At 39.2% G+C, this 141,001-nt stretch overlaps 8 protein-coding genes across 18 annotated transcripts; 5 read left to right on the top strand and 3 right to left on the bottom strand.

Moving 5' to 3' along the window:
• Positions 1–5,094: 5,094 nt before the first annotated feature.
• On the bottom strand, positions 5,095–30,708 carry wars2 (tryptophanyl tRNA synthetase 2, mitochondrial). Its single transcript, XM_018667023.2, has 6 exons — positions 30,585–30,708; positions 18,368–18,628; positions 14,751–14,831; positions 12,180–12,262; positions 9,094–9,212; positions 5,095–6,309 (listed from the first exon to the last, which is right to left on the bottom strand). The coding sequence occupies exons 1-6, from the start codon at positions 30,705–30,707 to the stop codon at positions 5,861–5,863; spliced, it is 1,116 nt and encodes a 371-aa protein (XP_018522539.1). The 5' UTR covers position 30,708; the 3' UTR covers positions 5,095–5,860.
• A 39,557-nt stretch (positions 30,709–70,265) lies between these two features.
• hao2 (hydroxyacid oxidase 2 (long chain)) lies at positions 70,266–80,741 on the top strand. Of its 3 annotated transcripts, none has more exons than XM_018704349.2 (9): positions 70,266–70,367; positions 71,971–72,024; positions 74,763–74,915; positions 77,150–77,301; positions 77,925–78,208; positions 78,363–78,581; positions 79,507–79,665; positions 80,041–80,110; positions 80,240–80,741. In XM_018704349.2, exons 2-9 carry the CDS (start codon positions 72,008–72,010, stop codon positions 80,293–80,295), a joined length of 1,110 nt encoding a protein of 369 aa, XP_018559865.1. In that variant the 5' UTR covers positions 70,266–70,367; positions 71,971–72,007; the 3' UTR covers positions 80,296–80,741. The 3 variants fall into 3 exon arrangements, with proteins under 3 accessions (XP_018559865.1, XP_018559863.1, XP_018559866.1); XM_018704347.2 differs by having other exon boundaries at positions 70,267–70,367; positions 78,360–78,581; XM_018704350.2 differs by lacking the exons at positions 70,266–70,367; positions 71,971–72,024 and adding an exon at positions 74,237–74,383 and having other exon boundaries at positions 78,360–78,581.
• A 683-nt stretch (positions 80,742–81,424) lies between these two features.
• si:rp71-68n21.9 (kelch-like protein 9) lies at positions 81,425–93,416 on the top strand. Its single transcript, XM_018704352.2, has 11 exons — positions 81,425–81,603; positions 83,337–83,390; positions 84,198–84,340; positions 84,596–84,783; positions 84,990–85,122; positions 86,357–86,553; positions 86,815–86,890; positions 87,123–87,680; positions 87,868–88,047; positions 88,206–88,319; positions 91,399–93,416. Exons 2-11 carry the CDS (start codon positions 83,386–83,388, stop codon positions 91,932–91,934), a joined length of 2,130 nt encoding a protein of 709 aa, XP_018559868.1. The 5' UTR covers positions 81,425–81,603; positions 83,337–83,385; the 3' UTR covers positions 91,935–93,416.
• On the bottom strand, positions 87,210–127,342 carry LOC108902477 (cytochrome c oxidase copper chaperone). Of its 2 annotated transcripts, none has more exons than XM_051066902.1 (4): positions 127,186–127,342; positions 125,604–125,735; positions 125,402–125,513; positions 87,210–87,220 (listed from the first exon to the last, which is right to left on the bottom strand). In XM_051066902.1, exons 1-3 carry the CDS (start codon positions 127,266–127,268, stop codon positions 125,429–125,431), a joined length of 300 nt encoding a protein of 99 aa, XP_050922859.1. In that variant the 5' UTR covers positions 127,269–127,342; the 3' UTR covers positions 87,210–87,220; positions 125,402–125,428. The 2 variants fall into 2 exon arrangements, with proteins under 2 accessions (XP_050922859.1, XP_018559862.1); XM_018704346.2 differs by lacking the exon at positions 87,210–87,220 and adding an exon at positions 124,197–124,421.
• On the top strand, positions 95,748–98,902 carry hsd3b1 (hydroxy-delta-5-steroid dehydrogenase, 3 beta- and steroid delta-isomerase 1). The gene is given in 5 exon segments (XM_018704290.2): positions 95,748–96,072; positions 96,502–96,666; positions 97,032–97,081; positions 97,084–97,158; positions 97,160–98,902. Coding segments are annotated over 5 exon segments (1,125 nt in total). The 5' UTR covers positions 95,748–95,921; the 3' UTR covers positions 97,844–98,902.
• On the top strand, positions 99,387–111,328 carry pla1a (phospholipase A1 member A). Of its 2 annotated transcripts, none has more exons than XM_018704329.2 (11): positions 99,387–99,944; positions 100,588–100,804; positions 101,801–101,978; positions 102,506–102,614; positions 103,847–103,948; positions 105,342–105,434; positions 105,727–105,891; positions 107,140–107,229; positions 108,084–108,189; positions 109,849–110,004; positions 110,758–111,328. In XM_018704329.2, the coding sequence occupies exons 1-11, from the start codon at positions 99,878–99,880 to the stop codon at positions 110,846–110,848; spliced, it is 1,374 nt and encodes a 457-aa protein (XP_018559845.1). In that variant the 5' UTR covers positions 99,387–99,877; the 3' UTR covers positions 110,849–111,328. The 2 variants fall into 2 exon arrangements, with proteins under 2 accessions (XP_018559845.1, XP_018559844.1); XM_018704328.2 differs by having other exon boundaries at positions 105,709–105,891.
• popdc2 (popeye domain containing 2) lies at positions 112,302–122,136 on the bottom strand. 2 transcript variants are annotated; one of them, XM_018704330.2, is made up of 4 exons: positions 121,227–122,136; positions 117,855–117,963; positions 116,392–116,986; positions 112,302–113,075 (listed from the first exon to the last, which is right to left on the bottom strand). In XM_018704330.2, the coding sequence occupies exons 1-3, from the start codon at positions 121,718–121,720 to the stop codon at positions 116,441–116,443; spliced, it is 1,149 nt and encodes a 382-aa protein (XP_018559846.1). In that variant the 5' UTR covers positions 121,721–122,136; the 3' UTR covers positions 112,302–113,075; positions 116,392–116,440. The 2 variants fall into 2 exon arrangements, with proteins under 2 accessions (XP_018559846.1, XP_018559847.1); XM_018704331.2 differs by having other exon boundaries at positions 116,533–116,986.
• hcn5 (hyperpolarization activated cyclic nucleotide-gated potassium channel 5) lies at positions 127,282–140,662 on the top strand. Of its 6 annotated transcripts, none has more exons than XM_018704343.2 (13): positions 127,296–127,353; positions 127,506–127,549; positions 127,956–128,070; positions 130,926–131,241; positions 132,313–132,499; positions 133,146–133,250; positions 133,491–133,628; positions 135,616–135,777; positions 136,989–137,082; positions 137,215–137,342; positions 138,014–138,160; positions 138,690–138,927; positions 140,260–140,662. In XM_018704343.2, exons 4-13 carry the CDS (start codon positions 131,018–131,020, stop codon positions 140,430–140,432), a joined length of 1,596 nt encoding a protein of 531 aa, XP_018559859.1. In that variant the 5' UTR covers positions 127,296–127,353; positions 127,506–127,549; positions 127,956–128,070; positions 130,926–131,017; the 3' UTR covers positions 140,433–140,662. The 6 variants fall into 6 exon arrangements, with proteins under 6 accessions (XP_050922492.1, XP_018559859.1, XP_050922456.1 ...); XM_051066499.1 differs by having other exon boundaries at positions 129,249–131,241; XM_051066519.1 differs by having other exon boundaries at positions 127,956–129,411.
• Positions 140,663–141,001: the final 339 nt, after the last annotated feature.

Here is a 141,001-nt window from a genome sequence, read left to right as displayed (position 1 = left end):
AGACGATCTGCAGGTCTGTAATAAAGAAATATTCCGATATTATGGGCAGTAAACTGGCGTCAGATGATTGGAGTTCATACAATGATTTCCTCCTTTAAATTGAGGATTCCACTCACAGTCTGCCATCTGGTAATTCTATGAAATATTTAACTGTTTACTACTGTTTCATTTACTACTGTATGTATAATATGTACTCTGACATATTACAGCCAAATCCCCGCCACTGATCAAACCAACAGTGGCGCAAAATAATCTTAAATGACGAATCACTTATTCGATTAAATAATAATCATTGTAACTGTTCACAAATCAGAAAATTATTTTTTGCTTTTAATTCTGTTTTTGAAAAACAAATTAAACCTTGTGATTTTTGTCTGATGCAAAGAAGACTGTAAATAAATATACAGGCTATTATGGCAGACTACTACGTACTGCTTCTATTTATTTGAATGGAATAGTGATAATAATAAAATAAGAATAAAAACAATGCCAATAAAAGCAGGTCGTGTTGTTGCAGCAGCTTTTGGTCAAACTCGTAAAAGTTGATCGTTTTAAAATGGTGAAATCTCACTTTTTAAAAACACAAACACTCCGCTGAGACTTTGCTCTGAGCTGCATGTGACGGTTCTGCGGGCCTGATGCTCGCACAGGCCAGACGAGAGAGAGGTTGATCACTTTCTACCGCGGAGGGAAAAAATATGTCACACATTTCCTGTCGGAGGCAAAACGAAAAGATCACGCCGAGGAAAAAAAAAAAAAAAAAGATCCATGAGAGGAGAGGCGGCTGAAGAGGCCTGAAGTCAACCTGCGGCTCCTGACGAGGAAGCTTTTCCAAAGGTCACCGCTGCGCAAATATCACCTTAAAGAGAATATTAAAGTGCACCCTTGGATCATGATTCAACTGTAGAATAAAGTTAAGAACATTGTAACAAATTAAGAGAAAGCTGAGAAAATTATAAATAAGTGTTAAAAGGAGAAAACAGTGGAAATACTGTCGGAATATTTTACTGGCACCTTCGAGAAAAACTAAAAGCGTTTGGGTCACAAGGGAAATCATAATTATTCATTACATACTGAACTGACTTTTCAGTAGCTGCAGCTCCAGGTGAACGTAAACTAACATTATACCGCACAGAGATGGACGCTGTAGATGTTATCAGCATTTCTGACGCTGCATAAAAATAATGCGCGCGCTGACTAATTAATTTGACCTTAAAACTAATTATTGAGCAGCCAATCAGAGAATGATGAAGGAATGATGAGATTTAAATTATACGAATATGATTTTGATTAGAATTTACACAACTTTAAGTCGTCGATTCTTGTTGCGTTTCCAGCTTCAAAGCTTTCTGACGCGTAAACGCTTGTGCGTAAAGTTATGGCAAAGTAAACAAGTAAACATTTGGCGCGCGCGCGCGCGCGCTCGTGCGTCTATGGCAGGGGGGTGTGAAATCCCTGTGGGAGAAAACTCGTTAAACAACAGCAGTAAAAACTAAAACCAAGTGTTTGCTATTTAGATCCCAATTATAGCCCCGATGGCATCTCAGTCATCCAAAACTAAAACATGAGCGCCAAATCTGAACGTTTGATTCCCGTGTGAACCAAATCAGATAACCTAACTCCAGTGGTTTTTATGGAAGATTTTTATAAGGTTCATTTCCTTCAAATATTCTCCCTCAAACATTTTCTGAATTCCTCTGGCATAATTTTACATTAGGACTCGTGTAACGTGCTGTTTTGCCGGTTTTGTTTGGTTTTTACAATATTTGAGCAAACTAAAGACTCCTCAGACTCCTTCCACATGAACACAGGCTCATAAACCCGAAATCCCCTTTGTGTTTTGACCTCATTCTACAAGACAGACACGTGGACGGTGGGTGGAAACGCTCAAACGTGCCGTTAATATTCAATCAGTTAAAGAAAGCTTGTGACCCCGTCTGACCCCGGCGGAGGAAAAAGCACGCAGCGCGCAGTAAAGCATCCAAAGTGACAGCGCAGCTCTCGAGACTGTTTCAGCACCATCCGCCCCGGGGCCAGTGACTTCGAGTCCCTCCACACAGGACTGAACGCTAAATATAGAGTGGAGAGCAACTCCAGGAGCCGCAGACACAGAGAAGCTGAGGATGTGCAGATCTGCTCAGTGTTGGGAACCTGTGCGCAAAGACGCTAAATTCACCTGAGGAAAACAGTAAATCAGCTGCAGCCGGTTCGTCTACGATGTTGTTGTGGCTATTAAATTGTGCATTTAATGAGAGACTGTGTCACTGTGATGATAACAACCGAGAGGTCAGAGTTGACCCTTTTAAGCCTCACATGTGTGCAAAGACATTAAACAACATGATACAAAGACACTTAAAAAGGGAACAAGACAAAAAAAAAAAAACATCAAGGAAGGAGGTAAATATTCGGATCACAATTTTTTTTTTTTTTTTTTTTTTGAACAATTCATTAAACTTTCTATTTTAAAAAGTAGTTTCGGCTCTACAGACCAGCCTCATGTGAAGAGAGGAATAAAACATAAAATGGCCTATAAGAAGACAGTCTAAAAAAACGCCGTATTTCTTTTGCTTCGTGAAGTCCAATACAACAATAAATTCCAAACGGATGTTGTACAGATGTAATTATAAAATTAAAAAATATATGTGCATATAATATGCAGCCACAGTCCGTACGGGGAAACATTATATTCTAATGCTGTGACACAAAACTAAAAACCCAGATAAATAAATGATTTTTAAATTTTTTTCATTTTTATTTTTTGCTTCTAGTGCTTTAAACTAAACAAAAAGCCACAATGATCCTTTAATAAAACGACAAAGATCCCACATGAAGTCCCTCGGGAATACTGCGGATTATCATGGAAATATTAAAGCCACAAACCGCAGGAAGTGAGATAAGACAACTGTAACCCCCTGACCCTATCCTGCACACACACTGTATAGGTCATCATGTTCCCGCCATATTAACACTAAAATACGACGTGTTTAATTCTTATCAAACTTCAGTGTGCTCTGCACAGACGGGTAACCTGGCTGTGATGTCCGCAGATTAAGAGGCTTTAGGTTTAACTGGTTTCCTCCTCTGCTCACTGTATGGGCCCAGTCTTACTTCAACATCAGTAAAAATGTCTCAATTTTATATTTATTTTTCTCTCTGCCCGGACTGGAGCTGTTTCCATGTGACACCATTTCCATTTACCACTATTTCTTTTTTTAAAAGTCACATTTATTACGACTCTATTAAAGTTTTTACTCCCGTGCGTAAAACGGTTCAGTTACGGTGTCGCTTTCATATTAAAACAGACTACTTATTACACCGCACCGGTATCACTGCTGTCTCACTTTAACACAGAGACTTGTATTTGTCGTAACGCTGCGCAGTCCTAACAGGTCGCCGTGATTTACAGCCCCGTGCTCTGTGTATTTGTAGTCTATATATTTTTATTTATATTCTGTCAGCTGCCTGTGCCAACAGAAAAAAAGGAGCAAAGGGAAATAAACCGAGCGAGGATACGCTCTGTTCCCAGGTAAACACCAGGATGGAAAAACCGCAACGCAGTCCAGCTCCATAGTGTGTGTGTGTGTGTGTGTGTGTGTGTGCAGGTTATGGTGTGAGTCCCTGCAGGAATATTATAAGACCAGAGAGATGCATTTTCAATTAGAGAAAACATGGCAGAGAGCTGAAAGTTAAAATTGTGGAGAAAGAGGATGAGCTGTAGGGAGAGCGGGAGAGGGTACAATGAAGAAAGGAATAATAACGAGAGGGGGAAGAAGGAAGAGAAACTGTATTAAAAAAATCTGGGAAAGAAGAGAAGGCAAGAGAGAATCAAAGAATCAGGGATGAGAAAAAATCAAGAGTTGAAGAAAAAGACACAAAGAAATAAACTGGAGAAAGAACCACAAAACAAATAAAGAAAAATGACAAGGAAGAAATGGAAGGGAAGGGTAGATGGGAGGAATGGAAGAAAGAGGGGAATAAGGGAAGAAATCTGAGGACTAAAAAGAATAAATGAATGACATGAATTGTGTTTAAGTCACTGCTTATGGTGCATTGCTACAGCAAAGTGTTAAAATTAGATTAAAAAGTTACTGTGGAATGGAAGTGTTTTAATAAAGAGATGTTATTTGTGTCTCAAGATGAAAAAACAGCCGAGTTGCAAATAAACAGAAAACAAAACATGTAGGCACATTTATTTTTCCCCAGCAGCCAAAAAGACAAAACAGTAAAATGACAAAAGAAGAACTCCGGGTGACTGAGCCCATCACACACCTGTCCACCACCTCAGTACAAGTGCTCAGGTTCAAATCTTTACCTCTGAGTTCAAGTCTCTGACACTGCGACTCCTCGTGAGGTGTGATGATGGATCTTTGTTGTGGTCCCTGCAGCAGAGCTGAAAATCAACAGATGGGATAAGCACTCAAGTTATTGAGGCCGTACTGTATTAATGGTTTTCACTGCAGTGTTGTGCACGATGCTCCGGCACAAAGCACCAGCACCACAGAAGTGCATGAAAATTCTATATAATATTTACACCAATGTTTTTAAGCAGCCTTTGTGTGTAGTAGTAAAAAGTTTCTTTGACTAGCACTGACGTCAAAGTTAATGATGGTGGTGTAACAGACTGGATTACATGTAGAGGTGTCTCTAATATTTTGTCGCTCACGTTTCTAAATGGAAAACCCTCTAAATATAATGTAGTCCAGTCCAACATCACCTTTTAACTATGAGCCCAGTGATAACAATAGAATTGATTTTACACATTTCTGAGCGTCAATAAAAACTCAACACAAAGGTAGAATTTATGGCAGAGGTGTTGTGTTTAATTGGAAAAGACTGTAAATATGTATCACTGAACAGTAAACAGTAACAGTATACACAGTCTGTTGCGGGACTGATGTTAGATTCCCAGTCCAGCCCTGATGTTGACTGGTTTTGCCGACAATATACAATGACATACTGCGCTGTATAAAAGGAGCGAGTGATAAAGAATCTGATTATACTGGACCTCAGTTAGTTTTGTTTTTCCTCTTCGTTACAGGAGTAACATTTTGTGTGAAGATCAGATTTCGTGAATATTATTACCAATGATTCTAATGTCAGTTTTTGCATCAGAGAACCTCTTAAGTTGTCTCTCTGTGTTTCATTACTCACATACTGTCTGCAGGTACACAACATCAGAACGTGTCCTGCAGGCTGATACTTACAGTAGCTTTCAACTGTGTCTGACCTTTGCTTTTTCATGCCCTCGTCTGTGTTGTATTCAATATATTGTATTCAATATATCTATATACATCTGTATTTATTGGAATTATTTCTTCCTGCTTTGTAAAGCACTTCTGATTAACTGTGTTTTGTCTTTGTCAGATGAGATTTAACAAATCTAATCTCATTCCAACCTGGATATAAAGAAAAACTGGCCTGAGCTGCCACTGTGAACAGAGACATGGACGTGACTTCAGATCTCAACACCTGTGAACTAAATTCAGCTGAAACTCAAAGGCAGATAAATAAGTGGCAGTGTCCTCAGAATGTGTGTGTGGTACAAGTACAAAAAAACATCTTCTCTTCTTGTTCTGCTGCGCTCAGACCAACATTACCGCTGCATAAAAAGACGAGGCCTCCTCATTCATTTCAATGAGAAAAATATAGAAGGTGAAATAACAAAAGGTTGTTCACCTCTGAGTCTGCTGTTGAGTCTTTTCCACGCTGCTTTCAGCACATTTTGTTTTAAATATATTACATTCTTGACTGTTTTAGACATGTAAACAGTCACTGGAATAAAATTTGATATCAGCAGCAGTTAAGTACTGAGCAAGACCTGCAGTATAAATGTGGCTTTATTTTCCAGTCCAGCCGCCTCTCAGCAGAATCCCACTCGCTGTCGGACCTCTCTGAGCACCGGTGAAGCCAGTTCCCGAGCCCTGCTGTTCCCCTGAGCCAGCACTCTCTCCAGGTGAGCCCGGTCCGACCTCAGCCTCTCGATCTCCTCTCTAATAGGTGTTAACCTCTGGATCACGGCCTCAGTCACAAGCTTCTTGTAGGCTCCCGTGTCCAACCCTCTGGCCTGGGACACAGCTTCCTCCACGCTGATCATCGCCATAGCGGCGTGAATCGTCACCAGGTTGGACACTCCAGGACGTGTCTCTGGGTCAAAGGTGACCTCGGAGGTGAAGTCGGTGACAGCACGGCGGACCTTGAGGGCGATGTCATCAGGAGAGTCTGTGATGGTAATCGTCGCCATGGTTTGGGGGTCGGACTTGGACATTTTAGCGGAGGGGTCACGGAGGGATTTGACCTTCCGTGTTGAGCCTGTGCAGGGAAATCAGAATGACAAACAAGTTATTCAGTTCAAAACAAGACTTAATTAGATTGGAAAATAAAATGTTGATCCAGAGGGCAGGGCAACCTTCATTTAGCCTGGCAGGCAAAAACCAGGGCAAAACATAAAAAGCACACAAAGCATTCACTGCAAGTCCTACAGGTTAATGTTGTGAGTTTACGAAAACAGCTGAGGGCAACCTAAAAGAGCATGGCAACATTTTGATCAACTCCGAGTGTCTTTCTTCTGGATTTTGACAACTGGACATAAAGAGAACGCAGAGATATTTCAGAGAGCAAATCAATCAGAAAATGTAGAAGTTATAACACGTTACACCACAGCACATGTAGCTCTGAATCCTGTTAATGGTAGAGGACGTTAGATGCTAAAATAAGAGGTTTAGAGGAATGAAGGATTAGTGTTATTACTGTTGCTTCGTGTGTGTGTGTGCGTGTGTGAGAAGACGACCCGGTGTGAAGCAGACGTATCTTGGTGTTAAGTGATGAGCAGACTGTGGGAGCCAGGATTTCCTTTCCTTCCTTATTTATCAACCCCACTCTTCCGCCATCTTGCGAGCTCCAGCTCTTTTTTCTTTTTCTATCCCATACTAGCAGGCCAACATCTGTCCCACGTGTCACATGCTGTTTATCACCCCCCAAGACATTCTTGTTTCAGGCAAATTAAAAAAAAAAAAAAAAATAATCTTAAAATAGTCTTTGGTTTCAAAGGGAAGGTGGTGACTGGCAGCTCTGCTTTGCCAAAGACAAGACCTAAAGATGGGATCCTCCAGTCTGAGCCAAATACTACTGGGGTACTGGCAGCTTGCACACACTCACACACACACGCACTCATACACACAAACTACCCCCTGAAGTCATCTCAAGGACATCCCCCTAAATCTATTATCACTCTGTTATTCTGATACAAGGAAGAAAATATTTCTTTAATCAAAGCTGCACTGCACACATGACTGACTCCATCTTGTTCCATCTTGTGCTCTTATGATACTGATAATCAAGGAGATGAAACCGGAGGGTGGAGGCAGCAGCACCGGTAGGGGGTTCTCTCAACATGTTGGCCGTGTGCGTGTGTAACAACTGAGAGTACATTTTATTGAATGTTGCTGCCTAATATTTTCCTGAAGTTGCTTTACTTTCAGTATATTCTTTAGAATTCTACTTTTATTTACACAGGTAAGTACTCATTTGAAGATGGAGCATACAAAGACAGAGAACAACACAAAAAATGACAACAACACTTCTACAGCTAAAAAATACTCGTGAAAAGGCACAATTACAAATCTTGTTTACCAGGATTTGCAATAGTTTTGACTTTGGCCAGGGATACATGTTCCTTCAGTTTAATTCCCTTCTACAGACTATTCCCAGCAGTGAAGCAGAAAACACGAAGGCTTTCTTATTCATGTCTATCCAAGAATTGGCGACAGCAAACATATGTCCCTAAAAATAAATCCTGTAAAATGAACTCTGCAAAATAAGTTTGCAAATTGTGCGGCTCAGGGATTAAGATGCCAACCATGAACTGCCACGTCCACGGTTGAAATCCAGCTGGTGACCTTTATCGCGTGTCATTCGCCATCTCTCTCTGTTGTTTCCTGTCGTCTCTTTACTATGTTACTATGTAGTAAAGGTTTAGAATAAAAGAAAAAAAAAAGTAAAAATAAAATTAAATATGATTGCAAAGATAAAACACCACTGAAAAAAATGGGGCAGTTGACATTTGTAGCTTTGCCATTTGTTGTATTTTTCTTATCCCAGTTATCTGCTGGACAACCACTGACAGTGTTATATTAACACCCAGATATTTCTTGGAACTAAAACAGTGTTTAATGATAAAAACTATTCTAGTAAAATAAGAGTGTCAGCCCCTCTGAACTGAAACACAAAGACTTCTGTCTAAAGGCACTGTTTTGTTTAACCATTCAGACAAAAATCCAAAGAGTGGAAGGCAGAAATATACATTTATTCATTTATGCTCCCAAAGACTCAGAAACTATAACAGAATGTAACATGGCTACAAAATACGATATAATCTGCACCGCAAAAACGTGCGGTCTGTAGCCAAAGTCTTAAAAAAATTCTTAAAACAAGTGAAAAAACTATGTGTAAACTTGTTTCCACTGCAACTTCAATGATCAAGTTTATTTTGTCTGAACTCTACCAAAGCAAAGAGCTCAGATCTTTCTTGATACCAGCCACAAACATTTTTCATTTCTAGAAATTACTGAGATGAGCTGGTTAAAATATTCCAACAGCACTGGAAATTTTCTTTTTCACTTGTTTTATGGAAATAAAGTTTTATGGAGTCAGATAAAGATAAAACTTCCATGCCCCACTCTGAATAAGTGGAGATTTAATCACCACTGTACTCTCCTCATTAACAACTCACAGTCATGTCCTGAAGAAATATGAAGTTATTTTCATTTATAATTACAAAGCATGAATTCTGTATGCTGCGTAAGAGGAATTAAGGGTTAATATCTCATTCAAACAGCTGCTAATGCTAAATAAATGTCTCTAGTGTGTGTTTCAAAGGAGTTTAACATGCCATGAGGTTTTTACACTCTCAGAACAGGAAACTGATTAAACCACCGAATATATTTTGTGCAAAAAAAGAATAAAAATAAAAAGCTACCAAATGCTGGGATCAATCACTGGTTACACAAGATCCATTTCATTCTTGGTAGCTGCCGCTTCAAAAAACCATATCTGATTAAACTTGGTGTGTGTGTGTGTGTATGTGTGTGTTCTTACTCAGCAGGGCGCAGGGTCCAGGGAACAGGTCTCCATAGTGGTGGTTGAAGATGCGAGCGAGATCCTGAGCCAGCTCCAAATGCTGGACCTGATCCTCTCCGACGGGGACGTGAGTGGACCTGAGAGACGGACCCAAGAACACAGACGTGAGCTTCCTACACAGCTGTGCACAGGAGTTAAAATACACAGCAAGATGTGAGCGCAAATTGGACGCACTTGGTGTCACTGCTGGAGCCCTCTTCAGCAACGGTTCAACTTTGCAACGGTCACTCAGGAGGAAGCAATCCATTCATTTCCTCTTTAATAAAATCCGGAGAGCATTAGAGACGAAGGTTTTATCGGCTACGTCACCCTTTTATCACAGGAAATTAAGTTTTAGCTGTTTGATGGTTCAAACAGAAACAGCTGAAGAGATAACTTCAAAATTGTTCAGAAATATGTAGTTGAAGGATTCATTTTCACAGAGGAAACACTGAGCTAGAGTAATTCCAATCACCAACTTGATGTGATCAGTACATCTACTGACGCACCACCAGCACATTTCAACTTGCAGAAATCTAGGACAAAGGATTCAATTCATTTGGAGAATAAATATTTATATGTACTGTTGGATCTTGAAATGCATAATTCAGTGTCAGATAGGAGAGGTATGAATTGCAGAGATGCCTGTGTGTGTGTTTTTAAGCAAATTATAACGAGTCATTTTGTTCCAAAAATTGATATTGGATGTGTCCCCACGGCAACCCTCTCTCAACCCTGCAGATGTTGCACTACATAATTTCACACCATTACAATCTAATACTAATATTATGTATAATGATATGTATGAAACATGTAAGGATCCAAGTAAAACAACTTAGTTTAGTGCATTAGTTAAAGGGCTGATTCATACAAAAACACTACAGAGTCAGTTGTGTGAGGATTAAAATACCTTATCCATTAAGTGTGGGTTTAATCAAACATAATGCTACATGTTGTTTGTTTCAGGCACTTCTGTATTAGTAGGTCAAGTATATCAGAGCTTTCAGAAAAATCTGAGTTATCTAGTCATCATTACAAGTTTGAAATTTGACGCTTACAAGTCTGAAACTCATAAATACAATATCTCAAATGTGGCACGAAGGCAGATTCCTGCGTCCACACCCAGAAAATGGAGGTGAACTGAATTTTATTTAGTTGCTCACTTAAAATGATAAACTTCAACAGCAACATCTCCTTCCAGAAACAACATCTCCATTACTCTGGATAAACCACAGAAAACTCACTAGAACCCCGTTTCGCCTGAAGAAATAGTCCCTACTGAAACAGTGGGCATGTGTTCTGGATTAATAACAGTAATTGGACCACTGGTTGTGGAAGATGCTGCTGTGGAGGTTTTAAAAATGTTTTTTTCAACGTTGTGAGTACCAGAAACAAGATTTCTTGTACGGGGATAGAGGCAGAAATCTCAGAGACAAAGATCTCAGAATAAGAGTAGCTGCATGGAGAGATACCAAGAAAGGTGAGAAAATACATTTGTTCATTTAGTTTTTTTGTAATAAACAGTAGATGAACTGACCCTTTAAAATGTCATAAGTGGGAAATTGTTGGTCCATTGACTAAATGAACAAATGTATTTTCTCACCTTTCGTGGTATCTCTCCATGCAGTTACTTTTGGATTTGAGATCTTGAGGCTTTCCCCTGCGAAATATTTTAACAGAGGCGAAAAGACACTTCTCTTCTCATGATCGTTTAGTTAGTAAATGACGCCCTGAAAAACAGTCACATTATATGTGGTATTTGTGCTGTGAAATAGTGGCTCTGCTCTTTTCCACTTCGGACAAATGTTTAATTTCATGTATAGGAACTGATTTAACTTTTATGATGTTAGTGAAGGTGGGGAGTCTCTCAGGTGATACCTAAACAATAACATGCTGTGGAAAACCCTGCCAATACTACACATTTACCACACATTATCAATACCATAAGTAATAAAATAAAACATAAGACCCAGATCTCACTAGGCCAATGTTTACAATCACATAGATCACTACCTCAGCATCTGATTTAGCTTTGAGAGAGTGACGACTTCGGTGCAGCTGCTCTTTGAGATTAAACACAGGCAGTCGCTCTGGTCTTCACATTCAAAGATGAATCACAGGATGGTTGCACATGTCTTTATGTGTTAACAGTGAGAATGGCTGCAAACCATGCTTTCAACCAGGATGTACAGACTTTATTTTTTTTTTCTTAGCTTCATCTGCACCAGAAGCAAAGTAAGGCAAATCAAACCTCACAGAAAGCACAGGGTGACCCATCTCTGGAGGAGGGACATATAAAAAGGATAGAGACAAAATCTGAATAAACTTTGGGTTGAAAAACAGTGGACCCCATCCCTTCAACTGTTCAGATTTACTGGTGTGAAATGTAAAGATAAAATTATACAAAGCAACAGCAGCAGCCAAGAAGTGTTCTTTGTACAGAGAAAAGACTTACCAGCTCAGGGGATGTAGCTCAAGAAACACGGTTAACACTGGAAATACTGAAGCTCAATCTAGCATTAAAGGATACCTCTGGTATCTCTGAACATGGGTTCACATGTTTCCAATGTTTTTGGGTGTAAATGGATTGTTGGGGACAAACAACTTTGGGCAATTGAGCAAATTGAGCAAGAGCAGTGTACCCAGATACAATGTAATCAAATGGGCATTTGTCCACCTCAAAGAATGTTCACTAAAGTGCTTGTTTTTGCCACTTACAGGTTGAGATTGTGTCTGACAACATTATGGATATGATTTCTACAGAGATAGAGCTTTTATTAAAGAGAAAGATCCTTTTTGTTCAAGCAGAAACATCACTATGTATCACCTGTACATTTACAGAGCAGAACACAAGAGCTGTGGGACAATCACTTCCTCGATTTGTTAGTTTGTGTTATTGTGTGACTTTCAGTGGTGAAGAAGTATTCAGATCCTTTACATAAGTAAAAGTACCAAACAACAACACAAACAAACTAGTTATCTTAGAGGTATATTTTCAGAGGCTCAGTGGCATCAGACAGTTAACACACACACAACATCCTACTTAAGAGAGTAAGAAATCTTACTTGTAAAGAAGAATATCGGCAGCCTGGAGGACAGGATACGTGTAGAGACCAACACTGCCTTCATTCTTTTGTTTGCTCTTCATCTAGAGAAAAAAAATGGAGGGAATCAAGTTGAGACAGAAGAAAAAGGAAGGAAGAAAACGAGAAGGAAAAAAGAAAAACTAAAAACAAGCAATAACAACGGTTGAGAAAGGCTGACTCCCCTGACCCCAGAAAGAGCCATTTTCACTTTTACGACTCATCGATTCTCAGACAAACGGGGCACGGATGAGTTCACGTGACATTTTCCACCAGGTTTGAGATCAACTCGTCTGTTGGGTAAACAAAAAGGTGTTTTCTATGTAGCAGCAGAGTGCAGGAACAGGGAACTGCTGGCTCTCCTCGCTCCCTCTCATCATGTATTAAAACTGCATGTGGCTGGAGAAAATAACTGTAATTATGAGACTTTTGAAAAATCTGGCAGGTGGAATAGAGAGGTAAAACGATAAAGCAGACAATAGGGATGCTGGATAACTGCCGGAGATTCAGAGGGAGTGGAAAAAGGAATGATCTTAATTTGCAACTACTATACTGAAGTTAAGTGCAGACGTGGCGATAATTAAATCAGCATGATTCTGAACCAGTGAGGGAGTATGATGAGGTCCAACCTTTGATAAACATAAAGCCTCGATAATAATCCCAAGATATTTAATTTACTATAAAAGGAACCATCCACAGATTGAACTTTGTTCGATGAAAGATTTGGCTTTAGAAAACTATTTCAGTCGCAGAAATCTAAGCTGGATTTTAAGGCTAGCCTCCGTTCAGCTATGAAATAAATACTTCTCATCATCAGCTGACGATACTGTTAAGTCGAAAAAAAGATCTGCCCGCAACAAGTAACAGGATGCGAGGGCTGGGCTCAATTTGATTTCACATCAGTCATTTCAAAATATTATTTGGCAATGGTTCTCCACGATGCAGCTTTGGACAGGGGAATCCATCTTGTCACAAAGTAACATTCAATCCGTATGTTTTTAAGCCTTGAGTAAGTAACCTATGACTCTCCCTGACATCTATAAGTAACCAGCAGAAACTGTAACTCCAGTAAAGAGCAGTAAGCTACATACAGTTGCTATCAGAACAGAAACACAATCACAGTCCATCAACATTTGTTATTTGAGGCTCGAGAATGAAGATTTTCAGTCTTTTTCACCTGTTTAAATGATCAGTGTCTCGTGTCTCCAATCCTCCAACCAACAGACACAGAAATCAAAAAACACTTTAATAAAATGGTCCTTTCATTGTTTATAGTTAAAAACTAAATGTTGTGTTGTCTTTTAATATTTTACTACAGACTATGAAATAGATATATTTATTTAAACATTAACTGAAGTGATTTTCTCCTTCTGGCAGCACTTTAAATCGTTCTATTTTAGCATTTATAAGCAGTTTATAAACATTTAACAACTGGAGTTTAACACACCATAATGTAGTTGTATGCAATTACAATAGCATTTTAAGGTATTTATTAATGTACAGTATTTGTCAGCAATTATAACTGCTCCTATAAAGACATATGTTATAATTATTATTATAATTATATAATTATAATTACAGCTGTGTATTGTAATATTAACTGGTTTTGTCCAAGGGAGGAATTCACTTGTAAATAAATACATCAATAAACACCTAAATATCTGCTTACCACTGTATTATAGTGTGTCATAAACCACTTAATAAATGTTCTATCTAGTGCTGATAAATGATAAACAGGGCGACTGTCCTACTTTATTTCTTGAAACCAATTATTTATTCATTACCTCTTTAAGTTTAATATAGATATTTTTATTATTTGGTGATTATTGCAGGTAAAATAAATATATTACTGTAAGTATTGGACGAATAAATGATAAATTAATTACATAACCGTTGTTTATGTTTAACATGCATCCTAAAAAATAAAAAAGGACACCAAGATTTTTTTTAATCAATATTATTAACTTCTAAAGGTTGTTTGTAGTATTAATACACTGTTACTAGCCCACATTTATATGGTTAATAGAGGTTTGTTAAAAGGAGACAAGATAATTTGATACCTATAACAGCTGTGTGTAATTTTTATAATCACATTTAAATACATTCACAAATCAAGTCAAGTGTGAATTTGTAATGCGGCACCACAGCAGGATTACACAGGTGATTACAACTACCATAAAATAAACTCTGAAGTGTCACACGGTTATAAATCATAAATATCAGACCGTGACCGGACCGTTGGACCGATGACCAGACCATTTACTGCGTGTCATTCCCTGCTCTCTCCCCCATGTTTCCTGCCTGCCTCTTCACTGTCAACTATCAAATAAAAGCAATGAAATAATCTTTAAAAAAAAAAACAATAAATTATAAATATTACACAATACTCAAACCATCATGGTCTCATAGCGCTTTTAACTTCACTATTTACCAAGACTGGAGTTATTTAAAAGAGAACTTTGCTGTTTCTGCCTCTGCTCTAATAGTCTTACTGATCATTTTCTTGTGTTATGTGTACGTGAGTGTCTTCGGCAGGAAATAGTTAAGTCTAACCTTCCACTGTGGCAGGTGTCGGAGGCGGGGCATGCTGGTCAGACAGCCGAGGATCCAGGAGAGCTCAGCGTGCTCAGACACCTGCAGGGGTTGAGAGAGGTGGGGGGTGGGGACACACACACCGAAACTGATATATCGTGCACTGAATTACACAATTCAAGATCTCACAGTACATTTATACATTTACTCTCCAACAACAAAATACTGTACATCCTGTATCTAATCCTTTGTTTTAGAAGCAATAACTTGGTTTCACTGGGTCATATGTTCTGGTCTAGTTATGTTTTAGTTAATTCTGAATCTTTTATGTTTCACTCTCAATGTAACTCCTCAATGTTTCCTAATCTACAACCTGCCATATTTGGAATACAACTACCAGAGCTCAATGTAAAACTCACAAGCATCTGCAAATCTGTCGGCTCGTCAACTAATACTTAGGACCAAATGCTGTTTGTTCCTCACATAGTTTGTAATTTGCTGTGTATTTTTTCTTTGTGGTTTTTCTTTCTCTTTACGTTTTATTTTTCATTTCTACTGGGCAGTGCACTAATGTTAGTGTTGGTCAGTAAGGCTGGGTGAGGCTGGATTAGGGAAACTATGTCAGTGTTTGAAAATCAAAATCGGGTAATTATATACACTTTCACTGAGGACAAATAATATGCGTATCTCTTGTGCATACACATACAAACTGCCTCTGTGTACTTTATTTAGTCCAGTTATACAAGTAGAGAAAAGAAAAACACCGGTAACAACAGACCAGCACTCAAGAGATAAACAGAAGAAATAAATTGAGCAGAGACATTAAACAAACACAGATGAATGGATGCAGAGCGTTGATATGGGACAGCTGTGAAGGAGAAAGAAAAGGGTGACTCCCTAGTGCCTCCAAGTGGCAGAGAATAGTACTGCCATTCTCCACCTTTACTATCTGTCCTTACACAGGCAGGTGCACTAGCTCACACCTTGTGTTCAACCAAATACCTGAAGCCAGTTTTTTTGGGGGAAAATCCTATAGTTCAGACATGAACACATACTGTTATTGAACATTTATTCACCCAGGGTTTTCAAGAGTCTGTGTGCGACAGTAAACAGCTGCATTTCAAATCTCTCAGCAGGACACAATTCAAACTTCCCGTAACTTTTAACACACCATCTGCTTTTATTGTTGTTGTTGTAGCACACGTTTGTGCATCTGCCCTCTAAGTTGGATTTTAGTTTCTGTGTTTCCTGTGTGTAATGGTGATTTATTTTTTGAATGAGTTAAAAAAAAAAGTTTTGCATGTGGTCAAATTAATTACTAATAATAACAACATGTAGTTATGGAGCAATGAAGAGGTAACTGTTAATGTAGCATAGCTTGTGCATCTGGCAGCGGTAAATTAACTCCAACATATCCGCTTTCATGGAGGCTGTGCTGGATGTGAGAGAGAGAGTGAGTGAGTGAGTGTGTGTGTGTGTGTGTGTGTGTGTGTGTGTGTGTGTGTGTGTGCATGTGTGTGTGGGGGGGTTATCCAGGAAATATCCTTCTGCTTCAGCAGATTAAAGTTTATGGACACATGGCTATATTGCCATCCTCTCTTTCTGTTGTTGCTTGAAAAGCATTCTGGGGAGTGTGACGTCAACACCAGACAGCAGGGACATAAACTAGGATCTCAGGCTAACATGTAGGGGGTCGGTATTCATTACACACTGCAGACAGACAAGAGATGGGACAGATGTCGATGACAGCGCAGGAAGGGATGGATATGGTTTGAAGTGCAATAAAACTCTGATATTTAAAGGCTTGGGAAGAACAAGGCTTCTATTCATGCTGCATGGCAAGAATGCACCGCAACAAGAGATATGCTAATGTTACGGATCATATGGGCATTACACTAATAGCGACTTATCATACAGCCATGGCAACAACATCTTCAGATTATAAAGAAGGGATTTTAGAGAACAGCTAACAGTTGGTCCTGCACAGTAAATCTACATTTCTCCTTGATACTTTTGTAAAACCCAGAGGATTTTGTGGATCTGCGGATTTATTCGCTTCATTTTTGATACCGTCGAGTTCAGCTCGTCACTAGTTCCGTTCCTTTTTTCACTAAAGTTGAGTATTTTCTTTGGGCAGCCGTTGTATTTTTACATGTGGAGCAGGCGTGTTCAACAGGAGGGTCGCCTCGCTGCCAAGTTATGTGGCATGAAGCTAAACGGGAATAAAAATAGGACTGGATGTGTGTGTGTGTGTGTGTGTGTATTTGTAGTGGAGGGGGTGGTAGAGAAACACAGATGGACTGAACTATCTCACACTCTTTATAACACATATACACGCACTCTCCAACCTCTAAACTTGTAAGAAAACAAAACACATACAGTACCAAGGGGGAACCAAACAGCTTTCTCTTTCCGTCATCACTGTGAATTTAAACCTGAAATCTGGGATCAGCTGAGTGCTGCAAACACTGAATCTGTCATTATCCTTCACAGTTCCTTTATGTGGCTGAAGCAAGACCGTGTGGTAGCATGTTGCTTTCATAGTGATAAGAATCTGGAGTGATCAAATAAGCAGCTGGCTGGCATGTCAGCGGGTAAACATCGCAAAGTCGGCAGAAGTAAAATAAACAGTCAAAGACGGCTGAATGTCTAGAAGATGTCTGAAAAAAGAGACATGTACACTCAGCTCTCAGTTTATTAGGTATACCTAACTGAGACTGATGTAGTCTAACACAACATTCTTGCAACAGAGCCTCCCTTCATGAAGGTTTCAGTATTCAGTTTGTGTTGAAACTGCATTAAAGAGGTGTTGAATCAACTGTATGATAGTTTTGTTGAACTGCTTTGAGTTTTGATGACAGGTGTTCCTACTATTCTGTGCATCCCATTCAAATCAATGAAGGTGGGCTAAATAACAGACACATCTCTTAAAGTAAAGGTAGAATTTATTGCAGGACTGTTGTATTAGACTGCATTTCTTTTAGCTCGGTGTTCCTAATAAACTGACAACTGATTGTATTCATAAGCATACACTGCCATACTTTCACACCAGTCGACTGCAGCACTGATTATGTAAAGATCTGACTTTTTGTTTAATAAGGTGTGAAATATATGTGCTGACATGATATGAGCTAAATATGTGTGTACAAGCATATTTCAGGCATAGAAATGTTGCTTTTCTGCTCCCAATTACGAGAGTTATTCATCTATCATCTATCTTTCCATTTATTTCCTTGAACTTTCATTCATAACGCACTAATGATGAAAAGAAAGAAAAATCACAACGTCCTTCTGGGAAAAATGAATTAAGGAGCCAAAAAACTATTTCTCTCCGACATTTTAAAGAGACATTAATCAGTTAAACCGATAACATTGCGTCTAAACAGCATTACACTCATAATCTTTATACCCCTGATTTCTACTTGATGTTCAGGAACAAATGCCCTTAAATCTTTCACAGTATCTGTGGTAAATGAATATTCACAGTCCGCTAACATCAATGTAGATGTAAATTAAATGTACAGTTCCTGTTTTGTGCAAATTACTTCATGATGCTTCATGTTTTATCTTAGGGATTTTTTTTTGCTGTTTGTTTGTTTTTTGTAAGTAATTGATACCTCCCTCCGTTCCCTGCCCACCTTAGACTGCTGGAAGAGTATTGCCCTCTCTGGGTCGATGCCGCAGGCCAGCAGGCTGGCTGCCATGTCCAGTATGTTGCTCCTGAGCTGGGTCGGGTCCTGAGGCTGGGTGATGGAGTGCAGGTCCACAATGCTGTAGAGCACTGATGGATACTGGTTTTGCAGGGCCACCCAGTTCTCCAGGGCACCCAGGTAGTTGCCCAGGTGGGGAACCCCAGTTGGCTGGATCCCAGAAAATATGCGCCGTCCTCCTGCATGCTCCTGGAGAAGAAGTAGAAGATGCTTAGGGTAGATTTATTTGCTAGTGTTTCTTAAATAAAAACCATATACACATAAATCATGCCTTCTGTGCCTTCTATTTAAGTCATAGCATCAGTGTCTCTAAACTGAGAGACTAGTCCGTGGAGAGAGAGGGTGAAGGTGAAAAGGTGAGAAAGTCACAACTAGGACGAAGCCCGCAGAGACTGAAGTGTCAGTGTTAAACTATTGGCAGGTTGGAGGCCAGCAGTGGTCATGCTTATATTACTGAGATGCTAACTCCATGGCTAGCACCTCTGTTCTCTCCCAAACACATCCAGCACAAAGAATGCATCACCTCACAGGCCAACAATAACACTTTCCATCCATCCAACCAACTTCAAGGTCTCCATTACCACAACAGGGAAGGAGACTGAGAAGTTTGGGGGAGGTGGGTCCACACGAATAGATCAAATATACCATACGACATGCAGCCGACAGTATCATTAGCATTAAAACAAGAACCTTATTTAACAGAGCTGGAGCTGAGACAGCAGAATGTTCTTCACAGAAAGAGAGAGATCACTCGTCGTGTTTGTATCGTTGGGCAAACATTGTGTTTCTCTTTCTGCAAAGCCTGGCCAGGCCAGACCGCCTCATTTCTTCTGGCATCAGCCTGCTCCACTGAACCTTGGCTTTCATTTGGCACTGCTGGAAGGGAGCCTTAACCACTGCTTGTGGCATCAAGCACCACATGATACAATTAGAAGGCAAGCAGAGCGGCACCTGTCATGAGACATGAAACCGCAGTGGCATCCAAAATCTAAAACCCTCACCAAAGCAGTTACACAGTAGATTAGGGCTTTAACGGAGCAGAAAAACACAAAGACATGTTCCTGTTTATTCCCTTCCTGTATGTCATAAACTGTACTTTCAAACTTACGTCCACTCAAAACTAAACCTGTGTCAAATTCTCTGATTCAACAAACTGTCCAGAGCTTAACGTCAAAGTTAATACTGTAACAGTCCTACAATCATTTTCAAAGAAAATAACCCACAATTACAATGTGGTTAAGTTTGTTTTAGCCTGGCGTGAGATGTGTTGATGGGTTGTAAACAGCAACACCTGGACATTTCAACAGAGAAACCCATTTTTAAACTTTCCCCCCACAAAAGCCCATGGGATCTCTGTGTTATCACCTCAAATCTGACTGGTGATCATATGTTTCCCAACTGCACTTTTCAAGGTTATCATAACTAATCATTAAAACCTGAAGCTTTCAGAGGATATCCTCTTCGCTCACTGCTGGGAAATCGGTTATCTTGACAGCTTGTAGAGCTACATCACATTCAATCTGACTGAGGGACAGGCTCAGCACAGCATCTCAGATCAGATAACAGCTGCTCTCTCACCAGCACGGCCCAGAGCTTCTCCATCTCTCAGCCCTGCGGGATCAGGTAACAACTGCTCTGAGGCCAGCGCGGTCCACAGAGTCTCCGTCTACTGGCCTTAGGGAGCTGGTCGCTGCCCGGCAAGAGAGAGGCAGGAAGGAACTGGGTGCTTATGTCATTACCGACGGGGTAATTGCGCTGGAGTGCCATTGATGCTGAGAGCCTCTTAAGAGGTGTCAGGATTGATTTGGGTGCGTACGGGGCCCAGAGTCTGGCTCATGTGTGTTCTCACCTCGAGCTGACACGGCAAACGCATGTTCCCCCTCTGCTACGCCCCCCAGGGGAAGCCATTAGCCATGCAGACATGGTAATGGTGTCATTTGAGCCAATCGAGTGTTAAATGAGAGTCAATGGCATGACGAACTAGCCACCGGGCAATCTTGGGCTGTCACGCATCACGCAGCTTCACCAGACACCTCCATGTTACTTTTAGTTAGACAAGAGTGTCTTTAAACATGTGCAGTTGGAGGAAAAAGTAGGTTACAGAGAGAAGTAAATCAACTACTGCATGATGACAGAGGAGACAGTAAATGTTGTAAAGCAATTAATGTTTGTAATGTATACTGCACTGCAAAGTCAACAGTAATAAAATATTATCATCTGGCTTACTTTTGCCATGGACTATATTAAACCTGTGCAAGCAAATTCTTTTCAACATTCAAATACTTGTAGAGTGCTTGACTTCATATCTTATTTCAGTAACCACCTAAATAAGGGGAGAAATTTTGGATTACCTATATAAAATCATTTGCTGACTGCACTAAAATGAAAGAACAGGTGAGGCTTAAGTTCATGCTGAAGGTGAGGTGAATGTCTGTACCAAATTTCATGCCAATCCATCAAATGGGAACCATGAATATCTGTGCAAAAATTTCTACCCATCTAATAGATGGAATATCTAATAGATAAATAAAAAAGATAACTAAAATTTTTGACCATGGATTTTTGCCCAATATTTCATGGCAATCCCTCCAAAATGGTGGACCTCTGGCCAACAAACGTACAGAACAATATTGCCATCCATAATGTGATGGCTAAAAAAAAAATTCTGATCTGAATAAAATTTTTGAGACAAAAACAGGAGGAAACAGAAACACCAACCTCAATATAAACAATGTGAACAAAATACTACCTCTCCCTGTCCAGTTTAATGAAAGAATAAAGCCCTGGTGACTAGCCTCATCTGCCTTCCCCTATTGTCTCCTCACTTCCCTATCTGTCTCACAGTCGTTTGCACGCCTGTTGATGACACACAACAGACGTGGGAAACGCCGGTTGTTCTCTCCTCATATTTTAAACTGACAGGCACAGCATTTTCGTACTATATCGTTGCTAAAGTGACGAAAGCTTTCTTCATCCACGTCTGCCATATGCTGAATGCATTACACACCATGTGTGTGTGACATTAACGCCAACAGCTAGAAGGTTACATACACTAAAAGGCCATGTTTTCAAACTTGCAGTACCTTTCCGGGAATATGTGTTCATTTGTCAGTGTGTGTATGTGTGTGGTAATATCCATGGGGATAGAGGTCATGTGCAAACACAGACATACGTCCACAAGAAGTGTTGTAGTCTTTGCCTACATCAACATCAGTGAAGCTGTGAAGGTGTCTGTCCATATGAATTTGACAGCTCACATCAAGGATCAACACTGGTGGAAAGAAAACCATCAGACAGCCCATCAAAAAAAACACAGTAACAGGATCAGATCCACCATACAAGCCGCATTATTAAATGGAAAACAATAGTCAACTGGAGCTGATTCACTTCATTTGAGGACAAAAATGAATCAACACTGGGTTTCCCACAATTCCAGCAAAAATCTAGTTCCAGGAAACATTTCCCTTTTCTCTCTAACGTCTTTCCAGAGCCCTGCAACCACTGCATTGTGGGAAATAAAGGACAAATGTTGAATTATCATTTAAGTGAGAGCAAGATACAATGAAATTACATCCTTACTGAAGAATGTGTAACGATGACAAATAGTAGGCTACTGTGACCAGAGGGATAAAACTCTGTGTAGACAGTTTAGGCTTGAATCCACACAAAGACAGAAATATGCATGCAAAATTCTTTATGCCAGATATGCCAGCCATGCATTTATATGCTTCTTAACTCCCACAGTAAACCTGGACAGAGATTTTACCACTCTTGTAGGCTGCATTAACTCACACTACACATTTTAGACAACTTTTCTGTACAGGCCAAAATATATGCTCACACTGGAGGGTTAAATAAATAAAATATGGACCTGCAGATGGCTGGAGAGATGTGTAAAATATGCCTTCAAGTGGTATAATTTAAATTACTGCAAATCATGACACACTGGGTTTTTACCCACATAACCTGTGTACACCTGGCTGGACTGAAGTATCCACAAGGTGTGCACATTCTGACTGCATGTTCTTCTTTCAGTCAAACAAAGCTTTTATACATTTGAGCCCTAAACTGAATCTCATGACCTGTCTGACTGTATTTGTAGTTTTTTTATCATACTGATCATATCATACAGTTTTTTGCTTACTGAATCCTAATCTTCCAGCTGGTGTCATTATAAGAGATAGTGAAATTCAAGGTGCTGCTAAAGCCTGCTTGTGTGAGGGGGCAATGTTAAAAAAAAAAGTTCTGAGATTTACCATTATTATTAATGAGCAGCTGCAACTTCCAGTATGTCCAGGCCTACAGCCTCACTCTGCTCCATGTTATTAATCACAGACATGGTTTTGGTTGAGCTAGAACTCGCAAAACAGTGGATTTCTCTTCTCAGATCTGTTCTGGGCTGCTTTTCAGGGCTCATACATCATATCAGAGCGCCGGAGTCCTGGAGTGGCCCACTGACATCTCTCTCACCGAGGGGCTGATGAGCGGGGCCGACAGTCACTGCCATTATACCGCGCCAATTTCAACAAGTCTCAAAACCACCTCTGGGAGCATCACCGCCACTCGCCCCGCTGTGAATTACCGTCAGCTCTTTGTGGCTGGGGACAAGCTCCAGATCTGACCGTGGCTGCAGAACATCAAGACGGGCCTACAGATGGAGGCTGTCCGACACACAGGATCCAGTGTTCTTCTTCTGTCCTGAGCGCCCCATGCACCCCATTAACACCGGCATCATGCTGACATGCACTGTGGCACACCTTCCCCCTGCTCCTCTGTATCTTTCTTCATCTCTGTCTTCCTCTCACTTTGGGACCTGTTAACGCAGGCGGCCAACAGAGCTGCACTTCAGTGAGGTATCAAATAGGAAATAGGGTTTACTGTTTAACCTCCCACCCCTTTTTCTGAAAAGCGCAGATATGTGTGTGTGTGTGTGTGTTAAGCCAATGTGGGAACACACCACAGCTTGAAACAAAGTGCATCTGACCACAGAGAAAACACACACACACACATGAAAGCATATGAACACATAGATAAGAAAATTAATAGATGCAGCTGTGGATAAAGCAGGAGAAAGAAAAATAGAAAAAGAATGTGATGGAGCAGGCAATGAAATTTAAAAAAAGAAAGAAAGAAAGAAAGAAAGAAAGAAAGAAAGAAAGAAAGAAAGAAAGAAAGAAAAGAATAAAAGTGCGATTACAGTCCAGTCAAGACTTGGGCAGTTCTTTTTTCTTTTTTTCCTCCCAGAGAGAGTGTCTGAGGGGGAGTGGAGGGGAAGGCCCAAAAGGAGCGTTTGATTAAATCTGCGGTTGACGTGTGGGACAGGTGAGATTGATGAGGTTCCTCTGAGCTTCACACTGTGCAGAGAGCGGGGGTACAGGAACAGAACGCTGCAGTGTGGCGGGCCAGGGCTCGGGGCCCGCTCACGCCGTGGGGTCCCTCGGCTGATTAATGGGACTGGAGGCCCTTCAAAAACAGCACTCCCCGCAGACAGGGCCCGACAGTGCTCCAAAAATAACCAGGCAGGGGAGGCAGCCCCAGCCTCAAGCCCTAACAGGCTGCAGCTTCTGAAGGATCCAGACTTCAATACAGCCTGGGGGTGGGGGGTGTAACCAAGAGGAGCAGTGCCTACTTGGGACAGGAAACTGTAATCTGGCTCATTAGAAAATAAACGTTTAATGACTTCTCTAGTTTATGGGAAGTGACAAACACTGACAGCTGATATTGTATCAGTGACAGTATCATATTACCTGCTGATGTAATTATACACAAAGAGTATAAGAATGTGCAAAGGTAAATCCAAAGAAGTACAAACTTTACACTGTGTACCACCAAGGCCCATAATAAAACATCTTAATAAAGACTAGTTAGTACTAGAACCAGTTGGTCAAGTTGAGAAGTTGGAAATAGAAATTTTAATATCCACAGGTCCATGACCAAAGAGTAAACTCTCTATCTGCTGAGGAAGATCATATGTTATGGTCAAAAGATCCAGAACAGCTACTGAATGGATTTTGTGGTGAGGTTGTTTTTGTCAGCTATTGTTTACCCAGTTAGGAATGAACTTTCAGCTGCTGTAAACAGATAGCAGATAGATATAGAGCACAGGCTACTATATCAAAAATCTGTAGTAGTGGTTATCAGATACCAAAATACTGCACATATTTTATAATACTGTGTGACAGGATTTTACAACTTGACAATCACAATGTAGACACTAGAATTACAGTGTACGCAATAATAGGTAAACTACAGGAAATGCAAACTTGTATGTATCTGATGGGCCGATCCAGTGTGTCTCCAGATAATGCTGTGTTGAGCTGCAGGAAAACTTGAGCTAGATCATCATTTCTGCTGACGACCCTGAACCTTTTTTCTGTCCAAAGCCGTCCTGCTTAGCCAACAAAGTGGTCTCACTGCATTTTTTGATGCAGTGCTAATGTCTGTCTGAACACAGCATAACATTCAAATATTTTCTGTAGTTGAAAATAATTTCCAACATCTATCCCATAATTGCTACTGGCTGTCATCTAAAATCAACATGTTACAAATCAGGCCTGATAACAGATGCATTATTTACAGCAATCTGCTTAAAATCAGTATCACTGACTAAAACTGTGCTATAAGTTAAGGTCTATTAAACGCAAAGCAGTTTGCCTACATTATGTCCACGATCACACGTAGAGTAGCTGTGTGCAGCTGGAAAAGTCAAGGCCAGCTTAATTTATATGTAACTTTTTTCACTCTTACATAAACACATTCATGCCAGAGCTACTTGTTTCCATGCAGCGAGTCCTTCCAAACTGTTTTAAATAGTTTCATTGAACCACTTCCTTCTCCTTCTGTGTTGACAATGGATGTGTTTACTTTTATTTCACTTGCAGGAAACAAATGACTGACAGGAAAGCTAATAATACCCGAAAAACACATAAAACTCACAACACAGCAAAAAATAACCGGCACACACTTCATAAATTTATCAATATGTAATTATGGTAATACTCAGGGCAAACCTCCACCAGCAGCCTCTCTGAAGAGTCCAGTCATTTCCTCCTGCAAAAGCAGCGTATGTTGACTTGAGTGCAGCTCAAAGGCATGAGATCAGATACTTGGTACGTTTTAATTAAAAATGTCAGATGCTCGGCTAAAGGTGCTGGATCAGGCACAAACTAAAACATGGGAAAACTAGTGAGAGTCCCCAGGCGCCACTGTGGGTTCATGTCTATGGACAGATTCTGTAATTCAACATAGCTAGATATGAATTTTTTAAATAGGAATATGTTGACATATGGGATAGTTTTAAGACACGGGTAATGTGCACAGAGTCTGAGTGAGGGCTCTGGCTGAAGAACGACTACGACAGACCTAATTACACAGAGGGGACTGCTGAGAATTAGCGGGCTTTTCTGACAGTTGAAAATAAATAGGGCAGTTAATGAACATCCTCGAAGGGGAGGCCATGTTTCCTCGCTCTCGCCTGCCTCTCCCATGTGGTGCAGGAGCTGCTCTAATGGTTTTAGCTGACACCCGAGTAAGAGAATTTGGAGCCGAGGAGAACAGAGAGGCAAATTAGAAGTCACTTCCTCTTTCCTGGAGCCCGGGGCTGACATGACTGATATCAGCCAATAACAGGACCACAGGCGAGGGACGCCTGAACTGGGAGCCCCGTATTTACAGCTGACATAAGGCTGAAGGTTTGTGAAAGATAGCAGGGCTGCAGAGACACATTTCAGTTCTAACCAACACGACAACATTTCACTATTCAAGGAAAGATAATTTATACAGTGAAAGAAATTATTAGTTATCAATAATAATTAATAAAGATCAAATTTCATTAGACAAACAGAGCTAGAAGTACGTGTCTCACTATACCAGAAGAACAGGCTTCATTTGCAAGGCTTCTGAATATACGTAGGTAAATTGATGTTATGATGTTATTATCGTTATTTTAGGCATCATCAAAAACATGTAAATGACTCTTTAGATTTTAAGCTGCAGGCAGGCTTAGGTATAGCTAGGTATTTAAAGACATTTCTTTTAGCTCAGGCTTTTGGCATAAAGGTAAGGAAGAGACAGTTCAAAGAAATAATGGATCCTACATTTCCCACACAATTTTATTAGCCTCCCTGTCTGGTTAGGAGACAGACAACCTCATGATAATTAAACTAAAAAATATATGTCCCAGTATATGTAATGGAAAAATATTTTTCAAAAACTTCATAGTTTAGCTAATAACAATAACTTGGCAGCTCCAATACAAACCATTCACCTGCACTGCTCTGTGAAAAAGTAGCTGACTCTTAATCTAATCATCCAGTCAGAACAGCAAAAAACAGCTGACCAGTTTTCAAGTCTAACCTCTGCTCATGTTTCTCTCTCTCTTCCTTTCCAGTGTTGTTGTCAAATTATGCCAAGTTTTCTCACTGATGTTTGTTGTTATGAGCAGATCTTAACAGTGAATTTTAACTACAAGTGACAAGATTTTAAAAACCAAACCATCACACTCTCACAACCATCTCTCTCAAAACTCAAATCATCTGAAAAAGGTCACACTTCATCTTTGTGTCAGTCCATTGAGGTTCAGTAACTTTTTGAACACATTTTCCAGTGCTGAAAAAACCTCCAAAAATGCATCTTGTTTGACGCACATCACACCTCGGGGCATTGTGAGTGTGCTGGTGTTTGCACTCACCCGTCCACATTTGGAGAAAATTAAAACAAATGAAAACCAACACTTCATTTCTAATGTTATTGCTGGTAATGAAGCACTGCTGTGATGCTTTTTAAGTCCCCCTACTTCCACCCCCTTCCTTCCCTGTGGTTGCACACCTCTCCGGCCTCTCAAGAGACCATGCCTTAACAAAATACAGACGGGATAGCGGTGAACGCTCATACTGTATTACAGCTCGTACATCAACCGACAACAGGGCTTTGGGCAGATGGGTGAGGTTTTCGACTATACCGTAATGCAAGAACAGCTCAATAATTAGCATCGTTGTTGTACTGAAACGCACTGGTTATTCTTATGTGAGCCATGGGACTCGTTGTTTGCCTTAACACCCCATTTGCTTCTCCAAAGCAGCCATGCAATAATAGAAAACCCTCAGCTGAGTTACAGTAGGCGCGTTCTTCAAATCCACCAAAGTAAAAAGCTACATTTAAGGAGTGCTACTGAGGATATGATGTCACATGCCAGACTAAACTCAGTTTAGCACAAAATAAACTCAGTTTAGACGAGGGAAAAATGTTATGGTCACAGATGAAAGTTGCTACAGTCGAGGATGAACTGAGGATGGAATATGTCATTGAGAGATAACAAAGAAATAAATAATAAAACATAATAATCCCAAATGTATGATTCAAACTCATCAGCAACCATTAAAAATTCTTTAATTTAATGGCTTTGTAAAATCTATGCCAGATAAAGTCAGAGATAATTATTGACATTTAATTAATGTGATGACATGTTGAACTTGAAACACAAATTAACTTTAACTTGCCTTATTTACTTCAATTTCAGCCTATGAATTCCTCCATTTCCCAGAATGCCTCTCCCCCAGGGACTGGGTGTAACCATGTTTGCTTTCATCTGCTTTCTAGTGAAAAAAAACTTCCTTCTTTGACTCTGAGCAGCTGACAACAAAGCTGTCAGTTACTGTTGAGGTTGTAAGTCCCTGAAAACACTCTGGCTGTCAAACTAAATGCAGCTGCTGTAAATACCTAAACTTCCTGCTGCTGCAATTCCACAAATATTCTCTACATATGTTCACTTTTTTTTAAAAAGGCATCAAAGTAAAACTAACAGTTTGAAGAGACTGTTACACTTGGAAGCAATGAACTAATCCTAAAAATACTACTTATTCCACTGCATGCTGGAAAAGTGCTGGCCTTTGGCTCCATTCCCAGGAGAAAGTCTGGATGACTGAATTCTTGTTTTCTAGATACAAAACTCACCAGAAAATTTGAACATATAATCAGTACTTAGTGAATCAGTGATTAACTTCATTCAGTCACTCGATGCACGACTAATGACACAGCAGATTTGTCCTTATATCACCAGAGAACTAAAAACTCCAAAGTTTCCAAAAACCACAAGCATAAATGCAAATTGTTTGAAATTTTTCAATACTGATGGTGATTCGCGCATCAGTAGCAATAACAAAAAATACTTACCGTATGTTAGTTTGAGAAATGTAAATAAAATCTAAAAAACATATTTGTGTTTTAGTTGGTCTTAACACAAGCAGCTGTACAAGAACTCTGCCCAAAAGTTTCCTGATTATCCATTGATGAAAATATAGATGCCAGATTTTGAAATTTGATAGTTTTCAATATTAATGCTGTGGACAACAGTGCGCTGTAGTTTAATTGTGTTTTAACAGAGAACAGAAACAATAGAAACAATAAATCCATCTAACAGCCAGGATAAAGAAATGAGAATGAACTACAACCTAATACTAGATTTTTGAGGCCAGCACTGATATCAGTGAGAGTTTTATTTAAAAATATATAGTATACTAGTTGACATATTACATGTTTTAATTTTTCTGGATTTGAATTGAAGCTGGTCTGCATCTCACTGTATGTAAATCCTCAAAGTAAGAAATGATTATAGTAACTGTAACCATGATATGTGATGTCAGTGAGGTCTGTTGAGGTTTGAGGTTTTTTTAGCTGCAGTAACGTGGCTGGCATATGTATTGGTTTATCGGTCCAGCTCACAATAACACAACCTGGGACAGAGGATATGACTGACACTAAAAAAGAGGTGTAGAGCTGCAATGATTAGTTGTCTAATTAATTGATTTACTATTAAATTAATTGTCTCAGTCATTTTTTCAAGGATAAATGCCAAATATTCTCTGGCTTCAACTTCTCAAATGTGAGGATTTGCTTATATAGGACAGTGAGTTGAATACTTTCTGGTTCTAAACAGTTGATTTGGGCAAAACAAGTACATTAAAGACATCACAGCAGGCTTGGAGAAATGTTAAATGGCATTGTTTTTTCACTATTTTTAAAAACATTTTATGAATGAAACAAGTAATAATGTAAAAGAACATAAAATAGCATAACAGAAGACATCATCCTGCCATATCAGACCTCTAGAAAGTTTTACTGTGTGCACACCAACAGTAACTAGACTTCAAGAGTCACGTCCACTAATTTCAAAAGTCAGCTGATGTCTGTGACCATTTGCAATTTTCCAAGTTATTTAGCATCACCGTGGAGCCATTCACTATATTATATACAGTTGATTGCAGAAGTTTGACCATCCTTGTACAAACTTGACTTGTTGGGTTGATTTTTAAATGAGCCTTTCTTCAAATGCTCATGCACTGGTGCATTTTGTTTCATGAACTTAAGAGAAAAGATGAAAACTTAATAGACAAAAATAAAACAGGAATTGCTCCACATGGAAAGGTTTGGGCATCGCACTACAACAGCATGTGGCAATCACTCAACTGGCAGATTTTTCTGCTCCTGATGTGTTTAGGCTCTCTTGCTCTCACAGTATGTTTTAGATCTAGCTACAGATTTTCAGTGATGCTCTGATCTCTACAAGACACAACAGTTCCCTCACAATTTGCACATGCCACCATTACTGTTTATTTATTTTCTACTTTTTATGTTCACGAAATAACAAGTATCAGTGCATTAATATTTGAAGGCAGGCTCATGCTCATTTTAATGTCTGTTTGCAGCAGGTTTTATTTATTTCTTCAGAATCAGTAAAACGTGTCTGTAATCTATCAGGGGTGGCTAGAATTTGGCATCAATCTGAATAATGCGATAATGAACAGATGACCTGCCTGCATCTTCACTCCTGCTCAACTAAACAGCAGCTAAACTACCTACTACTTAAGACAACTTGCTAATGAAGTAGATAACCTGCAGTCGGTTTTCATTCGCAAACACCTTCAGCAAGGGTTTCAATAAAACTCTATAAGAGATAAATACGACTTTGTAACTTATGAGCTGAAAAACTGATTAAACTCTGTAAACAGGGTGAGCAAATAAAAGACAACAAATCCAGGAACGTTTTAGTCTGTGTGTCCACAAGCAGCCAGCTTTCAGTGCTTTACTCGAGCTGCAAACACCAACGTAACTCTCTCAGTTTAGAAAAGGTTTTCACCGCAGCACGTACCTTGTTTTCCGGACAGGCTCCAAGGCAGAGGAACCTTTTAGGCGAATTAAATTTCTCAATGAACCTGAAGACATGTCTCAAGTTAGTCCGCACGGGGAGCGCCATCTTTCGTTGTGTCGTCATAATACGGTGGCTTTGAAAGGACAAAGGGGGTAAGCGCGTTTCAGCTATTTGGTAAAAGAACATAAGGAGGGTGACAGGACCTTTATGGACTGGACAAAAATATTTATATCAGTCTAGCAAATAACACGTTGGAATTAGTTATCAGGCTTTCCAAATTAATTGCGTATTACCAAATTATTATTAAATTATTTCCAAACTAATATCTCTTATCTGAAATTTAATGATACATTAATATTGTATATATTAAGTTAATCAATACTAAACAAACAGCAAAGTTATATTGATACTGTATCAAAATTATTATTTTTATTTTTTATATATTATGAAATATTAGCATAAAAATAGCTTACCTGGTGTCACGTCATCAGGCACTATGTGCAGCCTCCGTCTCACTGGGCATACACAAGGATTTTGACAATGATAGCAGCACAGTTTTCAAAAAGTTGCCTCAGGATAAAGCTGCAGGAAGATATATTATAAATTTGAAAGCATGGAAAAGAAATTAGAACAGTTATTAGAGCAACAGCGTCTGAAGAAATTATCTGGGCAGAAAAGTGTACTTAATACTAAGAGATGTCCATCCATCATTTAGTTAGACATGCAGGTGTTTCACTGTTTTATGGCCAAACTTAGCAGCTGATGGTAAGATTTCATTTTATCTTACTTTTACATTTATGAAGACCAAAAGCTAATGTTACTGGCACTGTGCAATATATCTTGATGCTAGCCTTGTAATGTGCAAAGGTTAGTAGCTAAAGCTAGCCATGAAATATTCAGAGGTTAGGAGGAGCTAAAGCTATCTTTTTAAGTGTAATGTCAAAAAGTTTAGCAGGTAATGCTAGCCTTCTAATGTCTAAAGGTTATCAGCTAATGCTACCCATATAATGTCCAAACTTTAAACATTTTGCAGGTAATTCTAGCTGTATAATGTCCAATATTTCTTTAGCAGCTAATGTCTGATTAATATTAGAGGCACTGCATTACTTAGCTTCATGGTAGCCTTGTATTCCATAAGTGAGCAAATCATGCTACTGAAATGTTTTCATTTTATCTTACCATCAAATTTATGAAGACCAAAGATAACATCTAATTTTACGGATACTGTGTAGAGTAGCTGTTCCAAGGTTGGTAGCTAAAGCTAGCCTTGTAATATTCAGTGGTTGGAGGGAGCTAAAGTTTTGATGTCCAAAAGTTAGCAGCTATTATCACTGACACTTACATGAATATGTCAGGTTTGTGAATTACCATCAATATATTTTTGTTGAATAGAAACACAGAAAAGTGTTCATCATTGTGTCATCAATGACATCACAAGTTATACCATGACTGTGTGGGTGGTGATAAGTTTAATCTGTTAAGTATTTGCCTGATTTATGAGGATTATAGAGTTTATTTACAAAATAATAATGAATGTCTTATTTGTGCTGTTGGTGTTTATTGATAAAAGTAACTTTATTAATCTTTTTTAGGCGACACAGACTGAATGAAGTTTGGTCCTGCCCAGGCTGATTGTTCAGTAGAGTGAAGGGACTATAAATGCAGGTGTTCTTTCTCAGCTGATAGAGGAGGATGTGCAGCTTTCACCTTAATGGTGGTCTTGTAATGTGTAATTAAACTGACTTTATAGCTTTACCTTAATTTTAACATTGTGATGCCAAAAGTTATTCAGTTTCTTTTTTTAACAGGAAATTGCAGCCAATGTAACTTGTCTTTCGTCTTTCTTTTTTTGTTTCTTCTCCATTTCATCTTGATTGTTGATTACAAAATTATCTGCTTTTTTTCTCTTACCTGGTGTGACCCTAGAAAAATGTTGGCTGAAGAGGTTACAAACATGCAGAAAGTTACATTTAGTTATTTTAGTTTAAGTATCAATGTGTCATACGAGTTACATTGGATAAAAATCATCTCTGAACTCCAGATCACTGATTGATAAAACACTAATAATATGTCTTGAATTGGCTTTTTTTTCTGTGACACTCAAGTCTATATGAAGTGCAGTGCAGAATACACCACAGTCATTATCTCTTGCACAATAAAATGAAGACAGGTCAGAAAAAACAAGCATCTTGCACACAGTTGCTTCAATTAATCTTTTCTGAAACCACTGAGTTTTCAAACTGAAGACAACACAGGATCTTCTACACTCTTTTGTGAACAGTACACCAGCCGTCTACACTCTGTATGTCTGTATGTATATCTGAGCCTATGGGAGAGGATGATATGCAATCACACAATCTCCCACAACCACATGTACAGTAGGCTATAGAAATGTGTCAGACGTGTGGTTTCATCATTGTCAGGGGTCTCTATGTTAATTAGGTGGTGTTGTGTCTAGCCTGGCCGCTTCCTCAACAACTGAACTTTCCCAGAGAGCAGCTGCAAAACTGCTCTACTCCATACCTTCCCTCATTACAAAGTGGCGATATACATGCTATAAGTGATTATTCTACACACTGGGTAAGGTTACAATATGTTTGCAGGGCACACTGGCTGCTCACAGTCATTGAAACTTCTTGTTTCTCAAACATCTGCTCCTGATTTTTTCCCTTCCACCTTTTGCATCTGGTTGCATTTGCAGCACAAAATACAGACTATCATTCCATATTCATTATTATTTCCCGAGGCGCTGAGGCTGAGCTCTTTGGTGCGTCAGATTTAGAGACCTGAGCCGTTATGTTCTCTCACGAGTGGGTGATGGGAGATGTGGTTGGTGGAGCAAAGAGTGACTGGTGGGAGATGGATTCATATGCTTTGTGTGTGTGGTGTGTGTGTGTGTGTGTGTGTGTGTGTGTGTGTAAACCCTCAGCTCCTGTTTCCTGGCCACCCAGTAGAAGCTGGTCCTTCTGTGCTTCATCTCCTGTCTTCCTTCTCTCTGCCTCCTCCTCCTCGTCCCTTTTGTTTTTTTCTAAGACAAAAGAGAAAAGTTCTGCTTTTTGTTTCCTTAAGCCAAATGATAAATTATCTGTGTATTACATTATGTAGCACTGGAGCTCTGTGAGGTCAACATGGAAAAGATTTCTAAAACTGTCAAATCTTTCATTCTTACAGAGGGAGCGTACACTACAAGGCCATGGCTGTATTAACCTGTCCTGGGCAAAAATAAGATGCTTAAGCCCAAATAATGTTGAATAATTTGATTACTCTTTTAGGAATATGCAGTATGTGTGTACAAAACTAAAATAAACACAGTCTTAAAACTGGATTCTGAGACAGACACACGGCCTGCAGGTTATGTAACGAAGTTAGGCTGACAGTGCACCAATGGCCTTTTTATGTCACTTGATACTCTATACTATTCTATACTCTATCTATACTCACTATTTTACTGGTGCATATTCTCTTTTTTATTTTGATTAAAACAAACCAGTTGGGGCACTGTGTGCTTGTAATTTCTGGGGCCTCTGGAGTTCTAATGGCCTGCGGAGATTGCTCAGTTTGCACACTTTGTATCAAAGCATCCACCCTAAAAGTTGTAGCTGCTTTTAACACAGCCAAAGTCATTTTTCATTCAAATGTAATAATGTATTAGTAAGTCCAAATAAGTTCCAGAGATGTTTTCACTAATTTAACTTTTCTTATACATTATTTTCCTATTCTCTTTTCGAGCTGTGTTGAATACATTTAGTTTTACAGATAGAAACTGATAGAAAACAACTTGAAATGAATGCAATCAATATGATAACACACCTAGAAAACAAAAATACAATTAAAAAAAACTACATACAGAAAGATATATATAAAAAGATGATTTTAGATGAATCTAAATCTTCATTAATTAAAGGTAAATTAAATCCACTCTGTTAAACTTGTGTCTTAACAGAATCATTTAACAGTCATTTGATTATTCTGATGAAACAAATTTTTGTATGCAAAGAAATGTGAGAATGAGTGCAGTTTATCTGTTACACATTCAGCACAGCACATGGGTTCACAGCATCTTTACTGATGAAATAATGCTGGGCACCAAAATCCATAATTTTCAAATCCTACTCAAATATTTGAATCAAAACTTTGAATCAGTATTAAAATATTAGTAAAGAAATATAAATACAGTGGCAGAGGGTATGCTCTCACCAGAAGCATAAGAGCAGTGCAAGTGCAGTATGATGTAAATGTTAAATATGCTGCTGATACTGAGCCTAATACTGTTTTTAAGAAAGCAAATGTGGTGAGGGGTTTTTTCACTCTCCCTCTACTTCACGTGGGAATTTAAGTGTTAAAAAGTGTCCATCACTCAGTTTGAAGCAGAGAAGAAGAAGAAACAGAAACTCAGCAGTCTGATCTCCAGAGGGGTGTGAGAGGCCGTCCAGGTGATGAGTGAAGACTTTGTGCTTTCATCACAAATCCTCTCTTCCTTTCACCATCAGGGTAATTCATTTTTCATCCTCATCAGGTTCTCTGCACCTCCTCCTGCTGCTGCTCCTCCACCCCAACGTCACGACTTAAATCCTTTTCTCATTCTCACCTCCATCTTAATAATTGTCACCATTGTCTTCTTCCTCTCTCTCTGCCGTGTCCACTCTTTCTCCTCTTCCTCCTTTTTTTGTACATCATCATCTTGCTATTTTGTTGCCTTTCTCTCCCCTCATCCTTCTCCTGTCACATCCCCCAGGACTATGCTTGTGTGCTTACATTAAAAACATGTAGGTTTACATGTACGCAGATACTTTGTATGAACATACATCATACATCCATGCAGAATATGTAAATATATACACACATAGTGAGTCTAACTAACAAACACACACATACTAACTCTCTGCAGCAGCCCTTCTGAGCTGAGGAGAGATGTTGGTAGGAAAGTCCTGCTGGTGGCGACCGACACTCCACCTGTCATAATACAGCCAGGCAAGGCACGATGGGAGGTGGGGTGAGGGGGGTTGGCTGCTGAGTGAGGGGCCAAAGATGTGTGAATGTGTGTTTTCTGGACTCTGGATCCTGACGCTGAAAGACAGGATCTCCCCTCTGACATTGTAGGCATTTGGAGCCCACAGGACGTCCACCACCCAAGTGGATGGATGGATGGATGGATGGATGGATGGATGGATGGATGGATGGATAGACAATTGAATGATGGATAAATCACATGGACTGAAGTACAGACAGACAAACAGAACAACATACATTCAGATGGATGGACAAGCAACCAGATGTACAGACAGATGAATCGAGAATTTGGCTGAAGGGTATAAAAAATGATAAAATGTGATACTGTGCAGACCAGAGAAAGTATCAGTGATTGAATTGCCGGGCCGACTGCACAGAGCCTGCAGCGTCGCTCCTTCACCGGCCCGCTGCTCTCAGAGTAGGAAGCCTCAGCAATCATAATAAACACTCAGGACAAAGTATTTTGTGTAAAGCCATGTTTGCTTCCCCAAGGAGGATCTGGATTTCATTACTAATCTGTGTGACTCTACATGTGCAGAAGAGTTTGCCTGTATGTATGTATGTATGTATGTATGTACTTATTGGGCAATATAACAATATATACGTGAAATATTAGAGAATTGTACAGATTTTACTACACTGTCTCTACTGAAGTGTTATGGCCAATGCTTTATGTACTGTAGGACAGTTTCCTTTATCAGTGTGATGAAGTACTTTGATTAGGGAGGTATTTAAATCAGATGAACATTCCCACTTGATCCACTTGATTATTTTATCTACTGATGATTTTCCAGTTGACTTCCTAGACAATTCATCACAATATATTGTACTATTAAGGCATAAAATTACACATACTATCTGTGAAGTTTCATTCAAGTTGAAATGTTAAATAAGAAGTGAAGCAATGAAAAACTAATCAAATATACAAATGATTGACAAATTGATCATCATAGTCAAAAATGTCAGAAATGATCAGCATTTCAAATGTGAGATTTACTGCTTTCTTGTTTATATCAATATAAACTGAAATCTTGAGTTTGGACTCTCAGTTGGACGATATATTGAAGTTACAGTGTCATCTTCACTGTTGAGACTAAACAACTGATCGATCAGAGAAATAACTGACAAATAACAACAATGACAATAATCTACAATCAGAAAATTTATATATATATATATATATTAAAATGCAACAGTATTTCTCACTCTTATTTTGTATTCAGAGTGTGTTGTGTGTGTAATTTGTGTTAGCCAATGCTTGGGTGTGCTGGTGGATTACAAATTGACTAATTCAAGCCTACAATGTTTTTCTTCCAGTGCACATAGATTAATAGACTATAAACAGGGATATTTAGATTTAGAGTGTCAACAGTGATTTTGTTTTTGCACCATGGTCTCCATAGGTTTACCATGCAGGAGATTTATACCCTGTAAATAACACACAATTGTCTTTTTGTCATCATTTCTTGGTGTCAAGTCTGAACTCTGTCTTCCAATGTGAACTTTTGCACTAGTTTTGTGACTTTCCAACAGCAGAAACTCATGTTGACTGAGTAATATGTGTCAGAGCTATTGATATGACATCACTGACATGTCAGAGGTCACCTGACAGCAGTGAGACAACAGAGCATCAACAAACACAGAGGCACAGAGCGCAGCTCTGTTTCTCCTCCTCCTTTTCTTTGTGATCACTGCTTATTCATAAAAGCACAGGGAAGGTGCTGCAGGTCTGTTTCTGATTTTCATTCATGTTTTTGCATACTATTACAGATGCTGATGACCTGATTTTGAGGAAGGGGGAATAATTCCAATGTCCACTGGTCCAAATGTAAAGGCCAGAGTAAAAATAACATGACATCCATAAGATCCCTGTCAAAGTAAAGGCAAGCCTAAAAATGATCACATTAAAAAATACAAGCATCATTTATGAGATAAGATAAAAATCTTACAAGGTAAACTTTTTGAAGTGAATCACCATATGAAAGATAACAAACTTATAAGACTATACTATTAACGTCTATTCTATACAAGTGAAGCCTGAAAAGAAATCAGAAACTTGTACAGAATGAAATTTGGTTGGTGTCTGCAGATGGAGGTGTTAAAAGTGCTCAAATGCAGACACTAGAATTATTGACACAATCAAATTGATAAAACAATAAATAATAATAATCATCAAAACACAAGTGACAGTATGTATGTTTTGAATATATTTACTGTTTTCTTCTTTAATTCTTTCATTTGAGCTGATTGCCGTCTGTGTGTTGTCAGTCAGATACAGAGAGGCAGACAAGTACAGATGTAGATTTGTGTGTGTGTGTGTGTGTGTGTGTGTGTGTGTGTGTGTGTGTGTGTGTGAAATTGGGGGTTTATAGTGGGGGTTGTGGGGTCCCTCGGGGAGGCAGTCAGTTTCACCACCTTGTCTCTCTGCCTGTTGTAGTGTTGACAGGACAGGAGTGGGGGTTTGACAGGGTGAAACACAGAATTACAAAAGATCAGAAGGACATTTCCTCAGCTTCAGTATGAATATCATTATTAGTATAATAATTATTATTATAAATATAAGTAGTAGTAGTATTAAATGTTCAAAAGTTTTCATAGTAGAGGTATAAGTACTAATAATCAAATTAATAATCACTATATTGCATTAAAGTTTCAAGAAACAGAGCTGGAGGTGATAGGAAATGCATCAGTAATTGTAGTAGTTACACTTGTGTTGTGACAAATCAAATGTCTATAACTCACATTCTAATCTTTACCATGTTCATTTATGAGTTCATTTATGAGTATTTGCAGTATTTAAAGCATATGTCATTTTTGTAAACAATGTCCCAGTTATGCTGAGTAATCCACCAGACCACGCCGCTGATTTAAAGAATAATAATGATAATTTTCATTGTGGTAAGCTGCACCAAACAAAACTCTATTCCCCTCCATTGTATTAAGGTGGAGCCATATCTAATTATATCAATATCTAATTTTAATTAATTTATTTATTTTTTTAATGTAGCCCTTTATTTAACCAGGAAATCTCTTGAGATTAAGTCTCTTTTTCAAAGGGGACCTGGCCAAAATAGCACATTATTTCAAGGTTACAAAAAATATAAAAATAGAACACATCAAAACAAACAGTTAAGAAGCAACAGCTTAGGGTCTGCATGACTAACTGCTGAGTCACGTTAAACTGGCTTCTGTATTAACTCCTATGGGTCATTGTAATCTTTGACATCAGTGTCCCAACTGTGGAGACTGCAAAGCCTCAGATGTTTCCCATGAGTATTCTTTGCAGGCTCAGAATAAATACATTCATTTAAATCAAATCGAGACCAACCAGAGAGTGTGTTTTTTCATTCATCACTGATGTAAACAAATGAGTCCACTCATATTTCCTATCTCATGCCAGTGCTGTTGTAAATGCTTCTGAAGATGACAGCCACATTTCTCATTTGCCTGTTGCTTCCTGTCATGAGGAAGATGTCCCTCCTCCTCGAGTGATCACAGCTGAGTAACGCTAATAAAAGTCACAACAAAAGCATCTGCTCAGTGTGACTGATGTAATGTGAGTATTTCTGCAGACAGATAAACACATATGCATACTTTATGTCATTAGAGTGTACTTCAAAGCTATTATTAGCCATTTAGCACAATGAAGAAAGTGTAACTGAGAGCGCTGTGTGTAGTTTTCTGGGAACCAGACATGCTGTGTGTTCCGGGGGTTTCCATCACGAATCTTCTGACTGAGCTGAGGCCACAGTAAAGTGTCAAAACTGATGAAGACTGCAGAGCAGGAGCGAGTGTGTGTATCTACATACACACACATGACTGAGTGTTTGCGTGTGTGTGTGTGTGTGTGTGTGTGTGTGAGAGAGAGAGAGAGAGAGAGAGAGAGAGAGAGAGAGAGAGAGAGAGAGAGAGAATGCATGCATGTCTGCTGTATGAGTGTTTATTACCCGTTTCCAAAATAACAAAGGGATCGGGGGATGAGTGGATGCCAGTGTAGCGTGTAATCAGAGCCAGATCCTACAATCCATCAGCACCGGGGTCCATCAGAAAATGACTGACATCGGTAGACGGAGACTTTCTCCTGATTTCACCGCAGCGGAGACCCGGTCATTAGTCAGCCTGACAGCACTCATTTATTCCCTGTGAAGTGAAAAATAATGACTGTCTCTTTGGATATGAACACCCCTCTCTCCCCCACCTCCCCCACCACTCCCCCAAACAGCCCACCAAAGAAACTAGAAGTCACGCAGACAAACTCAATTTTGGATGACAGTTTTTCCTTGTTTTCCCTGTAGTGGTGATTCCTCGAGACTGCGCTGATCCTAAAGTCAGATGTCTCTCGATTTGATCATCCTTTCCTTTGTTTTTTCTTTTTTTTTTTTTAAACGTGGAGTAAAAATAATGTGTGTCGCTTTAAATTAGATGAACCCTTCTACATAACCATGCAAAGAAACTCAGTTTTGATTGAACAATTTGATCTTTTTATTTTTTTGATTCATCTATTTTTTAATCTGTGCTTTCATGTAATTTCAGTCTGCTTCTCTGATTTGTTCTACTAGTGGACTGCCTGCAGCACACACACTTTCATGCAGATGTGCTGGTCATTATTGACTTAAATGCGAGACAGAATAATACTATGAGAAAGGCCATTAAATGCATAATTAAAATACTTTTGCAGGTTTTACATTTTCAAATAAGTCAGCAGAAAACATTAAAAAATCAACCCTAAAAATGCATCCAGCCAACTAACGGCACTGACATTAAGTGGTTAGCTACAGATGGTAAAATCTGCCTGCAACAGTAGTCACTTCAGGCAGGAAAACTGAAAAATGAGCAGACTTTAGTCTACCTCTGAAATTATAAACACAATGTTTCAGGAAATTAATCCAACTTTTAACTGGAGTGTCTAGAAAAACACGTGTGCACATGTACAGTATGTACCCGTACTCAGTCGCCTACATGTGTGTCCTCATGATGCTGGCGTGACTCCCTCACCCTCAGATATGTGCTAACTCAGAGTAACGAAAGCCTGAACCAATAAATGATTTAATCATTAAAGACTGGCAACACAGGCCAAAGATAATCCAGATCTCCAAATGTGACCTTGTTATCCAGTTAACTTGTGTATGTGTGAGTGTGTGTGTTTGGATATATCGCCTGTTTCCCCTTGAACCTGATGACTGATTAAGAGCTAGAACACTGAGTAAACATACAAATATGTGTGTTTGTCCACGTGTGTGAGTGTGTGTTCTCAGCAGCCACTAAAAACAGCCACAACATTATAACACCTAATTTACTCTCATTTAAAAGAAGTGAAGGAGAGGTCGATGGTATTTGCTCTACATGCTAATGTGAAACACTCTGTATTCTGTTTCAGGAAGCTGCTTCAGATGAACACATCTAAGGAAATTACACCTGGGAGTCTCGGTGCAACACTGGCTCCAATATCTTTCAATTTTTTTTATTTTGATTTAGCAGACATTTTATATTTTTGACATTTGATGGTTTAATCAAGAGCAGCGTTGCAGGGAGGTAACAGGAAGGAGCTGAAGGACACTATGACAGGATGGATGGATGGTGATGGTTATAAGACAGACTTTCTGCTCTATTTTCCCACAGCAATCACAAAGGTTTCATCTGGTTTTAAAACCACAATGCCAACACCCACATCCACAGCCTGGAGAGCTGAAAGGGCTTTTTAAGCAGAGAAAACAGGCATCATGTCCTGATTTGCAATGACTTCATTGAGGGTAAAACCCAAAAACCTCCCAGTATCAGAGGGAACATTAACCAGTAAGCTATCAGTTATTACTATATTACAATCATGAATTTTCTTTTACTACACTTTACTCAACACACACACCATGTGGGCTTCAGGCTTACATATGCTTCTGTAAAGATACATGAAAATGCCATGAAGGGGTTTTTGTGTTAACCTGAACAGGGTGAGGTTTTTATTATATATCAGATGGGCTTTCTTGAATTGTGTGTGACCTGTTTTGGTTGAATTTGTCTAAGCTCCTCAGTGTTTTATTGTAAATTAGTTATTAATAACTTAATTATTTAGTCTGTTTTTACTCTGTTGCTTTTACTGTTAAACTCTTTGTAACTTTGTTACAAGTGCTATATAAAGTTATTAGCATTATTTTGAATCATATCAGGAACATGGAGAAAATCACTTATAAAACACAAACACAACGTACAATATTTTCAAATAAACTGGTTGTGACGTAGAGTGAAATCATACAGCTAATGGAAGAACTTACAGTGTGTATGGGTATATGTTGATGGGTGCATGTGTACACATATATGTAGATGTATGTATGTATATATATGTATATATTGTATTGTATGTGAGTGCAAAAGTATGCATTTAAGAATTATATATCTCTTCCTGTGTTTTAATGTGAAAAGCGAATCAGGCCTCTCTGTATTTAAAAACACTATGTTTAAGTTTTGTTTTGTTTTTTTTTTTATTACTGCTTCATTTTGTCAAAGCCATTTTCTGTGCATGTTTAGAGATTACACCCACACCTGTGTAACACAATGAACTGGGGCTTATGACAGCAGCAATGATATGATTAATGTAGTAACAAGTAAAACAGGTCTGGTGTTATTTCATGTTTTTCCCTGAAGTCATTAAAGCCAACAATCAAAGTGTTGTCTGTGTCCCATGAAACACATAAAAGAGAGATATGGTTGCAAAATAATTTAAAACTGAGTTACAGAATAAACTACACCCACCATGTTGTCACAGTGAGGAAAGATATCATGCAGCGTGGTAAACTAGCCCAAATGAAAAGCACCAATACTCATCACTAACACATGGAATGATTCTTTTTGCCTCTAACTATTGTTCTGTCAACTAGTGTTAACTCACTGTGACACTCTGTGAAAATGTTTCACATTAAAAGCCTACCTGAGAGGGGAAAGACTATGCCTGTTGAGCCACTAGAAGACTTTTAATGTGAAACATTTGCGCAGGAAGTGTGTGAGTTTCATTGACAGAAGGAACTTAACACTCAATGAAAATTCTGCGAAGCAGTAGCCATAGACTGCAATTAATTAGTGAGTGCAAACAGTACTTGTATCAAAAAGAGAAACTCGGAGCAGCAGAGTGGCAAGTATTTCATGATTCCAGTTGTACCGATGAGCATTAGTGCTGTGGAAGTACTGAATTCTGAATTTATCTGGACAAGAAGTCAACAGGAAGTGTTAAAGTAACAGTAAACAGCAACAACAGCAACCGATAAGGGAGAGGGTTAGAAAATAGGAGGATGCCTGACTAAAACATACTTTTAAAAACAGAAAAGTTAGGAATACGTGTCAATATTCAAGATTTTAACTTAAGATAAACCCAACCAAAACACCAGTGAACATAATGCTATGTGCTGCCAATATATCTGTTCTTTTTATGTGTTTTTTTCTGTTTGGTTGGTGTGTAACTTGAAAGTCCTCTAATCAGATACATTTCACTGGCTGTATGCACAAGTAAACCATTTTCCATTTAACCCCAAACCTCAGCCATCTCTGTCTGTAATGCATCTACTCTTCCTCGCTTTTCCCGTGTGTGTGTGTGTGTGTGTGTGTGTGCGCGCGCTGAAGTGAGGAAGAGACAGGCACAGTGATGGCACATATGTAAGTGTGTGTTTTAGTGCATGTGCATGCGTCTGCTCACATGTGTAATAGACATGTAATATCTGTTCCCAGGCCTCATCACTGCTGTCAGCACGTCAGATCTTCAGTGTGTGTGACGGAGGATTGTTTTACTGAAGTCATGCAGCTGGAACCGCCCGCCGTCTGTCTGCCGAACCTGTTCATTTTCATTTGCATTTCAGCCCAACTGCCCGCACATTGACTGTGGAAAACAGAAAACCTGCAGTGAGACAACAGTCGGTGTGTTCATCTGGAGTGTGTTTGTGAATCCACGGCTGATTGTCTGGCTGGAGCGTGTTTGCGTGCATCTATGAGAAGGAAGTTTAGTATATAGGAGCATTATGTGGAGCATCTGACTGAGTGTACTGGAGGCTGACGTCTAATGGGGTGTTCCAAGGGTCTTGTGAGATTCCTGCGGGACCTGAGGACAATTACAACGTTTTTTCAGAACTGTGATCGGGGTCAGGAAAACCAAACCTGAAACTAAATCTTATAGTTTCTCTTTTTATGCCACAAAGTGCAGTTATACAACAGGGTTGCGATGTGCCAATATAGTTGAGGAAATATAATAATATGTGTCATTTTCCAAACTGAAGCCACATCAGTGTTTTACAGGTGAAGGATGTCCAGGGTAGCCACAGTCTTCAAAATTAGGGTCAAACATTAAAGAAACACTCCACCAATTTACATATTAAAGTTAGCTGACTTGTCATGGAGAGTACTCAATTTATGGTATAGTGTCTTCTGCAGCCCTGGGTCTTCTGAGAAAATTACTCCTGTGACATCCATCAGGTATCTGGGTTTGGCCTCAGAGAATATAATTTCATAACTAGAGTGTGTTTTGAAAGATGTGGGTGTTTCCCAGTCACGAAGGGTCTGATGAAAGATGCTATCAAGTGGTTTTATGGGAAATTTCGGAGCTCGATCCATGTGTGCTGTGGAAGCTCATTTCTGCCACTAGTAAAAGGAAAGCAACTGACCACCTAATTCATTATTAAGTGTTTTAAGTGTTTTTTCATATGTTATCAGGTAACAAGGTAAGTTATATAAGAAAAGCATCTCAGAAATACAGCTTATAAAAAATGAGAGGAAAGAGAAAATGTGTGACTATATGTAAAAAGGTGGATTTAAAAAATGTAAAATTTAATTTCAGTTCTATGCTACATGTATCCAAGGTTTGTACAGTAGAAGCGTGTCTATATTATATGTTATGTGCTTGCATGTGTCTGTATCTTGATGTGTGTGCTCACCAGCTGCAGCCCAGGCCAAGGGGATGTGGCCCAGATGCATGTTGGGTCAAGTCCTGCTGGAGCAGCAAACACACTAACAAGCATGAAGAGCCACAGTCAGGATCAGGTTCGCTGAACACTGAGCCACACACACGTGTAGGCAGAGCTGAGCGACCGCTGTTTACACACTGCAAGAAATATGGAGGCCCGTAACGGTAAGGTGCAACGTGACACGAATGATTTATCTGTAGAAGGAGAAGCAGAAAAAAACACTGCAACTTTAAAGTAAATGAATAATTCAACTTTTTTCAAAATTTTAGTGTTTCAGGTCAATGGAGCCTGAACTAGTTTGAAACCACATAACACCAAACAACTGATTTGTGTCAGTTTTGCACTAATTGTGGACATAGCTTCAAACCTTTTATCAGTGGAAAGGTGTTCAAATCAGCTTTAATTTAAAGGAAACATTTATTTTATCATTTTTAGCAGGCTTAAAGATTCTATATTTAAGTTTAAAATAAAGTTTGATGCTGGACTCATAGTGTTTATATTAGACTGGTAAGTAAACAGCTGTTAATGCTAAGGTAGTGATAGCAAATATTTACATATAGCACCTTTAACAAGACCCTGGCGTAAGGCATACTGTATTTACTGTATATGTTTGGAGCCTTTCAAAGTACAATCACAACATATCTCATCAAAAAAAATCCTTCTGTTGTGTAGTATTTTGGTTTGTACATATATCTGAATATGATCAAATTTGTGAAAAAAAATGTTTAAGTACACAGCATTGTCAGGAAAAATACACTGAAATCTACATAAAAAGCATATAAATGTGTACAAAGACACATGTCAGTGTGTAGATCAGATGGGCCAACTAGCTATAAAAGATGTAAAAATATAAGGTTATTTTTGAGTCCAACAGTGTGGCATTTTTCTCGTGGTTCCATCTGGAAACAACATCCAAAGACATGAAAAAACCTGAGTAATGCTTCACTGCCAAGAGGAGACACAAGTGCTTCCCAGCAGACATTTTTATGAGCAGAAACATGATTAAGAAGAGATGGTGTGACACAAAGATGCTCCTCATCTGTGAAATTATAGGTCATCCAACGAGAACTTCCTCTCATTTGTGTTTCTCTCCTCTCACTCAAGCAGCATTCCCACTACAGACCTTGAAGCTCAATTCCACGTTGGTGTCATACGCTCTTTGATTTTCCCAGAATGACTGTTGTATGGCAACTATTCTAAGATGAAACCAAAAACCAACGATTAAATGACAAATGTTTGCAGAGGGACAATAACTGCTTTTATGTGCATTGACACGCACACCGGGCGTATTCCTCATGTTCAAGCGAAGTCCAGAGTATGAAACATTATGCAAACTTTTGGAGCAAAATCACCTTTTTCAGGTGGGATGGCGGTACATAAAAATACTGAAAAATATTGAAGACTTTTCTGTGTATGAATCCACTCCATAATCACATTAGCTCATTTGTATTACAAGTTTTTAACCTCCCACCAACCTAAAGAAATCAAACTTATGCTTGCATTTGCAGGGTCTGTAACTGGCTTCACTAACCCAAATTACGTCTGTAGCTGTCGGGTCTTACTTACTTACTTAGTATTCTTAGATTTTTTACCAGATTAAGAAACCTCACCAAAATTCCCATAAGGTCTAATATTATACAGTCTTTCCATTGTTGTGTCTTGCTATCCTTCCTGCTTGTGCTGCCCAGGCATCAAATTATATATATTAGTAATATTTAGCATGTTGCCAACAATGAGAGTTCAAACATGCTCCACATCCCGATACAGTTTATCATTCAGTGTATGAATGATAAACTGAACAAATAAAAATGAGAGTTTGTAGCCTCTTTTGCAGAAGATAATTCATAAATCAGAAACTTCAAGCTGTAGTGTAAGTATTGCCTTTCTGTTTGATTTCTCTCTCTCCTCCTCATCTCCACCTGGTCGATTCTTTCTATACTTCCTGGCCAAATTACAAGGTCCTCCACTCATAAAAAGATGGTCAGCATAAACAAAAAAAATCATATTCCAGTGTATAATTACCGGCATAATTAGAGCACACACAATGAATGAGCCTGGGTTTGTCACCACCTGCTTTTTCAGTAGATGTTTTTCTCTGCAACTGCAATAAGTGATATTTCCTTGGAACATGGGATGTGGGAATGAGCTTCATACGGCTAAATATGTTTGCAGATTGATGAGCAGGTAACCACAGCTGACTGGTTCATATGATGACTGTTAGTGGTGATGGTGGGAGTCCAGAATCTGTTAACAGTTATGGCAGGAAGGCAGTCAACAGCTTCTACGTTAATGCTGATGTTACTAAAATCGGTCACTCAAGAATAAAAAAAGATTCATCATGTTTAAACTGAAGATTTGTGCTGTCTTCCAACCACCTCTTAATTTTACTCAACTTGCTGGAAAATTATTTGAATATTTGAAGTCTTTACACGCAGAAAATTATCTTTCCTGTTATACTATTAAAAGAAACATAACATACATTTTTATTTTTTTGTAATTGTGTCAGTTTTATTTAATATTTCACTTAATCATCTTAATTGTATTTGTATTTCATCATGTGTTGATAGCATATCATATTATTATATATTTCTTATCAAATTTGTGACAAAACACTTTTTATAGAAATTAAATAAAAGATTAACAGAATTGATTTCTAATTAAATTAAGATAAAATAATCTTGTTGAACTGGTTACTTATATATATGCATTCAATTAGTTTTTTTGCATATATTTTTATGCATATATAATAATACATTAATATATAATGTAATACGTTTTGAAATTCTGATAAATCTTATTTTTGGTTGTTAGTTAAATAACACACGGGTGTCTCAGAATCATTTATAGATAGAGTATATAGACAGATAAATAAATACCCGCTCCACCTTTCAAGAGGTTAATAAGTTACTCTGCTGCCTCTTTTCAGCCTCTACATTCTTCTGCTAGGTTTATTCAGCTGCCTTCACCGGCCTTAGCAACAAGGGACTTGTACCCGCAACAATCTGGGGACAGACTGACGAGCTTCTGCTTACTGTCCGAACTCACCGGCCTCCCACCCACCCACATTAATTATAATTACATTTCCAGCTTCCTCCTCCTCTTCTTCTTCGGCTCACATCTGTTCAAAACAGCTCACTGTCACTTCATATATTTTCCTGAATCAAGCACCAATCTGTCAGTAAAGACAGTGATTTATTCTTGTTGGGGAGCTCCAGTGCAAATAATGTGCAATGACTGCTCATTGTTTTGCTTTAATTGAGTTTTTTGGAAGGGGGGGATGGTGGGCAGCCACTTCTCGGCAATGTTTTATTAGTTTTTATCGCCACAAAGACAGGAACGTGTGGAGTGAGAGAAATATGACAGCACGGGGGTCGAGCCAGGAATCGAACACACGCAGCCGGAGTACATTTTTCCAGGCGAGAGCGGGGGAACAGCGCTTGTGCGGTCGAGTTTGGACTAAGCGACTGACCAGGGAGTTCATCACTGGCTCATCAGTGTGTGTTTTTTTGTCAAAGGTTGGCCAATTCCAGCAGCTAGGTTGCCAGTGATGCACATTTGCCCGTGCACTGGACTGTAAATTTGTATATCTGCAAACTGCAAACACATGTTCTTCTGTAAATCTGTCGATAGTCAACATGGCGAAACTGTTCTGAGCCCACAGGAGCTCTATATGTGAAGCATGAAGACAAATTGTCCTTAATTTTCACTGAACCTATTGTCTCTTCAGGGATCAATAATGTTTATCTCAACCAGTGCTGATTATGCTCACACCTTTCTATTAGCATTTTATTAAATACTCAATGTTTTCCTGTCGTATGATACATACATACAACAAAAACAAGCTCTCATGTTCACACATGCAGTAGTTATCGAGCAACCTTAGCATTTATTATGAATCGTGAGGCTAATGTAAGTCCAATAATGACTCTCCTTTTGACTCTGTATCTGCTCTCCAACAACTCCTGAGGGAAATGTCTGGTTTGCTCTTTAGCTGCTACATGCTCCACCACGTTCACTAGACGCTAACCGTCTGCCGTTTGGTGCCGACCTGGTAGTGTACAGTGAGTTTGTAGAGGTCTCTTCACTGAAAACATCTGCCTGCTGCAGCTGGAAAATAACAAGAGCAGTGACAGTGAACCAAAACAGTAAAGTTGTGAGCTATTAAATCAGCGAGCTGAAAGACACTACTCATTTCTACAGAGCAGAGGGGAGCTGCAAAGTCCGGTACTAAGCCGGACTAAGAATGAAGTAATTATTTTAAGGCAGTAATGTACAGTATTTTATATCTGTTGATTTCCTGAAGTCAAAGAGCTGTTGACAAATAGGTGGGAATGCATTGGAATGATGGCCTTCACTAACCTTTAACAGTCAAATCCTGCTTCATACAACTGTTTATGCACACACACACAAACACAAATGCATGCACGTACGCACGCACACACACACAGACACACACACACAAACACGTATGTACCTGGAAGCAAAACAGCAAAAAACTGTGCTCCGAAAACACAGACTTTCTGGAAAACGACCAGGTCTTAACATCCTCCGACCTCTCTGTGTGGTTTTTTTCGTCCCTCCTCCATCATTTGCACTGCTAGAAATGGAAAGACGCATGAGGCGAGCAGCCCGAAGGAATGGTTGACTCCTGGCCAGAAAGAAGAGGAGGAAGAGGACAGCAAGATTTGGCAGAGACAAAGAGGTCTCCCAACAACTGTGGCAACTGGATTCGACTACTACTGTACTATACCTTTCCAGTTCAGATGGAAGGGAAAAGACAACAGCTTTGAACCGTTCTCATGAGGCTGCACGACCTCCAAGCTCTTTTTTAAGGTTTCAGAGATGCTGTGTCCAGACTCCACAGCTGACTAACTTTGATAAACAAACAAGAGTTACCTCTGGCAGCTGAAATCCTCACGGGAATCTCCTCCCTGCTACCAACAATGAAAACTTATCTGTCTGTTGCATGTCCTTTGACCTCGTTCACTGAGTGTGAGATCCTGCTGTCTCTGCAGCATGTGTCGGTGTGTTTCTACGTCACCACAGGTTGGCAGCATATCCCTGATGTCTTAAAACAGACTGTTACTGTGATTAAGATGGCTGTGCACGGCAAGCAGAGAGGATGTTAACTCACAAACACCAACTGGTGTACAAGCAGCATTTGTTTTTTTTTCTCTCTCTCTCTCTCATGTAGAGGTCTCCGCCTGCCGGAGAGATCTTGCAGCATACATCCTCATCCACCCAGCTGTTCATCTCTTGAGCAGAAAAGACAAGGAGAAACAATTAAGGGTCATGAACGAAGCTAACTATCCATAACCGCACTGAGAGAGCTGAGGGGTAATGAGTCCCAAATACTGTACCGCAGGTCACGGGTGAACGAAGGGGAGCGAGCTACGCTAATGGAAACGATGCGCGCTGATCAGTGCATAATGCGTGCCCAGCTTGAGGATTGAATATCATAAGGGAACCCATATGGGGCGAGGTGGGAGATGGGAGGTTTTATCCTCTTGAGAAGGTGCGTTGGAGTGACACCACATCTGTGCATCAGTAGCGTACTCTTCCACGAAAGAGATCCATCTTCTTTGGAATCGGCACTAATCAAGAACCGGGAAAGAAAAAACAAGAGAGGATTCGGGTCATTGAACCAGCGATTGTAAAACAGAGCAGTGTTGCCTTGGGAACCCGAACACAGCCGATGTAAATAATGTGATCTATTGGTGCCATCTGGAAAAGATTGGGTCGAAGTGTGCCTCATTCTTTGCCTCTTCTCTTTGCTATATGTGAGGGGATCCATTACAGTGTTTATTTGTGCAGCTAAGCCTTGGTCAGCGAATAGGATTATGTAGTGGGGGGATTGAGAGTAGATCCTACACAAACAGTGCTATTAAAGCTGGATTTCTGATATATCCTGAACAATAATGGATTTACAAGGCAGGAGTTTTTTCCTCTCTCCTTCTCACAACCTTTTCATTTTCCAGAAATTGAAACCAGACCCGCAGAGAGGAGCGCGGCTCTTCTGCTATGTGTGCAGTGAGAGAGAGAAGAAGCAGGCCAGATCAGTATTTATTATAGCTTTAAAACACGTATATATTGCAGTGAGAGAGGAAGAGGGAGAGCCTGGACTCTCTGATAGCTCTTAAAAACCCAAGTGTTGCAGCGAGAGAGTGTGAAAGGAAGACAGGGATGTGTCTGTTTATCAAAGCTTATAGCCGGTGCTATTTAGTATTTTTCTTTTTGCTAACTAACCCATGAAAAAACCAAAACCAACAATGCATTTGTCTGTTTCTAAATATTTTCTGACCCTCCTAAACCATCTGTGGCTCTCAGCCTTAAGCCCATTGGTGCCTGTGACAGACAAAAATCTTGGAAAACCAGCTACAAATAGTTCACATTTAGAAAGAAAAAAGGCTCAGTAATTTCCTCAAACAACACTGCACTGAGCACTGTTGTTAGTCAAACTCACTGTCCCTGGTTTGGTTTTCACCTGGAGACCTTTGTTGCAGGTATAGTTGGATTAATCTGTTTGGGTGCAAAAGGGCAGCTTGTTGATACACAGAGATCCAGAAACAAAGCAGTGCTCCTATAGTGAAATATTACCTGGTCCAGGTCTGGGAATATGATACAACAGCAGCTTCATTTAGGAAAATGCACCACGTGAGCACAAATAGTCTAAAATAATAGCAATGTTAGGACTAAATGTTGATTATATAATAATACAGGATCAGTTGATATTGTAGTTTAGTAGTGCACATTCCCAAACAAATTTGCAAGTAATCAAATTACCAATAACCTACTGACACACATAGTGAAGCTGGAGCTTTTGGGGCCCCTGGAGATCCAGGGCCCCAGAGCAGTTTGCCCAGTTTGCTCACTTAATAGCAAAGCCTGATTCCAAGTCATATACTGCTCTCTGTTACCACTTATTTCCTGTCATCTTTCTGACATCCTTTAAATAAAGAGAGAAAGGCCCAACATACTTAATCATTATACTCTCTCTGCTAGGAAAGAGGAAGAGATGCAGTAGGAGTGTATGGTTTCTCCATTTCAGGCATGACCAAAGTCCTGCTGTAAACTGTACTGTAGCCTGAGTCCAACCCCATAGAGCCTGTAGATCTCTCTCTCTCTCTCTCTCTCTCTCTCTGTCTCTCTCTCTCTCAAATCCCCTCATCTCTGTCATCGCCATGCGTACCCCTTCTATATCATGTACAGCACAAGCCAATGTAAAAGACTCCCTCATGTATTCCTCCTCCGCTGTTCAGCAGAACAGCAAGGTCAATGCCCTGTTCATGTCTCCTGTACAGTACAGTATACAAGGCAAATTTTAAATGATCATTTAAAAATAAATAAATACATCCGGAAAGGATTTAAGGTTTTTTAAGAATATAAATTATTAAAGAATTATTTTCAACACACACACTGTGTTTCTTCACTACAGTTGAGAAATTATCAATGGTAGTATTGTGTAAATGTGATTTTAAGCTTATGTTTGTGTGTGTATGTGAGACTAACATATTGCATTGTGTTTGTATTTGTGTTTGTTCATGTGTCAAGACAAAGCACAGCAGCAGCTTTTTATACAATGCACAGTTGCCTACAGGACATTTACACACACACACACAGCAGAGAGAGAGAGAGAGAGAGAGAGAGAGAGAATGTTTAGTTTTCTCAGTATGATGCTGAGTCAGGATATTTGATTCTTGTTCTGAGTGCTAGAGTGTATTTATGTTGAATCATAAGACCACTGGACCTACTGTGAGTGCATGTGTGTGTGTGTGTGCATGTACAGTATATCCATCTGTGTGGCTGTTGAGGAATCAAGCCAATAAATCCACCAGTATGGATCAACAGACAGATGGAGGTATGGAGGAGTTCACTCATCACAGGAAGTTACTTTTGTCCTAATCACATGTGTCTTTGTAATGAACACGTGTGATCAGAATTTCACTGAGGAACATTTTGTAAGGTATTGATTATTCCAGATCAATCCAGATTGAGCAATCACATTGACTGCTACAAAATCTGGATAAAAAAACACATCAAAACACAAGGTGCTGTGACAGGAATGGCACGGCACTCATTCAACAAGAACTATTTCAGCATGACCACAGTTTTTCTGTTCCACCATTTTCAACTTTTACTTTCTAAACTATTCCAATGTTGCATTTCATTTTCAGATTAGTTTAACTTCAACTCAATTTGGAAAAAAAACCACTGGGCATATAAACTGTCAGACATTCTTTGTTGAACAAACCTGTCAGCAGTCGAGCCTCTGTCTCTACTTGCCTCTGCTGACTGACCACAGCGGCTTTATTAAAGCAAAACACTTCCCTCTGTTGGCTCACCACTTTTTCTCCGATCATGCTAGCTGTGGTATTGTTAGCTATCTTTATGACATCCTTCTCTTTTCAATTTTTCAAAACATGTTTATGATGCCAATTTAGCCTTTTACTTTTGTTACACTGTGAACTTTTGTATATTCAAAATGCTGCCAAATCACAAATTTGGTGGCTTGAGTCCTCAATCAAACACAACCACTCCTTCTTTGTTCTGTTCCATGTGCTAGGTTACTATAGGCCAGTGATATATTGTCATCTAATGCATATGCTGTTGCACACAAATAAATTACAAGAACTGAAAGGACCTTGGACTGTTATAATTTAACATTTTCATTTGACCATAAGTCTCGAGTTTATGTGATGATTTTTTAATAATTATCTTTGAACTGATTTTTATGTTTATTTCCTCGCTTTTCCTGCAATATATTTGTGATTTCTAATCTAACTCTATCTCACTGACATCATCATCTATAACATCAACCTGACACTGCTGTGACCAAAGAGAAATGCACACCAGTTAGTCAGGTCCATGTTTAGCAACACATTTAGCACTATCAGTTAGAAAACTCACCGGGGTCTCGCCAGGATGTCTTGCATAAAACAGCCCAAAGTATAATATGACTTGATGGCTTGTGTTGATTTCTGCTGAAGGCTGCAGACCTCAAAGCCGTCATCCCCATGTGTGTGTCAACGCCAGGAAAGACTGGTCATCAAGAGATGGAGACAAGCACAACTGTCAGCATCACACACACACACTGCAGTAACTGAAGACAGGAGATAACAGATAAGAGAGAAATACAGTACTGTGTGAAGTTGCTGTAAATGTGAATGAAAGAGCGCAAGATGGAGAGAAAGAAAAAAAAACACAGGTTATTGACAGAGAAAGAAAAACTTTGCTTATGATGTGGGGAAAGTGTGACATCCTGGTCTGATGATTGCTATAATACAACTGTGGTTTAAACGTCATCAGGTTCACCAAAAAAAAAAAAAAAAAAAAAAAAAAACACTTTTCCATGATGAGCCTAATGTTTCAGGATTATCTGAAATAAGCTGTAACTTGCACTAGTGAAAAGTTTTTGTGTCTGTTTGATAAGATGCTAAAGGGAATATCTGATGTTCATGGGGTTTGTTGTAATTTAACGTTGGCTAAGTGGCTGTGCAATGATGTTTATGGAACTGAGCTGTAAATTGCAGCAACTTAACTGTGTGGTCATTAAAGTGAAATTAATTGAACTGAACTGAGTATGTAGTCACTTACATGGGTAAATGGATAAAATGATATACACTTAAAGATGCTAACACAATCACTGTTTAAATTGTTGAGAATAGGAGTGTCTAATAAGATGAAGTCTATTTAAGTGTACCAGATCCAGGGCTGGGGTGTCACTGGCATGTCTTACTGCAACACCTCAAAGGAATGAAGCAACCATGATGTTATTACTAACACCTGTGCTTTTCCTGCTATGATCAAAGGAAAAGAAAAAGGTCTGTTGCAATTGATTTGCCATGTGAGCATATACAGTGGCACATAGAAAAAGAAGACAGATACAAGGTAGCATAACCACTTATTATACAACCAACAAGATCTGTTCTACAGAGGTTCTGCTGTGTGTAGCAAAAAGATGACAATAAAACTAGTCGTCTGGTTTAGCAGCAGTGGTGCTGTGTCACTGTGGTAATAATGTCTGCATGTGGGAGGTATTGTGCACTAGATGTGACTTGGGAATTGGCTGGGTAATAGTCATGGTGGTAGGAAAAGGCAGTGGGAGTCAGGAAGACAACAGAAGGCAATAGGCCTGTTAATTAATAATGTTGCAATATAATAATCAGAGAAAGCTGGGAGCATTTAAAGAATTCTTCAAAAAACCAAAAAATATAATAAATGTCAAAAAAGTTCAAAATAAATAAATAAAATGCAGCTGATTATAAAAATTCTTCAACACAATCAGGTTCAGGTTCCAGTTACATCAAAACCAGTAAGATAAATAAGAACCATGATATAAAAACATTAGAGAGAAACCTATTTTTCAGAGATTAGAACTTGAAAAAGAAAAAATGTGTAACAACAGAGGGAAAAGTTATGAATTCAAGAAACTGAAATGAAAGGACACAATGAGTAGAAATGGTCCAAGACAGCCGGGAGACAAGATTGAGAAACATTTGAAGAGAGTCTGATTACACCAAAAGAGAAAAAAAAAACAACTGAATGAAAGAAACAAAACAGAGAAAGTGGGGGAGAAAACAAAAACCTGGAAACTGTCCATGGCTCAGCAACTCAGTACAGAGGTTTGACCTGTCAGCAGCGCCATCAGTCCACGAACAAGAGAGCGCTGCACAAGTCAGAGCTCCTCCGTGAACATCAACCCAAACTGTGGAGACCAGCGTAATCAAGACACACACACACACACACACACACAGACACACACACACACACACATACACTGATTATCAGGCCTGGTGATTTCTGGTTGGCTCCCTCTGCTCTCCAGTGATCTGTGGTTAGCCATCATCTGGATTATATTTCTGCACTGTAGTCCAATAGAGGGAGAGGAGGAGGAGGGAGGGGGAGTGAGGCTGAGAAGGGTTGCAGAGATAGAAAGATAAAGACACAAAGAGTGAGAGATGAGAAGAGTATGACAGATGAAGTAAAGCTCCACTCTCTCTAATTTGGCTTCCAGTGCCGAGCCAACAGGAAGTGAAGCTGCCATGTCTCCTTTCCCTCACAATCCCTCACCAGACGGCCCGGGGCTGGGCCTCCTCCACCCCTGGAGCTCCCTCTGAGTGTGAGGTGCCAGCTTCAATCGCAACCATTTCTCAGGGACCAGGACAAGGGGGAGACTTTTTTCCCTACCAAGGGAACCAGGATTCTCACAGTGGTTATCCTTCCTTAGCAGTGTAAATGAGTTGGGATTGACCTCCCTCCTGGTCTGCATTATAAGCCGACTTGTTAATTTGACATCTATGTGCTGACAGAGACAGAGATGATGCTAAAACACAGCAAAAGACAGAGACTAGGATATAATGTTACCTTTGTTGTCTCTAATGACATACAAATGTCAAATGCTGATGTTTAGACCCAAATCAACAACTCATCCGTGTACTTTTTTGTTGACAACCTATAGAGACGTGTTGTGTGTTATCCATTTGTTATCCATTACAAAATTATGGTAATGTGACAAGTAAAAACAAGTGAGAACCAGACAGTATGCACAGTAAAGCAATGCTGAATTTTAAAAAAAGTATAAGAGTAAAATATGTGTACAAAATATTCATATTTAGGAGACTGTTTTTAAGGAGTTTGCTGTGTCCAGGGTGTCTTTATACTGATAACCTGCTGGGAGGAGTCAAAGTGAGTTATGGACATGTAATTAATGGTCCTGTACAATTTGGGTAGTTGTCTGACTAACTGATAGGGATCTGATAGTCAGGACAGGTGATGCATTGTTATCTCTTCTCATTGTTTTCAACAAGAGAAGAGATGTACCAGAACAAATTATTTAAAACTGGTATCAAATCTAACACTCCTTGCCAACACATCCTTAGAAAAAGTGCCGGCCGGTCGGAAGTGACGGCCAACCAATGACTCATAAAATATGCAGAGGTAATATGATCTAGTAATTTAGGAGGAAACTGTGTTATTACTACGTAAAAAGGAAGGTGATAAAAGATATATTTGTGCAAGAAAAAAGTATAATAACAAAGCAATGACTGGATTCTTTATAATGCTTCCCTTGTATCTGAGAATAATACACCTGAGGAAAGTTTGTCTAAACTGATATCCCTGTAGGTGCCAGTTTAATTTGAACTCATGGGATTACGTATAAACAGCACACACTCTCAAGGACATTTCACATAGCAAGTATGCACACGTTAAGCTTTTCAGGTGTCATTTAAAGGATGACTGTGTAGGATTTAGTGGCACCTAGCAGTGAGAGCAGAGACTGCAATCAACCGAATACCAGTTCCCTCACCTCTCCTTTTCCATGTGTGTCAGAGAGTCGATGGTGGCTTTCAGGTGACAAAATGGTGTCAACTACCACATCAACTAGTCTGTCAAGTGAAGAGGTTCGATACTGTATCTAGTTGTTAGTCTGGGAATCTATAGGTAATAGCTGATATGTACTCTCTCCCTTCTTCCTCTTCGTCCTCTGTATACAAGCTGTGGCATCAATGTAAAAAATCGTAAGCCGTTTGGTTTGTCCATTCTGGGCTACTGTAGAAACATGTTGCTTCCTATGTAGATACAAATGGCTCATTCTAAACACGATGATTATTAATTTTAGGTAACTATACACTAATAAAAACATACTTATGTATATCATATTCCGTCTTGTTACACACTGATCCTTTAATGCCGTTTAGTCCTGTGTTTTGGGTCCTGAGTTAGGGGTTAAACAGTGCAGAAATGCTGTGGCATGAAATGACACAAGAAAAGCCAAAAATGCAAAGTGATAGCACACAAAACGATGTAATGAAATTGGCGTGTTATTTATATGCCATTTGGTGAGACCAGGCTGACCAGTTATGTGGTTGCTATGTTTTTAGTATCAGTTCCTTTAAACTGATTAATTTTGATGAGATAAATGTACTTTTTTTCTGAATTTTAGGTAAAATCCATTGTTAAATCATAAAATCATCCACTGAATAACATTTGCACAATGATAGCAGACATTAAAATATGTATCATATCATCATTTAACACAACCCCTGTTCTCTATTTCTCTCACACACCAATACCTAATATTATTCAAACACACACACATTAACACCACCCGATACATCTCACACACATGTGCAACAGACTTCTAAGGCAGATTGATGTTCCACATGTAGCAGAGTGCCCTGGTTCTCAACCTGCTCGACAGATGTATGGATGCTGGTGTGTCTGTGCAGCTAAAATACTGGGTGAGTGAGAAACAGAGAGAAGCAGGAGCAGTATTTCAGAACAACAGCAGACTACGGTGCAAAAAAAAGGTCAAGATGTGAGTTTTTTTGGCTGTGATGCAGCATCTGACACTTTTGTGAGCTTTGCTATGAAAACCTCAAACTGAGATACAAAAATGGATAAAGAGAAGATGTGAGAAAAGATCTGGGCTAACGTCAGAAGGCTTGCTTATAAACTCAGCTGTAAGCCTGTATAGCCGTAGCAGTTAAAGATTCAACATTTTGAGTTATACTTGTTTTTGTCGTTTTTCTGACAGTGATATGTTGTGTTTAGCCCAGCAGCCTATCTTACGGGAGTGAGACAGGAAAAAAAATACTATAGCTATCCTGCCTCAGTCCAAAGTGTAGAAAGGTAAAAAATTTAATTTGTGGTTTCATGGGGAGTTAAATGAAGGAACTATTTCTTGGCAAACAGCAGCTGGCTTCTTAAAGTCTTGTCATCAAAGTGGAGTTGCCAATTTTGTACCATGGTGCAATCAAAACCTGTGTTCACCATATGCCAACCTGCACTATGGACCACTCTATCATACAGTTTAAATAGGTCTAAATAGTTCAATTCTTTTGTTTTTTACTTGGGTGAGAGCCAGACTATCTGTTCTCCCCAAGCTATGCTAATCACATACATGAGTCCATCTCTGAGCTCAAAGCTCAGACATGAGATTGAAATCAATCCTCTGATCTATCTCAGATAAGTACAGACTGTTTCCCAAAAACAGATATTTATTATTCACAAGTTTTCTCTGCTGCTGAATGTGGTTTCATGCCGGGAGCAGGTGCTGGTCAAGACGGTCCCTTGGTAAGAGCTTCAGCCATCATTACATTTACAAAACAAGAATACACTCTCTGAGTACTGCTATTTCTTCAAGGCAGTCTGGATGCTACAGAATGCAAACCAATGTGCTGGGGTTAGCTGGCTAGTAAGCTCCCTTGGTGTGTGAATGACATGTTTATGACAAGACAGTGATGGTAAACTAATTCAATTCTATGGTTAGCTGGTTAGAAATTAAATCCAGTAGAGTTTGATAAAGTAATCTTAACTCAAGGCCCACTTACTACCTTACTTATTAACTTTTCCAAGCTTTCAGATGCATCTCTTGTCAATGGATGAAGTTAATTGCTCAGTTGTCCATTGTGCTTTTTCAGTGTAATGATCAGTTGCCAGACAGCACACACAGAAATCGTATCTATGTACCTTGTTCACTGCAGATATTGTGGCATGTCATAGCATTTAGCTGATTTACTAGGCCCTAGTATTTTGCAAGCCAGCTCACTCTCATGGCCTATGAGGACATTTTAACTTAATTTGTTTCACCTTGCCTGCTATGGCAAGCCAAAATTTCTGCCATGAAAAAGGCCTTTTGAATTCTGATGAGACCACTAATTAAGAAAGAACACATGTTGGCTGACACTCATTGCATCACAATTAGTCATATGTTGTCCATACTAGTTCCTGACTGTGAAGACAGCAGAACTTCCAAGCATTTCCTCTTGGGGGCAGTGCAACAGTTTGGTGGTAATTTCTTGCTCCTTACTGCTGGAGCAGTAAAATGTGGAACTTGTATGATGGCTACATCTGCAGTTAAAACAGCGTGAAAGCCTCAGTACTTCCCCCTGAAGCCTCCAAGGTTGGACCAGCTCCCAGCAAGGAGGAACCCTGTAGAGTCAGCTCTGTAACTCAGACAACAACTGGCACACAGGCAGCACAGGCCCTTTGTCTGGCTTCTTTGTGGCATGCATATGCGAGATGGATTTCAGCGGTTACAACAACAACAACAGCAGCAACACATGGCTGAATCTTTTTCAAAGTTCAGACACCAAATCAAAACATTTTCTAACATAATGTGACTGTAATGTGAAATACAGGAAATTAAAACTTGAATGGCAATAGGCTGTTCAGCGCTTTATGCACTCTTAATTGATCCTTTTGAATAAACATCCACTTCACACCTCTTGGATGTATAATAATTGGATACTGTCCTGAGTGTCCAATAAGAATTTTACAAGGCAGTTCAATGGGAATTTTTAGCCTCTTAACATTTTAATAGAGCAGAGCTTTTTAGATCTCTCTCTCTTCTCACACTCACATATGCACATACACAGAGCTTCAGAGGTTTCCCATATTGTTTGATGGGAAATAAAGATAGAGATGAAGGGGGGAAGAGGCAAGAGGTCAAGGACATGAGTACATCTCATCTTGAAGAGCACTCAAGAGACGCTCTATCAAAGCCGCTTTCCTTCCGCCCATAAATACCAGCTCAATGAATAATATCCCCCCACCCCGCCCCCCGCCACAAGATGGGCATCAAGTCAAAATCACAGATCTGTTCAACACATGAGAGGCATGATCATTCGAGAAAAGTTCAATGGCCCGTACAATATACATACAACTGTAGTTACGGAGTTGTGTTTTACTGCAACAAGGTGGCCTGATAATTAGGATGATGCTTGAGTTAAACCAAAAATTGTGGGTCAGTTAAGTCGACTTGCTTGTTGACAAGTGCAGTGATTCAAGTTTTTACTGTGGTAAAGTTGTGATGATTTGAGATTTTTTGTGGCTGAGGAGTGATGACTTCTGATTTCCAAGTGAAAGTTACAAATCCTGTATTTAAAGATGGACTGTGTAGTGTGGCAGCAAGAGTGCCCCGAATGATTATCCTCCAGAATTGAAGTTTCTAGTTATGGACCTATCATATCATTTTTAATGTTTGTATGTCTTTTCTTCAATGGGATGGTCTCTTGAGATTGATGAAGCTATTGCAGATTGAGTCCCAGCCAAGATTTCCCAGAGAATTGTATTCTTTCACAATCATATATTTCTTTAAAAGTTAAAATGCTTAACTGCAACCACAGTTAGGAGAGATAAGCAGATCCCCAAGATCCACCTTGCTTATGGGCATCTCCAGTTAACTGCTGGCAGGGAATGGAGGATGAGAAAATCTGCAGTTTTCCCCTCTGTGGGCAGGGAGAAGGGGATTCCTGAGGAGATTTTTACCAGGAAGCCACAAGTCTTAAATAGCCTGTCGGAGGATTACAGCAGGATCTCCTCAGAGCCAGGCTGACAGAGAAATATGGCTTCCAACACATCCATGCTTCTTTTATCAGCCATGGCAAGTAAGACGGGCATTTCAGGTTTTTTCCTCTCTTTTCTTTCTCTCTTTTTTTTTGGGGGGGGGGGGGGATGAGGAGAGGCGGAGGGCAATGTTCCTTCTTTCCATCAGAGATGCGGAGCTGAGGACTTTTGCCAGCGAGCACAGCTTTGAAAGTGAAACGTAAGAATGGCAGATCACAGAGGCCAAAGAAAAATGATATTCTCCTCGTTACGACTCCCCCGGCCAGAACCTTTGTTGTGGGGCTTCTGCTTTTAACTGGAAACAGGTCCAGGCGCCTCCTGTGTTTCTGCAGCATCCCACACATACACCACACACACATACACACGTATGCACACACGTGTACACATGAGTGGGCCTATGGTACGTTGATGGTACACTCACACACACATTCAAACTCTCCATCACTTTTCCGTCCCCTAAAGCCTGGTGACAGCTTGTTAAAGCTGATGCCACAGTGCAAAGATTCACTTTCTGCAGGGTCTATGTCCTCACCTGTCATTGGGGCCACCAGGTGGCCATGTGGGGGCGTCCTACTGTAGATGGCAGGTGGAAACCAAAGGCCACGTTGCAGATAGGATAGCCTAATGGTGTGCAAAAGGAGAGGAGTCTACAACATCCCTCCTGTGCATATAAATCTGTCAACACCACCCTGTTCTCACATTCTGAGTGAGTATTTCACAACCTGAAATCTGAGTGCAACTGATCTGGTCATTGAGATTTTACTTTTTCAGATTTCTAATCAGATGCTTGACAGGAAATGCAAAAGAAGGAATGTAAAAAAACATATTTATATTTAAAATGTGCCATTACCCACTATTTTACTGTATATCTAACTATTTTGTGTTCTGTAGCATTTTGTTTTGAACCTAATCTGGATTTACAAAAGATTGAGATCAAAAGATAATTAGACTAAATTTGAATACCGTGCATGTAATGTGTCACATGTCTCACTGGAAATAAAGTCTTCTGGGGACGACGTGGCAAAGTGGTCCCTTCATTCTCCCTGTCTCATTTTCGTCCTTTGAGCTGCTGGTTCCCACAGAGTCGTAGCGCTGGCGCTGGAGCAGAGTTTTATAGCCGAGACTGAGCTTGAATTCCTGGTTTGGAAGTTTTCCCCACACTGCAAAAGATGAAAATCACATTTTCAAGAGATTTAGTCTCATACTACAACCATAATTTTTTTGTTTTATCTCATTATGTTGATGAGGGGAGATAATGTCATGTTAATGTAATAATTTCAGCACATTTTTTACCTGATGTAAGCAATTTTATACAAAAACAAAAGGTTTGATCAGATCACTATAAAAGACAATATTTGTACAAAGCTGTTGTGTATTAGAAATAGATTTTCTTTTTTTCAATAAAGTAAAATTCCAGCTCTTAAAATGGAAACCTTATGATTTTTTGCAGTGTAGACACTGCATGTATATGAAACACCCCAGGGCCGACACAACACAACATCTCACTTCATCCTTGGAGGGGTAGCACACACACATTCAAACTCAAAATACACTAAACACTCATGCTTTCCATTTGATATCTGATATGGCTTATTTTTTTGGATTTAATGCTTTGTTGAATCAAACAGTAAAACGTGTAAAACTAATGTGGCGCCACTTTTCATTTGGTAAATATGCCCTTTGTGCCCATTTACCCTGGTTCCACATTTTGGTCGGGGGGGGAGGGGGCAACAGGCTTCAGAGGCAGTGCCAAAGCCTGTGGCGAGGTGGGCGTAGCTTTGGCATGTGAGCGCTCATCTTTTTGGAATTAAAAGAGGAGGTGATTGACAACTTTTAGTGATGGCCGGAGGGGAGATTCAGAGACATTATTTTTACTGATTCACTCACACATGCATGCAAACACACAGAAACAAATGCATGTATACCCTTCCCAAGCCAACTGGTCCTGAGAAAAGCCCACAATTTGTCCAGTTTTCATCAGAGTTGGAAAATGAGAGTTTAGCATACTGTCTGTAATGCATAACAAATCCTTAGTTCCCTCTGCCAAACCATACAATCAAAGGCCCAGATTTGACAAAAACAACTGCAGCCTTTTTGTTGTAAAACCCAGTTATTTGGGGATGAAGGATCTTGGGTTCGTATATACAAGAGCCCCAGTAAAACATATTTAACCTTTAACCTCTTTAATGCTAACTTGAAAGTCTGCTATTGTCTTCTCATATTGGCGGTGACACAGTCAGTCAGTAAAGTGATTCCCATGCCTCTCGCCTCTTGCCTCGTTCCACATCTGCTGCATATCATTAAATGGAAAAACCCAGTAAAAATATTTACTTCCCGCTCAGCTCTTTGAGCTAAATATACTTTTCCAGTTGTATTTGGATTGATTGGGCTCTGAGAAATGGCGATGGTCTTTCTTTATGTGCAGCTGTCACAAATCAGGTGTCTGATTTTCATCAGTTGTGTCCATCCTGTGACAGATTAGTGTTGCACAGCGTTCTGTCAAAGTCAAAGCCCAGTGAGCAGATTAATGCCTTCTGCCATTTATCTCCAGAAATACACGCAGACTTGAATTTTGAATTTTAAAAATCTTAACTATTATTACTCATTTAAACATTTAAATATGTAATGCTCCCTCAACGCTGTCCTATTCTCCCTACCTGACATGTAGGTGTTCATATTAGAGACTGACTTTCCACAGAGCTGTGCTGTGGCTTTCACTATTTTTGACTCATTTCCTCAAACCCTCAAATGATTCTCCTAAATGAGGCATGTTACTCCTCCATCACTTCAGTGATGGGGAGGATACGTTTGGCCAAAACATTTTCTTCTTTCCCCTGAATGAACTCAACATAATGAGTTTCCAAAGTAGCCTAATGTTGTGTGCAATTCCACAAGGAACAGATTATGCTCAGCGTATTCACAGCTGTAATATTGATTCAGTTTTTGCTTTTACATCAACAGATAATTAGTTACAGCATTAAAATGCTTGAGTGTGGGTTTTTAATAGATGTGCATTACAGTCTGCTGGAACTAATACTCCCAAAGTGATGGTGGTTGGGAAGGAAAGGAAATTACTAATACTATAAACACAATTAAAATTAAAATACAAATAATCTACTAAAATTCATACCACATACTTGGGTTGAAACAATATCTCAACTCGCCAAATGCATCACCTAATATTGGCATTTAATTTAACAAAAGTATTTGATTTTGACAAGTATTAAGAAGATTCTTCACTGACAACTCAATTTACCATTTTACTGATTTGTTGTGTGTGTTGTGTTTCAGAGACTTTTAGTGTCCCACTGAGGTTTATAAAAATTGTGTTTTCAACTCTTTTTACACTTTTTATAACATGGATATTTGGCATAGTATTGGAAACCCATTTTAACTGAGAACAACTCCTTGCTGCTAAATGTGCTTTAAAACGTTTTTGGAATCACCTGGGAAGATTCAAACTTGTGTATAAAGACTTCAACAAGTCACTGCACATCATATTATTTTGTCATTTTTCACCCAAATGTTTGTATAGTTTGTTTTCAAAAGCATCATATGCTCAATTTTCTATCTAGTATCCTTGAGCCTTGGATTTAAACCATGAAACCAGTGCTGTAATTCCTTTGAAACAAACCAGACCTTAGTTGATAGACAGTTCCCTGACCTTTGCTTTAGATTACGAAATAAAAATGAAATGGAGGTTTCGCCTGTTAAATCCCAGACGACTTTGTTCTCCAAGGTAGACAGTAAAAATCTTAGACTTTTGTATCAAAAGCTAAATCTATGGCAGCTGCAAATTTTAAACAGAAAAACAAAGAGTTCAGCCAGAACAATCCACTTATCCAGCCAAGTGCAAGTGTGTAGGTAATATTTGTATGTGTATGCGTGTTGCCATGGGTATAGGCACGTATGTGTCCACCCACAAATGAGCGTACCTGTCTGTCCCTATTCAACACCATCCAGTTTTCAGCCAAGAGAAGCAGTGAAGGTCAGAGACTCCACACAAACTAACAGATGTAGACAACCAATTTGAATATTGGCAATGCAGACTCTTTGCTACATCCCTCAACCATGTGTGTTGTAATGACTGTGCCCTCTTCCTCCCCTCAAGAAGGAAACAAAAAAAAAAAAAAAAAAAAAAAAGCAGCGGGAATGAGTAAGGAGTTTGGTTTGATTCTAATTGGCCAGGTTATTGCGCTGTGATTTGCATAATTTGTAAGAAGGGGATGGGGAGGCTCGGAGAGAGCTGATTAGAGAAAATGTCACAGTGGATTCACATTTCAGCAGCAACTGATTGGACATGAAGCTTTTCCAAATGAGCCTTGAGGACACATGAAAAGTCTTCAGATGATGAGCTGGAATGAAGAGAAAATGTGGAAGAAACATAAGAAAGCGGTGAAGAGGGCAGGCTGGGGAGCATTGTTATCCCGTTCTCATTTCATAGAGGCACTAAATCAAAGCTTGCTGGATTTTCAATGATCAGAAAGAATCATTCCACAGTATTTATTACATATTATTAAGTAGAAGAGCTGCACACCATGAGCTTTATGTGCTTTTTATGTGTCTTTTTATTTTCATAAAGTCTTTGTGTCCCCAAGGCAAGTTCAAGTATTCACCCCAGTAAAAAGGTTCACACAGCCAGACATGAGGACACAAAATTTCAAGCGGGTTATTGCACACAATTCAGGCTTTTGCCCCCCAAACTTCAAAGAGTTTCTTCTTTTAACTGTGGAACATTATTTACTCTGGGAGAAAATAAGTAATTATTCTGCAGTGTTTTGCTGAAAAGACAAAGAGAAACAGAATGACAACAGCACACATGTGAACAGCCTCTGAAGCTGACAGACTTTAGCCGCTGGCAGGCACCCTCCTCATCTGTGTCCGCAAAGCAAGCAACCCCAGAAACAAAGCTAGCAATAACATTACTTTCCACTGTCATTTAACGTGTTATCTGTCACTCCACACCACTAATGGACAGTAGGAAATCTTCTACTGCAGCGTTAGCGAGGAAAGTTGCAATATAAACAGTATGGTGGTAGGAAAAGGAAAAATGAGATTGCAGATACCTAAAACTAAGCACATATAAAACACCTCTTTCTATACCATTGGCTGCTTTTGTTTTTTTTTTTTTTTAAATGCAAGTACAACCCAGCTTTGTTTAAATCCACTGTTCTTATTTTATCATTAAACAGTATCTGTATCAACAAGATCTAGTCCCTGTCTGGCAGATCCACGTTTATATTCTTAAGTACTTTACTACTAACAAATCCACAGACATGATCATGATAAAGACATTTAACTTTTGCTTCCTTTTAATATTATTATTATTATTATTATTTACTATTGATGTGATGGATTTCTTGCCTTAAATGACCTCAAATTGCAGTTTCTTACTTCTTTTCTTTGTGTGTTTTGGGAGAGACACTGAGCAAACTAAAAAAAAAATAAGTTTGGGAAACAACAAGAACAAGAAGTTTTCTCTTCTTCTTCCATAATTGCTGTCAGTCAAGAAAGGCCCTGAAGAAGTAGAGCAGCTCAATACAACCAGCTGTGGCTGTGGTGGACAGTTATGAGAACTCACAGATGCACACAAACACACACACACACACACTTTCCCTCGGGCCTTCTCTGCATGTTCTGATGCACCAGATAGATTAGTAATAGATGAAAAACTAGATATCATTGACTGTTAATAAGAGATGACAGTAAACTGTAAGAAAACAGAGGACGGCTGCAACAACACAAAGAACTGCCAAATGTCTTGACTTTATGCTGTTTGTCGCCACAGATTTCCAAACTTGATGTTGAGCCTGTCAAAACTCTACGCCTCTTCACACTGAAAATACAGAAATAATAATATATATGGCTACCAAACTCCATTGCCAAAAACTGTAATTTTAACACTTCCATAATCAGCTAGTATGTGTTATTTTGTGTTATTTTTTCTTAAATAAAGGATATGAATACTTACACTAAAGTGACACAGTAACATAAACAAACTAAATGATCTAGGCGGCAGTAAAATCTAGGATCTTACTAGTGCTGTACTGATTTTAAAGATTTTTGTTCCCATCAATCATTTAAACCCAAAAACGTGTGAAAATAAGACCCAGGTTTGATAATAATGAGGTACAACAGCTGGTAAAAGATGTAAATGGGATAAAAGTTGATTGAAATAAGTTAAATGTCTCCTCTCATCACACTGGCTCCTTAACTCTTAGTTTTCAGCAAGTCATTTTACTTCCTGTCTCATGTCATGTCCAACTAACCCTTTCCTGTAAAATGCTGACTTGTACTCTGACTTCTGCATGAAGCATGCATTTGCATTTGAGGACACTGGGTGCCTTTAACATAATTTCATTGGACAGGACTCTGTGCATACGAATACAGAGAGCACTCTGACATTTACCACAAAAAAGCTAAACTTAAACAAGAAAACTGGAGAGGAAATGGTGTTTATGTGCAGTGAAAGTTAATGTCTCAATGCATCCCACAATAGCTTCAAGCACACTTCAGGGAGGAATGAATCCTTCACTCAAATTATGACATGCCCCTCCCTCATGTTGGGGGAGAAACTGAGCACAAATAATACTTTCACACAACACCACCGCCCCTTGGTAGATGTGAGCAAATCATCCTCTGCCTGTGTGTAAGGATTGAATCATAGGAGTCTGATATGGCGTGACTGCGGACTGTGAATTATGCTCAGATCTCTAACAGACATCAAATGCTCTGGACATCCATCACTCAGCCGCTACATGACATTTACAGCCACTGATGTGTTCGCTCCCTTGCCTTTGTTTTGGCACTGTGAACAATGCTTTCCATTGACACACAGGAATACTGCAACTACACACTACTGAAGATAGAAAGAGAGCTTTTCTAAGCCAGCTCCTCTATAAAACAGAATTACTGAACTACATTGAATTTATGATTCTAGCTTCAAAAAGTCTGCTTTGACCATTGTTTTGAAGTTTTTCTCATGTGAAAGAGCCAAAAACGTCTAAATATCTTCAATTCTTGCTCATAATTTAAAAAATATTCCAGGAGATTCTTCTGTTATATGAATTGTTCTGTCTATAAGAGAGGCAGTTAATTTCACAGAAATTATACAAGATTTATTCTGACTTTAGAATAAAGCAAAACCACTACAGCCAGAAGTCTGATAATATTTCACATTGATTCCAACACTAATTAGCTTGTTTCAAGAACATTTTATGAGCAATTTAATTTATTCTATCGTGCTACAAGATATTTTCCACCCAATAATTTTGAGAAAAACAAGGAAATCAATAAAGTATAACATGCTATTGAGTTCCTATCTTGTTAAGGTTTGAAAGGTTGATAATTACAACAAATGTTTTTCTTTTTTTTACCATAATCACTCAAATGAAACCCTGTGCTCATGAAACCCTGTGGTATTCTTATTAGATATCACTTGTTCAATAAAATTAGAGAATGATGGAGGGCCTAAGAAGAAATAGGTTTTATCTTTTCTATCTTTTTTATTTTGTTGCTGTTTGATGTTTGTCTCCTTTACTAATTTTGCTATTTTATTTCTCCTTTGTCCCAACATGATGGAAAGTAAGAGAAACTGGCAGAAAATAACTGTGTAGCCCGCAGCCGGTAATATCTTTTCTTTTAACATTCCTCTGCTGTTTTCCTGATAAAAAATACATTAATAAAAAAACTGTACCGCCCACTCTGGCCTGTGTGTAAAGAGTTAAACCAGTGATGGACAGCCATCAGAACTAGGCCTTGCTGCTGCAGAGTCAAATGAAAGGCTGCGTGGATTTGGGACCTGTGTCTGTGGACTTGGCTGTATTTAGTCTGATAATAAACCTAGGAGAGACAGAGGTGGAGAAGCTCGGAGCCTCGGCAGGGCATGATAACACCTTGACAATTCAACACACATGTGCTGCGGCGTGCTGGGCCGCAGCCTCGGGGCAGAGCCTCAACCAGCATGTGGAAGAGGTTTTCCACTCAGCTGAACGTCCAGTATACCTCCAAAACGGCGGCCCCAGAGCCAGATCTAACTCCGTGGTATTAGGCATCGAGGCCAGCTGTGGATTAACACAATTTGCACCTCCTCTCAGTGCAGGTAACACCCACACTTCCCCATGGAGGTCCAACTCGTCAGATTTAACCCTTGGCTCCACCTTCACAGCCTTTTGTGTTAGAGCCAAAATAAAACACATAAATTCAGAGACACACACAGGGAAAAAAAGACATCTCTCAAGAAGCCAGGTTTTGTTACCAAAGATATTACATTTACAAAGAGTAAATTCAATTCAAAAGCTGTAATGAAATAAGAGCGAGAGAATCTAATTTAACATTACTGCACCCCACCACTGTTTTAAAACACTTGAACAACTTCCCGAGGCATTTTGTTTCGTCCATGGTGAGCTGAGACACTGTGACGTTGCCATCGATCCATCACGTACGGGTGGGGACCCTAACATAACAAGCTCATGATATCAAAGGTTGGGACATCTGTGTTATATATATGCAAAGATCCTCAAAACACCTGTCAAAGTCCACACTCCGTTTGACAAGTTTGACATTTCCAGAATGAGCCCTGGCACATCACAGTTTTTGTTTGTTTTGTTTTTCTAGTTTTTGTCTCTTATATATTATTTGACCAGAGTTGGATAAAGTCTGTTACTTTCAGACTGCTCAATGTGGTGACCTGTGAGTGACACTTAACAACAACAAACTAGTGCAAATACCTGCACTCACAACTAAAATGTCAGTGCAGGCATGTGCACCAAAAGCTCTAAGGAAAAACAGGTAATGAGTAGCCAAAGTAAAAGCTGTCGTTTGCTTAGCTGCTTTTGTTTACTTGTGCAATAAAGATTAACTGTTAGCTAGGAAGAGCTTTTCATTTGCTTTGAATGGACACTGATTGACTCACTTGGACAAACTCATGGAGACACACATAAAGACCTTCATAAATACTCAAAAAACAAGGGGAGGCACGGCTAAAGGACTGCAGGAAGGAAAGAAAACAAGGGAGGGAAGAGGAAAGAGAGAGTGGCAGGAAGGAAGGCAGAAAGCATTTAAAGAGGAAAAAGCAAAGGAGCGAAAGGAAGGAAGAAAGAGGAGAGCAAAGAAACAAGAAAAGAAGGAAGAATGGATAGATGAAATAAGAGAGGGAATGAAGGAGGATGGAACGAACTGGAAGGGAAAACAGGAGGTGTTTGTTGCTCCTACAATCAAATGACCTCAGCGAGCTTTTGGTGTTTTTTGGCACAAAGAAAGGCCGGTGCCCAGAGTGCTGACGAGAGACTTAGCTGGTTGTTGAGCCACTGTGGGAGGAGCATCGCATTGTGGGGGGGTGGGGGGGGGGTTGGATTGTGGGGGGAGAGGGAGGGGGTGAAGGGGCAGGAGGGAAGGGAGGGGAGGGGGGGCTGGACTGCCCTCTGACACGACCCTGTCACATGAGAGGGGAACCAACACGTACACCAGCCAAAGAGCTTAGGTGAAGGTAAGACACTGATTTTATCCACTTCAGCAACTCTGTTTATTTATACTGTGTGTACTTTACTGGAGTCTCCTTTACAGTTATTTACCTTTCACGCAAATGTAGACACATAGAGTTTTTCAACTGGATAAATTAATGACAGCAACAAGGTGTCGGGATGTGTTAGTGTGCTGTGTGATGAGCAGAACCCATAGCCAGTGAGACATGAGCAGGCCCGTGTGACATAAACAAATAATCTATAAACAGAAGCTGGTTAAATCTCAGCCTTGTTTAGCATTTGCACACTAAATACCAAACACCTGGTATTCTAGAAACTCACCTAGACAATGTGCTCTCAGCAGCCATTCAATGGGTCTAAATGACTGACACCTTTCACAGCCTACACAGGACTGGGGCTCACATTCATCGCACACCTCCAGCCACACTGGGGGGAAAAAAAAAAATTAAATAATATTCCAGTAGCTGAGTGAGAACAATATATGTGTATGTATGCATATATACATATATTATTATTATATAGCACTTTAAACTTTATATAAGAGACAGAGAGAAAGAGAGAGAGATGAACACAAATATTAAAATGTTACATCTTAATAATTACAGTTCTGTAATTATTATTATATATCATGAGAATTATTTCTTAACATTTCTCAAGTAAAATAAAGTCCAGTAAAACTAAGATTTGTAGGAGTGTGTAGTGTAACATTGTGTTTACAGTGCATGGCAGGTGTGACATCAGAGGTCATTTATAGTTTTTCTATAGAGACACTGAGTGTGTAGTGTGCAGTACAAACACACACACATTAAATGAAAGTCTGCTCATGTTTACCTGTTTTATAGCTGTTGAATGGAGCTTGAAGAATGGACTTTTCATTCATTTGGTACTGCACTGCCCTCAAGTGTTCATAGGTGAAAGCTTACACAACAGGATTTGTGCTGGAAATATTTTTCCCAGTGACTCTAGAACCTTATGTACAACCAAATAAAAATAAAAATGAATACTAAATAACCCAAATGCACTTTGATCATCAGATACAATATAAATACAGCTGTAAAAAACTGATCTGAGCACTTTAAACTTTTGTTTTTGTTTTAGCTATTAATTTTTTTAATGACTGCAGGTCATAACTTGTACAACAATTAGTAGTGGTTGTGACTGTACTACTAGTAGTTGCAGTGGTATTTATATTTAACATAGTAGTACTTTGTTTCGTTTTTGTTTGTTTTTTTGTTGTTGTTTGTTTTTATTTTGTGTTGGGTTTTTTTTATCTGACATTACAAAGAGAATAACCAGTACCAGTATCAGTATTTGTTGTAGTAGTATTAGTAGCTGTAGGTGTGGTAGAGTGCTGTAACTCTAGCTGTAGTGGCATCCCTATTTGTAGTATAGTATGTATTAACGTCAGTATTTGTTGTGGTCATAGTGAGTGAGGAGTACAAAGCACTGGTGGTAGTAGCAAAAACGGTTGCTGTAGTAGAAGTAGCAATTACAGTCAAAGAAGTGGCAGTAATGGTAGTAGTAGTACTTTTAGTATTGGTAGTAGCAGCAGCAATAGTATCAGAATTGTCAGCAGCAGTAATGGTGACCCCTGTGCTTTCTTTACAGGTTATGATTCTGCAGGAGGAAGCTGTGCTGAGAGAAAATGAATATTTGTAATCTGTGAGTAAACACAAGAAGAAACCATCATGTGCTCTCTCTATGTATAATTACTGTACAATTTACACAAACCTTCCAATGTTTTTTAATTTTTAGGTGTAGCTAGGAACAGGCTATACTATCTATCTCAGAGGCATGAGCCTGGACCCTAGAACAGAAGCCTGTAATAAACAAATGATAAATTTAAATTAATTACTTTATCACATATCAGGAATACTGAAAATGCTCAGCAGAAGCATAAGGTGGGATGTTTAAATAAAGTATTTACTCAGTTCTCAATTACTAATGATAATATAAAGCTGAATCTTTTGTTCACTTCTATTTATTTACTTAATTATTTTGAAGAGATAAATGTCTCTTTTACTATTAGTTTCATGGAAACTGATTTCAAGGACTGCCTCAGATCAAGACAATTGCGCATTGCACTGAGGTCTTACCTGACTAACTGAGGAAATACCTGCAAAGGTAACATTTTAAACCAAGAAACTTCCAGCCTACACAAAAAGCTACCTACAAGTTATTAACCTTAGCAGCTGTTTGTGGAATTTACTTCACTTTTGTACATAAGCTAAATATCTTCACACACACACCCTGTCTTTGTCAAGTACTTGTAAAGGACATATTTAAGCTTAGAACAAAGTCTTTATTATTATTATTTACTCCCACTATATTTTGGCAGTAGCTATCTGAAGTAAGGTACATTGGTGTTTGTAGGGTTAAGGCACATCTTGTACTATTTCCTTTTAGTGCAAATAGTCAAAATAGTTCACTAACAACACTTTCTTAAGAGAATAGAGTACACTTAAAATTAACAGCAAATACTATAGTATCGAGATATTGTGTGGATTTGTGCCACAGGTTGCCTTTGAATTAAATTTGTGAGATTTCTATAGAATATGTAAATAAGTGGAGTGACTATACTGTAACTACTGTTACTACTACTTTAACTTATGCTTAGAATTCAAAGTCTGATATCTTACATACATGGTAACACGTTAAAAATGAACGTTGTTGTCTACCATGTTATCTACAACATGACTGATTTTGCATTTCAGCATTATGTTTAGAAACTAAAACAGCAGACGAATATAAATGTACAAATAGTAGACAGCGCTAGTACACTGTATTAGTACACTTACATATAGTGCACAGTATAATTGCTGGCGTAGGACGAGAATTTCGGCGGGGAAGCGTTGTAAATCAAGCGCAGCCATTTTTGGCGGAAATGACGATCGCAACATGTAATCGTGATTGGCCCAAAAATATCCGCCGGCTGCTTCGGTGACTTTAAAATTAACGTTTTCATAGGTTTAAAAATACTGTGGTGGTCCCTACCCTTCCTCCACGTATACAAGATGGCGACTGTTGAGGCACCTAGCTCCCCAAATTCCCTCAAAAAACATGGGGCATGCCCTCTGTCTCCTCAAAGCTTCAGCTGTGGATAGTTAAGTATTGTAGTGAGGTAAAATTATGTTGAAATTCTCTTTAATTTTCATTTTATGCTAATTTATTACTTCTATACTTCACTGCATACAACATGAAACATTGACTGTACTATTGACTGCAAACATGAATTTGACAAATTATTTTCAAAATCTGCCTGCAAAATATAATGCATTTATTCTTTTATTTGTAATGGGGTATTTTCACTACTGTTTTCTTAGATGAGGACCTGAATACTTCTGCCAGGTCAGCATCCATATAGGACAATCTGTGATTACTGAGAAATTTTTATTTATTTAGCATGAACTCACTGTTTTCTAAGGGGCTGTTAAAAAATAAGCACACTAAAATGAAGACTGAAAGATGTAACATGACAGCAGCATCCCCTGTAAGTATGTGTTAGCATATAGGGTTGTGTGTACACAGCTTGGAAATGTGTATGCCCATATGTAGCACTGTACCATCTGGTCCACAGAGCACTGTGTCAGATGCCTCTTGTCCTCACTATAGTTGCAGCCACCATCAGCACATTTCCAGCTTGTGTAAACACAATAAGAGCAGGGGTCACTCTCAGGTCACATAGACTGTCAGTGGCTTTTCATAGCAGCTCTATGAAAGTTTGATTCTGACTGACACAAAAGCAACACTGTGGAAACAAGGACTGACACGGACACAAGGATTTAAACCCGCTTAAAATACAAATTTGAAAAAATTTAAAGTAAAACAAGTAATTTTAGTTGCTCAGATGCCAAAGGGCGGAAGCTTGACTGATGAGCTGTGGACTACGTTATCACTCCTCATTTGTTGATAATGGAGGGGGAGTTTCAGTTTGAGCAGTGATGTTGCAACTTCAGTCTTCCATGGAGGCTGCGTCATGTGAGAGTGAGGGATTTTGTTTATGACAGATCAATCGTTTGCGGTAAGTCTTGAAGCTGTAACTTTGAGCATGTACAACACTGGTTTTTCATTCTGAACATTTAAGTGCCTGTTTGCTGTTGGTGCCTGCAGCTATTTGTCTCACATGCAAAGCAAGAAATCCTGTTTCCAGATGACACTGGCTGAGAGCTGACTGGCTGGTAAAGACAGAAAATAAATAACTAATTATGTTTAACAAGAGAGATATTATAAGAGATATTTTGGATTGTGAATATCTATGTTTTCAGTGAAACGCTTTGTCATCAAGTCTGCACTGATATCTGACTGCACTGATATATCCCATTCCTCCTCTGCTGTTTTACTGTACATGCCGATATAAATAAGCATCAAAATGATAATATATGATCTCTGTTCCCCCACAGAGAGGGAGGTCGGTGTGCAGAGATGGCCATGGTATGCCTGACAGATTTTGAGGAGTATGCCAAGGAGCATCTTTCGAAGGCCACCTGGGATTATTATGCAGCTGGAGCGGATGAATGCTGCACCAGGGACGACAACCTACTGGCGTACAAAAGGTACAGTGGGGAAAATAATGTTTACCCAGACATTCAAGGACATCACAAAGACTCAACGTTAGTGTTTATCTGCTGTGGCTCTGTTACTTAGCAAATGCTTCTTTTATTTCTATTCTATTTTTATACTGACGAGTCAGCGACAGCTGGGGCCAAAGACAATTCTGTTTTCCCATTCCTGTGATATCTCAGAACAACCTATGGGCATTTCTTCAACTTTGGCATAAACGTCTACTTGGACTCCAGTATGAATTGATAAGATTTTGGTGGTCAGAGGTCAAAGGTCAGCTTCACTGTGACATCATAATGTTCTGCTAAAACATTTTTTCTGGCTGTTATTCAATGCTGTAACTCAGGAACAGAAGGGGAGGCTGTGACCATATTTCCTGCAACTTGACTGGTTGACTGATGCGTACACCACGAGTCAGTAATTCTAGTTATTTATTGCACCAAAGATGCCAGTCCATCTACAGACAGCACAGAGAGTCAACAATATCTTTTACTAACATTAGACCAGGGACGTGCAGTCTTTGTTGAGGTTGTGCAGTGTCACAAACCACACCTAGACTAATTTCCACATTCTGACATGCTGAATGAAATAAAAAATTAATCTCTTGGGGCTGACAGAATTTATGTTTGAGTTGTTTTAATATTAAACCGCAGGTCACACGAGGACACAGCCTGTGAAAAGGCCATAAATTCTAGTTTTTCTGGACTTTGGAACACTGTGACTGATTTCTGTATATACAGTGTATTATGTGTGGTTATGATGTCTTATAATCACTAACAGGCAGTTACATTTTACCCAGTGCTCAAGCTGCACTGTTGCTTCAGCTCCTTGTAGTGATTGACTATGGGACTGTTTTGAAAGTTGCATTACCACTGGGACAAAGATACAGGATTCAGACTTTTTTTTTTAATCTTGTCAGAACGTTTCCTTTGTGTGTCTTTCGTGCATTCCTCTCAGCTTTGCTAATGTCTTTTATAAAGACTTATAGACTGCTTTTCCTCATAACAATCATCTGTACATACAAGTTTTTTGCTACAACAAGCCTGTTACTAGGGATTTGTTTACTTCAGGGTCAAGTTAGGAATTTTCCCCAGTAGGAATAACGGTTGGGTCATCTCCTGGAAAGATGATGTTTAGTCAGTGTTTTGGGAAAACACAGAAGTTCACAGGGTGTCCTGTCTCTCCTTAGTCAAAGATTTATGACTTGTCTTGCAAAAGCAAGATGTTCATCTGATGAAGGATTTCTGTTGAAAGAATGGTTTTATTTGATAATAATGGATATTAGTTTGTTAGTTTTGAAATCTTTAGTCAAGAGGTTGTGGTTCTGTGGTTAGGTCTTCAAATGAGGACAATAAAGCAGAAAGTAACACTACATTTTTAGAGAAATATATATTGGTGGGATGTTCAGCATGTTGTCATAACATGAAGTACTCTAATAAAATGTAAAGTTCCTACATTGTGAAAGACAATTTAAATATGTGTACCATTAGAGATGTACACATGCAACTGTCGCTTTAATATCTGTATTATATGGTGTATCAGGCCACCATTAGTTCAAATCAATGAGCCTGATTTGTTTTAGTTTTTGTTTTAGTCTTTGGTGAGAAAGTTCTTGTCTGTTTATTTTACCCATTAACAGCTTCTCAGTTGATTATGTAAACTGATGCATACACTGATATGTTGACACTGTGACATAAAAATACATAGTTGTAGAAAAGTGTATATATATCGTTTAGACAGCAGTTATTTTGATGATCGATGAATTAATTCACTCATTTTTCAGATTTTAAAAAAGCCAAAAATTCAGTTGTTTTAGCTGCTCAAATATGAATATTTGTCACTTTTACACTACTACGGTACAGTAAACTGAATATCTTTGGTTTATGCACTGTTCATCAGACAAGAGAAAACATTTGATGACATTAAATTGGTTCTTAGGAAAATCTAATGGGCATATTTTACATAAACCAAAAGACTAATCAATTAATCAACAAAATAATCTCTCTATTATTAATCAATAATAAAAAAATATTCATTAGTTGCCCTAATTATTATTTATATAATAATAATAATATATATTTCTTCTTTACCTCTTGTTCCGCAAATCACCACATTGTAGTTGTGACTGTCCACATTTATCTGAGTGAACTCCCATCCCCATCTCCACCCCGCACCCCTGTTACATTTGATGTTATTGTTTACACGTTAGCCTGTGCTTCACACCCAGGATCCGACTGAGGCCTCGCATCCTGCGGGATGTGTCAGTGAGCGACACACGGACCACAGTGCAGGGGACAGAAATCAGTTTCCCAGTTGGTATCGCACCTACTGCCTTTCACTGCCTGGCCTGGCACGAGGGAGAGATGGCCACAGCTCGGGGTGAGGATTGTGTTTTATTGTTTGCTTGTGTGGGTCCTGACAAGCTTGTGTTTTGGAGAAATAGATGAGATAATCCTTAGATAATCCTTTATTAGTCTCACAGCGGGGAAATTTGCAGCAGCAAAAATAGAAAAAGGCAAGATATAAAAGACAAGATATAAAACACGATAATATATAACAATATATAAAAGTTATAAACATTATGAACAGTAACTGCCACAACAGGCTGCCACCCGTGCAGTGCCATCCCACATAGTATAGTAGTATACATAGCCAACACTAGATGGGAGCATATGACTTATATGAATTTTGTGCTGTGAGGAGGATACTGTGTTGCTTCTTTTATTGCCACAAATAATAATTCAATAAGTCAATAACTCATTCAGCTTTTCTTAAGCAACTTTAATCCTTAACTATTAAACTGGCCAGCTGAGTTTTCAATAATAATCTATTTATTTGACCTGATTGATAAAAGCACTGACAGGGCACTTTGGTGGAGCCACTCTGAAGCACATGGGTACAGAGGAATGATGTAGCTTTCTGTGGTACCAAACTTCTTAGATCTATGTGTTAATTCAGTCTTTAGTAACCACAGTTATAATTTTTCAACTTCTGCCGCACAGCCACAGAGGCACTCAACACCTGCTACATTACCAGCACCTACTCCACCTGCTCAGTAGAGGAGATTGTTGCAGCGGCACCAAACGGCTACCGCTGGTTCCAGCTGTATGTGTACCGTGACCGGAAGCTGTCTGAACAGATTGTGCACCGCGTGGAGGCGCTCGGCTACAAGGCCCTGGTCCTTACTGTTGACGTACCTTACACCGGAAAGCGCCGCAACGACATCCGCAACCAGTTTAAGCTGCCGCCTCACCTCAAGGTCAAGAACTTTGATGGAGTGTTCCAGGTAACAGTACATTTCAAGAAAGATATAGAGATAAAAACACAAAAACAGTACAAGAAACAGCAGTAGTTCAGAGTACATTTGTACATCAAGTGGACACTTGACACTATTTATATATTTATAACAGTCATATGTGTACTTCACACACTATAAGCAGGAGACTGCAGGGCCAGAGGAGTATGGGATCCCAGCCAACACCTTGGACCCCTCCATCAGCTGGAAAGATGTGTACTGGCTGCAGTCCATCACCCGCCTGCCTATTATCATCAAGGGCATCCTGACCAAGGAGGACGCTGAACTGGCCGTGGAGCACGGTGTCCAGGGCATCATTGTGTCAAACCACGGGGGGAGACAGCTGGATGGAGGCCCAGCCTCGGTACTCACTGACCATATCACCCCTTAGATAATATTTAAGAGCATCTTGTGTCTGATGTTATGTTTACAGAGGAAATGCAAGTTTATATCCATGTGAGAAAGCAACAGCAATGACACAACCCAGAGACAGAAGTTGTAAAAGCAGTGGTACACATAGTAAAAGTACAAGAAGTACTAACATTACTGCAGTACTACAGTAGTGGCAGTAGCTCCTCCTTACTAGTATTAGTAACTGTAGTAGCAGGATTAGTGCAAGTGATAGTGGCACCAGGAGAAACACAATAAACTGTTGTAAAATTAAAGGCTCACATGAGAGGATTGATACCATTCTCATGACACAACAGGTTGTGGTTTTACATTTTTTTTGTCTTGTTGCCACATTGAGGTTGCTAGACAACCAGCTGAAACTCCAGGAAGTTATTGTGTGAAATAGCCTGGCACATAACCCCATGCAAAACCATAACAAGTTGGGTATTTCCTTTTTTTCCACAAATCAAACAATTAAAGAGCTTTAGAGCCAGGCAATCTGTTTCCCCTTGTTTCATGTCTTCATGCTAAGCTAAGATAATCAGTCTTTTCATCTAGCTCTACGGAAAAAGCAGATAAGTGTATGTCAAACTTCCGTTAATGCCATCAGTAGCAACAGTGGTGCTTGTATTAACAGTATTTGTCAGTGATAAACCTGAGTTGTAGATAACATGAGCTTGCTATGGTTTTGAGGAAGCCACAGTTTTCCTCTGAGAAATCAAACTCTGAAAAACCCAGCAGGCTATTTGTTAACAGCAATGATTTTGTAATCCCCTTTCAAAATACCAGAAGGAAATGTCGCCTGTGGTAACATACAGGTGAAGCAAAAAGGTGGTCTACACGTTACCAGACTGTAAAGTATAATGGCCTTGTTTTATCTTCACCTCTGTTGCTGACAGATTGACGCACTGTCTGAGATCGTAGACACAGTGCAGGGCAGGATCGAGGTCTATCTGGACGGAGGCATCAGGACAGGGAGTGATGTACTGAAAGCGCTGGCCTTGGGAGCCAAGTGTGTTTTCATTGGCCGCCCAGCAGTGTGGGGCCTTGCATACAAGGTACAACAGCAGCACTGACATGACTGTGTGTGATACTGTGTGTGTGTGTGTGTGTGTGTGTCTTCTGAGATTGATTTTAGCCACATTACATGTTTATTTTCAGTGAGCTATCGTAATTCCACATAAGCTCCACTGTCCTTGGGTGCTAAATTTTACCCTTGAAAGTTAATGACATTTTTGGAGCCAAGGCCTTGATCTAAAGTTTACATGGTTTAAACTGTTCTCATCATAATCAGTGTAGTTACCGTTTGCAAGTCAATGAAGTCAGGATTTTGACGCACTATAAATTAGATGTTGATTTCATAGATAGATTATAGATTACAGAATTAATTTTGTGTTTTATTTGTACTAATTGTGGTTCACATGATCTTTCAGGGTGAGGAAGGAGTGAGGGAGGTACTGCAGATCTTAAATGACGAGTTCCGTCTCTCCATGGCTTTATCAGGTGGGTGTGAGATGTGGGCTCAAGTCACTAAAACTGAAAAATGATAAGTGCTTTTCAGTATTATGTGCCAAAATAAGTACAGCAACACAGCTAACGCAACAATGATGTCTTTCAATTTATCTCATTTAGGTTGCAGGAACGTGGCTGAAATCAACAGGAACCTGATTCAGTTCTCCAAACTCTAACTTGCCAGCAAAGGGCAGCACTGAGAATGACAACGGTACCCACCCAACAGGATTGATACTGAATCAAACCAAAAGCTATGAACAGGAGCCTGAGACAGGGCACTGTGACAAACTGAGAGACATTCATCTCAGGACTTACGTCTTGATTATATCAAAGAAACACAATACATGCAAGCAGCTTCCATCATTTGGAAATGACCTGTGCCTGACATCTGGAAATGTTTTCATGCAGAGTGTACGAGTGGGGGAGGTCAGAGGCAGATTTAGCAAGTGAACAATGAAAGTGTTTTTGCTTTTGGATTAGAGGGGATGGAAGGCACTTATCGTGAAACCAACAAACTTCTTTTGGTCTTACTGCAATGAATGCAACTGATAATGACACACACACTATGGTTTGAAATGCTGCCAGTACCTGTGGTTTAATAAACACCTGCTGAGATGGTGAAGATTTGTTGCTCTTTTCTGGACCTGCTAATAGCAGGTGGTGTAGCACAATTCTGTGTTTTGTCTTTGTATCCCAACATTACCACTCAATGAGAATTCCAAGGATAATAATTCTGTTTTAAAGCAGGGAAAATTGCAGTGCAGTAGTTTGATCGAGAGCGTAGCTATACAGTTGTCACAACATCTTAACAAGCTATATGTTGTACAATACAGTACTGTATTTTAAAGCCCTTATGAAACTAACATAATCTAATCCAAGTATTCCAATGAGCAGGACAGGAAAACAAAGATGATCAGGGTTTGATCATTGTTACAGCTACAAAGCAGATTCCCACCAACATCTAGAAAACAAAAAAAGGTCAAAAGACCATTTGGTCTAATGTCCATATGGAACTTGTTGAGTCTTCGAGTCTTCTTTTATCCAGCAAAAGTCATGAAAAGACCATAAAAATGTGACAATTAGTGATGAATAGTTTTAGAAAATACATTCATCCATTTGGGTTATTATGTATGTCTAATCTTGGTAATCAAGCACCTGCCAGTGTGTCCACAAAACCTTTTAAACAGCTGGTGAAACTTTTTGCTTATTATACAGTATCACAAAGTGTGGCACTGGGGCGGGGAGCGTCAAGATGCGGAAAGACGCAAACTGTGAGAGAGAGAGAAGTAGCACAGGAAGTGTCTGAGGTCTCGGTTAAGCTAAAGAAACGGTGATGCTCACTCAGACGCTTCAGCTCTCCAAACAGCTGGCACGGTGCAGCAGACATTTTCTGCTCAAGTCTTCCTCTCAAGAGTTCTGGTTGGTTAGACGATCAGGCTGGAGGGAGGCCTGGGGTCCAGTCTGCTGAGGAGGATTTCTTCCAGGTAGGTCACCCAAAGGTGTCCCTTTTGTACATGTTTTTAGATCAGGGTTCATGTGAGGCACCTGCAGGCACAGTACGTGATGATGAAGTACCACAAACTCAAGTGTGTGCATTCATATTGATCTGTTATAGCTTTACAGGAAAGTAAATGTAGCAGCTTTTCACTTTACTCACTCTGTTAAGTAAGTATTCATGACACTGAGCTGCTATGTCCTCTCACTATCACACTTGTTAGTTGAGAAAGACCTTGAGTGTGGTAACAGTATGCCACTGTGTTTTATGTAAATGGTGATTTAAGGTGAAGAACTGACATTGATTCTGAAACATCACGGCACAATGCAAAGATGCAACATCAAGTGGTTTCAAATCACATATCATGAAAGTGTTCAAACCATTATGGTTGGACATGAAGATGAGCAGTAAAACATCTCTTACACATTATGAAATCAACCTCTCAGTCATTCACACATTTGTCCCACACATGTTTCGATGTATTAATGTGTGGGAGGCAGCAAGTGTCACCATTTTAGAAAGAGATGCCAATGTACTCTGTGCCTGATACCTGATATTTGAACCTATCTAATGACAGAAACAGCATAAAGGGTAACAAATATGGATAATGGTGATGAGGCAAGCTAGAGAATATAGTCATCATACATACACCAATTAAAAACCACTGATAGGTAAAGTGAATGACATTGATTATCTTGTTACAATGGAACCTGTAAAAGCGTGGGATATATTAGGCAGCAGCAAAAGCTGATTGCAGCAGGAAAACATAAGGATGGGAGCAACTTTGACAAGAGCTAAATTGTGATGGCTAGATGACTGGTTCAGAGCATCTCCGAAACAGCAGGTCTTGTGGGTTGTTCCCTGTATGTAGTGGTCAATACCCAGCAAAAGTGGTCCAAAGGAAGAACCAGTTAACCAGCAACAGGGTCCTAACCCAGTATGCATTTAACTTAAGAGCTTCAGAGCTACTGTAGCCCAAAGTGCTGAAGAAGTTCATGTTGGCTATGATAGAGAGCACACAACACAACAACATTAAATACTACACCGCCTTTTAGTTTTAATGTCGTGGCTGACCTGTGTATTTTCATTGTAAAGCACTGAGTCTACAAAAAAAGTAGGTCTATGTATCATCCATCAACAATAACATCAACAATAAACGTGGAGAATGTTTTTAAAATTCATGTCAACTCAACAGTAAGTACATGTACAAGTCACATGTTAGTTGTACACAGTCACAAGTGATACCAAGTCTTGCTGGAGCTGAGCATGTTTACAGAATATCAAACATTAAAAACCACAAAGCCTCTGACATGGCTGATTTTATCTAATGATTAACACCTTACTAATTGAAGCAGTACAGAGGATGTGGCAACTGAAAGTTTTAATATTCAGCAAACACACAGGATTGTGTGGCACACATACCACGAGGCATGAATGCTGTTTGGTGAGGACACGTAACAGTTTTATTGGTGCAAACACAGAATTTATCACACAGTTTGATCTGCTGTTAACAGAGACAAAAACACATCAGGAAACTTTAAGACAATTCTATATATATATATATATATATATATATATATATATATATGTGTGTGTGTGTGTGTGTTTGTGTGTATATATATATATATATATATATATATATATATATATATATATATATATATATATATATATATATATATATTTCTGTCCAATAAACTTTTCTTTTCTTTCTTCACATAGGAAGTCTCATCAGCGAAACAATAGTCCTCAACACAGAGAGGCCAATGAAATGGGGTAAGATATATTTTCCTTCCTCTTTATAAAGTTCAAATATTCTTTTCATGGTGTTGCACATTGTTTTGCCATATTTTGACAGCCTTCTATTGTGTTGTATCATTTTACCTAAATATTTTATCATTCAGATTCTTGTATACTTAATATTACATTCTCAAGAGTGTACAATGAATAAAACAGTTAATAACTGCTTAAAACTTAGATCGTATGCAAGTATAAAAAACATCATAAACCTTAGATTTAGTGCAACAGCAGGTTTTTTACCTGGACTTACTATATGTCAGTAGCCTGGCAGGAAACAGTTTCAAGAGGAGCAGTGGTTTGGCTGAAAACAGCTCAGTGGTTCCTCTTTTTCAGGTCACAGGACATGCAATACAAAACAGATAAGGGACTTTTGTCAGCTGGGTTGTGGATATAGGCAACAAGCTCTATTAATCAAATGCTTCAGATTAGAGATGGTTAAATTTAACCTTTGGGCTATGAGAAGAGATAAGGTCTGCCAGTTCTACTGAAGAAAGTATACAATCTATGAGGATGTGCTGAGAGGCAGAGAATAATTCATTCATTCTGTCAATGAAAGGTTGCATGCTTACTGTCACTACTCATCTACTAGATTTACCCTCATTTGTGTTAAACTGGTTGTAAATAACAACAAATCCACTGAAGCTGCTTTTGGATGCAGATTTGACACCAGAATACAAAGTCCAATGCATCTGAGCATCACTGTGTCACAATGTTAATTCTTGCAGAAGCACAATGACACAGTAAAACACAATCTGTTCTCATACCACGGCTCCTCCTCTGCAGGGGAAGCGGAGATGACAGCGGCCCAGGCAGGCTGAGCCGCAGACTGTCTCGCCTGGGCAGCAGGCATCAGTCCAGGGATCAACCGAGACCTCCAGCTCAGCCAGAGAGACCTCTTGCTCCAGCTGACAGACCTGTTCAGCAAGGTGAGTGATCGCTGGCCCTCTGTTGCTTTGATTTAATGTTGTTATTGTTAATCCCATCTGAAATGAGAGAGAAATGGAGACATTGTTGTCATTTCTGATTCCAAAGTATTCCATTTTATGCCACATTTCAAAATGGAAACTTTACTACACTGGTAGGGGTTGTTCTGCATAATGAGTACTTCTATATATAACAACAGCAGTCCATGTACCTGCAGCAACAACAACAGTATCATGACTTTTCTCATCTCATCACAGATGACAGGCCTTCTCCACCAGCCCCTGCTCCACCTCCTGCTCCAGCTCCAGCGGCGGCTCCTGCTCCTCTCGTCCCACCCATGGAGATACCACCTAAACGCCCAGACAAAGCAACAAAGCCCAAACTTCCCCCACGGCCGCTGTCCAAAGTGTTCAGTAGCACTGAGCATGGAGCAGCTGTGTTGCAGGTATATATTTGTGACTTACAGACTGATTGACTGGCACAATATGAGTTTATTTTAGAGCACTAAAAAGTAATTACCCACCGAATCCATTACCACAATAAAGAGGCAGAGAGGAATCTAGTAAATCCATCAATCCCCAATATTATTAATATGATTTACTACTTTTAAAATACAGTGAGCTACTCGTGACAAATATTTTTTTCTCACAGGGCTTTGATACCTTTCGGGCAGATGAGACTCTCTGTGATGTTGTCTTGGTTCCAGGGGACAGCAAGGAAACTTTCCCAGTCCACAGAGTTATCATGGCTTCATCCAGTGACTATTTCAAGGCAATGTTCACAGGTGAGTGGTCCCCTCTCTCTGGCTCTCTGGCTAAAGGCAGACAACATGAAAAAGTTGGGACTAAGAGTTCAAGCTGTGATGAAATGCAGTTTCATTGAGGAGTGCACTACACTATACTATAACTGAGCAGAACAGCAACACACACATTAAGAGCACATTTTGGTATACACCACATACTACAGTATCAATAATATTAAGCCATGCTAGTAGCTCTCACTTAGGAACACCAGTGCTTTGAGATGAATGCTAACACCAGCATGCTAACACCCTCACAGTGACAATTATATATTAAAGAATTAAAATTTTGGTCTTGTTAAGGAATCATGAAAGAGATTAGAATTCACTCTGAGGAGCACATGAATATCTGTACTAAATTTCATTATTTCGTATACATTTCGTAATCCATTTAGTAGATGTTGAAATTTTAAGAGACAAAAATACCAACTTGCTGGTGGCACTAGAGGAAAGGTCAGGAGCTTATCAAAATCAGCAGAATTCATATTCTGGGCACTATGAGTGTCTGTACCAAATTTCATGCTAATTCAACCAGAACAGATATAGCAGTTATGGTGAAGCTGCAGTGCTCAGAAAACAGAAAACAAAGTGAGAACTGTTACCACCAGTGGCAAAAATATATAGTTTGTCCTAAGGTTGGTGCCAATGGAGAAGCCATGTGGAGGCGGCTTATTATATACTGGAAAAATGTATTTAAATATATATCTTAGACTTAGCTTAATAGGCTATCATTAGCATTCTCACATGCTAATGCTAAAAGCAATCTTACAGCTGGTGGTAAAGATGCTTTTAATATGCAATATGAGACACCCTGTATGTGATTTAATAGCCTAAATAAATATCCTTACCAAGTTAATTATTGTTTTCAGAGTGTCACTACTCACACTTTTAACAAACACAAGCAGACAGATAAAGAAGAGGAAGCACAGTACATGTGTTAGTATTCTGACTCACTTCTGCATTATACTTCCCTTTCAGTTGCAGCTTCACAGAGGATATTTGCCTTTGACTACAAAATGGAACTTCAGTTCTTCTATTAATCCTCATGTGGTTTATGTATGAGCAGCTAGGCTTTACACTGCGGCATCTTTGTGTCTTGCTGACGGTCCACTTTGGCATCAGGCCTGCACAAAACAAATCTTCTGAAATGATGTAGAATCATTCTTTCACCTTGTCCTTGTCTTTTTTTTTTTTTTTCTTTTTTTTTGTCATCGTTCAGGAGGCATGAGGGAGCAAGAGATGAGAGAGATCAAGCTGCATGGGGTCACTAAGTCGGGCTTAAAGAACATTATAGACTTCATTTACACATCCAAAGTCAGCCTCGACATGGGTAATCTCCAGGACACACTGGAGGCTGCAAACTTCTTGCAGGTCATGCCTGTGCTGAGCTTCTGTAATCAGCTTCTGAGCAGCGAGGTGAGTTTTTGTTTCAGTTTGATGTCACACTCTTCACCTCTGCAAAGTTGCATCAATCCCTTCATTACATTCCGTTACACTGGCGTTCCAGCTCATTAAGCTGTCCTTCCCATCATCACCACAGTTTCTCAGTGTCAGTCTGGTTTTTAATAGCTATAGGAGCCAAATAGGGGAAGTAATGTAGAGGAGAAACAGTCTTATTTTTATTATATGAATTTAATCCCTAAGCCTATCTATTTTCTGTATTGGTCTTTGACTCAGATTACTATTGATAACTGTGTGGAAGTCGAGCGCATCGCAACAGACTTGCTTCTGGAGGACGTTCAACAGAATATAGGTGAGAGATATGAAACTGATCAAAGAGCACAGTAACAAAAGTACAGTCTTCATCTTGTCTGTATTAACACATAATGTCAGCAATCCCTAAAACCAGTTTGTTATCTTCTATCATCCATCAGTAAAACATAAAGTAAGACCACTGACATTTGTTGTACCAGCTCCTTGTTCAAACTAAATAACTGGAAGATTGTTATTATCATTGTTGATCCTCTTTGTTCTATCAAACCCAGGTGAGTTTGTGAGTCAGAATCTCTCAGCTTTGGTGGAGTGTGGTCGTTACCTCCAGCTCTCTGAGACCAGCATGGCCAACGCTCTGGCCAGCAACACACTGAAAGGTTTCTCTGAACTGGAGCTCTACCACATCGCCAGAGGATGGCTGGACCATGATCCCCCTACACGTCGCTCATCTGTCTACGCCTTAATGCGCCATATTCGCTTCCCGCTGATGAGCCCCAGTGAGCTGATTCAGATCTCCCAGGATGATGAAGAAGGAGGCGACTCCATGATGCGCTCTGAGACGGCCTGCGTCAACCTCCTGCTGGAGGCCAGCAACTACCAGATGATGCCCTTTATGCAGCCCGCTATGCAAACTGAGCGGACACAAATACGCTCAAACTCCACTCACATTCTGGCACTGGGCGGTGTGATGCGGCAGCAGCTGGTGGTGAGCCGGGAGCTGAGGCTGTATGACGAAAACACTGGCCACTGGAGGGCCCTGAAGCCGATGGAGGCACCACGCTACCAGCATGGTGTGGCTCTTTTAGGCGGCTTCCTCTTCATTGTTGGAGGTCAGTGCATCAACTGTACACTGTACTGTAAACTGTAGACACCAGAAATGCAAATTACATGAAAAAACATACTTTAAAACTAGAATAACATAACCCAACAGAAACTCTAGTGACCCACAAATGCTCAGTGAACCTAAATAATTGAAACATTGTAATTTGTTTTCACTGGTCTTCATTGACTTCTCAGGCCAGAGCACATATGACACCAAGGGTAAGACGGCCATAGACAGCGCCTACCGCTATGACCCACGTTTTGACAAGTGGCTTCAGATTGCTTCACTCAACGAGAAGAGGACCTTCTTCCACCTCAGTGCTCTGAAGGGGAAACTGTTTGCAGTGGGAGGACGTAATGCCTCAGGAGAGATTGGTGAGCTGGTGCTAACTCTTGTTCTACTTCTGTTGTCAGTGCATTCATCAGTTGATGAATTGACCGTACATTATTTAATTTATTACTACTAGTGCTACTAGTAGAGTTTTTTCATTGGACAAATTTAATCCCAAATGTCTTTCTGTCACACCAACTAGACACGGTGGAGTGTTACAACCTTAAGAAAAATGAGTGGACTTTTGTGACCAGTATGGTGGAGCCTCACTATGGACATGCTGGGACAGTTCACGGGGACCTCATGTACATCTCAGGTAAAATAACACAGTTGGTCTCACAGTGAGGATGTAAATTGGTTTTAGTTTGTGCCACCTAGAACAAATCTGGGCACCACTTTCAGATAAAGCACCAGTTTATAAACTCAAATTAATGGCCCTATTACTGGTTAGTTGGTTGGTTGGTTACCATTTACTAATACTTGCTAGATAAGTTATAGACCATTAATAAGAACAACATCTGGGTTTCCAGACTGTGGGAAATCTTTTTGACACTGTTGTCTTTTCAGTTAGCCACTTAAAAGACCATTGTGTAGGATTTAGTGGCATCTAGCAATGAGACCACAGATTGCAAACAACTTAATACCCATCCCCTCACCCCTCCCTTTCCAAGCATGTGGGAGAGTCTACAGTGGCTGTCAGGTGACAAAATGGTGTCAACTACTACAGCGACAGGTCTGTCAACCAAAGAAGATTATTTAGATATTCTATGTAGTTGTTAGTCTGTAAAACTATGGGTGATACCTGACATGTAATAAGCTGTAACAAGCTGCAGCATCAATGTAAAAATGTGAAAGGCTCTATACAGAGCCCCTGTTTAGTTCGATTTATCTATTCTGGGCTACTGTAGAAACATGGTGGACTCCGTGGAAAAGGACCCGCTCCCTATGTAGATAGAAATCATATAAATCATTCAAGTTAACACAAATAAAACAATTATTACTTTTGGGTGATTATACACTAATTAAAACTCACTTATGTCTCCAATGGACTATTTGACCACTTGCCTTCCGGAAAAGGGCTGTAGATCATTTGCATCAAAATCCATTTATAAACAGCTTATTAACATTTGTAACTACATATTTGATGGATTTTATTAAAGTATTTATTTGAACACGTAGAGGTTACAGACAGCATTGTCATGCTGGAACCCAACTTATTATTAATGGATTTTCAATGTGCATCAGTAAATGTAAAAAAAGTAAATTAACATTAATAAGATTATTAATTATTATTCCTAAATATTATTATTATTATTATTACTCATTTTCAGAAGGTGAAAAGCTATAGGACAAAGCAACTTACACAATTCAAAAGCATTAAGCATAAAAAAGATTTAAGAGGTTGTAAGTAAGTTAATGCTGTTTATTTAAAACAAACAGACCCAAAACTAGACTGTTCAGTATTCTGTAGAGTATTCTGATGCAGGACTGTGGTTAAAGTCTGGCTAGGATTATGTAGCAAGAACTAAGGTTAGGGAAAGATCATGGTCAGGGTTAGAGTTACAGAAAGCTTGCATTTGTGGTAAAAAGAAACCAACACTGACTGTTTGACGACCCATGCTTTGTACACCCCACCATCCACCCAGACTTCCTCACTAAGTTGTTTTTGCAGCTGTATAAATGTATAAAACTGGGAGAGGACGGTCACTTATTCACACAGTTGGTATAGGGCAATTGCCAACTCAGGTGATTCATAAACAGTTAATTAAATGTCATCCAGTGTCAGGTGTACAATGGGAACTCCTGGTGCTCACATAAGCAGAAGAGGGCCAAGTGTGGAGGAGGAAAAACTCTGTGGAGTGCTCTAAACCCTGCAGTCCAGAAAGGGAACTTAAACAAAAACAGAAACCATAACTCTGGATTTACTTACTGTATTAATATCAAGCAGCTGGGTAAAAATCTTCCTTTAAAAACTTTTGGTGTTGACATCATTAACCATTAAGTGAGTGTAGATTTTCTTGAGCAATTCGACAGCTTTTAAACTGGTACAAACCCTATATAACCTTAATATTGTACAGGACGAAGATACAAAATATTGGCTGCCCTGCCATTAATTTGGGAGTCCAACAGTCCAGTCTGTCACAGGACTTAGGACTTACTCTGGAAGGATCCTTTAGCCTTGAATGCATTCATTCACATTTAAACTTGTTTAGGCAGATTCTGACAAGGGATGTGTAAAGGTGACAAAAGGTTTCACTTCGACAATCAACAAAGCTTGCTTGGCTGACCTATTTGAAACCACTTCCTGTTTAGCTGCAAACTCTCATGGGCTGCTCGTAGCCTGATCTCAGGCAGGTTACCTAGCAACCTTGGACAGGAAACAGGCTTCTCATACTGAGAGCAGAAACATGAGTTTCACATGTAGGACTGAGAAGCAGGAAATACAAAGACCTATAGTTGAGTGGGCCAACACAGCACTTTGCAACAAAGTTAAAACCCACAACTTCATACTGCTACACTGTGTTGGTTACACACGCCATTTACCAGAATATAACACATACATGGACACAACATCCTGCATTTACATGACACTACTTTTGATACTGTATTCATTTCAGGCCACCAGACAGGTTTCAAGTTGCAGCTCAGGCTCAGTATGATCTAAAAGTCAATAGGTTAAATAAAGGATTTAAAGTTACAATGAGTTGATATACAGTAAAAGTGCTTTGTGCAGTTTTTTGGTATATAAATAATGTACTGTGCAACTGTGGACCGCTGCTTAAGAGGAAGAGTTAGAGTACACAGCAGTGAGCATCTAGCTCATCAAAGTGCATCAGCTGCCTACTTGCACAGCCAGCAGAAACACATCAACATGAGAATTCCTGTACGTGTTTTTGTTCTCCTCTTGATTGTCAGTCTTGTATTTGTAGCATCTGCCCACTCAGAGCTATAGCTGGTCCTCTGTGGGTTGCTAAACATTTGACTACCTCCACACGTACAGTGAGCTTGTGTGGGCTCCTGTATTGGAAACAGCTGTCCTCTTTTTTATCCATCGATCCATTCATTATCTATACCGCTTGTCCTTAAGGGTCGCAGAGGGGCTGGACCCTGTCCCAGCAGATACTGGGCAAGAGGTGGGATACACCCTGGACAGATCACCAGTCCATCACAGGGCCAACACGTACAGACAAACAACCATATGCACTCACATTCACGCCTACAGGCAATTTAGAGTCAGCATTTAACTTAACCTGCATGTCTTTGGACTGTGGGAGGAAGCCAGAGAGAACCCACGCAGGGAGAACCGTGCCGCCCCCCACTTTTTTATATGACACAATATTTAATAATTTAATAAAAGGAATGTAATACATGTTGGATTCTTCTTTGTCACACAGGTGGCATCACCCGTGACACCTTCCAGAAGGAGCTTTGGTGTTATGATCCTGCAGCCGACACATGGAGTCGACGTGCCGACATGACAGAGCTCCGCGGCCTGCACTGCATGTGCACTGTTGGAGATAGACTCTATGTCATGGGTGGGAATCACTTCAGAGGCAGCAGTGACTACGACGACGTCCTGGGCTGTGAATACTACAGCCCCGACACAGACCAGTGGACGGTGGTGGCGCCCATGCCTCGGGGCCAGAGTGACGTGGGTGTGACTGTGTTTAACGGGCAGATCTACGTTGTGGGAGGTTACTCCTGGAACAGCAGATGCATGGTTGACATTGTGCAGCGGTATGATCCAGAGCAGGATGTATGGGACAGAGTTTTCAATGTGCTGGAGCCTCTGGGGGGGATCCGTGCCTGTACGATGACGGTTCATCTGCCCGAGGGGTCGGTGGATGAGGCTCAGATACAGGAGTGCCCGCTGCCCACAGCAAAAGGCTGTGAGCAGCTTTTCACTGCCAACAGACAGGGGAGTTTCTGACCTCCGCCACTCTCAGACCAGAGTTGATAAGACGGGGAATTTACCAGCATGATGTGCCAAAAAGAGGGCTAAACAGGAAATAGTGTGGGTTGCAAACACAAGTTGCAGGTGCAACCATGGCTAGCTAGCTAACATTAGCATGTCCTTGCATTACTGTGAGCCATACTGCTTTTGCTCTGTCACTCTACACTTACAGTGTATAACAGGAAGCATGCATGTATCACTGCTTCACAGGTCAAAGTTAAATCAAATCCATCTGTTCACTGAAATGAAAGGAGAGTGATTTTTGGAGTAATCACAACTTTAGACACTGTCATGGAAATAATGTGGTTAAATGATAAAGCTGGCATTTTATCTTTTCATTATTCTCATAAACATGTAAGAGCTTTTCTGTGACGCACAAGCTGAAAAGAATAAACTGAACTCTGCGTGTCTCTGTGAGGGAATTCGTCACACAGAAGCCGCAGTGTGGTTTGTTTATGAGTTAATGAAGTTTCTGGATGATAATGGAGTTTTGTGGCTCCAAGTCATAAGATGTCAGCTAGACTACAAAGACAGTACGTCTTTATCACAAGTTGAAACTTGCTCTCCCTCTGTTAATAAAGTAACTAACACAGAACATTTTCATAATAAAACTAGGTGAGCTCAGCCAATTTAAGTCCAAGAGACATGTTTATATCACCTCAACAAATAGTTAATACAGCCCTCAATTTACAGGTTTGTTGTATGAATCAGGTGATTCCTACTGGTACTCAAATATTTGTACAGTTGCAAAAAAAAGAACAAGTGAGGAACAAGTATTTTTTATAAATGTGGGGTACAGTGCTGAGTAACAAAACTAAACTGAAGTGAAGAAACCCTATTGTTATTGTGTTATTGTGGAATTATAAATATTATGTAACAAACCACATAGCTTGTAGTTTCACTCACTAACAAACATTATTACAGTGTGTAGGAGAAAATACAAAATAAGCTCAATTACTCCTATATTATAGTGACTTATTATCATGTCTTCTACTTCAGTGTATCATTGTATGTACAAAATACTTAATAATTTACTTCTCATTTCCTCTAAAATGCCCAGTTGTCCACTGTACCTACCTTTAAACACCAGCAGGAATCAGTCAGTATTTTATTGGTAATTGATTCATGCAACAAATTGATGTAGATCACAGGCTGTATTATAACATGATGCCAACAAAACAGTTTTCATACCTAAAGACTACATTGATTCCCTAAAACATGAATGTAAAGCCTGACTTCCCTTAATGCCCTCCATAAAGCCTGTGGTTGGTTTGATACTGATTCATTAAAATGTAAATGAGGACAACCAAGGAGAAGCCTGTGGATTTAACTGCTGTACCATGTTGCTATAACACAAGCCCAGTCACTTGCTGTCAAGACATAATTTGTTATGTTTTGTATATTTATATTGATATGCAGTGCTTTAAGATGAAAATAAAATGTTTATTATGCTCTTCATGTTGCCCTAAAAATTATTATTCACTATCAGCAAACTCCAAACTTCATTTAGCCATGACAACAACAAGAAAAGCTATAAGTTCTCCAACAGCCATCTACTAACTTACACACAGACTCTTTGGTAAGGTTGATATAAGTGAGAGACGACGAAACTACCCTTGAAAATTTGTCCTTCGCTTCCAGATAAGACAACAGACAGCTGTGTTATTGACTGCTATGCCAGAGAATACAAATACTGAGAAGCAGACAGCTGACATATTGAAATGACAAATAAGTGATTTTTTTTTCAAAGCTATTTTGAATCCACTTTAGCAGTACTTTTTACTATGCAATAAGATGTGGCACATGACCTAATTTCTACTTGTTTACTTGATTAAACTTAAGCAAATCATCTACATAGAACTTCAAAAGAAACTATGTGGCTCAACATCAGGAGACTAAGTACTTTAGGCTAGTGTAAAAAGCCAACAGTCAAATGTTTCTCTGTTATTTACAAAAATGATGATTCTGATCAGGGAGAGTAGAAAAAATGCTCAAAACCAAAAGGTCTCACAAGCCCTGCAACTCTCTGGAGTTTCCACCACACAACCATCTGACCTCATGTACCATTTACTGATCAAACCATGGCCAAATTAAATTCGTCACTGTGCACAGGAAAACATATTTGGCCACCTGGCAGACACATGTCACCTTGAAATGTCAAACCTTGTTTTTATTTGGCTGATCTAGCCTTGTAGTTTATTCAGGGGTGGAAAGTATTTAGGTATTTAATTAACATCCTGGAGTATAGATCTGGTCTGCTCATCTCTCTATTTAAAGGAGCCCTGTAAAATTGTAACAAAGAAGTAAAAAGGGTCTGACCTTGTTGAAACACATTGCTGCATTTAAAGCAAATGTCTCAATTTGTCCTCTGCTGTTGTAGGGGCACTTTGAGGCTGAAGGTTTAAAATATACAAAGTGTTCGTAAAAAGGGAATTAGAAATGTTATGTAACACTGATTTTTGTTCAAGGGCAAAGAAACACTCCAAAGTCTGCATACTTAAACAGTTAGAGACAAACTGCTGCAGAGGAAAAGCGTTAAATAGCAACCAACTGAAACAAAGCAGGTCTCAAAAACATTAGTTCTAGGGACCTATGAGTCTGTCCATTAAATCTGTATAAGTGCATGTCACATCTAACATCCATCAGCTATAATTTTGCAAGGAGATTGGTCTGTCAGTAGTGGTAGAAGAAGTGTTTATATTAGCATATGATCTCTAAAACTAATAATAATGTTTTCATTTGGAATGAGCCATTTATATATACATAGGCAATAGGTCCTCTTCCACAGAGTCTGCCATGTTGCACCTCCATGTTTCCATAGTAGTCCAGGATGGCCAAACCAAACAGTAGCCTTTCACATTTTTGTGTTGACACCACAGCTTGTACACAGAAGACAAAGTGGAAGAAAAGAGAGAGTACATGTTAGCTATTACCTATAGTTTTACAGGCCAACAACTAAATACAATATCTAATGAACCTCTTCACTTGACAGACTAGTAGATGTGGTAGTTGACACCATTTTGCCATCTGACAGCCACTGTTGTCTCTGTTGCGCTTGGAAAGGGAGGGGTGAAGGCACAGGTATTCAGTTGGTTGCAATCTGCACTCTCACCACTAGATGCCACTAAATCTTACACACTGATGTATTAAGTAAAACTATCCTGTAACAAAACTCTTTCTCTCTCTGTACCTCTGTCTGAAAATGGACTTGTGTCAAAGTGCAGAGGAGGTACCATCAGCAAAAAGTTTATAACATTTTATATGTTATTTGCATTACTGTGTGAGCAGCATTTTAATGTTGTGCTTGGTGTGCAACAGATTCAGGTGAATGAACATGTGTTAAAGTAACATTCAAATTAATGTCAGAACCTAAGATTTCCCAGCAGAACATTGTATTGTAATGAAATGATTGATGTTATTCACTTCACCTGTCAGTGGTTTTAATGCTGTGGCTTATCAGTGCAGATTAAATCATCCAACAGTACCTGAATGCATGCCTTCAACATGTAATAGAGCATTTCTTTTGTGGTATTGTTATTTTTACTTTAGTAAAAGATCTCATTACTGCCTCAGAGCTTTAGTTATTTGGCTCTTTTAATAAGAGCCCAAATTAACCCTTAACCCATGTCTTGTTTTTTTTTCTGTATCACATGCTCAATCTGCCTGCCCTGTTAAACACTGGGGCATTCCCAATTAAATAATAGGTTATTTCTTCCAGCAGTAACTGTCCTTGGCATGTAAAAAGTTCCCTCCCCCATTTTGTCTAGCTCACATTCCTTCATGAGGTAGCAGAGCCCATCCCATTTCTTTCACACTGCCTTGGAGCAAATAATTAGGGGCTTACAAAAAGTGGCAGGACTGAGGCTGAGAGGGCAGAAGGTGCTGTTGTTCTCCCGCAGACAGAATCTAAAATATTCTCGAATTCAAAAGCTATATTCTTTTTTCTTGTGAGAAGGCTCTACGATGTCTCTGAGAGGTGATGTGTGTGTGGTGACGGGAGCCTGTGGATTCCTGGGAAAGAGGCTGGTGAGGCTGCTGCTGGAGGAGGAGAAGATGGCTGAGATTCGATTGCTAGACAAACATGTACAGCCCGAGTTTTTACAGACTCTGGAGGGTAAACACTGTCTATCTACACATTATTCTTTTTTTCCCTGTCTTTGCAAGATGAAATGAATGAAGTACATTAAAAGTGCAAGAAGAGAAAACAACATTGATAGTACCGAGTAAATCTGAATATAGGGGTTTAAAACTGTAGCTTTTACAAATGATAGCATGAGGCTGTAATGATAAGTAGCAACTATCAAATACCACATCACATAGCTAAAGATACCTATAGCTATGCATTTTATTTCACTATGTGCACAGCAATAACAATTACAGTCACAGGTGAATAATGTAAATAAGGATTGATTGATTATTGGTTTTCCTATCTTGTCCACATTTAAATTCAACAGTCCATTAGATAAACTCAAACCAAGGCTGTGTTATATTAAGGCTGACTACTTAAACTGTAGATTTTAATCATTGATTTACTTTGTGTAAGATTGTAGCAGCAACACCAAACTGAGTGTTTTTGAGGGAGACATCAGGGACAGCGATTTCGTGAGACAAGCCTGTCGAGGTGCATCACTTGTCTTCCACATTGCATCCATCATTGATGTTAATGAGTCGGTGGAGTACACTGAGATGTATGGTGTCAATGTCAAAGGTAAAGCTGTCACTTCATACTTCTTTCTTACTCTTACAGATTTAAATTTACTACATTTCTTCACTCAATAGATACAGTAAATATAGATAAAGTAGATTTCGTTTTTTTGCTTGTACATCACGTGACACTTGAAGTCATGTTAGTCCAATCTGGCATCACTCCCTTTCATTTTCCACTACTTATTTAAAAGCAGATTTTCTAGTTTTCTGCTGTAGCCCGTGGTCTGAATGTTAAATGATCCAATGCAAAGAGTTAGTTTGTCTTCTTACTCATCTGTTAACTTTCTTGTTGTTGTGACACCAGAGGAAAGTGATTAAGACTTTTTTTTAATCTTAGGTGAACTCAAGAGCGTCTTTGCTTTGCAGGAACGCAGGTACTTCTGGAGGCATGTATTCAGGAAAACGTGGTGTCCTTTCATCTACACCAAGCACCATTGAGGTGATGGGACCAAACCCCAGGGGCGAACCCATAATTAACGGCAGCGAGGACACATATTTATGACTGCGCTCTGAAGTTTTCCTACAGCAAGACCAAAAAGGAGGCTGAGCAGAGAACCCTGCTGGCCCACGGCGAGGTACTGCAAAACGGAGGCCGACTGGCCACCTGCGCCCTCAGACCTATGTACATCTTTGGGGAGGGCTGCCGTTTTCTGCTGGGCCACATGGGCGATGGGATACGAAACAAGAATGTTCTGTTTCGAATGTCTGTACCAGAGGCCCTTGTGAATCCTGTCTATGTGGGTAACGTGGCTGTGGCTCACCTGCAAGCAGCCCGCAGCCTCAAAGATCCACAAAAAAGAAATGTTGCCGGAGGAAAGTTTTACTTCATTTCTGATGACACACCACCTGTGAGTTACTCAGACTTCAACCATGTAGTGATGTCACCTTTGGGCTTCCACATTCAAGACAAACTCATGGTGCCACTCTGCCTCTTCTATGTGTTCTGTTTCTTTTTCGAGATTGTGTGCATGATGCTCCGGCCTTTCATACGCATTGTCCCACCACTGAACCGGCAGCTCCTCACCATGTTGAACACACCATTCACCTTCTCCTATCAGAGAGCTAAGAGGGACCTGGGATACAACCCCAGATACAGCTGGGAGGAAGCACGCAAACGCACCACTGAATGGCTCGCCTCACAGTTGCCAAAAGAGAGGAAACGAATAATAGCTAAATAATCAATGAAAAGATATATGTGCTATGTCAACCCTGTTGTCCTAGAAATCACATTTATATCTAACTATAAATGGAGGAATTTACGGTTAAATATACATCTGTCTGTCTGTCTGTTGATTTTCTCAACAACCATTCATCTGATCAACTTCAAACTTCACAGGTGTATAGCTGAGGATCCAAGGAAGTGCAATGTTGCCTGTGAGGTTTTTTGGACAAGCGAGCTTGAGAAAGCTTCGGACATCATTTTTCTACATGTTACCTGACTTTAAGAAAAAGGTGGCACTACACTGTGTGGGCTGTGCAGCACCTGGATTAATACAGGCCAAGCAATAAGCACCCACCAACAGGCACATTTTTACTGGGCACTGCAACAGCACATATCTTTTAAAGAGGTTGCATTTGCAACCAGATTAAGTTTTCTAGTAACATAATGTTGACTCTCAAGGTATTAATGATCCCATAAAAAGATTAAATGCCACAAGTCAGAACTGAAGAAGTCTCTTGGATGAAAGGTAAAATGTTGTCAAGACCCCCAAGCATGTCCAGTTGCCTTAATAGCATGTAGTATATGTGATACAAGAAGCTGTTCAAAAACATGGCGACCATCACTATTTAAGTTTCTTAAAGGCAGTGTGTGTGGAATTTGTATTTTTGTTTGTTTTGGTTTTGTCTCTAATAAATTTACCAAGTCTTATTATTATTATTATTATTATTAGTTCATGTGATAACTCCACTAGAAGGTTTAAGTGTAATCAACTGCATTCGCTCTTTGTTTTGTCAGTGCTTTTATTCTTTAAAGATACTTATCTCCGCCTCAGGAGAGAAGACTGAAGTTGCTGAAATGTAGATGTAGTTGTAGGTTTGACTCATGAAAGTTCAGCATCACCTGCTGTTCATGTACTGTATGGCTATGTATGTATATGTACTATTAAAGTTCATGGGGAAAACAAGAAGTGAGGTCACTGTAACAAACACACCAAACTCTGTATAATCTTTATAATTCCTGATATTGTGTGTAATTGTTCTTTGAGGTTTCAACCAAACAGACTCTTGGAACGATAAACTCCCAGTGACCAGTAGAGAGTCAAAATGTGTTTTCTCTTTTCCCATTGAGGTTTAAGTCATCATGTGATTAACACTGAGACAAAACAATCACTGCCAACTGTAGGAATGTCCTTGACCCATTTTCCTTGTGAAGGATTACATTTATGTGTAATTACTACCTCACAGCTAACTATACAACTTTTTGAACACTTATAATTAAATGAGAAAACAGCAGACAGTGAATGGATTTAACTGCTTAAAGCAATGGAATAAATTAAAAGCAGCATATTTACAAAGAGCACTGATTACATAAAGGGCATTGATAGTGGAACAATCAATCAGCTGATGATTGATTTTCCTCAGACACAACAGGGTGACCGCTCCTCACTTTCTCTGACTTTCCTGCTACAACTACACAAACTCACACACACACACACACATTCAAGCTCACCCACATACAAACCAGTGAGTAGCCAGGCCAGAGTCCAGCATTTTAAACAAACAGCCATTGAACACCAATGAGGTCATGGATTCACCGCCAGGCAAAGAGCTTCAACCACTTGTCGGCCCAGTACAAAACTAGTCTGGGGGAAGAAAAAAAAAATCACCCGCTCACTGACAGATGTGATGACTGAGTGAAAGGACAGGGGAAGGTTTGTTGTGGATACGTTCAGGCTTAAAGTGAAGCTTTACAAAGAGAAGAAACACAGCAAACTGTATTGGGATCATTGGAAACATTTGTTTTTGACTCCACTGGACTGTTTTATATGGAATCCTGCCTCCTTCATTTGTGCCTGCTTTTTCAGTTTTCAGTTCAAAGCTGAGTAGTCATAAAAGAGTTACAGCACAGCACAGAGCTGGGATTTTCCCAAGGCAAAAGCTGATCTCCCGTCCACCAATCTGGGACTAAGGAGAACAGCTGAGCACCGTTAAGCACTAACTAAAGCTCCCAGGCAGCTACTCTTCCCGTTCACCTCTTTGTTACTACAGAAATGTCTTGGGAACTCAAAACAATCCTTCTTTGTGCTTTGACGGTCTACATCACATCAGTGGTGGTGGGTAAGTGGCCTGTGAAAGAAGGAGGCATTTTCCTCTTCTTCTTCTTCTTCTTCTTCTTCTTCTTCTTAAATCTCCTGTCAGAGTACAATGGAACACAGTACAACTACATACTGTAATATAATATTATGAAATAATTCAGTTCTCAGTTAATTACAACACATTTAGAAATCGGACATGATTTGGACCATATAAATGATGACTTTCAGAGATAAATACACTGAATTAAGGATCTTGTCATCTAAAGTAGGTCCTTTTTTCTATCTGTGTATGTAGAGTAGTGTTTTGTAGAAAAGTGATGTGGAAGCAACACTTTACTGTTGCAGGTAGTTTATGTGAAGCTAGTTTTAATACTTTAGACTGTATACACTCAGGTAGTTCACTCAGTAATGAGCTGTTAGAAAAATATATTGGGGTAAAAAGTACAACATTAACCATATCAGTAACTGTACTTAAGTACAGAAAGTTAATGTCAGATTATCTCTTTATGTAACATTGTGTTGTGCCATCAAATACACAACACGTGAGCTTTTATTTTATGTTTTACTGTTTGATCTCATCATGTCTAAAGGATTTAATGATGCATAAGGCAAACAGTAAATATTCAGACCCAGTCATTGTGTAATATGTCCTTCTACTCAACCAGGTGTAGAGGAACAGCAGGGAGATGAGGAGTGTGCCGACCTCAACAACACCACATGGCTCGAGTACCAGCAGCAGAGAGTCAAACTGCAGGTCCAGTACCTGCTGCTGACAAGGAGCAACATGGACTGTGCACAAATGTTCAGCCAGGAGTCTCTCGGCATGCCGTCCTCCCACTTCAACACCTCCCGCCCAACCAAAGTCATCATCCACGGATACAGGTAAGTAGAAGATTCTGAAAATCCTTTTTTCCTCAAGCGAAGGGAGATTTCATTGCCTTTCCCCCATCTAGTCTACATCAGACCAGGTCTAGATGAATCCTTGACCAGTCTGTCCAGACTAGATTAACAGGGAGAGAGTAAAGACTTTAACATATAATTACAGGTTTATTCTATTTGTGAAATATAATAAAGGTTTAACATCTGAAACTGTGTTTTTAACTTTTTCTATAGTTTCTGTAAGTGAGTCCTGTCCAGATATGACAAGTCTAGGTATAGGTGTTTGATCCAGACCTGGTCTGATGTGGACTAGATATACAATACGTGGTGAAAAAAATGGGGAATCAATTGCTCAGTATTGTTACTTAACTTTCCCCTCAGTGACCTCAGTGTTTTTAACTTTTGGTCAGAGTTACAGCAGTTTAAGTTATTCTCACGACAGACTAACTTAAACTCTAAACTTAAACTCACAAAAAGTAGACTGTGGGCACCAGCCTTCTAATTACAGCTTAAACAGCAGCTTTAAAGGAGTCAGAGATACAGTTCATCTAAGTCTATTGTCCAGGCAGTCTGGGGACATGCATGTAAGGAAAAGACAACAGGTCTTCAGCTGGGCAAATGGCTTAATCACCTACAGATGAGACAATATACTGACAAATAATCCTGTCAGGAATCATGATCTAATCTCTAAGTACGTCATCTGCAGAGTATTTTCTAAAGAAATATAGATGAGCAGTAATCAAAAATAAAACATAGAAATACATACAAACACAAGAACAGGAAACATACCAGACAACATGAGAGTTGTGGCTGAGGGTAATCTGTTGGTTTTTTTTTTTTTTTTTAATGTTTCACTCTCAGATCATTTGCTTGCTTTTATCTCTTCAACTGTCTCAGTCTCAGGTCTCAGTTTTAATTTTCCTCCCTCTGTCTCCACCTGCCCCAAACTACATGCTATATCCCTTCATTCGTGACATCACCCCACCTCCACCCTCACAGAGCCCTGGGCAGTAAGCCGTCCTGGGTGAAGGAGCTAGCCCAGGCCCTACTCAGGGTGCAGGATGTGAACGTGCTGGTGGTGGACTGGGTCTATGGCGCCTCCTTCGCCTACAACCTGGTGGTGGAGAATTACAAAGAGGTGGCACTGCAGATCTCGGTCCTCATCAACCAGCTGCAGGTGAGAGAGACACCAGACAGAATTCAGAATTCCCTCTTGTTTCTACTGCTACTAATAGTGTTTCATCTTAATAATAATATCAGTTAAAATTCTACAGAAGCAGTCAGAGCAGCAAATTTATGGGACTCTTACTTCTACTCTTACTTCTTGATATTAGTGAGGGAAAATGATCCATTTCAAATTAGTGAGGGATTTCATTTTTGCTTTTTCAAATTACTGGAAGATTCAAGAGAAATTTTGACTAGATCAAGTTGTCTAGAATGTTTTCAGGCTAAATTAGAAATGTATTTATGCTATTTTTTATTTTTATTTTATTTTATATAGAAGCCATGCTTCTACCACTGCTCCTGGTTCTGCTCATAGAAATTCTCCAGCTGAAACAAACATGAAGTGATGCAGCATCTGAATTTCACTGTTAAAACAAAGACAAACAAACAAAGCCTCAGATTAACACACGGTAGACAGAGACAGAAACAGTGTCTGGTAGAAATAAACATGACTGAGATTGTGACCATCTCGTCCAACAGGAACATGGATGCAACCTGGAGTCATTCCACTTCATTGGGGTCAGCCTCGGGGCGCATGTCGCTGGGTTTGTGGGGACTCTTTTCGAGGGGAAGATCGGAAGAATCACAGGTGTGTCTGTGGATCAGTGTTTTACATGAGCGCAGTCTTCTCTGACGTTTGAATGTTATTGGAAACGCTGCACTTTTGTCTGATTGCAGATTTTTTTTAATAATAAAATAAAATAATAAAACCATGAGGTGAACAGAAAATAAAAGGTGCCAGATGTTGTTATTCTGTTGCGTCTACAGGAAGAGTGGGAATGACAACAGGCCAGATAGTGAAGGTCTCCACAGCTCAGAAGTCTCCCACATTTGCCTGCGAATGTGAGGGTGACCTTGGAAGATTAGTGGGGTTCTTCAAGGAACAAACGTCACTTTCATTAGAGCCACGCTGAAGCTGTGTGGAGAGGTTCACTCTCCTCGTCCCCAGAACACATCGGCCAACACAATACGCCTCTGTTCACTTGTTTATATTGGGTCTTTTTGTCTGAGTGGGGAGACTGCTGTGAATTTAAATGGGCAATTCAGATGCTGACTGGAACTTTGTCATAACAGAAATATACAGTAATAAGAAATATATATTTTAGAGGTTCCTTTTGAACACTAGTTGTGTGAGTCAGTAAAACTCTTTTTCAGTTCTAGAAAGTTCAGGAGCTTATTAAGAACTACAAAACATCCTTTGGTTGGTGCATTTCTGTTTTCCCTCTGCAGTCTCATGAAGGTTAGGCAAATTAAGAGGAAATGATGGGAGTGGTGAGACAGCTCAAGTTAGGTCAAAAAATATAAAAAACTTTTTTTAAATAAAAAAGGATGTATATACTAACAGGGAGAAAGAGGAAGAAGCCATTGTTTCATGGGTTGTTTTTTTTTTCATTTAGTAATGTGATTTTTGCATTCTGACTGAATTTAACCAAATATATCCTATATTCATTTATTTATTCATTCTCGCAGCTGCTGTGTATCTCAACTCCAAAAACAGCAGCTTTTACTCTGCATGTCGTTCAGTGCAGTGAAGCTCAGGCCAAGTGCTGTCTCATTTAGGCAACCTGTCACCACAAAACCAAAATTGAACATGAAGCTGCTGAGATAGAACTGCTGCTAAAGTTCCCACGTTATGGCAACAAACACTGCTTTGAATTGAAACATAAAAGCACTGACCTACGTAACACCACTGTCACTGACTTTAAATAAACCAAAAAATAATCCCTTTAAATGATCATTTTCTTAACGTGGTTAATTCATTTAATTACCATATAACAATTTGACCATTCTAACTGAGTTTTCCTCGTCCTTGTTGTCCAGGCCTTGACCCCGCTGGACCCATGTTTAAACGAGCTGACACCTTTGACCGGCTGGACCCATCTGATGCTCAGTTTGTCGACGCCATCCACACAGACTCTGACTGTGAGACTACTTTCATTTACAGCCTTAATATGCTCGTTTCTTTTCATTACCACCATACTGCAAGAGGCAGAGTGTGTATTGTGCGCTACAATAGAGGCCATGCAAAGTATATTTTGACCTCTGTGTGAGAGAGGCCAACAGATCAACTGGACTATACAACAATATTTAATATAATTAACAGTCAAGTACAAGTACTTTCTTTTCCTTTCATGCCATTTCTATCTTTCTGAGGGGAATACTGTGTTTTTTACTCCACTACATTTATTTACCAGCTTTAGTTACTTTGCAAATTAAGATTTCTGCATACAAAGTAGATGGAGAATTTCTAGAATTTGACATTTTGTTATAAAAAACAAAATTAAGAGTCAACTAATCAATTACTCAAATGACAGAAAATGAATTGGCAACTAAATTAATAATCCTTAAAATACAAACACTTCATAGTCCCAGCTGCTTTTACCTTTAATTATTTGAATGATTTAAATTTATTTCAAATCATTTTGAGGTTTGGACAGTTTGGACTGAGCTTTGTTACTCAGAGCACAGGGTCATTTTTACAAACAATACAGTCGATTAATTGAGAAAATAATCAACAGATTACTCTACATTAATAAAAATAAATGCATCATAATAATGTAATTTAATACTATATACTGTTAATATACACTTACAGAGGCCATTTTTCTCCATTGAGTACTTTTATTTTTAGTACTTGAAGTATGATCATACCTACATACTTTTACTTTAAGTGACATTTTCAAGGCAGGACTTTTACTTGTAACTATGTTTACAGTGCAGTACAAGTACTTTTACTATTATTATCAGTACTTTTACTGAAGTAAAGGAACTGAATACTCAAAAAGTGGGTTTCTTCTGAGAGTCATTTTCTGTCATTACAGGTGTTTGAGGAGAGATAAAAACACATTTATTGCAGAAATTGAGCAAATTGTGTCTAAAGTCAACAAGTAAACAACAACATGATAAAACACACCGACTCAGGTGTTTTGCTGTTTCCAGCAGCCTCATGACTGTTAGTTTATTGAGGCTAATGCTACCAAACTTACTGTGTAATTGACAGTCTGCTGATTTTACACTTTCCTTTTTGTACTACTGTTGCTCTATGCTTTAGCACATCACAGATAAAACAAATATCAATGGTTACTGTGGCCACTGTTCAGGAAAAGTATAGTCGCCTTTTAATCAGTCCAACTAATGTTATATAAATATTCTGAAGAGGTAGTTAAAGGTTATCTGTGTTCATGGAGGTATTGCTGGATGCACATACAGCACTAAAAACAAAACTATCAGAGACTGGGGTCATAAAACAAACTTTGACAATAAGAAGTAAAGAGCAGCGACAAAATGTGTTAAATGAGATTTTCTTGTGCATTAGATTTTGGCATCTCCATTCCTGTCGGTCATGTGGACTTCTTTCTGAATGGAGGGAAGGACCAGACTGGATGTGCCCGCTCCAGGTTTGCTTCAAGTAAGAGCTGCTGTGTTTGTTGTTGTTTTTAAAAATAATTTAAATTAATTATTTTTAAATTTAAATTAATTTTAAATGGTCTGTCTGTAAAGTGCAGCCCAGAATATTTGCTTTTTCATCACAAAGTCATAAAATGCAAATTACACATGAATAGATTTAACCCAGATTTTTTTTTTTTTTTTTTAGTTTTTTTTAATGTATTTCAAATTACTATAGTTTTGAAAATGATAGTCTTCAGACAGCTGGCTCCCTTAGTGTTCCTTTGTGTTGTCAGTTCTCATCTACTTTCCAGTGTATGGTTATGTGATATGTGACCACATGAGGGCGCTGCACGTCTACATGAGCGCTTTGAATGGGTCCTGCCCGTTAAAAGGGATCCCATGCTTCAACTATGAGAACTTCCTGAGGGGACAATGTGTGGACTGTGATGTCTTCGGGGGGACATGTCCAACTATAGGTAATAATACATAAATACTACTTTGATGACAAGTCTTTATTGCATAAATTGTTATTTATGTTGTATTATCTGCTTTCTGAGTGCACTCAGTCAGTGCGTTCACGTCATCTGTCCTTTTATAACAAACTGACATTGAAAGTTGCTATTTAAGTAAAATGGACAAATTGTACACCATCAGCAGTTTTTCTTTTTTCTTTCTTTTATATATACATATTATTCATTTGATATTCATTATTAATATATTTTGTCTCTGTTTTATATACAGTTTTACTATACATGTCATTCTCTCAGTTCAGTTGGATTTTATGTCAGCAACTAAAGTTTGATTCAGTAAGGATTTACCAAAACTGTAAATTAACTTTTGTGACATTAATCTCAAGTCAATTTCTACTTACATACTAGCTTTTTCAGAACTTTCAGTCATATCTTTAAATCTCATATATTAAATATTATATGATTTACATTCATTAAAAATAAAATTTACTTTAAATTGTCTTCAGTGTTGTAGAAGTTTAGAAATAGACAGCATATGTTTGTTTTATGCATTATTCTAACAGAAAAGCAAAAAAAAGGAGACAAAAGAGGAACATTTACTAATGATGATATATCAGTGTTGTGTAGTGTTGTAAATCTGGAAGACTGCTTTTGAGCAGAGATCTAAAGTTGAATCTTTTTTCATCTGAGCATAAAATTGAAACAAATTAATTTATTCCATTTCATTTATTCATATCAGTAAATATTTGACTGTATGACAATAGCTGTGCTTAAGTAACAGTAATACTGACAGTAACAGACATAGCTGTGATCATAATATCATCAACAGCAGTGGTAACAGTGACAGACCCAGAGTGACTGGTTTCAGTTATTTCTTTCAACAGATTGATGGATTATCTATAACTGCTTCTTCATTTACAATCACAGATGAAGGACACAGTAACTAGACCTATGAGGGACAGACAGGGTGATGAAAGTCAACCCATAAAGGAATAAAATATAAACTGGGCAGCCTGTTTGATACTCTGTTGAACCTCAGTATCACCAGCAGATATGACATCAGGCTGCACTCATGCAGCAGCTCTGGTTTCGTCACACAACAGCTTTTGGCAGCTTCTTATCATCTCAGCCTCTGATACACTGACACACACTGATACAGTGACACAGTTAATGTAAATGGAGCCCTTTTGATTTGTGACGTACATACTGGAGGCCTACAGTATGACCCTCACTCACTCTATGTGTGTGTTTCAGGTTTATCAGAAAACAGTGGGATAGCCTTATCTCCAATCCCCAAAGAGCAGAAGCTGTTCCTTCTCACGACTTCTTCTCCACCTTTTTGCAGTGAGTATTTGTGTTTGTGTGCAACAGAGAGAGAAAAACTGTTTTATAATCACTGAGAAATAAGTGTTTTCCTCAGTGTTTAGACTGAGGCTGATGGGTTTGAATGACAGTTTTGGAGATGGTACAGCTGGGATCACCAAAGTTTTACCAGTTCATATTTACAGTATGGAATATTAATGCCTGTACCAAATAAGTGATAATTCAGCTAATAGCTGTGTATATATTACTGTGAACACAGTGCAGCTGTGGCTGAGCACTTAGAGCAGGCAGTCACCGGGTTAGTTGTAGAAAAGCACTGTATAAGTGCAATACATTTACCATTTAAGCCAAATTTTAATCTCATGGTCATGGAAGATGAAATGTCAAGTGATCACCAAATTTATTATAATTCAGATTTATTCATGGAAGCCCATTCCCACCAATGTGAAGAAAAAAAGAGATCCTGTTAGTCATTATAATGAGAAACCTTATATTTATTTGGATCAATTGGATTGGGATCAGAAATGGAATATAATATAATATACATTTATATCTACATAGGGAGCAGGTTCTCTTCCATGTTGCGCCGCTATGTTTCTACAGTCGGCCACATTGGACTCCTCACTTTATAGATGAGTCTATGTTTGTGTAGTTGATACCAATTAGTCACCTGATGGGCACTTTAGACTCTCCAACACACTTGGAAAGGGAGGGGGTATTCAGTTGGTTGTCTTCTGCATCCTCACCACTAGATGCCACTAAATCCTCCACACTGCTCCTTTAAAATAATGACTTACTATCTCAAAATTATGACAAACTTTCTCAAGTCAGGATTTTGAGGTACATGTTTCCCTCTGTGTTATTCTCCTGCTAAGCTCATCACATCCTGCTGGAGCTGGAGGTTTCTGCACTGGATAAAAGCGCTGAGGTGGAAGTGACGCTGAGGACTGAGAACCTGGGGACAGAGCATACGCTCAGGCTGTAAGTACCATCATTTTTACTTTTTAGGAGGGGTACCATAGCTCAGGATAATACTGATACCGGTTTTGTTTACGTATCCCAACCTGCCAGGTTGCGCATTACCTGTCAACTGCTTGATTTTACAGCTAAAACAAGAAATCAATTAGTCGAACAAGAGTTAGTTAGAAGTTAGTCAGCTTCTGTTTTAAAAGTCAATTTTAAGTCATTTTTTAAACATTCATTGTGTTAAGGTTTTGGTCAGATCAAAGGTAATTTGAGGCATTTGTCACCATTTCCTGACATGCACATATACCAAATAGTTAGGTGAATAATCACGAATGGGCAGATTAATGGGTAATGAAAATAATAGTTACAGCCCTGTAAAATGTAACCTCTGGCACAAAGTCTGTGTGAAATATCTTTCATCATCAAAGACAATGATGTGAGTTCCAGTTTCTAGAATATTAGATAGTTTGAACATAACAAGGATGAAGGACGAGACACAAGATGATCAGTGATGTTATTGTTGAAACTGTCTATGATGGTCCTTTGTTTAGAGATGCTGAAGGATTGAATTAAATCAGTGACTTTGTGTCGATGTCATGGAAACATAAACACCCACAAATGTGATGTCTAAAATTCGCTAGAGAGGAACAAAAGTCCAATTAAGGTTTTGTTTAGCAAAATCTAAACTCAGCAAAATTCAGTGTGGCAGTTAATTCTTACAGACTCCCTCTGTTCAGCACTGGTTGACAGACTCTGATGTAACGCCCTCATCCCAGAGCTGGTACTGTAATCTTTTTTATTCTCCCCCTAGAAAAGGTGAGTGGGCTGCTTCTATTTTGAGAGGAGAGGTTCTTTATGTTCCACTGTAAAGGCCTGGCCAGGTGCAGTATACAGAGCAAGATACACTCTGAGAGAAAAAAGTGCCCATGCACAGATTCATTCAGTTCAGGCTGCCTACATTGTGTGGACACTATATATTTTTGCACTTTTATATTTTTTGCAATATCTGGTTTAAGGCATGCAAAAACTTTTTTTTTTTCATGCACCGGCCAATTTTGATACTGTAGGCTGTTTTGCTTCCATGTCAACATGTCTTTATTCTTCTAGTTAGCCCTCTAAACCAACATGCAGCACAGTGTTGTCTGCACCATGTCATCATTGTAAAAGTTGCTCTCCCCTGCACAGTGGTGATGTAATTTCCTTTCTATAAGTAGTGGTTTCCGGTAAAATGTGCAGAACAATATAGTTAAAGCCCGTTTTCTCATAATTTGAGCCAGAAAGTGGCACTTACATTCACCCAGCTTTCCAGTTTAATTCCCATCTGTATTCTGAAGGTTGTTGCAGAAGGTGTATGGCCTGATCTATATAACATTTCATTACCAAAGACGTGGCAAAAATATATTTTCTGATTTACAGGAATTTTGAACCTGGCTTTATCCAGTGGTCACATTTCTGTTCTGGAAACTGCAAATCATCCCAAATTTAATGAGATAATGCAGAATGTGCATATTTAATCATAAAATGTCAGTAGAACAGAAGTATGCCAAAGAGATTTTGAAAAAATATGGAGAATGAATTAGTGATTCACGTCTGTGGTTGTCTCGTCTTTTTTCTTTTTCTTTTTTTGGTTATGACATCATTGCATGCAGAATGTGAAATATGTGTGTATTTCAGTCAGACATCTACGACGGTGTACAGGACGGTGTTGGCTCATCCTGTAGCTCTGTGTGAGATCGGCTCCATCGAGCTGAAGAACACTGGCGCTCGGTTCTACAGACAGGGAGACATCCACGTCAAGTCTGTCTGTCTGACTGAGTTCCCCTCTCTCAGGTACGGACACACACATATTGTTCTATATAATGTTTATGTAAAAAAAATTGGTATCAGCTGAAATATCACAGAAAATGGGGAGAGAGAGAAAGAGATTACCTATCATCCATGTATACACACCAACACTACTGACCACCACACCTCATAACAGGCACTCATGACAAACTGGGAAATCTGAACCTGTGAACCCTCACGCCCAAAATGTGAAAGAATCATAGATACAGTTTCCTCTTTCACTCTCCCTCTCTCCTCTCTCCCTCTCTCCCATGGTGCATGTGGAGTGTGTCTTAAGTATCAGGAACCCTGAGGCCCAGGTGTTCCCAATAAATGAATTCCCTAACAAAGACAAGCCAAAAGAGGCTGATTCATCACATTTCTCCAAAACAGGCGTGCATAATATTGTGCAAATATGCAAACTGTATAAAATATTTGGCACAATATTTGTTGTATAGTCAGTTTTCACACTCATCTACTGAGATGTCAGATAAATAACTGATAAATCAGAGCGTCTTCTCTCTCACCCCGAGTTTCCTCTCTATTGTCTTAAAACATTTTTTTTAAAGGGCTAAAATACCAAAATTAATCTAAAAAATAAAAGGAAAAATAAAAACAGAGGCTCCACCTGAACCACTGGTTCAGTACCACATAGACAGAATTTTTTTTTTTATTTATTAGTTTCTTTCTTCTTATGAGGTTTAATATTTAAATTACATGTATACTGCAGTAAGTGTGTTTGTGTTGTGTGTTTTTCAGGCGAGAGCAGCCACTGTGCGTGAACAACATCAATGTCAGGCGAGGAGCTCCGTGGTCTCATCACTTTGTGCAGGTGTGTGGCTTCTTCTGAGGAAAGAAAGAGATCCAAAAGAAAAAAGCCTACCCAGTGCATCTACACTGAGGTCACCCATGAGTACCAACATAAAGTCAGTCTTTTTCACCACCAGGAAAAACAACAGCCAAAGAACCACATTTTATTCTGGATTCACCCTGCTAACCAACTGTCAAAATGCAGTCTGTAGTGCAGCCATACTGTTCAGTTAATCTACTGATATTACAACATCAAGACTGTCCTGATGGTGAAACAGTGAAAAAAGAAGTGATTTGCATTTTTATTTCTTATCACAAGAGTTTAATTTTGGTTGTTCAAGTTTGCCTCGCAGCTTTTTCCTCTCTCTGTTCCAGGAGACCAGACTTTTTTTTTTTAGGGATTTTAGCAATAAACATAGTAATAACTAACGTGACTTTGCCTGTTGATATTTGGATGTTTAATCATTTTTCTACAATAAAATGGAAAAAAATTAACTGAAATAAAAACTGGATCAATGTGCATAGAGTACTGTTATTAAAAATTTCCTCAGTAGCTATGACTACATTAAGACAACAACGTAACAGAAAACACCTTGATGTGTTGGTATGCAATCAATGTCCACAAATAATGAATTCCAAACTGCTTATTAAGATCCAAAAAGCCTTTATTATGGTGTGCATTCAAGATGTTGGTCTTGTCTTTATCATGTGGCCACAGTAATAAAGGCTTTTTAATGAAGCAGCATGCCTTGACTTTTTGGGGATATTACATAAATAATTTGGAGTATAATCAGAATTAAGTGTTAAGTGGAAACACTGTGGATAGTCACAGAAAACACACTACAGCTCACAGCTCACTGCACACAAAGAGCTTTATGGAGAAATCTTGGCCCCATGAAATACTTTTTGAAAACACTGACTTCATCATTTTTGTCCCATCTCTCCATTTTGGAAGTCAAAAAGAGACTAGTAATGCAATTCACAGTAGACATGTGTGTGTTCAATACTTAATTAGTTACAAAAGTAAAAAAAATAAAAAGTAAGATGTAAGGAGTTCAGATGAATTTGGCGTCATGCTCTGAGAATCAGTACAACAAGCTTGCACTCATCTCTGACACTGAATCTGACATGGTGTGTTCAGGTAAATAAACTAAACATGCCTAACAAAACATAAAAGTGAAAAGGAGAAAATCTACTCAGCCAACTTGCAGATTTTGTACTGATAATATTCATGCATAGGTTTGGAAAAAGTCCATGAAAAGTTATACAGAACTAAATATTTTCCAGATCTTGAAAGGATGAATAATTGAGTATGATGTAGATGTTCCTCTTTTTAGCGGTTGTACAACATATTGATGGTTTTTAAACTGATTCATAGAAAATGTGCAGTTAAATATGTGTGGTTAAATCAGTATCCATTGTACTGCTGAGTGTGAATGATTTGTGAACAAACAGCAAAAGTCAAATTTAACATCAAATCATGTGAAGTCAAGTCCAAATCAAACAATCATGTATTCAACATCAAATATTAGCGAGATGAAAACCAAATTCATCCGTTTCAGAAACATACAATCCATTTTTATGACACAAAATAACATTTCAGACATTTAATGTGCTGGTAAGTGACAGAGTGACGGCTGTATCTCTTTCCTGTCTTAGATTACATCATCTGCAAGTCAACATCGTCCATATTTTATTGGACAGAGTTTTCTCTCTTACAACAGCTACAGAAATAAACTAGTGGCTGCTCTTTGAACACTTGAGTGATTTGTTCAGTTGTTAAATCATTCATTTTATGAATCATATCTTCATTTAAATGATGAAATATCCAGAAGTTTCACATAAATTCAGTAGATGTGGTGGATCCTCCTGCTTTTCAGAGCAGCCAACAGATTTTAAGGCAGATTTCAGATTTCAAATGCTGCTCGAGAGCCTTTACATCAGAACAAGAACACGTTTGTAATTTTTGAGCATTAAATTGTTAATGTGGTTGTAAAATATGAGCCCCAGTTGGCTTTTGTGTCACTCAAACTGTACTTTGAAGAGAGAAAGAAGAGCACACATGCTCAGGACTAACGATATGAACAGAGAGCGAGGAGGAGACAGCGTCATAAACGAGTGACATGTGACACATTCATACTGCTATACTGTAAATAACATCATGTTTCCAGGAGACACTGATCTCACAGTTTGGGAGTGTCAGTGGGAGCCAGCGGTGCTCTGCCCCTCTGAAATCGAGGCTGGTAGATCCCTGTCACCATCACCTCCTGCAAAGACAACAGAAGCTTCGTTTAGGAGATGGTGGAAGAAGAACTCAGGTCTTTTATTTGAATGAAAGTAGCTGTTCTTCAGTGTAAAAATACTCTGTTACAAGCAAACTACATGCATTCAAAATCTGAGTAAAAGCAGGGAAGCATGAGTATCAATATTTTATATCAATATTATATAATATTATACTTAAAGTACCAAAAGTACAAGTGCTCATCCTACAGAATGATAATATAATGTAAAATATAGAACCAGGAACACAAGCTACAGGCTACAGCAAGCTTTAAAACTCCACAATTATATCAAATTCTCACACAAAAAACAAGTGGCAAATACTGTTAATGCAAGTTACAATAAGAACAAATATGTTCCAGGCTGGATGTCAGTTATCCTCCTACAGGCACTGTCTGCTAAGCCACATGTTGCCATCTAGTCTAGCGAGGTGAGTAACACATATTAAAACAGTGGACACTCACTCATCCTGTATTTATAATGAAGGCACAAACAGAAAATGTTCATACTAACACATACGCTCATAACCTCTCACACAGCCAGTGCTGTCCAATGAAACGAAGGGGCTGCTGAGCCTCTTAACATCAGCTGTAGTTCAAGTATTAGAGCTAGAGTTTTCCACAGGGGCACCACAGGGGCACCACTACAAACAAAGACACAAATAATGATGAAAATATATATTTTGTAATTGTTTAATATTTAGAGGCCATTTGTCTGTTTGTCTTTGGACCATCCTGCCTAAACAGATAAAGCAGAGTTAGTTTCTTTAATCAATGACAATGAGAATGAGAGTATGACAGAAACAAGGTTGTGTCATCTGCAAACATATTATGTTGGACACATTTGGTAAATTATTTATAGAAATAAGGAATAAAAGGGGACCAGAGGTAAACAACATTATACTGCACTTTGTGAGAAAACATCTTAACAAACTGTTTACAGTTACAAATATAATGTTCTGTCCATACAATTCCTGTGTTAAGAAAACCATATTTCTGCAGTTTACATAATAAATTGTTGTGATTTACTGTATCAAATGCTTTTGATAGATCCAGACATAATGGTACAAGTGCTGCTGTCAGGTGAAGCAAAGCCATGTAAGGGGATCTGTCTTTATAGAGGCCATGCTGATGTCTTCAGGTTTGAATTCAATTAAGTCAAAATCCTTTTGTGTACAGATTTAGTAGTAGTACAGCCAAGTGCTGGAGCTGCATCATTTAACTTTTTTTGCAGTAAATAAAAATATTTGGTTCAGGCTCACTGGACTGATCCGTGCTTTCAGGCAGTAAGAACCCAAACACTAAATATCAACTCTGAACTCCCTGTGTCCACATAATAAATCTGTTCCACATGAGTGTGAGTGTTGAGAGTCGGTGCAACATGGCAGCTCTAGATGCATGGCATTCCTCTTTAATTCTGACAGACTGATGCCAAAGCCAGACTGCCGTTTCAGACATATATTCCAGACTTTATTTCTTAATATTTTCTGCTGAAAATTCATTGTAAACTGCTGACATTTTGCTGGTCACCCACACATATGGACTCAGAAATGCAAGGATTATCACAAATCTGTGTTTAAGGCTTGAGAGTTTGGAGGAATTTGTTGCGGTCTTGTGCAGACGCATGAGGTCTGAGTTGTTGGCCTCCCATGTCTGAACTGAGGCTGTGTTCCTATACACTGGGATAGATTTGACCTACTGCTTCACAGCTGCCCTGCAACCCAAACCCAACACTGACCCCTCTATCCAGCTATGAAATGTGATCCTCCACCTGTGACTGGGCGAGGGCTGCTTTTGGGATGGTGGGAGGGCAGGCGGGGTGACAAGCACATAAGCAGGCACATAGCCAAGTGGTTGGCACACTGGATTACTGGCATGGCACTGAATTTTTTTGGACATCCCCTAAATTTCCAAGCTCTAATCCTAGTCAGATAAGGACACAGCTGTTGCCCGGTCAATCTCACCGCTGCTCTGTCGCCAGTCACAGTGTCGAAACCTCCCGTCCAGATCACCACACACAAAACAGAGCCACACACAGGACATGATCAGCTGTCTGAAACAAGCATTCACACACACACACTCATTTGCAGTTAAACTGTTTTCACTGGGCAGATCGCCTTTATCTGACTGGACAAATTAAACTCTGCTACTGTTCCAAACATGGCCGTCAACTTGAGACTGGCAGAACCAAAGCAAACAGCTGGCTTGCAGCTGGTATGGAGGGAATTTTAATCTTAAAGTATTGTTGGGAAAATAGAATAATAATCCAGATTTCCCCAAAGCTGAAGAGGCTATCAGCAAAGAAAACTATAGCATGAAATAGTTTGGCAGTTCCCTAATAACCATTACATCAAAACTCAGATTAATTGTACATACGTACGTGAGTATGTCTACTTTTAAATGCAAAAGACCGAGCAGCCAGAGCAGCAGATACTCAAAAGATGAATTCTGTAAGAGCAAGCCATAAAACAAAATAAATATATCAATCTCTCAACATCGCAGCAACGTTTTTCTGTTCACAAATCTCACCAGGGCTGGACATTATTCAGTAATATTGCATATTTTTAATATCAAATCATTATTATATTATATTTCCACATCAATTTGACATTTAAGAAAAGGTTCAGTTGTCATGGAACTGTAAGTGTTCATATTCCCTATACTGAGTACTATCAATTAAAAGCAGTAACATAACGTTGTAGACAATCCTCCATTAAATGTACAAATCTTCAAAATCATGGTGTTCAAAAATGTACCTAAGTTACAGTAAAGAAATAATGTTATTTATTATCATTCCTGGTCCATTAGCAGATTGTATAGCAGCCTTTTAATGTTGTAGATGGTTGAGCTGGATTTCCTACTTTATATCTTTATGTATATGTATTGAGTAGTTTAATTTATAGTGATTTATCATTTTTTCTTAGCTAATCATATGTTTTGTGTTTGATATCTAAGTATTCAAAATAACTATAGCAATAGCTGTCAAATAAATGAAGTGGAGTAAAAAGTGTATTATTCCCCTCAGATATAGCTGAAATGGAAATACGCAAAATGGAATTCCGCCAAAAATGTACCATACTTGAATAAATGTACCTGGTAAACTTCCACCATTGTAACTGTAATATTATCAGAAATCTGTAAAGCAGTATAGGAAAATAGTAATATTCATTTTCTAATGATTTCAGCCTTATTGCCCATCCCTGTGTCTCACTACAAAGCTGGGTTAGTAAGAACTGTGCATTGCCAGCCATCCATGCACGCACACCGCCCCCCGCGCCACACTCTGCCCAGGTGAGGTACTTACATGTAGCTTAAGTGGTGACCCAGTGTGTTAGCTCCAGCACCCTGCCCCTCTACCTCAAATAATCCCTCTCACTGCCATAATCCATTAAGGAGCCCGCCACATCAGCAAAGTCCTCCAGGACCAGGCTGGTGGAGTCCTCACCAGAGGGCAGCTCCGGGTCTGATGCCCAGGGGTGCTGATAACGGTCATGCCGGGGGGCCTGGGGTTCATCCAGGTGGGTCTTCCTTGGTCCATGCAGGTGCGGCTGGGGGGGCTGAGACTGGGCTGGATCAGACGTCTCGTAGGCTGGTGCTTGGTCTTCGTCTTGCTGCTCCGTTTGTTGATCCCTGGTGATGCCACCATCACTGCAGCTGCCGCCTTCACTACCATGCGATGAGGGGGCCAGCACGTGGTAGAGGCTTGGCAGACGGATGTCCAGCAGAACGCCACTCTTAATGTAGAGCTTGTTGTTGAGGTTGTAGAGCTTTTCTGCAATGTCATAGCCCAGCATGACAGAGAAGAGGCGGGCGATGTAGCGTTCCTTTGATATCAGCATATAAAGGCGGCGGCGACGCCATGAGATGTAATGGGAGTCCTCCTCGGCTGTGAGTGTCACCTAGGGAGTATGAATGAAACAACTGAATATCAGCGTGCAGCATTAGCATTAATTAAGAGTTATGTTTGTTATGTATCCAGCCGATGAATCAAAGCCCAATATTCCCTCTTTTAGCTCTGTTTCTGCAGGAAATATCCAGCTCTTTAGCTGCTAAATGCTCCACTTTGTTCACCAAGTGCACCCCCATTGTTGTACTGTTATATTTCCCTGACCAACAGTCAGTGGCAGTAATATGCAAGAAAACATAGCAGTGCACCAACAGAGGCAGTGAATAAAAAGACTATTTAGAAAACACGTATGTACGGGGCCACTCTGGTGACATTTGAAGGTAAAAAAAAATCCAAATACCAACAAATTAACAACAGATGACAGAGATCCTCTTCCTTTGCCATGACTGTCTAAATGTGTAGCAATGAGATCACTAAGTCATGGCCACGCTTTAACAAGTTACTGACAGAGGTATCATCCTTAGCCACTTACAAACGAGCAATTTTGACTCTTTTTATTAGCAAGAGACACTTGATGGACAAAGAATAGGCTCTCGTTCCCAAACAATGATGTAAAATATAACTACAAATATTTAATAAGGTAAGACATGCACTGAAAACATTTGTTAGACGTCAAGGATATACACAGTGAATAACACACAATATAAATATGACTTTTTGTTGCAGCCCTACCTTCTGTCTCATTGATCCCTGAAACCTTGTTAAGTGTAGAGACAAACCCTGAAGGTCCAACAGGACCTCCTGGACCTGTTTCTACTTTAACAGAACTAATCTAAAGCAACAGGATATGTGAAAGACAAGAGGAAAATTGCTTTCCCCTGTTCACAGAAACTACAACAGTGTCTCCTGAAATTCAGTACCTGGAACCTTCCCTCCTCATTTGGTCTGATAGACTCCCACTCTGGAGAGTCGAGGAACTGGTGGCGGTGGATGTAATGCAGGAACTGTCCCTCCAAAGATACACTGATCCTGGGAGACAGACAGAGAGGGAAAGATAAGAGGTTAAAAAGAGAGACGAGGATTAGGAAGTGATAATGGGAGCAGAGAGAGAGCTGGAGGTCACTTTGCAGGACCAGGCTAACATGTTGGAGGTAAATATTAGCATACATATCTCTGTTAGGGCAGCTGTGGTTGGACTGAGCTTCTTAAACAGAACATTTTCAGAAAAATTTATAATAGCAAGTTTCCTCTTCCGTCTTTCTGCGCATGGAAATCATAATTTAAGATATCAAGACATTCCTCCTTCAGAGGAGAAAATAAAAGAAAATAGCTTCCTCAGACTGAGATAATCCAGCACACTCAAGATTTCATCAGATTACGTCAAAAGTTTCTGTCAGAGTTTGTTTTACTCTTTACTTTACAAACGATCTGCTTCATATCAATCACCTGACATCTACAGAGAGAAATGGAAGCCTCCTCCAAAATAACTTCCCTCCCCCAAACTTTGTCCCAGTCTTTCTTATGCCTTTGTTACAGCAACTGCCTCTTACATAGGCTCAATAATTAAGATTTAATGAAAAATACAATTGCCAGTCACTATAAACTCATAGAGAAAATACAGATGTAGAGAATCATAAATAGGCAACAAGTGTAAATAACATAATGTCTGTTCACTTTAGAGACAATTACTATGGCAGTTTAAAACTAGTAGACATCTTTATTTAACTGGGTGTTAATTAATAGCTATGTTGCTGTGAATTGTGGTATTAATTACCCTGTAAGGCACTCACATTGCCAGGGGTAAGGATTTCTATCAGGGAGTCCCATGCTAAAAATGTCACAGTACTGCCAGTACTGTACTTTGTGGTGTATTGTTTATAGCCAAAAATATGTGGACACCTTTTGTCTTTTGGTCTGGGGCTTGGCAGTGTGTCTCCAACTTTGTGACAGCACTTTGAGGAAAAACCTAACATGACAATGTTATGCACCAAGCCAGGTTTAAGAATAAAAACTGTCCTTAAAATGAAGAGAGTTCCATATGTCTCTCGAGTTAGATACTGACTGTAATTCAGAAGGACAGCCAAGCACAAAACTGTAAGGATTTTAAAAGAATACAATATGGCAGGTGTGGGGTCAATCGAAAGTCACAATGTGTCTTCTTGCTCAGGCTACACATATAATCACATATAATACACCACAGCTTTAAAAATCATTATCAGCTTTTTGTTCATTTGCTTCTTGTTCAATTTGGCTTTTATGCCTGGAGCTGTCAACACAGTGGCCAACATTCAGTTTAAGGTAAGAGGAGCGGTCAGCTTCCACTCTCCTGTACTAAGTACAAAGATATCATTTAACCAGCTGGCACTCTGCAGGGGGACGGCCATACTGGTGAGTCACAGACAAAAATACTTTGTTTACAACATTTCTCTCATGTAGGCTCCAGGACTGCGAGATCTAATGCAGCTCTACTTTGAGGATGTTTGGATGAAGAGGATACATTTCCTGTAAGGGCTAACATGCTGCCAACAGCCTGAAAGAGTCAAAAATAGAAATCCAGTCCTGGAGTAGCCAGTTAAAATAGGAGATTTCTTCACTGTATTATGTTTGTTTTTGTTGTTTCACTGCACAATGCATTAAACCAATAAATACTACAATATATATCTGTGGTACAAATGGATGAGTACTTTCTGGTTTAATCTAAAATTCTGTGCCACTAAGATTTGCAATAAAATACCATTAACTTTATCCAAAAAATAAAAGTCATACAATGCAAATGGGGAAATAAAAACTACATCTAATGTGCTTGGTCACGAAACTCTCAAATTACACAGAGGCTGTGAGCACATATGGATACTAGGTGGACAAAATAATATGACCAACATATTCACATGATGCATTTTTAAAGAATAAGCTACCCAATATCATGTAAAATAGGTAAAATTAGCTCCACCTTGACCACCTTGTATGGTCATGATAATTGAATATTACATTATAACTACACTTTGAAAGGGACCAGTTGTTTTTGCTGATGTCCAGTGGTTTAACTTTAACTCATCTTGTTACAGTGATGTAGAAGTGTACTCCAGGAGGAGTCAGTGCACTGTGACATCACTGCTGGGTGTGGTAGTTTTACTTAAGATAGCTATGATCAATAGTTTCATATTAACAATTGATCAAATAACTATCACTCACTGTTTTGATTTACTGTCACTGCTCTCAAAGCATAATTTCCAGCTCCACCGGGCAGCTATTTTCACCAATAAAGCACTGAAAATGAGCTGTACTCTACATGCTTAGCGCCAGCCAAGTAGAGTTCATAACTAGCGGGTCAACATTTAGCAGCCAGATATTTCCCTCAGGAGATGGCAGAGACCAACAGACTTAAAAGTGAGTAAATATCGCACTTAAATTCATAGATTGGCCATAAACACGACTCTAAATGAATGCTATTGCTGCTGTGTTAACAGCTGGATCGTAAATAAGAAATTGTTTGCAATTTCAAAAGTGCTATATATTAATTTTTCGGGTGCAGTGCATACATGTTTTGACCTTGTCTATACTCCAAAAGAGTTTTCCAGCGAGTGTCCATGTTTTTCCGACTTCCTCAACTGGAACATTGTCAACTTGTGGGTAACATCACTCCCAGTTCTGAGCTCCGACCTCTGACATAAATGTAACATACAAATAGTAAACATTAGCATTAACAGCTCTTTACTTACCAAGAGCTTCAGACACTTTTGTATTTACAAGGCAAGAGTACAACTTCTGGTCATTTTGGACTGAGGGGAGACACTACAACGACTCATTTTTGTGGTATTACGAGATGGGCTGGGATGGGGCTAGCTGGTTAGCATGCTAACTTCAGTAGAAGAGAAGAAGTGATAGAAATAGAAGCGAAACAAGAGTTAACACTGGCGTTCTGAGTTCTCAGTTGGCACTGGCTTTCCACCACTTGAAACAGCTCTTGTAAATAAACAGCTGTTAATGCTAATGTTGGTTATGTAGTGATAGCGAAAACTTACATACAGCACCTTTAACTGGAAAGGTGATAATACTGAATGTGAGTTTTTTCCACTGCCTCCAAATGGCAAAAACATTGCTTTTTACAGATTTATGAAAAACTTCAAATGCAGGAGGTTTACATGCACATCATGATATTGTAACTATTACTTGAGTATGTTGGTTGTATTCTATGGAAGACAGTTAGAGGTGGTGGTTTGTATCATGTTGTACAGGTGGGTAGATGTACACACACATGCCCAGACCAAGACACACACACACATACTCCCCACCTCCCAGAGAGCAGGAAGGAGAGCTGGTCAATGGGCGTCTTGCCCTCCACAGCATATGTTTCCCCTGCCTTCAGCTCCACCACCTTATTCTCAAAAGCACTTGCTATCTCCTTGAACACCTGGACGGGCACGCCCAGTGGCAGGTAGACCGCCTGGTAGAGGGAGGTCAACTCCTCACTGCGTATGCCCTCCTGGTGCAGCCGGAAAAGGAGGTGGCAGATTTGAGCGAAGCAGACCAGCAGCAGAAGCAGGTTCCAGGTGAAGACGTCCAGGCCGCACATCGTTATCCACCCCCACACGGTCAAGCACAAGAAGGCCGGAGTCAGGAAGCCAAAGATGAAGAGGCACCCGTAGGCCCCGCTGCCTCCCATGTAGCCCAGGAACAGGATGGTGTTACCCAAATGGTATATGGCTCCCTCTGTGTTGTTGCTCCAGCCATCGCACAGAGGGGCAAAGACCAAGTTGTCCAACAGAGTCGAGTTGTCTGTACTCATGTTTGAAACTCTTCAAATGGCAAGTTTGAGAGGCTTTTGATGCAAAACAACAAACGTAACCAAAAAGACTTCTTTCCCAATGAAAATTGGTTCTATTTCTGTCCCACTTAAAGTTTTCAATGATATATTTTTGTTTGAATTACAGCTTGATCAAAAATAAACAGCTAACACTGACCAAAAATGTCAGAAGCAAATGTTTGTTCCCTTGGCGTGCAGTGGAAAATTCTTCAATGTGAAGAAGTTCTCACGGATCTATTTGTGATAGAGAAACACAGCTGGAATGGGTTTCTTCTTCTCCTCTCATTATGTGTCCCTTCCTCTCTCCTCTGGCTTTCTCGCCCCTTCTTTCCCCTCTGTCGTCTCTTTTGCTCTTCTCCTCTGTCTATTTCTCTCACCCACCAGCCTGCACTGTTAGAACCAACAGCTGGAAGAGAAGGGACAAGGGAGGGGGGTTTACAAGGGGAGGGGTGTGGGGGGTGCCAGTGGAGCCCTAGAAGGATAACCATGTTTGGAATTGAAACCCAAGGAGGAGAGAGTGGTGGACGGAAAGCAGGCCTGCTACTTAACATAACAGAAAGAGAGAGAGAGGCAGGAAATGGGAGGGAGGAGGGGGATTATAACAAATATCTTTTAGCCACTCACAGAGTGTCACACACACATTTTTTAAAAAGTTCCTCCTTCAGCTGAACCTTATGAGTCTGGTTTTCCTCCAGAAGAGTAGCTCTACTCATGCATATTTAGAGACACTGAAATAAGTGGGATGACAGCACAGGTCAGATTTCAGGTACAAACACCCACCACCACCTCCGAATGCCCCATCAGCCAGGAGAACTCTCAGCTTACAGGGACAAGCCCATCTCAGTCCATTAGCAATTTATCTTCTCTGCTTTCATTTTCCTTTCTTTTTATTAGTGAACAAACATAAACAGACAATATATTAACAGAATACAGACTCAGAATGGGAAATTAAATGCATATTAAGCAAAATGAAGGCCCTATTCAGAAGCCAAAGACGTGTACTTACAGAAATAAAAATCAGTAATAAATATGAATAATAAATATTCAGAAGGAAAATAGATTGTGTTGTATATGTATGTATTGAGCTGTGTGATGTGGGAGGAATAGAAAGTGAGACACATTTTCTTCTGTAATATGTGAATACTACAAACTGAAGATTCAATAGATGAAATATTTTCCTATGTAGATGATAAAAAAGTTGAAAGTAACTGCGCCTCATAATCAAAAGAATTCATAGGGATGGGATTTTTAGTTTAGTCTTAGCTTTGTTTTTTCTTTTTTTATTGCAATCAAACATGCTTTATTAGCAATCTGTGAATTTCGATGTAGACAGGAAAGACTGAAAATTCCTGTTATAAGAATATAAGAAAACATAAACATAAATCAGACACTGGGCATGTTTTCTACACAACTCCATGATTAAAAACTTCTTCATCAGCAGTTAACATAGGATGTAAGATTTAAGTGTAACTTAGCTGATGTTGACAAGACACAACCAGAAACTACGAGCACATTCATCATGGACAGAAACTGATATTCAGGTGTCATCAGGTGTTCCCATCAGGCCCATCTTGTCAAATTAGGTGATGCATGAGTGCACAGATACAGAGAACAACTGACAGTATTAAGAAAGCCTTGAGTTTTGAAGGGTATTTGCATAAAGTTCCATAAAAACTGTTCTACAACATATAGATAAATAATAAGAACATTATTTAACATGTAGATAAATAACAACAATAAATTTTACAAAAATATTTTTTTTACTTTTGACAACAAATTGGATAACAATTTAGAGCTACAAAAGAGACTCCACTGATATACTAAAATATTCTTGCTCCTAGAGGTGAGAAGCTTCTTGAGCTTCTTGTCTGGTACTAAGATATCTTTAGTACCAGACAAGCTCAAAATGACTCAAAATTATCAATAAGCCTGATTCCAATTGCTTTTGTTACACTTCTAAATTCAAGAAATTGCAATGAGGGGAAGTCAGCTGCTTATTGAGATGTGAAGTAAAAATAAGTGTTGGGACCACACAGTGTACACAAACACTCTGAAAAATGGGAAGTATATATGTATAGCCAGCAATTAACCACATTTTTTTTAAAGTGATGTGATGAATAATGACGCTTGCAGAAAACACTAGATGTATCTCAATGTTATCAGCAGGTTTTTGCAAATGAATGTGTCAAACTAGATGTCCACTGGCCAGGCACACTTCACTAACACAGTGCAGAGAAAGAATGCAGATATGTCAAGTATTGACTTTGCAGGGGCAGGAGTTATTTTTAAGCCTAAGTGCATACCAGGGACAGCAACTGTGGCAAGCAATCGTTTTCACAGCAAGAAAGGACCTTCACTACAGGACCTTAAGATGACTACACAGCTATTAATAATTCCTAATATTGAAATAACTACAAATGCATTTAATCCACACCAAAACAATATCACAGACAATCAATTTTATTGCATAGGACTTTTATTTCAATTTTAGACAGCATTTTAGATATTAACAAATTTCTCAAATTTTGCAGACTTAAAAAAAAAAAAAAAAAAATCCACACAGAAAAAGATCAAACCATCAGAGCATCATTATCACGTTTCCCTTCTCATCAAGGTATAAATAAGAGGGGGAGGGAAGAAGAAAGGAATATCCAGGGATGTCCTCCACTCGCACAGCAACACACTAGAGGAGATCAAAATGTATGATGAGTATTTCACATTTCTCCTCATATGCTGCAAGTGAAACAGTATTCAAGAGCTGAGGTCTATTGCTGCAAAACCGTAAATTAAAAAGAAACCCCAAGATCAGATCAAAGGCTGAGGCCTGGATTTATAGTCACTGAACAGAAAGACAAACACATTGAAAGTGATTTAGCTCAGTACCACATTAAATACAACCTACTACACAGTAGTACAGTCGTTCTTCCTCCAGCCAACTGACTTAACCAGAGCAAGTGAGCATGAAGGCCAAACTGCTGAGCTGCATGGCTTCAGGGTTGTTTCATGTGAAGTCATGTGTGTACACACACACACACACACACACACACACACACACACACACACCCCTCCCATCTCTGTCCCCCGATACGTGATGTCCTAGTCTGATACAGCGGTTAGTGCACAACAATGGGTGAACTCAGCAATAGCCGAGAGACACAACTGACCCAGCAAGAGGGAAAGTGAAGCTGTGAACAACCAGGTGAATACAAATAACTCCATTACTGCAAATATCCAAGGTTAGAATTTAGAACTGAAACAACTAATCAGTTCAAAATAAGTAGGTGTCTTAGTACATGCATACAAAAACAATGAGTTTTTGGTTTCCATTAAGTGACAGTGAACCAAATTAGGCAGCCTTTGTTGTGTGAATCAAACTACGCTCACACCTGACTTTAAAAAGGTGTAATCAGATGAAGTATTTTCAGCTTTGGTTTACTTTAATTCTACTTAATTAGAGGTCATGTTAGTATTCTGTTTTCTAGTCTGGTAGTTCAGCTTGTACTCAACAATGGATGACTCAGTAACAGCTGAGGGATACAAACGACCCAGCATGAGGACATTAAAGTGGCAAACAAGCTAATGGGACACTAAATATAAATAAATTCCTAAATAAATAGTTACCTATGAGTGTTCATGCTTGTAGTGGCTGAATGTAATACTTACCACACAGACGCACACAAAATGGAGTAGTTAAATCTTGAAGCCAAGCGCCCTCATACAGTCTTTATGTGCCTCAATCAGGTCTGTGCAGTTTTCCTCTCCCTTTTCAATGATGCTGAGGAAAAGAAAAAAAAAAAAACTAAAGGCATTAATAAAGATTTTCACATAAAACAAGCAGTGTTTCCCTCTCAGGCTTGACACTTACCAGGCATCTCTGACTTTCTTTGTTTCTGGACAAGCACAGCATGGTTTCAGAGGCTTCTTCTGCTCAGTGCTCTCTGTCACGGGAGCAGGAGCAGACTCCACGCTGGCAGCAGACAGAGTCGACATCTTCAGGCTGAAGAGGAGAAATAAGACGGAGCATTCACTTAAACCAGCACACTTTGAATGTTGAGTGGTAAACTTAATCATAAGATAAGTATGTTTACACAGAATTTCTATAGGGCTACTTGTTGTTTTTCTCCACAGTTATCTCAGCTGATCAGCCCACTTCAAGCCCTTTTTCCACAGAAGACAATTTGACAAGTAGCAGAAAAAGCAAACGTGCAAATTAAGTTCTTGACCCAATGTAGTTGTTTCAGGTGAAAATTACTACTGGGAAAAAGCATACAATCACAAGCACCCATAGGAGTAGTTGGAGTAAATTTATTATCGTCCTGACTGTGTTTATTATTTCTATTACTGAACCAACTTATCACAGAGACTGCAAAAAAAAACTCATTCACTGGTACCAGCTTCTCACATGTGAAAACATGCTGCTTTTGTCTATTTCAAGTCAATGTAAAGCTGCAACTATTTTACTTTATTAATTATTCATTATATCAACAGTTATAAATTAACCATAAAAAGGCTGAAGTACTGAAAAATGCTCAGCACCATTTATGACAGCCAAAACTGATGTCTTAAGTGCTTGTTTTGTCCAACCAAAACTCAACATGTTCAATTTGCAAATCACATTATACAAAGGAAAGCAGCAAATTCTTACAACTGAGAGCCAGTACAAGGGAATATTTGGTGTTTTCACTTCAAGTACAAAGTGAATAGTTTAACAATTAATAAATCAGCTGCCAACAGAGGTTCTGTCAACTAACTAACCTTAAACTAGAAGTTAGTTTAAATCATTGACAACTATTCAAATTTTAAATATACTGGAGAGTAAAAGCAATTTGAAAACAGAGCAGCTACAATTATTATAGTATTCAATTAATAGATAGCCAAGCCACAGAAATTTTACTGACAACCATTTTGATAATTAACAAATCGTTTCAGATAAAGGTAACAAAAAAGGCCAAAAATTTGATAGATGGCAGAAACTACTAACTGACGACTGTTAAAAGAGGTCGACAAATTAGTAAATTACGATAATGAACTTTGTTGTAGCCTTATTTACTTTCGTTATGACCACACAGTGACTTTGGAGGAAGTTGAAGTGATGCAACGTTAGCCAAGATGACAGAATCAACTGGTCGGCACACAACACAGGTCACTAACATGACAAGAATTTGGGAATTTTAATTAACAATTTAGAATATTTGATGTTTTCTGGCATGTAACAGTGGCGGATAAATTCTGTACAGAACCAGCTTGAGCTACCCGGTTTGGAGACATTGCGTAACGCTGATGTAAGTTAGCTAACAGTGGCTAATATGATGCCCACAAAAACGTGCACAACAACACTCGTTAGTCGCGTCATGGCGGATAAATGACACGATTGAATTAACAACTAAGGGCAATACAACACAGTATGGCATATTAAATAGTGACCGTTGCAATGTTATGTAACTTACTTGCAAGGAGGCAGGCTGGCAAACGTTTCACCTTCAAAACGGACGAGTACAAGCCCACGTGTTCGCGTTTTATACAATCTCATGTGACCAGAAACGTCAGCGAAGGCTTCTGGGAAATGTAGTACTTCATCACAAAGGCGGGAAGGGAAGGAAACCCGCAACACATAAGTATGAAAATCAGTACAATACGAATGTACCGTTAGCTTGTTAAATGAATATTTTCATTGTTTGACCAGAACTTTCGAAACTCGACGAAATCGTACCTTTGTGTTGAGTAACCGTTTATTTGTTTGTTTGTTTGTTTTACCTTGAAACATTAGTTTGAGAAAAGCAAAGCCGCTGCCAGCTTCTTGGATGTGAACAGGTGAGTTTCCCCAGTTCTCTGTCAGTGTAAACCCAAAATTTAGGGTGTTTTGAATATGTTTCACCCGAGTTTCAGGGGGAAATAATGAACATTATGCATTATTCTCTGACATATAGGCTGAGGTTTACACAAGTTAATTATGTTTGTCCAGACAGCTTGAAGAATACAACAGACATACTGACAACACTGTCGGAAAGGGCAGAAAAAACTAAATGGGAATTTAAAAATTAATATTTTTTATTTTATTTTTTGCAATTACAGTGTTTAAAATTTAATAGGTTGTTGCAGTCAAATAACCTACTTATTTAGATGTAGAAGTACATGGTGTAGAAGTACATTTTTGTCAATTTGATTCAAGTTACAAGATTCAAGACGTCAGCTTCATCAACACCGTCATCATCCTCAGGACAGTTACAGTATGACTTGCACAGTGGCATCATCATCTCCCGGCAGGCACCAGGTGAGAGCACGAACTTCAGTGGCCACAACAGCTCACGATGGAGGAGGTCAAGACTTTGGAGGTGGGTGGTAAATCACTGTGTTACTGTTTTAGTCTGTTAACTTCTGTTTTAGTCAGTGGAGAAGTGCCGTAAATATGTTGTGTCAGTATTTCAGAATCCATGAGTGTGTACAGCAAAAGTACAAAACTATTGACATTTCTAGTTTCAGTTTATATTTTGCTTTTGAAATACTTTGAAGTAGTGTCACAGTAAAGTTTTAACTTGTATTATGTATCCACTATTACCACAGGTCAGTCCACAAAATTCAATATGTATTATTATTGATATTGATTAATATTTTTGTTATTCAGATGGACTACTTAGTCCTTAAAATTACAAATCATCCCAATTTCAAGCAGCCCAAATGTTATGTCTTTGAGTTGCTGGTTTTGTGTAAGAAACAGCCCAAAACCCAAAGAAATTCAGTCCACAACGATGCAGTGATAGAAAACAGAAAAAGCAGCAAATCCTCACATTTGAGAAGGTGGAACCAGAAAATGTTTTACATTTTTAATTGATAAATGTTAAATTATTCATTTATAATATAATATAATATAACTATTGTCATTTTTTAATTAATCAATTATTTCAGTACTACACTGACTCGTGTTCCTGTGAAACTGTACAACTGCTTTTACTTTGTGTTAATAATAATAATAATAATAAAGTGTATGAGAAATAATTAACATCAGCTATCACTTAGAAATGTTGTTTATTCTACTCTGCCTTCTACTTTGATAGATTTCATATTCTGTGTAAAAATATAGTTGCTGATGGGTACAATAGACTGTTAACTACAGTGGCTTGGGAGTTCTGTAATATAAAAATTTTCATTTTCTGTCCAACAATACTGAAGGTATGTGTGTGTTTTCACATGTCTGCTGGGTCTACAGTGCGTCAGCACAGCAAAGCAGTGCGTAAGCAGAAACACTGAGTCACTTATTCTAGTTTGAGGGCCAGCTGTGTGCTAGATAAATGAGCAAGTAAGCATAATGTTCGTTTGCTCTGTGCTGTGTGATAGATATGCGCCTCCATTTGAAACACACTCTGCTGCAGTCTTTGCTGTGCTTTCCACAGGATTAGAATCCATATAGCATGGTGATTAAAAAAAGCAAATGTTGAATATACAAGAGCCATTTAAATAGCCTTTCATTCTCTCTCAGTTTTATTTGTAGTCTGCCTTTTGGTGTCTCCTGTAGAAATCTGCCCTCTTAAGGAGGAGAGGTGTAGGGCCACAGCTGAGGTCCTGACCATGTGCCACCTCCTCCTCTTGTCTGCAGACAGCTTCCAGATGCTGAGGTCCTTTAGAGAGGCCCAACATCTGCAGAAGTAACTGAGAAAAACTCCTCTCTTCCTGAGCAGGTACTGTTTAGGCTACTTAAGAAACTGTCCCTACGACAGTGTTGGTCATTTGTTCAAACATTTATTAAATGGCCAATTTTTTTTTTCCTGACATGCAACCTCTTGTGGTCAGGCAAATAATCACAGCAGCCAAGACACAAGTAGTGCGATGTTATGTCGTCATGTAACCTCTTGGGGAGGATGTTTTAGTGTATAACCATAGAGGTGGCATATCAGAAAACACTCGTATGAATAGTTTTTGAAATGGTTATGTGGGTCATTTTAGAACAAGGCAACAAAAAAACAACCAGTATCGTTATTTTTGTCAAGCTGTTTTAAGGTTGCATTAGAAAAGTTGGTCACTCACAGTCCTCTGTCACTCAGCCAGGTCTGTTGCCTGAACAACATTATTATGTTCTTATTTAGTTTGGATTTAATGCTTAACAGTTAACAGTTACTGAGAGAAAAAGCACAATAGTGTATGACATCTGACAATTTTCTAAACCCCTTTATCCTGTTCAGGGTCACAAGGGGTTGAAGCCTATTTCAGAGCACACATCAGACAGTGTGTACCTGGACTGGTGGCAATCTATCACAGTCTATCACATCACACTGTGTTTTCCAGTTGCATTTCACTTTCCCTGCTAAGTCTGAACTAAAAGAAATCACTCTGCCTGTGGGATTTATCTATATATAAGTAACCATAATCGCTACTTCATCTCTACTGTTATCCAAAGGAAAAAAAAAACTATAATCGCATAAAAATGTCCCTCACGTTATTAGACACATATCATGCACTAAGCTGCCAGTAATTCACCTTACTCACTGACATGACCCCTCAGTTAATCCCACCATGCTGCTACATCCTGTAATATCATTTTTTGTTTTTTTCATTTTCAAAACTTTCCTCGCAATGAAGCTCACCACCCATCCAAGAAAAACTAAGTAGATGTGAGTTGGATAAAATCCCCAATCTTCCACTTTGTCATCCTCTAAATGAAATGAAATATTTCGGTCTCTGGTTTGTTTTTGCCACTGATGTGAAAATGTGCAAACAAACAACACAGGAGCTGGCTCAGAGCTGCGAGCATATGTACAGCATCAGGTAACACAGTACAGTGTTTAATTACATCCCTGGTAGAGATGGCCCAGACCGAACTTGTCCCTGCACACGCTGCCAGATGTCTAGTTCACATGACAATGATTGTGATCCCCTCCACACACATACACATACACATACACATACACATACATGCCATTGTCTTCAGTATTAATGTGAGCTGGACCTTACCCTCTTGACATGGCTTGATTCATGTGGGGATGAGACACAGATACTGAATAGTTGATGAGCTGGGAGAAAAAGAAAAGAAGTGGAGGGGTTGGGTGGGGGCAGAAATAGAGAGAGGCTGACGGAGAGGGAGGGAGGAAGGGAGGGAGGGACAGAGCAGAAAGGCGGGTATCCACTCGCCTCGCTCCACACAGCCTCAATAAGCCCTGAGGTTGGGAGCCTTGATGGAAAATTACCTTGTGACCAGGAGGGGAGGTCAGGGCTGGTAGAGTCAGACTCCACTTGTCCTGAGAAGAAGAAGAAGCAGCAGCAGCAGCAGGAGCAGAGGGAGGATGGCCCATGCCTTCGGCTGATCGGAGGGGACTGAGGTCGGGAGACATGGAGAAACTAAAAGGTCCCGCCGTGGGATGTACCATGGCCACCTGTGGATGGAGAGCCCTGCTTCTCCCACAGCTGAACAGACAGTCGTTGTATGTGTATGGCAGTGAGGTGGCCGTGGAGCAGGAGTGCATCCGACAGCTGCAGAGCGGAGTCTTTGTCATTCACCCTTTCAGCCTCATGAGGTATTTCATATATCTGATAGGCTGAGGCCAGTCATGCACCGAGACACTTTCCCCACCTCTGGAGTGTCTTCTAAAGTTGTATAGTTAAGTTAGATAATTATTTAATTTTAATTTAAAATTTTGCTCCTTGAATTAAATCAGACTCATCTTATCTAACTGCTATTATTCATATTAGATCTGAAATGATGAGTCATTTAATCATTTATTTTTGACTGAATAATCTGCAACTATTGTGATAATTAATCAGAAAATGGTTAGTTCCAGCTTCTCAGTTTCACGGATTTAGGCTTGCAAGCAACTTTAAGCAACTTGATGGCATAAACTCAGATTTTAGGAAATTATGTTGGGTATTTCTCAGTATTTTCTGACATTTCATAGATTAAACAATTGATCAACTAATCCAGAAAATGATCAGAAAATAATCATTAGTTGCCACCCTACTCCATGTTTTTATGTTGCATTCCTAAGTAGTATTGAGCATTAGTCAACAATGCAGTAATTCATTAGGGTAATGATTTGCAAATGTTAAAACAAAAATAGATGTAGTGTAATTGGCGTAAAATGTAAAATGTCAAAAAAGAGAAAGTAAAAACCTAAGCAACTAAAGAAGAATTAAAGGTTTAACTTTGGTAAGAGAGAATTAAAATGATTTTTACTCTTAAGTCCAAGAGAACAGTGGAGGATTAGATGGAACAAAAACAGATGGGTCAAATGGCTTCTGTAAGAACATGTTTTAACAGACGGCTGGTTTTGCAGTATCCATGCAGTATTGTTATTATTAGTCTGTAAGACGATCAGATGGAGTGAAAACAGAGAGGGAATGAAATAGTCGGGATCAGAGAGCAGAGTTATTTGAGCCTGGCAATTGAACCCTGGCTGAAGAGATGTGCAGTTACAGTATCAGAGAAAATCAGCTTGCCTTACCGGCTGCAGCATGACTGTCTAATGAGTCGTCCTGGCAAATGAACTGAGGATTTCCACTACAAACCTACACAGAAAACAAGATCTGAGGGGTTATTCAAAAGTCACACATGCATGCTTACAAATGTTTTTGTGGTGTTTTTCCTGTAGGAGTTACTACATCATGTGCATGATGGCTATCACGTTTCTGAACCTGATCGGGATTCCCATGGAGATAGCTTTTCTGGATGGAAACAATGGGCTAGTATGGGAAGGATTCAACGTGTTTTCAGACACACTGTTCCTGATAGATGTGGCTCTGAATTTCCGGATGGGCATCATAGCAGAGGACGGCGAGGTGAGAGTGGCTGTACTCTATTTTCAGACACAATCTGGAGGACTATAATCCCTGTGCCGACAAGCACATACAATCCATCTCTGCCCCATCTGTAATCTACTCAATACACGAAAGGCTAGATTAACAAACCTCCCTGCCCTCATCTCCTGAATGTGGGCGAAATTGGCACCTGCTGTTTGATTTTATAACAGGGATTAATGTATTGGATGACTGAGAGGTATAACATTTCCAATTAAGTATTATGCAGACTATATCCTGTTTGTTTTCATCTGCTCATGCTTTGTGACTTCTATCTTGCCAATCACAAACAGCCCATCTGTGGTTTTTTACTGTCTGTGGTGTTTACTCTGAACCACACAAGCATCTGGTTTTGCCAGATTTACTCTCTGTCGGTTTCTGCCCGTTTGAAATATCCATGCTTGTGCTTCAGCACAGCAACAATTCAGCAGTGCTGTCAAATTAATTCAAATTTTCTTTGAACACACTGCTAATCTCATCTGACATCACTGTCTCCCTTAATTTTGGACAAAATCCCAAAATATTGGTTCAGTTCAAGTGTTAAATTATACATCTGATCGTGGCACATGCTGCAGTATGCAGCATCTCCATCCATCTGCTCAATCTGCTACTCTGTTCTCTTTCACAGGAAGCTATTCTGGATATCAAGCGGATCCGAGTCAGTTACCTGAGGACATGGTTCATACCGGACGTTATAGCTGCTTTCCCAATCGGCTACATTCTGCTGTTTGCGGTAAAGCAAAACAGTTTGCTGCAGTATTTGTCAGTTCACAAAACATTTATGCACTTAATTTTACACAGTTTGTTCATGGTTTATAATGTAAAACTTAGATAGCACTCAGAACAGTCAGAAAGTGTTTTACAGACAGAAAGAAAGAAAAGGAAATAAAATGATGGGTTTAAATCTTAAGACAATGATGATATAGATACCTGAAAAGGAACTAAATATACGTTTTTAATTTTACTATCCCAGGACTTACAATACCACAATGACGATAACCCCTCCAAGACCAACAAGATGATGAGGATACTGATGTTTGTGCGGATCCTCAGCTTGATCCGACTCGCTCGAGTGTCCAGACTGGTCAGGTTCTTCAACGAAGTGGAGAAAGTAAGTGCAATCGGCAGACAATCTTCAAAGCTCACCTCTGAAACTCAATCAACCTTTCTCCTGGGTGCAGATACCTTTACCAGGCCTGGCTCCAATGACAAATCTGACTTTGGACACTCACAATGTCATTTGTAAAACAAGTGGCCAACTGGCTCATTGCTCATCCATTAAACAGTTTACTTGTAATATTACTTTTTCAATTTTTCAGCAGAGTTTTCCTATTTCTGATTACACGTAACCAAACTTAAGTACTTAAACATTAGAGGCCTGAGGGAAAGTAAAGGGATAAGAGACCTCAAATTTACTTTGCTTTGTTCATGGTCATCTCATAATGAAACACAATATATCTTAGCTCTCTTGTATTTGAATAATGCACGTTGTCTGGAATTTGTGTGTAACTCCAAGCCTTTAATCTGCGACGAGTGGCTAAAATAAATAGTATCTGGCGTATGTTTTGACGTAGTGGTGGTTACTGCAACCTCTCTCTGAAAAAATGCTTTTTATACTCACTGATTTATTAATTTTGCACACATATAGCTGTTTACTTACTTACTCACTTAATGACAGTGAGGCGTCAGTGAGCTCCTTCTGTCATCTTTGTAACATGTTGAGTCCCCCCTCTTGGGTTGCAATCACATGGTTCAGTCACTGTGGTTGCCTCTGCCTTGTACCAGTCATGATGTTGCTACTTTTGGTTTTAATGTAGACTTCCACGTTTTTGAATCCATTCTGGTTTATTGCACCTGTCCATTAGGACGGACATGATGTTGCTGTCATATAAATGGTCCTTAAATATTTTGCCTGTATTTCTTGGACTTCCAGATGTTGTAGATTTTCATCAGTCTCGCATTGTGTCCTTCTTAGTAAGTCAAGTTCCCACAAAGTCAAGTGCCTCACTTTTTATTACGCCTCCGTGCCGGCAACAGCCATCACTGGAAGTGTAATGTTTTCAGGTTGTCCGTCCATCTTATTCCTGTGAAAGTGATATCTCAGGAGGACCTGGAGGGAATGTCTTCCAGTTAGGCACAAATGTTCAGTTCAGATTTTGGTAGATAAAGGTCAAAGGTCAAGGTCACTGTGTGATCTCATAAAACATGTTTTTGGTCACAACTCAAGAATTCATAGGCTAATTATTACAAAATTTCACACAAATGTCTAATAGGGTAAAATGATGAAAGTATGACATTTTTATATACAAAAGGTCAAAGGTCAGCTTCGCTGTGTCATCATAATGTTCTGGAAATAACTGGGGAACAGAAGGGGAGATTGTGACCGACAAAGTTACATGCTGAGATCTGGAAACATGGAGACATTACTTAAAAGAAGTCAAAAGGAGACAAGAGAGGTTTTAGACACGCTTATTTGGAAGAGGAAACAAAGGCAAACAGTGGCATCACCTTATTCCATTGTAAATGCCCATCAGACTTTACAGGCTAATGTCCTGGTTCAACTTTGACTTAGCAAACTTTCTGCACAGGTTTTCTGTGCAATAAGGGATTTTTGCCAACATTTCAGCTGCACTCGCTTTCGATTTTACCTGCAAATTAGGTGGTTTAGGTTATCTGTTGGCTTGTTTACAGCCTGTCTGATCGCCTGACTGCTCGTGTTTCTTGCCCTGTTTGACTTTGTTGTAGTGACATTGTCATGTTCTCAGATCTCAGCAATGACTTTGATAAATAAGATAAGAAAATAAGATCCAAGTTATAATAAGTCAGAATAATCTTTCCTAATTTTTTGTTTAAAAAACTCTGTACAATAAATGTAACTCTGTCTAAATTCTGCTAAACTTTTGTTTTCATGTTTTTTTTCTGTATTTACTTAGGCCAGTGAGAAAACATATTAACTTACTGTCCTAAACACAAAATATGTTTTGTTTGTGCATTCAGTGAGTGAGTGAGAGTACATTATTTATATACAGCATAGACTTAGGAGGGGATGATTGAAGTGCCATTAAGTCACATATTTTCATGTCATCTCTTCCTGACAGGTGTCAAATGCAAACCTGGAAGTGGTCCGGCTGTTCTTCCGCATCTTGTCATTGTTCATGATGATTTTCCTGCTGTGTCACTGGAACGGCTGCATCCAGTACTTTGTCCCCATGCTTGAGGAGTTCCCCACTGACTGCTGGGTCCGGAAGGAAAACCTGATGGTGAAACTTCATTCAAAACTGTGTGAATGAAAATGGTTGTTGAGAGTGATGTGTAGAAAATAAGTAGTTGACTATTTTAGCAATTAAATCATATAATTTTAATTTAATTTTAAATTTTTTTCTTAAGTCATTTTTAAGAAAAAAATCAAACATTCATTAGTTCCAGCTTCCACCACAGGCTCTGAGAAATGTCAAGGGGGCACAGTAGCAAAATAGTGGTGCTTTAAACATTTACACCATATTGTGTAGTTTAAATTCATGTGAAGATTAGGTTTTTTGTTGTTGTGAAGCCTCAGGGGCCTGTACCACAAAGCGAGATTACTGGGCTGTCTGGCCCCCTTTTAACCTGCCTGACCACTGACCAATCAGATCACTGGAAAAACTGAGCGATCATTCCTACAGGATCCAGACATGGACAGAAGATTTTACGATAAAGTGACAAATAATAAAAAGCCATAGATATGTGTCGATGTGCTACAGTGTTGATACCTATACATTCTGATTCCCTTACTGCAACTTACAAAAACAAAACCTTGTAATGGCTTTTATTAGAAAACGCATTCATCATCCCCATGGGGAAACTTGTCTTGGTAACAAACAACATGTAAACAAAGCAGCACATGCTGTGGGAATAACAACCACAAATGCACATTACATATGTGTATAATATTGCACATTTTACATAAAAAGTAATAAGAAGTGATAACCTTATCAGGCATCAACAGAAATAGTCTGACTTGTAACTTTTTTGACATTTCATAATAGTTTGTTCATCCTCAGACAATATAGCAAAAAATACTCACTCCACACTAAAAACCTCTATAATAATTCCTGCACCTCTTTACTTGTACATCCTTGTATTACTTTAATATTTGGAAATTGTCACTACAGCTACTTATTCTGTCATATAATTATATTGTTAACATTTCACCCAGAAGAATATTACCTCCCGCTCTCACTATAACCCAGTTAAGCTGCATTCGTGGTTCTGATAATGTTGCTTCTCATTAATAGCTCCTCCTCTTTCACATGAACGTGCTTGTAGGCATTAACAGTGCCAGTCGATAACCAGCTTTGTCACACTGATTATCCAATATGGCTGATGTTAGGCTCAGTGAAGCCAAGAGAGCCTGACTAAGTTGAACTTTCTTTGTGGTACAAGGCCCCAGATGTACAAAAGGTGCCACTAATGATGAAACTATTTTTTTCAGAATGCCACAGTGATTGTGAAGTACTCTTGGGGAGTTTTTCGAGCTCTCTCCCAGATGATTGCACTCTCTTATGGCTCCATGGACGCTCCAACAAGTGAGAATTACTGATTTTCTTTACCTGACACTAACAGCACTGAAGCACAGCTGTATCACATTCTGTCACTGAGACATAAACACAACACACAACACGCTAAATGAGCTGGTGTGTTGTCATGTTGTTCCCCAGATTATGTTGAAATGTGGATTGTCATGGTCAGCATGGTGTCTGGCTGTCTGATGTACACCGTCCTCGTGGCCAACGCTACAGCCATGATCGCCAACCTCGACCCGGCAGCCAAGGAGTACAAGAGCAAGGTCCTCATGGGTTACAGTTAAAACAAGTCGTTACACTTAGAAAAACATAAACAAGTCATGAGTTAACATTGGCTGCAGTGTAAACTCAAAATTACTAAAAAAAAGTAAGAATCTTTATTTATAGAGCTCTTTGTAAAACTCAAGTTACAAATTGCTTCCCACAGGGCAGCAGATTAAAAACGAAAGCATAAGATAAAAAGATAAAACCAATTCCAGCGGTGTACGATTAAATAAATTATAAAAAGGGACAAATAATAAAGTAAAATAAAAACAAAAAATGTCAAGGCAATGATTACATTAAAACAAGCCCTCCGAGTTTATGATATTGTTAAAAATTAATATTGACTAAATATTACACATACTGTTGCAATAATTGAATAGATTGGGAATGGAGAATTAAATGTACATTTTATTTCATGGCTTTTTTAATTATTTAAATTTAATTGGCTTTATTTTCATCATTATTAGTTGATATTTTTATATTTTAATATTTCTTTTCATTTATATAGTTATTTATCTTAAGCTTCAGCAGGTTAGGAGCGGCTAGATGGGACAAGATCTACACTGTCTTGTTAGTTTCAGTCTCTGTCACTTAGAACTAACTGTGATTTGCAGTAATTATAAATGTTGTACTGTAAAGCTGTGTGTAGAAACAGTGCGACTCCCCACAGATGAGCCGTTTGGAGCACTACATGGCCTTCATGAAGCTCCCACCTGAACTGCAGCTTCGTATCAACAACTACTATCAGGCTCGCTATGGAGGGAAGTGGTTTGACGAGAAGGACGTCATGGACACAGTGTCCTCAGCACTTAAAGAGGTACAGTTTGGAACTAAATGCTTGTATCTGATTTGTTAATTTTATAAATTTTATACTTTTTGACCTCTTCAGATTTTTTACCCTTCTCCATACTGTTGTGTAGAATGTGTAGTGTAGTGCATTCTTCTTTTTGTGTTCATTGGCAGATTACAAATTAACAATGCACATACCACAGCAATACTAATGTGAAAACTGTGTGGTAGGGGAGGGGCGAAAGACTGATTATAACTGATTTTATAGGAAAAGACTGATTTTGACCTGACATATATTTACAGTGCAAGCAGTATACTGCTTTGAGAAGCTAACCACATGCAGCATTTTAATTTTCACACTAATCACAGGACTAATGAGGCCTGTGCCAAGTGTTAGGGTAAAAAATGATGATGCAAAGTTTGTGACGCTTCAGCCCAGAGACTTTGAAACAAACTGAATTACACGGGACCCCATTTAGTTATTGTAACAACCACAGTACTTTGTGTGTGTAGATCACCAATATAAATCAAAATGATTATTTATGTTTCTTTTTTAGCAAATTTTGGCGGTGATGTGTGGCCGGCTGCTGAGAAAAGTGCCAATGTTTCAGAACAAAGACGAAAATTTCATTAGTGCCGTCCTTCCCAAACTGGAGTATGAGGTTTTCCAGGAGGGAGATGTCATTGTCCGACAGAACGTCCCAGGCGACCGCATGTTCTTCATTGACCATGGCCAGGTCCTCGAGGAGACTGATTCCTATGAGAGGGAGCTGTGTGACGGGGACTTTTTTGGAGGTAGGACGGATTTATGGATTTTTGAATATCTGGAACATCACAGAAAATACTCTCAAATATTCTTTTTGTGTCTAGTGTGTTTTCAGGGTATAACATGAACGTATATATATACCTCTCATAATCATCAATGCTCAGTTAACTCTAATTATAGAAAACCATGCGGTATACTTAGATTAGAGTTTCTATATTTATTTCCTCAGGTTTTGAGAAATCTGTCTCCACCCCCAATACAATGGACATGAGTGAAATTCCATATGGCGCTGAAAGGAAAAATTAAAATAGAGCAACTGTGTCACTGGACCTTGTGGTTCAGACACATACCATACACTCCCTCCGGATCAGTGTCACTCTCTCCACTCATTTCCTGTCACCACTCAGTTCACCTTTTAATAAAAACAAAAAAGTAGAACAAGTTCTGGAGCTTTCTAGAAACAGTGTTCCTAATAATGCACAGGAATAAATTGTCAGTTTTTAAGAGACTATTTAAAGTAGTTCCAGTAAAGCTGTTAAAAAATAAATGTAATGTAAGGACGTCATGCTGAACTGTCAGTTTTTATGTCTAATAAAAAACAGTTAAGAGTCACACTCTAGATAATCTACAGACCTCATTGTTAGCAATTTTCACTGGAATTACTTTCTACCAGAGAAACAATCCCAATGAAAACAGCTGACAGCTTGTTCTGTGGATTATCTACAGTAACATGGATCATGTTTCTAGGAAAAGATGTTGTTGCTATTTTAGGTCTTTGTTTTAAATTTCTTTCATCTCCATTGCATTTGGAAAACAATTTCTAAAGACAGGTATTTCAAAACTTGGACAGTTAAAACCAAAACTATCTGCACTATTGAAAGCACTAGAGAGTAGTGATATGAGTATTAATTTACACAGCTTGTGTATATAACAGTAGTTTTTATAAGAAGCTAGAATAAGTACAGACAGGAAAAGCAACTGCCATGTGGAGTAATTTTGATTTACTGATCAATCAATATATTGTGATTTTGAAAGTTTACATACTGGACATGTCTGCAAGCTCCTGTTTGCTTGCATAGGTGAGCAAGAAGTATTTAGTTTTTTTAAATCACTGTCAAACCAGAGTGAATAAATCTTTTCCAATTTGGGGGATTTAGTTCATTCTTAGGCTGTAAGTGGGAACGGGACCTAATCTTTTTGGCAGCAAACCTCAGCAGCGTTTAGAGCTAAGCAGGCTTCCGAAACAACTCAGCTAAGTCTGGTTATTCAATTTAGGATTAATTGTCAGAGCTCATCTCCGTCATTAGGGTTTACTCGCTCATTAACCACGCTCTTGTGGTTTCCCTCTGTGTGTACAACAGAGACATGCGTGCTGACCAAAGGCAAACATCTGGCCACAGTGAAGGCGCTGACCGACTGCCAGTGCTTCTCTCTGTCCTGTGATGACTTTCGGGAGGCACTGGAGGGCTTTCCAGATGTCAAGAAGGACTTAGAAAAAATGGTTGAGCTCAACTCTGACGATGGACTTGTGTAAGACTAAAAACAGTATTTGGACGTTTTTACTGTACGAAAAGGACAGGAGCTCTGAATATTTGCGGGACAATTTAATGTTATTATGTGATGGATTGTAAGACTGTGGCTGATTCCTCACATGGACACTGTGATGTTTAGTCATTGATTAGACTGAAGCTCTGACTCTTGAGTGGGAATTATGTGATCTATCAGCAATAAACAATGACCTCAGCAGAGAAGACGAGTTAAGCATTTGATCTCTGCCTCCTTGTGATGTTGGAAAGTAAATGTCAATATTTTAATGACCAAATAAGCGTTAGAGGGACATTCTGGTTTCATACAACTTGGGCTTTCTTTGTGTTATTTGTCTTGGCCATGATTCTCATCAGTAACAACAACATTGTACTCCCTAAGGTAATCGCCGAGATCTGGGAACACATCAACATTACTGAAAAAGATCTAAGATTGAGCAAGAAACACAGGCAGTCAGATGATCATAGGTTTTAAATAAACCACCATATTAGCTAAACTTATTTAAGCAAAGGGCAACAATAAGAATCTTGTACACTTGTAAACACCATCAGTATGATG

This window comes from Lates calcarifer, linkage group LG1, assembly GCF_001640805.2.
Source record: "Lates calcarifer isolate ASB-BC8 linkage group LG1, TLL_Latcal_v3, whole genome shotgun sequence".
Taxonomy (NCBI): domain Eukaryota; kingdom Metazoa; phylum Chordata; class Actinopteri; family Centropomidae; genus Lates; species Lates calcarifer.
This window is presented reverse-complemented; position numbering and strand designations above follow the sequence as displayed.

What these genes read in the sequence shown, in the direction of transcription:
- hao2 (XM_018704347.2), top strand. An exon ending in ACTTTGATGGAGTGTTCCAG is followed by an intron (nt 78,209 to 78,359) that starts GTAACAGTACAT and finishes ACACACTATAAG; the next exon opens with CAGGAGACTGCAGGGCCAGA. An exon ending in TGGATGGAGGCCCAGCCTCG is followed by an intron (nt 78,582 to 79,506) that starts GTACTCACTGAC and finishes TGTTGCTGACAG; the next exon opens with ATTGACGCACTGTCTGAGAT.
- wars2 (XM_018667023.2), bottom strand. Translation starts at nt 30,707, where the DNA reads ATGACGACACAACGAAAGATGGCGCTCCCCGTGCGGACTAACTTGAGA. An exon ending in TACTCTTCCAGCAGTCTAAG is followed by an intron (nt 14,832 to 18,367) that starts GTGGGCAGGGAA and finishes CAACCCCTGCAG; the next exon opens with GTGTCTGAGCACGCTGAGCT. An exon ending in GCCGATATTCTTCTTTACAA is followed by an intron (nt 9,213 to 12,179) that starts GTAAGATTTCTT and finishes TCCGTCTCTCAG; the next exon opens with GTCCACTCACGTCCCCGTCG.
- pla1a (XM_018704328.2), top strand. Translation starts at nt 99,878, where the DNA reads ATGTCTTGGGAACTCAAAACAATCCTTCTTTGTGCTTTGACGGTCTAC. An exon ending in GTCATCATCCACGGATACAG is followed by an intron (nt 100,805 to 101,800) that starts GTAAGTAGAAGA and finishes CCACCCTCACAG; the next exon opens with AGCCCTGGGCAGTAAGCCGT. An exon ending in GAAGATCGGAAGAATCACAG is followed by an intron (nt 102,615 to 103,846) that starts GTGTGTCTGTGG and finishes CTTGTTGTCCAG; the next exon opens with GCCTTGACCCCGCTGGACCC.
- si:rp71-68n21.9 (XM_018704352.2), top strand. An exon ending in GGACGTTCAACAGAATATAG is followed by an intron (nt 86,891 to 87,122) that starts GTGAGAGATATG and finishes TATCAAACCCAG; the next exon opens with GTGAGTTTGTGAGTCAGAAT. An exon ending in TAATGCCTCAGGAGAGATTG is followed by an intron (nt 88,048 to 88,205) that starts GTGAGCTGGTGC and finishes CACACCAACTAG; the next exon opens with ACACGGTGGAGTGTTACAAC.
- hcn5 (XM_051066535.1), top strand. Translation starts at nt 131,018, where the DNA reads ATGCCTTCGGCTGATCGGAGGGGACTGAGGTCGGGAGACATGGAGAAA. An exon ending in CACCCTTTCAGCCTCATGAG is followed by an intron (nt 131,242 to 132,312) that starts GTATTTCATATA and finishes TTTTTCCTGTAG; the next exon opens with GAGTTACTACATCATGTGCA. An exon ending in TCTTCAACGAAGTGGAGAAA is followed by an intron (nt 133,629 to 135,615) that starts GTAAGTGCAATC and finishes TCTTCCTGACAG; the next exon opens with GTGTCAAATGCAAACCTGGA.
- LOC108902477 (XM_051066902.1), bottom strand. Translation starts at nt 127,268, where the DNA reads ATGAGATTGTATAAAACGCGAACACGTGGGCTTGTACTCGTCCGTTTT. An exon ending in GCCAGCCTGCCTCCTTGCAA is followed by an intron (nt 125,736 to 127,185) that starts GTAAGTTACATA and finishes TCTCCTCTTCAG; the next exon opens with CCTGAAGATGTCGACTCTGT. An exon ending in AAGAAAGTCAGAGATGCCTG is followed by an intron (nt 125,514 to 125,603) that starts GTAAGTGTCAAG and finishes TCTTTTCCTCAG; the next exon opens with CATCATTGAAAAGGGAGAGG.
- popdc2 (XM_018704330.2), bottom strand. Translation starts at nt 121,720, where the DNA reads ATGAGTACAGACAACTCGACTCTGTTGGACAACTTGGTCTTTGCCCCT. An exon ending in TCCTTCCTGCTCTCTGGGAG is followed by an intron (nt 117,964 to 121,226) that starts GTGGGGAGTATG and finishes TCTGTCTCCCAG; the next exon opens with GATCAGTGTATCTTTGGAGG. An exon ending in ATGAGGAGGGAAGGTTCCAG is followed by an intron (nt 116,987 to 117,854) that starts GTACTGAATTTC and finishes CATACTCCCTAG; the next exon opens with GTGACACTCACAGCCGAGGA.